The sequence below is a fragment of the Zalophus californianus genome, chromosome 4, assembly GCF_009762305.2.
Source record: "Zalophus californianus isolate mZalCal1 chromosome 4, mZalCal1.pri.v2, whole genome shotgun sequence".
NCBI classification, from domain to species: domain Eukaryota; kingdom Metazoa; phylum Chordata; class Mammalia; order Carnivora; family Otariidae; genus Zalophus; species Zalophus californianus.
This window is the reverse complement of record NC_045598.1, coordinates 145,695,570-145,817,465: the sequence shown is the minus strand read 5'-3', so window position 1 is coordinate 145,817,465 and position 121,896 is coordinate 145,695,570. Positions and strand designations below refer to the sequence as shown.

The window sequence follows — 121,896 nt, the reverse complement described above, 5'->3', positions numbered from 1 at the left end:
TGAGTTATTTTGACAGTGGCGCCGCAGAGACACAGGCATTTCTACTTGCCCCAAATACCATTAAAAGCACGAGAGTTAATGCTTTCAATCACTTTCATTTTCTAAGAGAAATAATGGCCTTGGTTTGCTTAAATTTTTTTTTTTTTAAGATTTTATTTATTTGACAAAGAGAGACACAGCAAGAGCAGGAACACAAGCAGGGGGAGAGGGAGAGGGAGAAGCAGGCTTCCCGCCGAGCAGGGAGCTCAATGTGGAGCTAGATCCCAGCATCCTGGGACCATGACCTGAGCCGAAGGCAGACACTTAACGACTGAGCCACCCAGGCGCCCCTGGCCTTGGTTTGTTTAGACGTCCCTTCCACACAGCCCGCCAGGATGCAAACTGCCCTTGCGATGCGATTACCAGTGTGCCGCTCTTTCAGTACACAAATTAAGTGCTGAGCTCCCTCTAGTGACACAAGAGAGAGGCATTTAAGAACCTCGACAGTGTATATATTTCACAATGTGATCCAATTATCTTTAATTCCATTAAATTCAGTTACTTTCCACTCCACTTTATTTTATACAACAGAGATTTCTCGAGCTAGAAATTTCACTAAGAAAGTTATAAAACTATAATTTGAAAAGATCACTAAAAATGGAAATTATAATAAGGGAAAATGTTTCATGTGATTATAGCATAGTATAAAAAAGACAATACTCCAGCTCACTTTGTATAAGATGCCCCCTCTCCCTGCAACACCCCCCCCACACACACACCACCTCTATTCCAATATACTCACCTTGATGTCCAACCTTCCCTATTTGTCGGATAAGGATCGCCTTCATTTGCATGCTGAGTAAGATGAGGGTAGCTCCACGGATCTGGAGGGGATAACTGTTACCACTACAGGAAAAATAAAACAGAGATCACGAGGCGTCTCTTAGTGACGAATCATTAGGGCTATGTTTATGCCTTCTTCTTTTTTTAAGGAGATAAGAGTTTATTGACTCACTGCAAGGGAGAAGTCGGTAGGACAGCAAAGGAGAGACTGTCAGGAGGCGGTGGGAGGGGGCTGTAGTTGGTGGGGTGGATGGGGAAATAGGGAGGCATGGGTACCTATGGAATTTCCTTTTTTGGTTACCTGTGCCGGGTTATAAGTAACCCATTGGTCAGCTAGAGCCTAATGGCTATTTTGAGGTGGGTCGCCTAATGAACCTGTTTGCATTCAGCCTGATGGTCACTGTGGGCCCTTTTACCTTATTCAGGTTTCTGTTGCTCAAGCCCATTGCCTGAGTGGCCTCTACATCCCCCCGCCCCACAGATCGACAATGACAAATCTTTGGCATTTGGGCACAGGTCTCAGCTTCAGTAGCTGCTTCATGCTGGAAGGTGGGGGCTTCGGGGCCGAGTAGGTCGTGCTAGCCCTGCCGAAACTTGTCGGTCTGTCAAGGGTTCTGTCCGGTTTTAGACCATACCAGTGTGGTATTATATTAACGTGCTGATAATGCGATTTGAATGAAATTCCCTGGTGGCTAGGTCCATGGGATTTAGGAGAAGGGACCCTCTCATGGTATGGGCGGAATCCTTGTTGAATCATCATTCCTGTATGGAGTTGTCCGATTCACACAGAAGCATAGGAAGGTGTTTTGCTCGCAGATCAAGATGGCGGCTAGATTCGCAGGAACGAAGGAAGAGGAGAGACGGGAAAGAAGCAAGATGGCTGAGAGTCAGTCAGCATCAGGAAAGGGTCCCAAGTGAGTCCCTAAGGTGTGCAGATTTGCTTTGGATGAGCTGCAGACGGAGTTGGGGCGGGGCGGGGGGAGAGAAAAGGCATCCTTCCCCCTCCCAGGTACAGGCAGTGCAGCAGACCTTTAGACCACCTGGCGGAGCCGTCCTGGCCAGAGACCTCAGTTGTCTGAGGAGTACTAGGGTTAGACCCCCAAAGGGCCAAAAAGAAAAAGGAGAAGGAGAGAAGGATCCCTCTGAAGGGCAAGAGGGGAAATCCTTCACCCTTTTAGGAAAGGGTGGTCCAGCTGGTTCCCTCCGGGGTTTCAGATCCTCACCAAGGAGTAACCTCAGCCAGAGGTTATCGGTTCCCCAAGGAGTACTGGAGTCTGTCCACTGAGGGAAAGTCCCAAGAAATTCCTGGAGAATCCGGGGAAAACCCCAGGCCAGCAGAAATTCCCCGTGAGGGCCACCAAATGTGGGGCAACCTGCTTGGGTGGAGGCCAGCAGCACAGTGGTGAAAGAATTCACCCAAAGTAGAACAAGGTAGAGATATTCACTGAACACACTGCAAGGGCGCAGCCGGCACGATAGCGAAGGTGAGACTATCTGCCTGTTGATGCGTTTTAATGTGTTTTAAAAAGTCCAAAGAGACCAACATGGTACTGGTTGTTTTGATTTTCTAGACCAAAACAACTTATCAACTATTCTCAAAATTTGTATTCATAATTAAATATAAGAAAATTGCAAGCTAAAATCATGACTAGAACAGAAACAACTATTGGACACTTGCTGTTTACCTCCTATCATTCCCCTACCTTAGCACCAGAATGACATTTTAAAAAGCCCCATCTTCTCTTGTTACTGCCCTACTCACAGGGCCTGGAGGAGGAAGCAGTGCAGTGATAGGAGCTAACAACCTGGGTTCACACTGCCCAGGGTCATGTTCCGGTTCTGACCCCTGCCAGCTGGGAGATCTTGGGCAAGTTGCTTAACTGTGTCTGCAAAATGAGGATAAATAATAACAGTACCTACTTCGTAGGACTAAATAAGCTCCTGACACATAGCAAAACCCAAGCAGTATGATGTACTGTCCGATGAAGAAGGCAGAGGCCAGTTCCCGTGCTGGTTATTATACCTAGGTCTCTCATCACCAGGCTTTCTTAAATAAGGCTTTTCTATTTGAAGAATGAGGTTTGTTAGAGTCTCCTCAATAACAAAACAAAAGCCATGTTTGTTCCTCCCTCATCCTATTGACTCAATGGAGTCAGACTCTTTTGCACATGGCTAAAACTTTTGGACAGTCTTTCTGAGACTCACTTTTACAAACGTAACACCCCACTATTTTGAATATAAATTCTTTACTGTTTCAAATTGGTTTATTCACTGTGCTCAGACATAGCCTTATCTCTCCCGTACCCCTTCCTTCTCCCTCTCTCCCTCTCTCTCCTTCTATCCTCCATTCTTCCTTCCTAGATTGGCATGCACCCCAATCCTCTCTGTCACTATCCTTGAGGATTAGCTAAAATACCACTTCCTTGGCAGACGTTTAACTCAGGAAAATTATTGTGGAGTATAAAGTACACTATACGCATCTCTCAGTAACTAACTTAAAAATATTATAATGTACTTGTGTGATATTGGGGCACCTTAGGCAGGCCGTTCTCCTGGGTGGAGAAAGGGAAGATCCCAGCTCTGTCATCCTCATGGTTACTCCTGTTATGGAAGAGGACACCGGGCTCAGTGTTCACCAGAGGTTTCCTGGTTACTGTCAAAATATTTCCCAAGTCTCTGATTTTGCCAAAATTAATAGGCCCGGATACTTCTAAGATATGACACAAAGAATATCATAAGAATATGACACAAAGAAACTTATCCTCAGATTTAGGAAAATTTGGCATTTAAAATTAAGATTGGTAAAAATCACCAGTTTTGATTACCTGAAGACACAGGATAATTAATCCTCAAAACTTAACCTAAGAATGTACACATTTTAATTTTTCAAAATTATCATTTGTCATCATCATTTGTCAAAATAGTCATTTGTAATCTCATTTCATCTTTCCTACAAATTCACAAAAATTATTTTTCAAATGGGCCTTAAGTGACCAGGAATGAGAATAGGAGAAGCATATTTAACTCCTTTCTGAAGGTCCAAATGGGCCACTGAACAGAATCCTTTCATTAGGACTCCATGGGAATCACTATTTCCTTTGAATGGTCGGAGGCAGGTCTTATTCCAGAAACCCAGGGCTGGATTGGATGTCTCCACACCTTCCTGTGTGACTCTTTTTGCTATTATTCAACACCTCTCATCAAAGATAAGGAATATGGGCAGAGGAGGAAAGACATAGGAATGAAGAGAGACATGTTCAGATTCAGGACAATATAATACACATCAGAGGGGGTGGCAGCAAAGGACATTCTAAAAAGGAAAGAAAGGGGCACAATCAGCCATGTGCCCTCAAATCTGGGTGTGGTTTTCTGGGCATTGGGAAACCTCTGGGAAAGAGATGAGGGTTTTTCCATTACTGCAGGCTCTCTCCTGCTGCTCTTAGTGGAGGACTGATTCCAGGGAGAAAATAATCATGAAGTAATTATTAAGTAAAGGGAAAATACTCTTCAGAACAGTCAAGAATATATGAGTTCATACAGCTATTTGTCAAACCGTTAAACACCTATTATATCCAAGATTCTGGGGATACAATTATAAAGGACACAGCCCTGCTCTCAAGGGGATTACAGGTCAATGAGAGACAGCAAATAATAATAACAATAATAATAATAACCATGTATTAAATGCCTACTCTATGTGAAACTTGTTTACACTTGACATTACTTAATCTTCACACAATCCGATGATATGGTTAGTATTATTTTCACCTTATAGATATGGCAACTCAGGTACAGAAAGCTTACGTAACTTGTCTAGATCTCCACGGCTGGCAAATGACAAAACTGGAAATTTGAGCCCAGGGAGTGAAATACTAAAACCTTTGCCCTTAAGCTCTTATCTTCCCAAACAGTGCTTCATGGATTTCCTTGGGAAGCATTGTATGGAATAATTTCAGTGTGTCGGTGTTGTACAGGATCTGTGGATACCTGGGGTTGGATTCACCACAAAGATGGGGGCCAAATATAGTTATAAGGTAGTGGGGTAAGAGTTAGTAGAAGTCAACATGGGAACTCAGAGAAGGGATTGGTTAGAAAAAGCCTCCCGGAAGAGTCAATACCTGGCCTGAACCTGATAAATGAGTAGAGTAGAGATCAGACAGGCAAAGACAGTGAGTAAAGTGCCTAATGGGTGGAAGAAACTGGATGGTGAACACTTGAAAGAGCATGATTTTCTGAGTGAATGGAAGTAACCAATATAGTATGAAGCAGGGGCTCAGGTAAGGACTAGGAGAAGAGAGAAGAGAAACGAGAAAGCTGAATAAGCCAAGGCCAGATAATGAAGAGTCTCTTTATTTAATATTTTTACTGTTCTATTATTTCTGTAAAAGTGAAATGTGTTTATTTTTTGAAAAAATTCTGAGATTATAGGTATTTTCGCAATATATAGAAGTATAAAGAAAAAAGTAAAAATCAGCTGCACTCTCTCCATTCTGAGATGACAACTATTGGCATTTTATTGAACATCCAGTATCTTTCTATATGTATATAAACATATGGTTATTTGTGTGTAAATATATAAGTGGGATCATACCATGCATGTTGTTTTGTGACTTCCCACCATTATACGGCAATGACCAGAATCTTGGGCCTTTTTCTGAAGAGAATAAGTGAAGGAATTTCAACAAGAGGGTAACATAATCATATTTGTATATTATGAAAGAACACAACAGCATAGTATAGTGTAAATTTGAGGTAATATGGTGGCAGAAAGATCAAGGAACACAAGGAAGAAATGATGATGACAGGAACCAGGCAATGGTGGCGGGACAAACACAAGGGTTGGACTCAGGTGACAAGAGGTGGGCTCAGCGGCCTCTCTGACTGTGCAGACAAGGGCTGTCCAGTGGTGGGAAGTGAGGACTGAGAGAGAAATCTCCACTGATTTCTAGGTTGTTGGCTCTGGATTGGATGTGCAGGTATTAGCACCATTAACTAGCAGTTTGGGGTGCCTGTGGGATATCCAACTGAAAACAAGTAAGTATTCAAATACATAAATCTGGAGCTCAGGATAGAGATCAAAGCTGAAGATAGAATTCTGGACACCATCAGAGGTTAAAGCTAAGAGAATTAAAAACTGAACATGGGGACACCAAAATACACAGGCCAGGCAGAGGACTTTGAGTAGAGACTTTGTTTTGTTTAGTGTTGTAGCCTCAGAAGAGCCCTTAGGACATAGTAAGCTCAAAAATGTTTCTTGAATGAATAAATGAATAATAACATACATTCTATTTGTATTTCAATACAAAAGCCTTCTTACTGTGGCCATCGAGTAACGAGATCACAACTTGCACATCCATTTTCTTATCTTTCCAGTTATTGATGGCGCATAACAAACCATCCCAAACTTAGTGGCACAGAAAACTACTTTGTCATATGTCCACAGATTCTGTGGGTCAGGGATTTGAAAAGGTACCGAAAGTTGATGTGGGATAATAGAAAAAAAAAAATATATATATATATATATGTCTCTGCCTCTAGTTCCTGGCATAGAGCTCCTAAAACCTTTGTAATTCCTTCAATGATAACAACACTAGGAGCATTTCTGATAGTTGTCTTTCACCCTGTCCCAGACAAGGCTTCTAAAATCTTGTAAGTTCCTAAGTGATAAGAACATGGGGAGCATCTTTTGTTCTAATGAGGTAGCTCTGGATGGGCTCCTGAATGGGGGCCAGTCACCAGAAAGATCAAGCCATTATTAAAACCTTGGAATTTTCAGCCCTGTCCCCTATCCTCCAGAGAAGGGAAAGGGACTGGACTTGGGATTTATAATTGATCATGCCTACATGAGGAAACCTCCATAAAATTCCTATAGGAGGGGGTTCAGGGAACTTCCATTTTGGTGAACACATCCACACTGGGAGGGTGATACATCTCTCACTCCATAGAGACAGCAGCTCCTGTGCTCAGGACTTTTTCAGACCTCTCCCTAAGCGTCTCTCCATCTGGCTGTTCATCTGCATCCTTTATCATATCCTTTAATAAACTGGTAAATATAAGTGTTTCCCTGAGTTCTGTGAGCTGCTCTAGCAAATTAATTGGCCCCAATAAGGGGGGGATTGTTGGAACCTCTGATCTATAGATTGTTGCTTGGAAGTACGGGTGTTAACCGGAGCTTGTAACTGGTATCGGAAGTGTGTGTGTGTGTGTGTGTGTGTGTGTGTGTGTGTGTGTGGAGGGGGTGGGGGCAGTTTGTGGGACTGAGCCTTTAACCTGTGGAATCTGGGGTACCTGGGTGGCTCAGATGGTTAGGCGTCTGCCTTCAGCTCAGGTCATGAGCCCAGGGTCCTGGGATCGAGTCCCGCATCGGGCTCCCTGCTCAGCAGGGAGCCTGCTTCTCCTTCTGCTTCTCTCTCTCTCTCTCTCTGTCTCTCATGAATAAAAAAAAAAAAAAAAAAAAAAACAAACCAAAAACCTATGGAAGCTGATGTTATCTCCAAGTAGATAGTGTCAGAATTGAATTAAATTTAAGACACCCAGTTTGTGTCACAGAGAATTGCTTGGTGTGAGGAAAAACCTCCACATATTTGGTGACCAGAAGTGAAGTGTTCTCTGCGTTAAAGGAAAGACACAGGGAAGAAACACATCTTAGGAAAGAACTGGGTTTTACCCTACGCAGAAGGAGGAAACCCGACTTTTTCCTAAACAGATGGCTTATCTCTTCTTCCCAATGTGTGAGACCTCAGCTGGGAAGATAGGAAGGCTGGGATGACTTGATGCCCACAGCTAGAATCATCTGAAAGCTTGTTCCCTCATGTCTGGCAGTTCATGCTGGCTCTCTACTGAGACCTCAACTGGAGCTGTCCATGTAACATCTTGGCTCTTAAGATCAAGTGTCCCAAGAGAACCAGGCAGGAGCTATATTGCCTTTTAAGACCTAGCCTAGAAAGTCCTAGGGTGGCACTTCTGCCATAGTAACAAACCCACTCAGATTCCAGAGGAGGGAACATAAACCCTACCTCTCAATGGGTGGAGTGTCAAAAGTCACAGTCACATTGTAAATAGAGCATGTGAGGTAAGAGATATTGTTGTGGCCATCTTTGCAAAATACAATCTACCACAACTCTTCTGTTCCTATTTGTCCATTACTAGAGCCTTTTTCTTAGGGTTCTCTTGTCAGCCGCGCCACAATGTTGACAACATTAAGTCAGCAATCAGCTAAAACCCCTAGATTGTTTCCAAATGAACAGAGAAGCTAGCTATTCCCCTTTCATCTCATACATACTTTTAAACAGAGGCTCTGTGATAATTAATATTAAATTTAATTATCATTTCATAAATATTTATTGAGAATCTGTCATTCACTAAATATCCTATAGACAATGGGGAGAGGCTGAATGCAATAAAGCAAAAATGGTTTCTTAAGAAGTTTACAATCTGGAGGGAAATATAAATAAATTAGGGATTTTTAAAATAGGTGATACAAACTTCTATTAGCTTGTTGAATTGTCAGTCACTGGTAGGATATAACTTGTTTTCAGGGTATTGTGTCATGAAACAATTTAACGGCCTGCTAGATTCTGGACAGACACACCATGCCACTGGTATTCCCCGATCTACCAGTCTGATGACCTCGTAAGAAAGGAAATGAAGCAATTGAGACAACTTGTGCTTCATGAGTTCATGCTGACTTGGAGTGATCACTGCTTCCCTTTTTCTCCTCATTTTCTTATTTTAAATATTTGAATAATCTTAAACATCTTCCTAAATGTTTAGTAGCTCTCTGTACTTAATTTTTTTATAGACTCAGAACCCTCTAGAATCTCTCTGAAGATATCAAACATGTTTATTTTAGCATTTTATTCTGTGTCCTATATTGTGTTTTCCCAGGGGTTATTTCTGCTTGTTGGGTTCAGCGCTTTTCTTCTCATATTCTTGGTTGTTTGGTCATATTTGTAAGTGAGATCTCAATTTGAATATTATTGATGGCTGGAGAGAGTAAGAATTCTTGTTTTCCTGGCCGGAAGCTCAAGTTTAGAGTAAATCAGCTCTGACTCAGTGGTTGTGGGCTTTCCTTTAAGATGTGAGTATTGTCTGTTTTAAGGATATGTGGCTTGGGGCACCTGAGGCTCAGTCAGTTAAGCGGCTGGCTCTTGATGTCAGCTCAGGTCATGATCTCAGGGTGTGGGACCAAGCCTCGTGTCCAGCTCTGTGCTCAGTGGGGAGTCTGCTTGAGGTTCTCTCTCCCTCTGCCCCTCCCCCACCTCTTTCTCTCTCAAATAAATAAATAAATCTTAAAAGAAGAAAGGATATGCGACTCTCCTTTGCCTGTAACAAGGTCCTAATTCTCTGGACTTGATGTTCATTTTGAGAGAATTTCACATGAAAAGTGACTATATATAGCCTGAGGCATATATCAGAATCAGTTTAGGAGGAATAAGGACCAACTTTTCCTTAACTAGTTAGCCACCCCCAGCCCAGGGCTCACTTCTTCCAGCTAGCTTCTGCTTGTTTTCATTGTAAGGCTTTTGTAGAATTCTGCTGGGAAAACTTGTATTTTTTTAATTAAGTTCTTAATTTTAATTCCAGTATGGTTAACATATGGTATTATTTTAGTTTCAGGTATACAAAATAGTGATTCAAAAATTCTATACATTACTCAGGGCTCATCATGATAACTGTGCTCTTCAATCCCCATCACTTATTTCACCCATCCCCCACCCATCTCCCTTCTGGTAACCATCAATTTGTTCTCTAAAGTTAAGAGTCTGTTCCTTGGTTTGTCTCACTCTCTTTTTTTTTTCCCCTTTGCTCATTTGTTTTGTTTCTTAAATTCCACATATGAATGAAATCATATTGTATTTATCTTTCTCTGACTGACTTATTTTGCTTAGCATTATACTCTAGCTCCATCCATGTTGTTGCTAATGGCAAGATTTCACTCTTTTTTATTGCTAAATAATATTCCATTGTACATATATACCACTTCTTCTTTATCCATTCATCTATTGATGGACACTTGGGCTGCTTCCATACTTTGGCTACTGTAAACAATGCTGCAATAAACATAGGGGAGCATGTCTCCCTTTGAATTAGTGTTTTTGTATTTTGGGAGTTAATATAGGTATCATAGGGTAGTTCTATTTCTTTCTTTCTTTCTTTTTAAGATTTTATTTATTTATTTGACAGAGAGAGCACAAGCTGGGGGAGGAGCAGAGGGAGAGGGGGAAGCAAGCTCTCCAGTGAGCAGGGAACCCAATGAGGGGCTCGATCCCAGGACCCTGGGATCACGACCTGAGCTGAAGGCAGACGCCTAGCCAACTGAGCCACCCAGGCGCCCCAAGGTAGTTCTATTTCTAACTTTCTGAGGAAACTCCATACTATTTTCCAGAGTGGCTACACCAATTTGCATTCCCACCTGAGGGTTCCTTTTTCTCCACATCCTCGCCAACACTTGTTGATTCTTGTAGTTTTGATTTTAGCCATTCTGACAGGTGTGAGGTGATATCTCATTGTAGTTTTGATTTGCATTTCCCTGTTGCTCATTAATGTTGAGCATTTTTTCATGTGTCTGTTGGCCACCTGCACGTGTCTTTGGAGAAATATCTGTTCTTGTCTTCTGCCCATTTTTTAATTGGATTATTATTATTATTATTATTGACGTTGAATTGTGTATACATTTGGGTGTTGAGCTCTTTATAGCTTTTGGATACTAACCCTTTCTTGGATATGTCATTTGCAAATATCTTCTCTCATTCAGGAGGTTGCCTTTAATTTTGTTGATTGTTTCCTTTGCTGTGCAGAAGCTTTTTATCTTGATGTAGCCCCAATAATTTATTTTTGCTTTTATTTCCCTTGTCTCAGGAGACATATCTAGAAAAATGTTGCTATGGTCAATGCCAGAGAAATTACTGCCTGTGTTCTCTTCTAGGATTTTTATGGTTTCAGGTGTCACATTTAGGTTTTTAAGGGAAAACTTGTATTTTTAAAGTTCTCTTTCATGGTCTGGATTTGTGGGTTACTAGCTCTGTTTCATTTCAGCATCTATATATTCCAGAAATTTCTTACTGTTCTGGTTGACTATTAGTAACCGCCTTCTGAACTAAAACTTAGATTTATTTTGATTTAATTTTACTCTTCTGACATTTCTTTGGGACTTGGGAAGAGAGGTAAGTGCATGTGTTTAGTCTGCCAGCTTTGGCAGGAAGCCATCGACCCCCTTCTGTGGTAACAGATCCTTAGAAAGTTCTACTGGGAATCACAGCAACCTCTCTCCGCATGTGGTTTCTAAGAAGAGATAATTTTTTTCTTTGTTCTTAAATTAGGGCATATCTATATCCACTTCTCTTGCATCCCAACCATTCTTTGCAGTTTTTCAAAGGTTACTGACAGCAGTCCTTTGCTGACACTGACAACTCCTTTCAGTGCTTTGCAAACTATTTCACTTGAACATTGAAAATAGCTAAATCATCTTATCATTCCTCACCTGTCAGATGGACTTCACTTCCCTGTTAAATGTGTTTGGTTTATCTTTCCAAGTATTTGGAACTCTTCTTTTTCTTTTTTTTTTTTTTAAGATTTTATTTATTTATTTGCCAGAGAGAGAGAGAGAGGGAGAGCACAAGCAGGGGGAGTGGCAGGCAGAGGGAGAAGCAGGCTCCCTGCTGAGCAAGGAGCCCGATGTGGGACTGAATCCCAGGACCCTGAGATCATGACCCGAGCCGAAGGCAGACGCCCAACCATCTGAGCCACCCAGGCGCCCCTATTTGGAACTTTTCATTGAATATCTTTTTGATAGGAAAGAAGAAAGTCAGATGGAAGTAGTGTATTCTACTTTTTTTTTTTAATCTGTTGGACATTACGTCACCATCAGTAAAGATAAGGAATCACTTTTGCCTTTATTATCTCTCAACTTTCTTTTTCTTTTCTTTTTTCTTTTTTCCCCCTCTTTTCAAGTCTAACCTCATTTAAAGCTTCAGCATTGCTGGCATTATTCAAAGGGGTCTGACCACAACTCTCAATTTGCTTTTGATTTCATACCTCCGCTACTGTTTTTTGTACCTGTCCTTTTAAAGTCTGAGTGTTTGAAAGAACTCCATGCACAGTGTTAGGAGCTCAGAAGCATTGAGGTCGAGGGAGAAACTAAACATGAGAGAATAAGGAGTGAATCATTGGTGATGAAACACTGGCAGCACGAATAGTGAATTCTGAAGAACTTACTGGTGAAGTATCTCCCATGTAACGGCTCCCAGCCACGGAAGTGGAGCCCACCAGTCACCTCTGATCTGTGTTGTAGTAACTCTTTTCCACGAGAAGACATGTCTGAATCATCTAGACGGGCAGACTTTTCACCTAATTAGGTACACAGTGTTTTACAGATTACAAAGCTCTTTCATGTATGCTATTGTACCTCAATTTCCTTGCCGTTCTCATAACAATTCTTTGAACAGAAGGAGGAAGCTAGCAGCTAGGGAAGAACTGGCTATTTTCAGGCACAGAGGAAGGCGCTGGGAACCTGCAGTAAGCACCCTCTTTCCCTGGCCTTTTTCTATGACCCCTCCTTCCTCTCTTTGAAACTCTTTCCTCGGCTTGATTAATCTAATGCTCTCTTGATTTTCCTCTTACCTTTCTGGTCCTTCTCAATCTCTTTTGCTGGTTCTACTTCCTTTCATGCATTAAAACTTGTAATCCTTTTGAAAAGGCAAAAGCTTGCAACATCTAAAATGATATTTTTTATGTAACTTATTTAACTCAGAATGTTATTTTTGCTGTGTGAGAAATATTTCAGTTTTAGGTTATTCGAAACAAAAGATGGAATTGGAAAGAAAAGAAAAGCAGCCAAAAGCCTGGTAGGTTAAAAATGTGCTGAGATAGTCCCTCACAATTTGAAAATAGAAGTGGTTTCTTAACAAATGGCAGAAATACTCTGGTATTTAAAAGCTGCTTAAACCTATTTCTAATTGTATTTAAAAACATTTTTGCTACATTAAATTAGTGAATACAATTCAGAATAATAATAACCATTTGTAAACAAAACTAGGAAGTCTAATTGGAAATGCTAAGAACTACCTGGATATGTGCAAAGAGTAGACCATTATCTCCCTGCCAAGTCTGTATGTCCATGTTATTATTGGCATAAAGGGGTCAGATCTGACAGATCTAATATCTGTATATATATTAACTCTTTTTAAATTTCATCTGAAGTGAATTGTATTATTTACCTTCTATGGGCCACTTAGCTAGTGTGGTTAACTTTTTAGAGTGTTTTGGGGCGATGGGAGATAGGAGCAGAGATGTGGGGGGGCGGTTGGGGGAAAGGGGTGGGCAGGCAGTAGTTGTAGCTATGACCAAGAAGGCTTCTCAAATCTTGATCAGTTCTTTAAAAAAGTATGTTATTTTTTCATCAGGAAGAGGGAAAACAGTATAAATAATTTAGGGAACCCTACATCAATATTTTAAAAAGAATTAGAACACATCCTTCTAACTGTAATTGGGTCTGTTTTTATAATTAAAAATTACAACTTTTTTTTCTCATTATGAAAGCAATCCATATTCATTCAATTTAGAAAATACAGACAAGCATTGGAAGAAATCACACCTGTGATCCCACCACCCAGAGATATACTTTGTATATCCTTCTATTCATTTTGTACCAAATGGTATCATAGTATACATCCCATTTGTAACTTGTTTCTTTCACAGAGCAGTATTGTTACTATCCTTTGATAAGAATATCTAAATCTGAATCTAAATCTATCAATGTCTAAAACATAAAATTGGTAATTGTCAAAACTCTAGTTCCATTACCATGGGACTAATGAAACTTAACTTTCAAGGCCATTCATATACCCTGGCACAGGCTACAAGTGTGTTCACATAGTCATAACATGCTTTCATAAAATTTGCAGAAATAAGATATTAAATTTTTTTTTTCCTTAAAGAGAGCCCTCCCAAATTTTATAAGCATCAGATCTAAGAAAACCTGTATCTCTCCCTGGCAGTGAACCCTTTCCCTTCCCACTTCCATTCATTCAGCAAATATTTCTGAATATTTATTATGGGCTACACGCTGTTCTAGGTACTTGGGACACATCAATGAACAAAACTGAAAAAGACCCTTGCTTTCCTGCAGCTTACTCTGCAGTGAGGAGAGGTAGACAGTAAGCTTAAGTAAGTAAATTATGCTGTATGCTACAAAGTGGTAAGTGCTGTGGAAAAACAGTAAGGAGGATAAAGGAGATTAAGGATTTGGCAAAGAGAGGAGGTCTGGTTCAAAAGGATGGGTTAAGCCTCATAGACAAGAACACAGTTGTGCCAAGGCATGGAGCCCATTTTTTTCAAGAACATTTATACATCCTTCTAATTACATTAGCTTTACAAGAAACTTGTGAGTTCTTCCTAATGAAAAACTACTTTCAAGCTGTATAACTTTATAGGCTATTTGCATATAAATCCTGAAATTCTTTGCCTGCTATAGATAAAAGTTAGTGTTTTACAGCTAGTTAATGTTTTTTTAAATATATATATATTTTTTAAGATTTTATTTATTTATTCATGAGAGACAGAGGGAGAGAGAGAGAGAAGCAGAGGGAGAAGCAGGCTCCCAAGGAGCAGGGAGCCTGATGCGGGACTCGATCCCAGGACCCTGGGATCATGACCTGAGCCGAAGGCAGTTAGTTAATGTGATGAATAAAATAGCATTAAGGTGTCAAGAGATACAAACTTCCAGTCATAAAATAAATAAATCATGGGGATGTAATATACATCATGATGACTGTAGTCAATAATATTGGATTGCTTATTACATACTTTTATATAGTGACAAGGGAGATTAGAAGTATTGTAATTATTGCAGTGTATACAAATTTTGAATCATTATGTTGTACACCTGAAACTAATATAATGTTGTATGTCAATTATACCTCAATAAGAAAAAAAGAATACCCCAAATTTTAAAGCTTTATCTCTAACCAGAATTAAATATATATAAACTTTTATCTTTAACCAGGATTAAATACATTAACTACATATGTGCCTATGAACATATACACATACATGGTTTAAAATTTTGTTTTAAATATAGTTTTGCTTGGTAACAACTTAATGGTCCTACCAACATGAAAATAATAGATTTTAAATGGAAATTAGAGAAACAGCTGTCCTGAGTTCTTGACCCTCTCACAATGATTTACAAGAAATTATATAATCTTGATTTTAAAAATCACAATTTAAGACTTGTCTAGCACATGCAACCCACAGTAGAATCTGATACTTCTTACAACTGTAAAGGTCCACGTCTGAACAATACAGAAGTTCCCAAATTGAAAGGCCATTGCTATACACTGTGAAAACAAACATACACTGTGAAAACAAAACACTCTCATCAACATGATGCAACTTCTACTAAACCTAAAATTTGATGGCAATTTTGAATAATCCTATTTTTAAAAGGTATATATTTATGTGTAGATTATACATTAAAAGCCTGCAATAATATGCAGCAAAATGTTAACAAGAACTCATTTTTGTGCTTATTGGTAGTGAGCTTACTTTGTGATCAATTACACCTTTGAACTTTTCCACAATGTGCATGCATTACTTGAATAAAAATATAATTTTTTATGTTATCCATGCTTCCATATTTCACCTTCTCTTTTTCTAATGCAATCTCAGATATAATCCTCACTCCTGAATGCCATCGAAAAGTCTCAGGTAAATGTCTTTCTCCCAGCTTCCTGGTGACACTTTTGAGCAACTGTTCTCCTATCACTTAACAACCTCTCCCCAGACCACACCACTTTCAGTTCTCAGCCAACTGTGACCTTGAGTAAAAAAGGCAAGCAGAAAGACACAGGATAACCCATTCTATTTCTCCTTCCACTGAGACACGCGGCCTCAATCAACTGTATCTGCTCTTTGTTTCTGCGCCTCCCAGTGGAGCTTTCTGTCTTCCTGATCCAGTAGGACAACCCAAACTGATGTCTTCATAAAAGAGCCCAAAGCAGGCATTTTTTTTTCTTTCTAGAGGATAAATTTGGACTTATGAATTCTTGTAAGATGCAATATTTCCTAATCTCTAATGTTAGACATTTTAGGCAACTTTGAAGAGTGAGTAAAGCCTGTGAATTAAAAGATAGTGCCATAGTCACATCACTGGACAAAGACAGGCCTAGAATTCAGACTCCAATTCTAGTGCTCATTCCTCTAAACCAGAATGCCATGGATGTGAAGCCTAATTGAAGAACAATCTCCATGATGTACTCTTGGTTTACTTAGAGAAGGAAATGTGACAAAGCACCTGTCATTCATTTCTGTTTAAATGTTCAAGTTCCTCATCTTAAAGAATTTGCTGTATAACAGCTGGATGATTCATGAAGATTGTTTAGAATGTTTTTTAAAAAATGCACCGGAGATTGTCATAAAAATTTCTACTTTTCCTCATAGCCTTTTTATTTTCTCATCTTTCTCTTTCTGCTCATATATACATGCAAGTTTTTCTCTTTCTACTGTCTGCACAGAAGGAGGATATGTTGAGAGCAAGTTCAAAGAGATACCTAAGTGGAAAGTTTCACAACTGGTATAAATCAAGAATAGATCAGTGAAGTGGAAACCAGTGGAGCAATGTTATTATTGTTTATCTTCAGGAAGCATTGGCAAAAAATACCTGACTCTGTGAGATGAAACTGTGAGCCACTAAATAAGCAATACTTCTGTGGGAGCTGGACTTCCGTTAACTTGTTTACTTTATTAATGTGAAACTACTTATGAATTTTGTTAATGAACTCCTTAAGATCATTAGTGTATATCCTTGATATAGGTATGCATCTTTGTTTTAGTAAGAACTTGTAAAGCACAGAGCAAGTTGTTACATTTTCACTTTGAATATAAGAAGTAGCCCACACTTCCCTGCTGAATCACTATTGACATCTATAAACAAGACTAATAGATATCAAAATAATAAATGATTAGCCCTGTGAATAGGCATGTGGAAATTATTTCTTGTTTTTCCGCATTCTGGTTGTTAACCAGAGTTTGCTTACCTGTAAAATCACAACTAAAATGTGTATTCTGTTTCATGGGATAAAAATAATGTTTCAGGCACACAGTATCTTGGGTTAACTCTCACAATGCTTCTGTTAGAAAAGCAAGATCATCCCCATTTTTACTAATGAATAAAGTCATTCCCTGGGAGGATAAGCAAGTAGTAGAAAAATAATTCAAACTTATCATCCTGACACCACACTACAGGCTTTTTCTGCAATGCTTTCTTCCTTCCCTCCTTTTCAAAGTGTTGTGTCCTTCCTCACAGCACTTCTCATTCCCAATTTTGAGGCAAAGCATTTATACAAATACATTGATAGACACTTGCTTGCTCATGATGGGTTATTTCCAGTGTCTTCTTTTGAGTACCCCCGAAGTTGAGGGAAAAAGGCTGCTTCTGATCAGCGTTTTCTATGTTATATGGCCTTTCCTCTCCCTCTAATCTAAAGGAACTCCACAAACATATTTATAGCACTGAAGGTCATTCTTTCTTTTCTTCACCTGTTTCTCCTTTCTCCTTCCCATTCTCTCTTCCGGTATTGGAGAAGCTCTGGAGAGCACATTCTTACAGATACACTATTTTTTTTTTTAATATGAACTATTTCTTTAAATTAATTGTAAAAAGCACATGATGTAAAATTTACCTTCTGAACTATTTTTAAGTGTACAGCACTTTTATTATGTTCACACTGTTGTGTAACAGATCTCTAGAAGCTTTATCTTGCAAATCTGAAGCCCTGTATCCATTGAACAACCCCCCATTTCACCCTCCCAACCCAGTCCCTGGTAACTACCCTTCTACTTTCTGTTTTCATGATTTTGACTACTCTAGACATCTCATATATGTGAGATCATACAATACTAGTTCTTTTGTGACTGGCTTATTTCACTTAACATAATAATCTCAAGATTCATCTGTGTTGCAGCATGTGAGAGAATTTCCTTCTTTCTAAAGGCCGTATAATAGTCCATTGTATATATTTACTACATTTTCTTTATCTATTCATCTATCAGTGGGCATTTGACTCCTTCCACCTCTTGGCTATTATGAATAATGCCGCAATGAACATGGGTGTATAAATATCATTTTGGGATCCTGCTTTAAGTTCTTTTAGATGTATAGCCAGAAGTAGGATTGGTGGATCATGTGGCAATTCTAATATTTCATTTTTTGGGGACCCTCCCTACTAGGTCCTACATCTTTGCCAGCACTTGCTATTTTCTATTTTTTTTTTTTTTGATAGTGGCCATTCTAATGGCTCATTGTGATTTGTTTCCCATTTCTCTAGTGATTAGTAAGTATGCACTATTTTTTTTAATTTAAAATGTTTTGTTTTTATAATTGAGTACATACTATGTGCTAGGTATGCTGTTAAGTGCTTTGCATGTAGTAGCTCGTTACTTTTAACAACCATCCTGTGGCTTAGCGGTATCCTTACTTTGTGTATGAGGAAACTAAGAATCAGAGTTTGAGTAATTCCCCTAAGGACAGAGAACTGTTAAATGGTGAAGTCAGAATTCCAAAACCAGGTCTGATACCAAAGCTCACATTGCTAACAGCTGAGTTATCTCCCTGCTTTTTGCTTTAGCCATTATTCCCTAAGCCAGTGCTTGGTGATGAACAGAGTTCTATATAAAGGAAAGGGAAAGTAACATTTGTTAAGTGCCTGATTTGTTCTAGACACTGCTAAACGCTGTCAGATGTGTATGTGTGAGTGTGTTTTAGAGGGAAGTGAAAGAGGGAAGTCCTAGCATTTTACACAACAAGCTTTTATTCCATTTGCATTGGTGTCACAGAATGCAATGGAAAGAACGCTGAGTTTGTATTCCTTACCATAGCCTTTGTAAATTTGAAGATCATTTTTTACTGATAAATGTACTCTCAAGAAATATGCAGAAATTCAAGATAAATTCCAAATCCAATTAAGGAGTTGATTTTATCACCTAGAGAAGGAATATCACCAGGAAGAGTGTACACAAGCAATAAACTACAGGAAAGAAGAGTCTTTTTTTAATTATTTTATTTATTTATTTTTAAGAGCGAGAGAGAGAGAGAGAGAGAGCATACAAGTGGGGGGGAAGGTAGAGGGAGAAGCAGGCTCCCCACTGAGCAGGGAGCCTGATGTGGGACTTGATCCTAAGACCCTGGGATCATGACCTGAGCTGAAAGCAGATGCTTAACCCACTGAGCCACCCAGGGGCCCAGGGAAGAAGAGTCTTAACTATGGATAAAAGGAAACAAAAATATATGTTCTAAAATATATGAGTATATAATATAAACAAAAATATCCTTTCTAACACTTGTTCTTTATTTCACCAGCTCTCTTTTCCTGGTGTAAGGTGCCTACAACTGTTGCTGTATTGTCTCCCCTGTTCTACTCCACCTCATGGTTTCCCCTCATGTTAGAAATAAAAACAGTGGGTCAAGAATTATAGAATTAATTTTGTTAACATAGGGACAAATTCAGAGTTGTTTATGACATTTGAGAGACCCTAAGCCCAAGAAATTTGAGTCACAGGAATACATGACTCTTGACTGCCTATGGTAACCCCCTAGTACTGAAATCTTTAGCCCAACTTTCATTTGGTCATGAAAAGTGTCAAGTTTTTTTTTTTTTTTTTTTTTTTTTTTTTTTTTAAGAAGGAAACATGGGGGTAGGGGCGGAGGGAGAGGAAGAAACAGAATCTTAAGCAGGCTCCATGCCCAGTGCAGAGCCCCATACAGGGCTTAGTCTCACAACCCTGACATCATGACCTGAGCCGAAACTGAGTCAGATGCTTCACTGACTAAGCTCCCCAGGAGCCTCCAGCCTTTAAGTTTTCTACTCTGGAAAACCTTACCCAGAAAAATCCTTTAAAATAATCTCATTTCTCCTGATCATGAACACTCCTCAGCTTACTCACCCTCATGACAGTGATTCATTCATTTATCCAACAGATGATTGCCAAATCTTCTAGATGCTGAGGATAGAGTACTGTCTAAGAGACAAGATTCCTGTTTCCACAGAACTTCTATAAGATTTTTTCTCCTATAACAATTCTATGATTGTTGGAGAAAGCAGATAATACAAAGCAAATGGACAGTTTAGGTTTAATCAATACTATGGGATTATATGTAAAACAGGGAGATGGGGCAGAGACAGTCTTGGGTAGTGGGTTGGGGAATGATGGCTTCTATCTCAGGGTGCTAATGAAAGACTTCTCAAAGCATTTGAAATAAGACCTGAAAGTTGAGGGATAAGCAGGCCAGCATTACTTACTGTTTCTGGAAGCCTTCCTATCTTCAGACTCTACATCTTGTTTATCTTGGCTCAGTTTCTGGCCCAGGGTCTTAGGTGCCTCATAGAGCAGGAAGCTTTAAGGTGCTGTTCTCCCTTTGGCCTCAGCAAGACATAGGCCCTTCACATTCCTTATCTTAAAGCTGGGTGGAGATCTCAACATTCTCAAGTAAATGAATATAGAAAACGAGGGGGACAAGCAAGGAATTCTTGACAATAACAGTTTCTATAAGATGGACATCAGATTTACTTACTTTGAAGAGAAGAGCAGGGACCAGTATGAACTACTCCACATGGATCATGGTTAAACTGCAGGGAAGGTGCCCTTCTGTTGGGTCCACATAAAAGAGCCTGAAAAATGGGTGTGAAGAATGAGAGGTGTTGGCTGTAATCAGTTAGATGCTCTGCAAACACAGCAATTGATATTTCTAATGTAAATATGCGGGGCAAGAAAAAGAGAAATTCAGATGGCACATAGAATGAGATACTTTTTTTTTTTCTGAAAAATCAAAGACCACACAGGAACCAGATAGTATAACTGGACATCCCCTTGTACTTGCTTTTTTTTAGTTGCTTATTAGGAGTGAGAAAAAGGATGGAAAAAGAGCAGATAGGACCAAGTACTGCCCACTAAGATTTAGTGCAACCGTTAAATAAGACAACCAAGAGAAAATGAAAAATGGGAGCCAAATCCTATCTTGCACTGGACAGAAGCAGACCTCAGTCATTACTAGCAAGAGGAGGCAGGGTGAGGTGGAAAAGCCATTAGGACTGGAGTCAGAAATGTGAGTCCTGAGCTCTAATGATTACTGATAGGACCTTGGATCTGTTAGGTCACTTTGAATGAGCTGGTTTACTCAACTTGAAGATAAGGATAATGATACCATTGTTAGCAACAATTTCACAGGTTTGTTATAGCAAATGAGATAAGATTAGCAAAACTAATTTGTTATTATCATTTCAATAAAAATAGGCGAGACTTGAATGATGGTGGGAACTGCTCCATCCTTCCTACTCACCATCCCAAATTAGAAATGTTTTCCCAAAAATCTCCTTCCAGCACACCTACACCCTAATCTCCTCTTCTCTCTTTGAAATTACTTTACTGAGCAGCTGTCTGATGGCCCACCATTATTCTAGCCAGCTGTAGGGCAGCTAAGGTGGCCAACCAAGGGATCTGATTTTAAGTACACTGGGTAAGCGGGTGTGTATTAGCATTGATTTTTTACCGCTTGTTTTGTTGTGTTCATCATTTGGCTCTTCTCCCAGTGGTTTCATTCATTCCGCACTTCTCCACATTTGTACTTTGTTTTGCAATTATCCTAACTGACAACTATTTGCAGTATGTGATGTTACTAAACAGTTTTCATGCAAACCCTGCTTTTCCACATCCTGGAAAAGATTGACTCTTTTTTAGATTCCATTTAAAATGGGCCGCATTTATGCATTAACTAGTGAAAGACAAACATGACAAAACAGAATCTCTATTTTAACATTTGAAATCCCTGAAATAGGTTTATGGTTAAAAACAAGACCAAGAAATAATCAAAAGGCTTGGCTGTTGTTCACTAGTGACACTAAACATAAGAAGTTATTGATTTCCCTTAGCTGAGCTTTGAAAACACAAACAACCCACAGTACAATTTGATTTTCCTACCTGGATGCTTTAATGATTGATGAGTTCAGTTCACTGACACAAGCCCTAAACCAAGTTCAGAGACACAAGCCCTAAGCCACTAACACAAGCCCTAAGCCACTGACACAAGCCCTATGGGAATGAATCTCTGAACTTGGCTTAGGGCCTTATTACCAAATGTCTGGGGGCAGGGAGGGAATAAGAAAAGAAAGTTATTAGTAAAAAGAAAACTCATTATGGGGAGTCTAGTTTATTTTTAGCACTAATCTCAGGATTTAGAGATTTGGAATGAAATGGACTCAATACTGGTTAAGAAACTGATGATGCCTATGGTTCATGTAGAGAAGTATCAATGACCTGTAAGTTAGCCAATTAAAACCTAAAAGAAAAATAGAATCCACATCATACATGTTTACAAACATTTCTCTAGATTCAGTTCCCCTCAATTATCTAATGCTGAATTTATAAAGGCACACTAGGCCAAACTCTCATGTCAGGTCACCAATACGGTGACATAAACATGGCTGGAAAATTCCTGTCTCAACTCTGGTGATTACCTTGGCTATAAGCAGATTTGGCGGGGAAATCCTATGCCTGTTTTTGTGGGTCTACACTAAGTTGCCATAGAGAACCACCCCTCATGGTGCTGCCTGGTATGCATAATGTGGTCTTTAGATGATAACTGTGACTGTAATGAGTGTTTCTTACTGAAGTTAGTGCAACAATAAGAACAGTGAAGAGTGAAACTTGATTGCTCTGCCAAGCTTTGTGGTAAGACTTACATGTATTAGCTCATTTAATTCTCACAATGTTCCCATGTTATTATTTTCCTCATTTTTTTCCAACAAGGGATCTGGCACGGAGAGGTGTAAATTGCTCGTATTTTCCTCTTATGAAAAACTTCTCAATGGAGGCAAAGAGCTGTGGATCCTTTCCAACTTCACTAGTTAAGGGAGAAGGCATAAGCAGGATGACATCATAAGCCACATAGGTCAGCAAGTAATGGTCACAAATAATGGTCAAAGGATGGTCACAATGGGGACAGATACAGAAATAGCCGCTGGTAGATTCCTCAGAAGAAAAATTAAAGGACATTTTACTGTTTGAACATTTGAAAAAGAAACCAAAAATACAAGCATTTGCATCGAAATGGAAGATTTTCTTATGGGCAAAGGTGATGACTCTCCTCAGAGTTTAGAGTAGTTTCGCCAAGACATCTTTTCTCTCTTTCTCTCTAATCTATTAAGAAACTGTCATCCTGAAATAAACAAACTGGTATGATCTTTGTTTTGAAAAAGTCAATTATATTCACTTTCTACAAGCATATAGCTACATAACAGTCATGAAGCTTCCCATCAGAGAAAGTACCTTCCCCTATCCTAGCTAGGTGACAAAAGAAGACACTCTGAGGCATTAGCAGTGTGGCAGGCAGATTTTGTCCCCTTCAGTCTAAACCCAATGTCATGCCTGTGAATATGTTGCATCGATAGCAAAAGGAAATTAAGGTTACAGATGGAATTAAGGGTGCCAACCAGATGACTTGAAGATCAAGAGGTTACCTTGTATCATTTGGAGGAGAGGCAGGAGAGACTGAAATTTTCAGACGGCTTCTCCTCATCCTTGCTGGCTTTGAACATGGAAGAAATGAACCACGAGCCAAGAAGTGTAGGCAGCCCCTAGAAGCTGGGAACAACTCGGGGTGCCTGGGTGGCTCAGTTGGTTAAGCGTCTGACTCTTGATTTTGGCTCAGGTTATGATCTCAGGGTCCTGGGATCAGGCTCCATGCTCAGTATGGAGTCTGCTTTCCTTCTCCTTCTGTTCTTCCCCCTGCTTGTGCTCTGTCTCTTAGATGAATAAATAAAATCTTTAAAGAAGAAGAAGAAGAAGAAGAAGAAGAAGAAGAAGAAGAAGAAGAAGAAGAAGAAGCAGAAGCAGAAGCAGAAGCAGCAGCAGCAGCAGCAGCAGCTGGGAACAAATCTCAGAGGACAGTAGCATGAAATGGGGACCTCAGACCTACAAGTGCAAGGAACAGAATTCTGGCAATAACTTATAAGAGCAAGGAAATGGATTTGCTTCTAGAGTCTCTAAAAAGGAATGCAGCCTTGCCTACACCTAGATTTTAGCCCTGCGAGCTCTGTATCTGGTGTCTTACACACAAACATATAATAAAATGCATACATACATAAAATAATGAAGTCTACTTTCTGCCATAGTGTACTATGCCAAATGCAGTGCTACATATATCAATGTGGTCATATCTTTTAAAAAGTATGTTAAGAGACAACCAGAAGCTGCAAATAGGTATGTATAAGGTAGTGCTATTTATGAAATGACACTACTGTGGATATATTCATATGTTGTAAGATTTTTTAAAAAATGCATGGGGTGATTTGTGTTTACATCGGACAGTTATTTATTCTGGGAAGGAAAAGGTGGTGGTGATGAGAGGAATGGAGCTTTGGTTCTCTTTATATTGTTTTGTTTCTTTAAAAAGAAGTCTGAAACAAATACAGCACTTAGAATGTGTGGGATATGGAATCCTTGTTATATTCTGTACATTTGAGATATTTCATAATTTGAAAAGGAGCAAGTTTTCTGGGAGGAACTAACATATTTAAGGAATGACCAATTGGAAGAGATGGCAGAAGGTCAGAGAAGTGGTCCTTGTCATGTCCACGGAGGCATGTCTTGGGTGAAAAGTACTCAAGTCTAAAGCCTTGATTATGATATCTCTGTTGGGGACATAACCAGACACCCCTTATTCTGTCTTCTTTTGTTTATCATTTATGTTTCAGCACAGATCTCACTAGTGCAAGAAAACATGTTTTTCACAAAATCATAGAAGCCCAACAACAGTTCTATTTCTCATCCTTAGTGAATAAAATGGCATTGCATTCTGATTTTATTTATCAGTACCACTCTGATGGATGGATCCATTCTCAGCTTAATGCCAAGGCCCCTAATGGCCATTAGGTAACATAGGTTGGTTCCGATGATTTTTATGAAACTGAAGGCGGAACGTGAAGTTTGGTAAGGGAACGTCAGAGCACCTGCCAGGTGTCTTGGGAAACAGCCAACTGGTCTTCTCTTGACTATCCTGTCAGTGCAACTTGTGTCTGTTTTTTTCTAATTTTCACATCATGTTTGGCACAGATTTTCCAGCTCTGAGGCCTATTTTTAGTAGACGTGTACAGTTTGGATAGTTGTTTTGGTTTTGGTTTTCTCCTTTTATCCCTGATCTGATCTCCTTAAAGGCAAAAATGCTTTTTTTTTTCCTCTCTGAGAGGAAAATACATGCTTGTTGAAAGATAATTTTGTGAAGGTTTTGACTTCATTTGAGGTATTACTGGAGCTTCCTTGGATCGGCTAATTTTCATGGCTTAAAAGTACATTAGTAATACATAAAACAAATACTATAACCAGAAGGTTTTTAAAAAGTAGATATCTTACAAAAATAGCAAGCTCATAAGAAAAGGTATATTTATCACACGATGGTCTTAATGTTGACTTTAGATCCATAAGTACCAATTCTAAATGCTCTACACTTCATGCAATTTTTGGTACTGATATGTCCTTAGGAATTTCACCTGAGAGCCACTCATTTAGTGGCTCAGAAAATTGAAAATTGGCATATTTCAGTAATTTTCTCAAATGGCTCCACACTGCTAGAGTCGAATTGCAACCTAAGTGTCCTGACTTGATATTCGAGTGCCTTTTCCATGGTCTGTTACTATGGTGGTTTTATATATATATATCTAAGATTTTGAAGACTTGAATTTAAGATGGGATGTGGTTCCTCAAGGACAGGGGAATGTCCTGTCGGTCTTTGTTTAGCTAATGCTTAGCGTTGTGCCAGGGCCAGAGCCAGCATTTGTCAAATGAAAGGTTTCATGAGTGTCTTTCATGGATAACCTTGGGAAATCACTTTATCTTCCCAAGTCTCACTTCCTGATCTGTAAAGTGGGAATAAAACTCACCTTATTTATTCCACAGGATGTTTTTTAAATATATATTTGTTTGCTTATTAAAATTTTTATGGTTTTCCAAAGTGATAACTTTACTATGATATACATAATTACCATTTTGAAAAATATATATTTACATACAATGAAAAATATATATACACTGTTTCATTTGATATATTGATAAGTTAATATTTTAAAGCTTTATATGTATCAATTATTGTGTATTTATATACCTGTATATAGCTAAATACAAACATATAAAAGTGTATTGTCAAATCTTTTACTGCAAACTATTACAGGAATGAACAAAAGGATAAAGGATTATAATTAGAGCTTGGGTCTTTTTTTTCTTTTCCGTAAAATGACTAAGTTATTTTATGCCTGAAATAGTAGAAATTCCTTTTAATCACAAACAACTGTTAGTGCTTTTTGACATTCTCTCAAATCATGTTTTCAAAGATCCCTTGCTTTTAAAAAAATTGTTTCTAAAAAACAATTGTTTCTAATAAACATTGTTGTTTATTGCTGTGTATTTTGATAATGTTGCCTGTAAACATTTCTTATCTTTAAATATTTATGACATATTTTGTCTTCTTAAAAAATATTCTTGATTTTGCCTATCCCAAATTCAGACTCTGCAGTCAAAATTAAAAACAAAACAAAACAAAACAACTGTTAAGATGTCTTTTATGAATAAACAACATTTAGATTTCCTAAAATGGCCGTTAGGTAACATAGGTTGGTTTTGATGATTAAATGAGATATTATGCTGAAAAGCTATTGAAAAATGTAAAAGCTAGATAGATTTACTTTTTTATGGTCAGAACATTTAATAGTGGCTACATTTGAAACTTGGTGACACAACTTGGAACCTACTAAACAGTCTAGCTTAGACTCTGAGAACTATATTGTAGGTTGATATTTATGTAATATAGTAGTTCATATTTGCTTAACTACTTCATGGGTATTTTTATTCGTTTGTTTATTTAGCTTTTGGTCTTACTTTTAAAAACAAAGTAGCCATTCTTAGTTATAACTAAGATGAGTGTCAAGATCTTTACATACATGAAGATATCCTGAACTCTGCTTTCCTAGTTAACACTCCTGCAGTGAATAAATATTATAGTTCCTATAGAAAGAAGGAACACAGTACGTGAAACACAGCATTATGCTGCTTACATCACAGGCACAGCCGCTCACAAGAATCAGTGTTCAGGAAGGACTCTTAATAGGATAAAAGTCCATTGTTTAAAAAACAAAAATCGCACACTTTCCATTTGATAAACAGTTTTATATAGTGTTTTAAGAATTTATCTACTTTCATTTTCCCTACCCTTCTACAACCCATGAGTAAAGTGGCTTGGGGTGCCTGAATGGCTCAGTAGGTTAAGCATCTGACTCTTGATATCACCCCAGGTCTTGATCTCAGGGTTGTGAGTTCAAGTCCCACATTGGGCTCCATGCTGGGTGTGGAGTCTACTAAAAAACATAAATAAATACAAAAAATAAAGTGGCCTGATGAGTTTGGAAAATGATCCTAAAGTAGAATTTGGTCGCAATGCCTCACTGCATCTCACCAGGATCCTCTTCCGCTTATGTGGGGAACACTGGTACCTGTTGCAGCATCTCAAGGAGGACACTCACATAGGACACCGCTCTTACTTTCTTGTCCTCAGATCTTTCCTTATGCTGTTTTCTACACATGGAATGCTCTACTGTACATGCCCTTATATTGTCAAAATCCAGTCTTTCAAAGTCTATCTTGAGAGTCATCTTCTCTAAGAAACTTCTTCTGATCCCCAATGCAAATGTGAGCTCCCTCACTTTTGAAATATTATAGCACTCATTTATACTTTTTCTGATGGAGTATCATTTTTGCTTATGCTGTTCTTTATATGTGTCTTATACTCTCATTAGAATATATGCTAATTGTGGAAGACCTTATTTCTATGTCCCCACAGTTTATAACATGTAGAAGATTCATAGAATAGAATTAAACCTGGGACTTAGATTCTTAGTCCAGGTTCATAAATTATTAGTGGATAACGAACCTGAAGTTACCAGCTATTTTTCATAAGATTTGTAAGTAAAATCAAGATGAAATAAATGAATGTAACTTTTAGGGACACGAAGGCCCTAAGTTTAAACATTCAGTATTATCAGAAATACAAGTGACCACTTCCCACAAATAGACGGGCTCTCAGCTAAATTTGAAATATTAGGTTGACAGGGCTTTAAAGATAGCTATGAGGTCTCCTTGATTAGAGTAAGATTCTAAGAGCCTGAAGGGCAAAGTACTATATTCACATAGGCAGGCAATCAGGGTCCATTTCCTGGCCTCCTATGGGGTATCATAGTTTGTCCAAACAGGTGTGATAACAAATTTCATAAATGTGGGTGCCTTTATGGCCTGTTCTGTTGGCTCAATGAGTAAAGATGACTAAAATCAGCTGAAGATGGTAAATCTATGAAATGCTTCCAAGACGTATGCACAGCTTGTCCTTGACTTCTGGATGTATGTTCCCAGCTCTGCATAATATAAAGTCCCAAACAGTGAAAAAAGTCCAGTAATATCCCAAACGATCAGGAAAAGCCTAGAGGAGACACTATTCTAAGAACCTTCTTGGGCGATACAAGTATGCCTGAGCCTCATAGGCCCCGCCGTGGGACCCATGCTATTTAGTACAGTGATGTTCTGCTTCCTTTGGACGTTTTCTTCTTGGTCCTTGTCTTGCTTGCCTTCTCCTGGTTCTCCATTACCGAGTGTGACATGTTTACCACAGCACAGAGAAAAACGACCAGCCGTTTTGTGCTAGAATAGCATACCTGTGGGTTGATGAGAAGAAAAAAGTGGCCATTCATGAGATGGTACAAGAAAATGGCAAAAACTTTTGGCAACTCTCAAACCAACAATAATGTGAAGAATGTTCCTGAAATTCTGTTACTGAGTGAATACGCCGTATGACGCAGTTTTCAGCGTGATCCACCCATTCATTTATTCATTTCCAAAGCAGTTAAAGAACTCAGGAGAGATAGAGAGGTTCTAGGAATACAAATAACAAAGCAGAAGGAGAGAGAGGTCTAGGAATACAAATAACAAAGCATAGTCCTTGCCCTCAGGGATATCAGCCTGTTAGAACACAATTAAAAAAATCACCTGGGCTGCAATGAGCTCACGGAGAAGCAGCAACTAACTTGTCTCTGGGATTATGAGAGCGTCCTGAGGGTTGGGAATGATGACTCAGAGTTCTTGGGTGCATGAGAGGAGGGGTAAGTGGCATTCCAGGTAATGTTCACAGCATGTGCAAGGCAATGACAAAAGAAAAACTGAGTAGTTTGGTGTAGCTGAAGTTCAGGGCATAGAGGGTGATGTTAGGAGCAGAGCCTGCAAAGCTATGTAGCTGCTAACTTAAAGGGTTTCTTTCCATAAAGAGATTGTCCTGTGGATGTTTGGGGACCTTTGAAGATTAAACAGATGTGGCATGATACATTCTGTTTTAGAAAGATGAAAGACGTCTAGCATTGAATGGGCATTTCTTTACAATAATTTAAAAAATGTGTTAAATCCCATCAATTCAATTTTGAAATCTGGTCATTTCTACCCACTGCAGTCCAGGCATCATCTAGCCCCTCTCTAGTCATCTTTAGTAATCTTCAAATATGTAAACTACAGTACATCATATCATTTCTCTGCTTGAATTTATCCAGTGGCTTCCGTTACACTACCATGACATTCAAACTCTTTCCCCAAAGTCCTACGTGATTCTGGCCTCTTCTCACTACTGCGGCTTCGGCTCGCAGCTCCCTTGTCCTCAGTCACCACCTCCAACGACACTGGCCTCACTCATCCTCCTAATCTTCACCTGTCAGGCACCTCCTCTTCACTGGGGGAAATCTCTCAGACCTTGCTTTTTAAAAAGTATCCTAATCATTTTTTTAAATCTAAGGTAGGCCCTTCTCCTCCAATCCCTCTGAAACCCACTGTTCTTTGTTTTCTTCACAACATAATTGTTATTTGATGGGCTCTTATTCACTTAAATAAATTTGTCCAATTCTTGTTTGTGTTTCGTCTTCCTCTCGCACTAGAATATATATCCCTTGAGGACAGGCTTTTTACCTTTTTCATTACATCTCTACTACCTGACACGTGGTTAGTATTCACTAGTGATTTCTAGGATGAATGAATAGTAAATTTCATTGTTACATTCCTTGTCGGGGAGAGGGTACATCAGCAAGAAGTCAAGAAATCTAACACTGTGGATGATACTGTCTGAGGCAATTGTGGCATTTTTTTTTTTTTCCTTAGCAGAATGTGCCCAGGGTGTCAGCTAGCTACGACTTTTAAATCCTTTCGCCCTCTACTAGCCCACTGGGAATTTCTGCAATGTTTTCCAGTGAAAAACTTTTTTATAATCTCAAAAGTAGGTTGGGGCTTTTGGTAGAGATTGTAGGGCTTTTTATGCCTACTGAGAGGAAATTTTCCCTTAATAAATACTTTGTTCACTACAATTTATCCATCAGTATTGCATTTCTTCCATTCTAACACCCTAAATATTTAATTATTTCTGAGGTTCAAAGAGTATTTAAGGAAACGATTTTGAATACATGTCACCAAATTGAAGAACAATTATGCCAAAATCTGAGTTTGCCTAGAAGGAAACATACAAAAGTTTTTCTCTGAGTCTCTGAAAACAGTTTGTATTTATTAGCCTCTAAAATGCTTTTGTCTAGACCAGACATGCCATATGAATCACTGAAAACTCATCAAGGTCGGGTTAATGGGAAGCAAATCAGAGCAGTAAAAAGGTATCGAAACAGTAAAGAAATAGTACAGAAAACGGCTTTTTATTCTTTTCTTTTAAAAGAAAAATTTTATTTACAATAGCCAAGATATAGAAAAAACTTAAATGTACTACAATGGACGAATGGATGAAAAAGATATCACACACACACACACACACACACACACACACACACACACACACACACACTGGAATACACTCAGCCATGAGAAAGAAGGAAATCTTGCCATTTGCAACAATATGGATGGAATTTGAGGGCGTTATGCTAAATGGGATAAGCCAGACAGAGAAAGATGAATGCTGAATGATATTACTTATGTGTGGAAGCTAGAAAGAAAAAAAAAGTTATACTCACTCACAGAAACAGAGTAGAAAAGTTGTTGCCAGGAGCTGGGGAGTAGGAGAAATAGGAAAAGGTTTGTGAGAGGATACAAACTCTCAGCTATAAGGTGAGTAAGGTCTGAGGATCTAATGGTAAACATGGTGATTATAACTGACATGATGATATTTTTTAATTGAAATATGCTGAGACTAGAACTTAAAATTTCTCACCAAGAAAAGTGAAAAAAATAAAGAGAAAAATTAAGATTTGACAGCCTATGCAAAGTAGTTTCTCCCTGTGGAATAACGGAAAAATCCAGAGCATGATTTTATCTTAATAAGTCATATAAGGGCCACAGGTTGAAACTTAATTTCTGATTGGTAAAATGCCAGAAACTAAATCATATTCCATCCAGTCTCTTTATGTCCTTTCTTTCTTTTTTTTTAAGATTATTTATTTATTTGACAGACACAGCGAGAGAGGGAACACAAGCAGGGGGAGTGGGAGAGGGAGAAGCAGGCTTCCCACGGAGCAGGGAGCGCGATGTGGGGCTGGATCCCAGGACCCTGGGATCTTGACGTGAGCCGAAGGTGGACTCTTAACCTGGGATCATGACTTGAGCCAAAGGCAGACGCTTAACCAATTGAGCCACAAAGGCGCCCCTCTTTATGTCCTTTCTGAAGAAGCAGAGTATCTGGTCATTTAAGCCATACTCTCACTTAACTACATAAATCAATAAAGAACTGATTAATTTTTTCTTTTTTGTATTCTTAACTAGGGGAAGAGACTTCAAACTGGATATGAAAACACTTTTAGCTATTTTATTGGTACTTCCCCATTTGCTCAGGGTCTCAAAATATCCTCATAAAGGAATTAGCCACAGATTATGGATGTTGCAGACTAATTATCTACCATAACAAACTCCCTAGGTCAGTAGTGGAATGAGAAGTGGGACGGTAAACCGTTTATGGGGGCCCCTGGGTGGCTCTGTCAGTTAAGCGTCTGCCTTCAGCTCAGGTCATGATCTCAGGGTACTAGAATGGAGCCCTGTATCCACCTCCCTGCTCAGTGGGGAGTCTGCTTCTCCCTCTCCTTTCCCCCCCACTCCCCACCTCCCGCCCCATTCATGCATGCACGCTCTCTTTCTCTCAAATAAATAAATAAAAATATTTAAAAAAATGAATAAACAGCTTCTGGGTTATTATTTTGAGGATCATAGTTTGAACTTTTTCTAGATGTTTGTTTCTATTTCATAGCAACTTGTAATTTTAAAGATATAGCCAGTCAAATCTCTCTAAGGGTATTATTTATACTTATTTTAAAGTTGTTTTCTGTGTAATCTTTAATTTTCTTAGTTTTTTTTTCTTCAGATGTTTAATTTGGGGATTCTTTATACAGTTGGTATCCTTAAATCATGAGATTTTGATGGACACAGTGCCTTGCATCTAGACTTCATAAGCAGAGCCTGAGCAATACCATATTTTTTCTATGTAAGGATAGGAGACATGTTCCTTTTTAATATTTTAATGTACTCAGCCCCCAAACCCTTAAGAAAAGTGTGCTTACATTGAAACACACATTTTGGATGAAAAAATAAGCCAATGCTTTAAAAACTGACCTGGAAATAGAGATTATTTGGTTAAACTTGTAGATTACATAGTCTTTTATGATATTGTGTAACACTTTAAAAATATTTCAATTATATTCATTAGTGAATAGGTACATGGTTGTACCTTAATAATGATGATTAGTTGAGATTTGTCATGTTGAAGGGAGCAAGCCTGTGGCATTTTGCAGACTTTTCCTTGGCCCAGTACCATTCAACAATTAGTAACTAGGATGAAATTACAAAAGGAAACTTTGTCAAGTTTGTGGATGACAAGCTGGGAGATTCCAGATTTAGGAATCAAAACCATACTGAGTGCACTGCTGGAACTAGAATGAATTTAGAAAAATTAAGATGGATAAAGGTATAGTGTTATATGTGGACTAAAAACCCAACCCAACTTTGAGTATAAAAAAGGAGAGATGAGGCAAAACAGCATAGTTACAAAAGACAGAGGATTTTTAGTTCATTTTAGTTAAATATCAACTAAGCAATGTCATGTGACTTAAAAAATAGGCTTTTAATATATTACTTTCAAGAGAAGAGATATCCAACTGTGCTGACAAGACCTAAATGGATTAGAAGTATCACATGCAGTTACGGGTACCATACTTTGAAAGAAATACAGAACATACCTCTTAAATAGCAACTGAAGGAAGAAGGGATTATTTCAAAGTAAAAAAAAAAAAAGAGTCCTCAGAATAGAAGAGTTACCTGGAAATATTATAAAGGGTTGTCATGTGGGGGAGGGAATAGATGTTCTCTATATAAACTGTCCCAATGTTTGGAACCAGGAGCGATAGACACATACACTAGGGAAATAGATTTTTAAATCAGTGTAGGAAAGAACTGACAGAACTGTCTAGACATGAAGAACATGACCTGAATAGGTAATAGGCTCCTCCAACATCAATAGAAGTTTTTGATCATGAGATACTTGTCTATCTAATGTCTTTATTTGAGGAATTTGAGGCATAACCATGTGTAATTAATCCTTTCAACCTAGAGATTCATTAATTCTATGACATCAAATTTTAAAAGCGGGGCACCTGGGTGGCTCAGTCTGTTGAGTGTCTGCCTTTGGCTCAGGTTATGATCCCAGGGTCCTGGGAGAGAGTCCCACACCAGGCTCCCTGCTCAGTGGGGAGTCTGCTTCTCCCTCTGCCCCTCTCCCCTGCTCATACATGCACATTCTCTCTCTCTCACAAAAATAAAAATAAAATCTTTAAAAAAAAACTTAAAAGATTAGGGACACCTGGGTGGCTCAGTCAGTTAAGCATTCAGCTCTTGATTTTGGATCAGTTATGATCTCAGAGTCCTGGAATCGAGCCTTGCATCAGGTTCTGAGCTGGTCAGGGAGTCTGCTTGAGGAATTTCTTCCTCTGCTCCTCCCCCTGCTTGTGCTTTCTCTCTCTCTCTAAATATTTACTAATTTATTTTAGAGAGAGAGAGCAGGGGGGTGGCAGAGGGAGAGGGAAAGAGAGAATCCTCAAGCAGACTCCTTGCCAGGCTTGGAGCCTGATGCGGGGCTTGATTCCAGGACTCTGAGATCATGACCTGAGCTGAAATCAAGTTGGATGCTTAACTGACTGAGCCACTCGGGCGTCCCTTTAAAAATTTTTAATTAAGAATGAAATTGGTAACAAGAGTAAAGGCAGCATAATTTTCCAGGAAAAGGAGAAGGTACAGACAAGTCAAGCAAAGGAATTTTGTTTTTAAAAGAAATCTGGGTATTTGACTTTGGGGAAAAAAAAAAAAAAAAAAAAAAGAAAGGGTCCAGGGGAGAAGGGGTGGAAAAGCAGGAGATTGGGAACTGGGCTCTGAGAGATGGGAGTTGATTGTAGAGAAGAAACACATTTCTGAAGCCAATGACATGTTTGCGAGGATGGCTTAACATGAAAGATTACTGATTCTTCTGTTCTCCCAATTGATAATTTTTCTTTGTAAATTAGGAAATTAAGTATTTGGGGTGGGGGAGGGTGAGCAGAGACTTAATGACAGAGGAAGAAGATAAAAACCAGCTCCCACTGCTGGATACTGCCACTGCCACACCCCAGTCTTTCATAGTGATGCCCATTTCTTTAGTATAACTTTCAGCAAATTTATTCTTGCTTCTTGTCTTGTCCCACATCAGCTCTGCTCTTCTGCTGTCATAATTTGAGTGTTTGTCCCGTTCTTAAGTACTTCTTTAAAAAGCTGAGTGGTAGATTCAATCTACTGATCTGATTATCATGTTTAAATGATCTTTCCAAAATGTAAAACATGTCTATAATTGTTTTGGGAATTCAAGTGGATGCAAAAGAAAAAAGTTAAATTTACTAATCAAACCTCAGTTCTGAGACTATACATCGTGAAGACAACGTGGCAAACGGACATAAGGAAAACAGCTTTGTGAACCTAAAGGGCAATTATTTTATGCATAATTCTATTGCATCTCTTAAAACAAAGAGTCTTATTGTTTGCGTGTAACACCCAGTGCTCCATGCAGTACGTGCCCTCCTTAATACCCATCACTGGGTCAACCTATCCTCCCAACCCCCTCCCCTCTGAAACTCTGTTTGTTTCCCCAGAGTCCATAGTCTCTCATGGTTCATCTTCCCCTCTAATTTCCCCCCTTCATCATGGAACACTATAGCAAAAACTAATGAAGTGCTGTATGGTGACCAACATAACATAAAAAAAAAAAAAAAGACCAAAGTGACAACTACCAAAAAAAAAAAAAAAAATTCACAGTAAAAAAAGCAAGCAAACAGGGCTCCTGGGTGGCTCAGATGGTTAAGCGTCTGCCTTCGGCTCAGGTCATGATCCCAGGGTCCTGGGATCGAGTTCCGCATCGGGCTCCCTGCTCCTTGGGAGCCTGCTTCTCCCTCTGCTTCTCTCTCTCTCTGCTCCTCTGTCTCTCATGAATAAATAACTAAAATCTTAAAAAAAAAAAAAAAAAAAAAAAAGCAAGCAAACAAACAAAAAAACCAGAGTCTCAAACTTTAGCACACATAATGGCCTGGATGGTTTGTTAAAACAGATTTCTAAACTTTCCTACCTGGGATTGATTCAGGTTTGAGATAGGGGCCATGAGGCTGCATTTCTCACAAGCTCCAGGTGATGCTAATGCAGCTGCTCTGTGGACTACACTTATGGGTAAAACTCTTTTAAAATACACTGCAAAGAATGCCATTTTCAGATTATCTAGTACTATCTAGTTAAAAAAAACCAGATAATTATAGATTATTAGGTCCCTTCCTTGAGTGACAATCTTAATGTCATCCTTCCATTACTTCTATGTTTGCTGTCACACTCATATACTACCTATATTACAATTTAGTATTTCTGCTTGTCTTTTTATTTGAATATTATAAAATGAAACATTATATATTATAAATACAAAATCAGTACCACTTGTCATATGTAGGTCATTTTCAAATAAAATACAATTTAAAAAACTATAAAATTCTTGCTATTGTTTTTTTTTTTAAGATTTTATTTATTTGAGAGAGAGAGAGAGAGAGAGAGAGAGAGAGAGAACGAGCAGGGGGGAAGGGGAGAGGGAGAGGGAGAAGCAGGCTTCCCACTGAGCAAGGAGCCTGATGTGGGACTTGATTCCAGGACCCTGGGATCGTGACCTGAGCCGAAGGCAGATGCTTAACTGACTGAGCCACACAGGCGCCCGCTAAATATTGTTTCTGAAGTTCTGAAGCCTATTCTTTTTCTTAACAAGGGGGATTAAAAGATGACAGCACAATTGTGACATTCTCCTTTACTTAATTAGAAGGTTCAAAGAAGAACTGAAAAGAACTTCCTTACTATTTGACTTAAATGTTTAGTGCTGTGTCTATGTACAACCTAAATCAATCCCATCTTCTCAACTTATTTCTTAATTAAATCTTTATCCTAACACCTTAAAAATAAGAGATATAATAGATCACTCATATACTTAATTGGTTTCCATTTTTACCTAATTTCCGTATTTCTCAGAGACATAGTAATAAGGTACCACAGGTTAATGTCAAGCTCCAAATGGAGATTAAAATACTTATTTTATAATTTTAATAAAATATTTACTTGCCCCAACCTCCTTCTCCTTCTTTTTTCATACAGTGCGTCTGGTGCTTCTTGAAAGTTTGTTTAGAATTTAACCTGCATCATACTTTTTGCTGACATTATTAATAAACATTTTCAGAAGGGGGATTATGCCTTGTAAATTTTCACTTAGTGACATAAGCTATTAAACAAAAAAATTACTCACACTATATTGTTTTGGCTAAACTTGGTGAACAAGTTAAAAAAAAAAAGCAGCCTCGACATTATGCAGTAATTAAAAAGAATGAGTTAGATTTATTCATGATCTGGAAGGCTGCACATGATGTACTATTGAGTGCAAAAATTAGGTTGTAGTATCATGTATTATAATAATATTAATGAAAGACCCTTTCCCACATGAATGTATACATATGAGTAGGAAGAAGGATATAGAAGGATGAACAGTGTGCTGTTAATTTTTGGTTACCTTGGTTGCTAGTTGAGGTTAGAAATGAAGGTAGAAACATATATTGAAAGATTAATTTTTTTCTTCATAGACTTTGTCATTTTACCTTTGAAACTTTTTTTTTAAAGAAGAATTCAACGAATAGGATTTAAAAATGTAGTCTGGATAACAAAGTTTAATGAACAACTTTTGGTGAGGATTTGAACCTGGTACTACAGGTTAGAAATGCTGTACTAGCTCTAATTTATGTATAAAGCCTACATTTCCAAAAGCCAAACTGCATCTTAGACAAGTAATAAATAACCCATAAAGAAAGTGAATATGAAAATGGCTTCCATGAGAAATGCATCACACCTTAAGACATTGTTATATACAAGAATATAATTATTACATTTAAAAAATAATTTCAATTAACCAAAGAGACAAACAATTGAACTCTGTAGCAAAATGCAGACTTTCTAATATATTAATTTTAAAAAATACTATGTCATGGAAGACGACTAATATTTACCTGAAGAAGAAACTTCATTAAAGCTTCCAATACTCATGTGGATTTTATAAAGCCAATAAGATAAAGGCAACAGAAATATAAAATACCCTTTTATAGAATGACTTTTCTTCTTGAAAAAGAGTCCCTTATAAGCTTTTATTTTGACATAAATTTAAAGATTGTAACCGAGAAACCACAAGTATTTCCGGGTAAGGGTGAAGACCCATTTGCTTGTTATCTTTCAACTTCTGTACTATAATTTTGGCAAATTCTTCTCCTTGGATGTCAGTGGTGTCCAGTAACTGTCTGACTTTTGAGGTCCTTGTAGGTTTGGTACTAATGAGTTCATAGTCCTCCTTCATGATCAAGTCCCTGGACAGAAGAGCGTCTAGCGACTGGTTAAGGCAGGCTTCTGTCATCTGGCTCACAATGTCTTCCCTTTTACTCTGGATCCACTGTTGGGCTATGCCAGGCTGTGACTGCGCTGCAGAAGAGCAAAGCATGACAGATGAGTGAGGACAGGTAAACAGCTATGAGTAACACTGGATGAACAAAGAAGTAACAAGGAATAAAACCCCTAATTTTCTACGATTATGCTAATATGGAACACAAGTATTTTGGGGGATGCTGCTAATTTTCAGGAAACACTCAGATATTTGGGTTATCTCTTCTTTTCCCTTCAGTTCCCTTCCCAGAAAAAGACTTTTTATATGCTATAAATCCACGGGGGCAAAACCCAATCTATGTTATAGATATATATATTTTTTAATATAAAGGATATCCACATATTTTTTAAATAAACAAAAATAACTTCACCTTTAGTAACATATTAAGTCACACCTTTTAGCACTCCCTCCCTACATAGATGTTAGATGTTCATGGAATACCATGTGGGCCTATTATTACATGTTAGCACTCTTATCTCCTAGGATTGGAAGTACTTTCCTACTTAAGAAGGTATATATTTATCATGTTGAAGAAATAAAGACAAAACTTACTGCATGGCAAATATACTGAACATAGAGTTGCGAGGTAAACAGCATCATTTACAAAGTGTTAAATATTTACCTGAGTTTCCCTCAGCTGGGAGTGGATTTATTACTGCTAAAGAGCACAGGGTGGTCTTGTGATCACAAAATGTCCCCTTCTGAGCTGCAGAAATGTTACTATTGCAACTGTGATTTACAGGATAGTGACACAGCGTAGAAAAGTCTTGAGTTTTTCCTACAAAACACAGTATCTTCATTAGGGGTAGAATAGTCCTTAGCTATTCCTATTAGCTAAAATATCAACATCTGGGTCACACAGAGGATAGTATTCAATGTGTTTAAATTTTCACTGTTATTAAAGCTGGTTCATAAACCTAATTCCACAAGTAAATATATTTTAGAACAAAAATGTGTTTATAATGAATGTTTTTACCACACTTCTGTCTGTGCTTGCCTGTTTTATGTAAATTATAAATCATGAAACTTTACTTCTTCACATAATTCCGTATTTCTTCTGTGTCTTCTTCCTTCTGTACTTTAAATGTGTCTTCTAAATCTATTTATGATATGTGTCTTTCTACACTCTTCCTCGGTAATCCTATTCAACCTCAGGGTCTCAACTGTCACCTCTCTTCCAAAATCTATACAATTAAATTTCCTTTCTTTACTGAGCCTTAGTCTTACATTTTCAACAGTCCACTAGACATCAACCTCATATGCGCTAAGCACCTCAAATTTGAAAAAAAAAATTAAAAACTTAATTATTCATCTAACTCTAAAACCTATTTCAACTATTTCTGTTAATAGCATCAATGTTCTCCCAGTGACCAGGTTTGACAACTTGTTCGCTTTCTCTCTCTTTCTTCCTACAAGTAGAATTCTATAAACTCCTTCAGTGTGTCCTCCATAACATTTCTCTCATCATTTCTCCCTTCTTGTATTCTGGATCAGGTCTCACAACCTCTCATGTATATTACAGTAACAGACTAACAGTCTACTGATTGGTTTCCCCACCTGCATTCTCCTTTTCCTTCCAATACATATTCCAGTCAGGACGAATCTTCCTAAAGCAAAAAATTTTTGTCATGTCACACCCTTGCTCAAATATCTGCAATAGTTGCTCCCTACCCAAGTGAAAAAGCCCAAATAGCTCCGCCAAGTGTTAGAATTTGTGATGATATGACTCCACCCTATTGATCTTTTATCTCCTTTCATTCATCCTTTTTACCAGCTAAAACCAACTACTCACTGTTCTCTGTGTTTTCTTGCTTCTGTGCCTCTATGTTGTTCCTTTTGCCTGGAATGCCCATCTTTATAACTATAGGTCCAACCTTCAGTCAGAAACAATTTCTTCATGATGACAACATGGTGTAGTGGAGTGACATGAAAATATTTATCAAAAGACCTGGCTTCAAGTCTTGGATTTGCCAGCTACTAACTATGTGATCCAGGAAGTCTTGATTTTAAAAATCTGTAAAATGAGGAATATCTCCCTCACAAGGTTGTTGTGAAATGCTTTATAAAAAATGTTACTTTTCCAGTGTATTATCATAGCTCTCCATCCGTATCTCCTTTACATCATTTTCTATCTCATACTATGGTTACTCAGAAACATTTCTCTTCTCTTAGAAGGTATTTTTTAAAATATCTTTTCACAAAGTCGAACACAATGCCTTCAATATTTTAATGTATTTGTGGAACACCCCACTACTATTTTCACAACTTAAGAACATTTTTAAAAAAAATGAGTGATGGCTGCAGATGAAAGCTGTGTTCCATACAAACCATGACTGCTGACCAATAATATTATCTTAAAAAAAAATTGAAAACATGCAAGTAATACTGACTGAAAAATTTACATACTAGATAAAAAATCATTGTCTGGAGATGCTGACAGGGACTTTGAGGCTCTACTAGAATCACTACTTTCATGGGGTTGAGAGGATCCACACGATTCCTAAAGTAAATAGAAGATAAATTATTTAGATTAATAGAAAATCATTTTTAAAGATACATAGCTTTAATTTCTAAATAGTTCTTGATTTTGGGTTACTATAAAGAAGAATAAAAACTATTACAATTTATACCTTATAAAATTAAAGAAACACCTATATAAAACAAATCTTATATATTCTTAGGAGAAATTATTAATTTGAAATATGAATGAATGCTACTAAAGAAATCTTTCCTGGGCACCTGGGTAGCTCAGTTGGTTAAGCGACTGCCTTTGGCTCAGGTCATGATCCTGGAGTCCCAGGATCAAGTCCCACATCGGGCTCCCTGCTCAGCAGGGAGTCTGCTTCTCCCTCTGACCCTCTTCCCTCTCGTGCTCTTGATCTCTCATTCTCTCTCAAATAAATAAAAAATCTTTAAAAAAAAAAAAAGAAATCTTTCCTTTTAGATAGCCACGGAAATGGCATTTTGCCTTTCATTAATCATTGTAAGAGGTAAGGACAAAGCAGTATTATAGCTAGTTTACATTTGGATAAGAAGGCATAAATATAATGGTAAAAATGTAATCAATGATTTGCCTATGGACACATTGGAACACCATTCATTATATGAAACAATGACAGGGACTAAAGTTAATGGCAAACAAAGAAGCAAGGACTATGTATGATTCAATGAAATGAACAGTGGCATGAAAATTAGGAGTGTTGGAGTCTGAAATGGAGATTGCCACTGGCTACCTAATAAATCTTAAAATCTCCTGGGGCTTTAGCTTCCCACATATAAAGGAATTAAGACTAAATGATTTTTCATTTTCTGCTCATATTTTGAGTTTATCAACATAATTTTTTTACCTCCTGTGGTCCATGAGTTACAGGTATGTTCAGAGATGACTCCATTTTCTTCTTGTCACATAAGTGAATAGTGCTCGAAGCACTCTGTAACGGGAATGAATGCATATATGTCCTTTAGTTGAAGGTGACTAGGAAATTATGTAAAATACAATCTGCTTAACATACTTTATATGTTTATACAGAATCAATGGAAAGTAAAGTTAAATCATTTAAGGATATAAATATATAACCTAAAGGTAATAACTAGAGAAACAAACTTTGAATCCTGCCTCGTATCATTTGGTTACCTTGAGCAAATTTATCTTTAAAGATGGACTAATATTGGGGATGCCTGGGTAGCTCAGTTGGTTAAGCATCTTCCTTCAGTTCAGGTCCTGATTCCAGGGTCTTGGGACGGAGACCCACCTTGAGCTCCCTGCCCAGCTGGGCGTCTATTCCTCCCTCTCCCTCTGCCCCACCCCCCAACTTGTGCTCTCTCTCTCTCACTTGCTCTCTCTCTAATAAATAAATAAAATCTAAAAAAAAAAAAAGATGGACTAATACCTACATGCAGGATTGTTTAAGAGATTAAGTGAGATAATGAACAGAAGGTATAAACTAGGTACTTAATAAATTTCAATTTGTGTAAGTATATGTATCTATGTATCTACCATAATTTTTAAGTATTTACTGTATTTTAGGCACTGTGCTGGTAAGTACAAGTATTATTTTCATTTTACGGATAAGAAACTGAGGGCTAAAGTAAAGGATACAGAGTGTCCTAATGGAATGATGGGGATCATGTAGCCAGTCAGGTCCGATTTAGAATCCCAGGATACTTAACTAATTGGATTTTAGGCATGAGACTTACTCTCAGTTTACCAATCTGTAAACTGGAGATAAGAATACCTATTTTGCAGGATTATTGTAAGGAGGATTATAAACAAAAAAAGTCCTAAGATTACTTAGTAAGCATTCAATACATGCTAGCTATTGAGCAGATGATTTATTTATATGCTAAATCTCTGTATTAAAATCATTTAGTGATTTACTCCCATCTCTATAAACCAGTAGGATTAGCTGCCATCATTAGTGAGTGATTTAAAAAACAAACCTGTTAGTATGCTTCTCTTCTCCAAACCAAAATAATGTCAACTGCTCTACAGAACTTTAGAAATTGGTGGGTACTACACCCAGCCCTCCATTATTCATACCTATGACTGTCTGCTCCATTACACGGGTAAGGAATTTTAGAAAAAAACCACTATTCATCTGTATATATAATCCACCCAGCATAGTATTTTGCACAAAGCAGTCCAATGAACATTTGTTAAATACCTTTTTATGTGAACCTTTAGAATTATTCCTTGGATCTGTCTCTGTTATATAAGTTTTTCTGTGTTTTTAAATTTATTGAAACATTTCTGATAATGCAATATCCTTGAATTAATAACATCATTTCTCATAACTGATGTTATGATAATTCAAATTATTTATTAACTAGTAAATCAACCCTTAGAAAGAAATGAAATGGAATATTAAGGAAAAACTTCTTTTGGTTCAGTTTTTACTTTTTAAGATATAGGAAAGGCTATCTGTGAAAACATGATTTATGGGACCTGGTTCAAAGAACTGAAAAAAATGTAGGAACATCAAACAAAACAAGTCACCCTAACTGGTGGTCTTTGTTTTCAGAAATCCCTCCCTCCCTCCCTCTTTTCCTTTCTTTTTTTAAAAGATTTTATCTATTTATTTAAAAGACAGCATGAGCACGGGGTGGGGGGCAGTAAGAGCAGAGAGAGGGAAAAGCAGGCTCCCCGCTGAGCAGGGAGCCTGATGCCAGCTTGATCTCAGGACTCTGGGATCATGACCTGAGCCGAAGGTGGACGCTTAACTGACTGAGCCACTCAGGAGCCCCAGGTTTTCAGAAATTTCTTTCCTTTTTTTTTTTTTTTTTAAAGATTTTATTTATTTATTTATTTGAGAGAGCGAGCATGAGTGCATGCTTAAGTAGGACGGGCAGAGGGAGAGGGAGAGAACCTGGAGCAGACTCTGCATTGAGTACGAAGCCTGATGTGGGACTTGATTTCATGATCCTGAGATCACAACCTGAGCCAAAATCAAGAGTAAGGAGCTTAACTGACTGAGCCACCCAGGTGTCCCTAGAAGTTTTCTGATGAAGAATCTTATTAAATTTGTATGCTACTCTTGGCCCTGCCATTAGCTAGCTGTGTAGTGTTGTGTAACTTTCCTATACCTCAGTGTCTTACCCATAAATAGAGACGATATTCTTCCCCTACCAGTTTCAGAGAATTGATAAAGAATATTTTTAAATAGAAAAAAATACTAAAATTCTGAGTAAAAACAATATAGCTACTTAAGAACAACAAAGAAAGTAATGCTTTTTTAGTAATTTAGCAATGTTATTATTAAATGGTATTCAGGTATTTGAAAATATGTACTTTATTTTATATAAAAAGCCTAAATTTCTCCTAAAAAATGAACAGTTTTAAATATAGATCGTAGTGTTTTGCAATGATGTGGATGGAGCTAGAAGGTATTATGCTAAGCAAAGTAAGTCAATCAGAGAAAGACAATTATCATATGATCTCACTGATATGTAGAATTTGAGAAACAAGGCAGAGGACCATAGGGGAAGAGAGGAAAAAATAAAACAAGAAGAAACCAGACAGGGAGACAAACCATAAGAGACTCTTAATCATAGGAAACAAACTAAGGGTTGCTGCAGGGGAGAGGGGTGAGGCAATGGGGTAACTGGACGATGGACATCAAGGAAGGCATGTGATGTAATGAGTACTGGGTATTGTATAAGACTGATGAATCACAGACCTGCACCTCTGAAACCAATCATACATTATTTGTTAATTAATTGAATTAAAATTTAAAAAAGTGAAAAAATATAGATCTGAGTGTTTGTTTGGGGACAAAAAAAAAAAAAAAAAGAACTGGAATGGTTCTCTTCCACTTTATAACCAAGAGAACAAATTCTTCTATCCACCTTTGCTTGGGAGAAGAAGAGAAAGTTGTAAGGAGAGAAAAGAGAACTGAAAAGATAAAGCAAAAAAAAAAAAAAAATACAGAAGTTTGTAGCTACTAAGAAGTGGAGAGACTGGAATGTTCTAGAAAAGACTGTACCTACTCAGAAGCAGGAAGGTCAGTGAAAAGTTATCAAAAGAATGAAAACACAGTTCTCTAGTTCCTTAAAACACAGGCACTAATACTGCCACCATCAATTTTTAGTTTGGCTAAAGGTGGCTGTTTCTTCATGCATTTCCCTTTTAAACTAAAGGTTATGTCAAAAGATCCAGCAAACTGCAAGAGGCAATCAATGTCATTTAATGATACATAAACTGTAGACTATGCTTGTTTACAACTCAAGACTTTGGTTAATAACTGATTATTTTTATTATTATATCTCAGATGCAATTTAATGAAACTCAGCAAGTATTCAACTATGCTTACTTTGTCCCTAAAGGACTGTAGTTGCTTTTTATATTTATTTATTTATTTTTATTTTTTTAAAAAGATATTATGTATTTATTTGTCAGAGAGAGAGCACAAGCAGGGGGAGCTGCAGGCAGAGGGAAAAGGAGAAGTGATGCAGCACTCGATCCCAGGACGCTGGGATCATGACCTGAGCCGAAGGCAGACGCTTAACGACTGAGCAGCCCAGGGCCCCTGTAGTTGCTTTTTAAACAAATTTTGATAATATTAAGAAAACCTTGCAGTAATAGGTCCTTTCAATTGTTCTAATCTACAAATGCCAGAATGAGTAAATAAGACAATTGTTCTAAGTAATTCATATCAACTGTTACTTTGATTTATATAATATGGAGTTTTTGAGTGGGAAAACAAAAGAAAATAAAGCATTAAAACTATACCTTTTGGCTTCAATTATTGATACAATTCTATATCTTAACTTGGCAATAAATCTCAAAAAAAGCCCAAGAATATTGAATAAAAAGAAGTGTAAGAACCCAGACTTCTATTACTCTGTATATATTAAAACTTTAGGTTAAGAAATCCTAGTGATTTAGGGCATTCATTGTACATAACGGGCATTCATTACACATTTTAAGCTTACATTTGATATATGGGAGTTCTGGAAATGCCTCTGAAATCTAGAAGTGGCATTTGAATGAAATGGAAAAGCTCTTTGGTGACAGAGAAAACAGTATTCATAGTCTCTGTTAAACTGTAGCCTATATATGTGAAAAATATAGATAATAACTAAATTAAACTAAGCTGAAAATCTCCATGAATAATATATGATTGTTTTAAATTCAATTTCTACTATTTCATTTAGGAATTTACCTTTGTTTTCTTTAGCTGAATAACAGCTTCAAAAAAAGTTATCTCTTCAAATGTCCTCAGAACTGGTTCAAGTTCTATTAAACATTCTACATAAGAAAAAAAAATTGAGTTCAGATTGCTCTAATCATTAAACTACAAAATATAAATGCTAATATTTCACTGATAAGGCCCTAAGTCAATTTTTCCCCAAACTGATGACATTTAACCCTCTTAAGAGTCTTTATTATATGCATAAAGATAGAAATATACATCATGGAATGCACTTGAGAGTCTAAAAATAAACCCTTATAGTTATGGTTAATTGCTTTTTGACAAAGTTGTTGAGGCAATTCAACAGGAAAAGGATCATCTTTTCAACAAATGGTGCTAGGACAGCTGGATATCCACATAAAAAAAGACAAATTTAGACTCTTACCTAAAACCATACATAGAATTAACCTGAAATTGATCATGCACTTAAATGTAAATATAGGAGAAAATATTCATGACCTTGGGTTAGGCAAAGAATTTTTAGATATGACATTAAAAACAGGATCCATAAAGAATTTTGATAAACGCACTTCAAAAAAATTGAAAGCTTTTGCACTTCAAAAAGCTGCTACTAAGAAAAATGAAGACAAGCCCCAGACTGGGAGGACATTTTTTCATATCATGTATCTGCTAAAGGACTTATATCTAGAATATATAAAGAACTCTGACAATAATAAGACAAATAACCACATTTAAGAATGGGAATATAACATGATGCAGCCATTTTGGAAAACATTTAGGAGTTTCTTAAAAATGAAAGATAAATTTACCATACAACCCAGCAATTCAACTCACTGATAGCAATCTAAGAGAAATGAAAACATGTTCACACAAAGACTTGCATATGAACAGCCATAGCAGCATTATTCATAATAGCCAACAAATGGAAATAATCATAATTACTACTACAACTACTACATAATATATGAACTTATTGCTGAAAGGAGAGGTCAGGGCTCCAGATATAAAACTGAGCATCACTAACATATGGATGGTATATAAAGCCATGGTCTGGACCGGATTATCTAGGGGGTGAACAGAGATAGGATACAGATAGTAAAGGGCCCATGTTAGAGCTCTGAGGCACTCCAACAGTTCGAAATTGAGTAGAGGAAGAGAAAGAGATTGAGGAAGAGAGGATACTAAATTGTGTAGCCTCTTGTGTCTTGAAGCCACCAGAAAGAAAGTTTCAAGGAAGGAACATCTAGTTAGTCATGTCTAATCTGCCAAGAAGCCAAGTAAGGTAAGCAGGATTCTCTAACATTGCCATCCTTGGTAACCCCAAAAATGTAGCTTTAGTGGAGATATGAAAACAGAAGACTGATAGAAGTTTGTTAAAAACTGAATTAGAGGGAAAGAAGCAGAGACAACAAGTATGGACAATTCCTACAAGGTGTTTAGATTTGAATGGGAGCCAAAAAATGAGGTGGTACCTGAAGTCAACATATGAAGTCGAGCTTTTTTTTCTATATAAAAATAGGGGATAATAATGGAATATATCTGTGTGATAGCTGAATGATCCAGTAGACAGGTTGAGATTGGCACTGCCAGAGTAGAGCAAGAATATAAAGGAACAGAAGCTGGAGAGGGCTTGGGAATGGTATCCAGAGCACAAGTGATACATTTACATTTGTCTAAGTATATGGATACTTTTTTCCCCTGTCAAAGAGATAAGGCAGGAAAGATGGATACAAGTACAACAAGATTGTAGATGTGGCAGTGGATCTATGAGGCAGTAGGGCTCTCTCACGGTTTCTCTTTTCTTAATGTAGTGTGAGAACAGATGATCAGCTCAAAGGAAAGATGGAGCATGAAGTGCTGGAGGTTTAAGAAGGGAGGCTAAGGTATTAACCACTGTCTTCTTTTCCTAAGCTCAGAATCTATCAAGAAAAGCCACAGAATAATGATAAATGATGATCAAAGTATCAACCTTTATTACTGATAAAGATAACTGGAGAATTTACCTTTAGATCTGTAGCCAATGGGCTTGGAAAGAGTTCACAGCTTTACTCAGCCACAGGCCTCATCTACTTCCACATGTGGGAGCAGAAAATGTATGCATCCTTTAGACAGGCTGATTTCTAAAAGAAGGAAAAAAACTGAGAAGGAACCAGATAAGCATGCTCAGTTTTTCTCCAAAATTAACAAATGAGGTAAGTCTGAGGAAGAGTGCTGAGGAGCACATAGAAGCTGGAAATGTTCTTTCTATACTTTCCTTCTTAGGGACTGAAATGGAATTTCATCTTCACTTTGGAAACATAAAGAATGGGCCTTAGGTATCTCCTACAATAGTATAAAATGATCATTGATATAAGGAAGCAATTCTCAAACTTTTAGGTCTTGGGATTCTTCAAAATTATTGACTATCCAAAATAGCTTTTGTACTTTGTGTCGTATCTATTGATATTTACTATATTACAAATTAAAACTGAGAAAAATTTAAGACATCAGAATATATATGTGAGAACACATTCCATTATTTGTTGGAGCAATGAAACCATCATACCTCATTTAGCCTTTGGAAAAATCCACTATATACTCATGAGAGAATGAGAATTAAAAAAAAAATCTTAGTATTTATTATTTTGGTGAAAAGTTTTGATTTTGTGAATTCTTCTGAAAGTCTCAGGGACCAACCACCCCAGGGGCCCTTGTACACACCTTTAGAACAGTTGATCTATGAAAATGGAATAGTACACGTATTTGAGAAGCATAACAGAATTGCTAAGTAGTGTTTAGTGTCCAATTCTGGCCATTAATTAATTAATTTTAAAGATCTTATTTATTTGAGAGAAAGAGAGAGTGAATGTGAATGAGCAGGGGGAGGGGCAGAGGGAGAAGCAGACTCCCCACTGATCAGGGAGCCCTAAGCACCGATCCTAGCACCCAGGGATCATGACCTGAGCTGAAGGCAGATACTTAACGCTTAACCAACTGAGCCACCTAGGTGCCCTGGCCATTAATTTAAAGAGAAACCAATAACTCCTACTTCTGGCCAAGATGGAGCAACAGGGTTTGATTTGCCACTCTGCCTAAAACAACCAAAAAAGCCAGACAAAATTCATGAAACAGTGGTTTTCAAGATACTAGATACCAGACAACAAAGGACAGTGATCACTGAGATGGGAAACAAATCAGGTTAGCCTTATGATTGCCCATGCTTCCTGTGTTGAGAGTTTCTAGCTGCAGCTTAAGAGGGAAGTGAGGTGGAACCTCACTTCTCAATTGACTGGAAACTTAATTGAAGAGATGGGGCTGAAAGTCTGGGTAGACCAAGGCAGAGAGAGTTCATAGGGCAGTACCAGAGAGGGGAGACATACAGAGAGAGAGCTCTGTGATCTGCAGAAGGCTCCTTTAAGTATTCAGCAAAAGTCTTTAAAGAACAATAGGGAAAAACCACGAAGTCTGTAAAGTATGGCCTAATGGTATGATCTGCAGAGAAGCTGGAATTTTTAGAGAATGGAAAAGAAATGAATATTTGGAAGTGGCACTGGGGACAAAGGAGATATATATCCTCCCACATAGCTCTGGGAAATAAATAAAATGTGAATCCATTACAAGCAACTTTTGATTTTTTTTAAATATAGTACTAACGAGCATTGGACACAAATTTTGAATAAAAAATATATTTCACTGCTTTTTTAGTTAGAAAGATGATTCCCCAGTCTGTGGCTTATCTTTTCACTTTTTCTTAATAGCATCTTTTGAAGTGCAAAAATTTTCAGTTTTTTCAAAGCTCAATTATCATCTTTTTATGGATCTTGTTTTTGATGTCATATATAAGAGCTCTTTGATTAACAGAAGATCATAAAAACTTTCTCCTGTATTTACATTTAGATGATGATCCGCTCTACCTCTGAAATAAATCTTAATTCTATCTAATTTGTCTATCATGGATCACCTTAATAAACTCTTGCTAGAGTCTCCTAGGTGGTCTCTTTGCTTCCATGCCTACCCTTCTCCAGTCAATTTTCCACACAGCAACAAGAGTGATCTCTCCAAAACTTAAATTAGATGTCATTTCCATACAAAACACACTTTAATGGTGTTCCATTGTACCTGGAATAAATTTCTAGCCTTTTAATGACAGCCAAAACCCCTCCTTATCTCTCCAATCTCATCTCATAAAATAAAAACAGCAACTGAATTAAAAAAAAAAACTTTAAGCTTGCCATCTAACTTGTGTGATTTTTCAAGGAACATTTTATTCACAGTATATTTACTATTTTTGTAATTCAAAAGGTCCATACTAAAACTGTACACTCACTTAAGAAAGATGGTCTTTCATCTGGATTTTGCGCCCATCCACTTTCTATTAGAGAGATCATAAGTGCTCGATGAGGTATATCAAGTGGCAAACTTTCTTCATTAGTGTTAGGTCGATGTCCTTGTGATACACTATACATGATCTGCAAAGGATTGGTGACTTCTGTCAAAACAAATATATTTCATTCATTAGAAATATATTATGATTTAATACATTAATTAAATACATTCTAAAGTCAACCAAATGAAAATGAGGGAAACTTAAAATCATAGGAATAATGCATTACCCCCCTTTCTGTTAAAAACACATATATACACATATATATCCCAGCCAGTGACAGATTCGTCTGCCTCCTGTGGTATTTATAGCCTCAGCTCACCACATTAATTTTAAGCTTGGTCATCTGATTTGGCCAATGGAACATGAATAGAGCAGAGCTCGGCAGAATTGAGTGGAACCTAGCACAGCCAAGGATGGCCACTCACACCTAATGTGAATGAGGAACATATACTTATTTTGTAAGCTACTGAGATTCTGAGGTTGCTACACAGAAAGCTGACCCATACAATCCTCAAAATAAAGAAATGGACAATGTTATCAGAAAACTTAAAAGTTATTCTTTAAAGTTTGTTATAGAAGGAGCACTAATTAAATTTTCAAATAAAGAGTTTTAGAGCTGGAATGAATCTTAGAATTCAAAATTTCCATTTTGCAAATTAAAAAGAAATGAAGACTCAAGAGATTTAGTGGCTTGATTACAGAGCTAATTACTGTCAGAACAAGAATCAGAATCTACATTTTTCTGACCCTTAGTCCAGTACAGTTTCCAATATACAGTGGATTCAGAATTGATAAATTGTTATGTTTTTATAGTGTGTTTTCCAAAAAATGAATGGTAGGCAGATTTAAAATAAGATGGGCTTTATTTAGATAGTTCTGAATATGGCCTACCAACATGCTGTCATCTAGAATAAGAAAGTGAAAGTACACTTACCTTCAAAAGGCTGTTTTCTGGATAAGACTTCCCATGTGATCACTGCATAGCTTTTAAAGATAAAAATATACATACAGGACATTATAAACTAACTATGAACAATAAACTAAAATAGTACTGATTTTAAAAGCTGACTGTGGAGATATCGTTTTTGCAAGTAATAAGGTAGGGAAATGCTATATAAAGAATCACCATAATCAAAATGATGAATGTTTATATAGTTTTGTTCTGAAAGGGAACTAATCTAATTTGAAAAATTAACAAATTACTGTAATAAAAAATTTGGAGTTATAGGCAAGGATAACTTGTTGTGGATGATTCTTAATCACCTCTAATTACATGATTCTATTATTCACACAAAATAAAGAGCAATAAAAAAGATGATCTCATGTAGCCCTATTCTACTGACTTTTTTTCTGGTCGAAGTACTGTCTCCTTTGGTAGTGTTAAGTATTAACTACACTGTTTCCCTCCCTCCTCCATCAATGTCACATAAGATAAAAACCTTTTAGTACTATATTATAAATTGACAGAATAATATATACTTTAAATTTTTTTCAAGGATGTAAAAGTGGCTTAAAGCAAGGCATCTTTAATTTGAAAAATATTAACTATTGTGGTCTCTTACTTTATTTTCACCACACTTATGAGAGAAGACTAAAAATCACACTTTAAAATGTAGCTTCGGGGCACCTAGGTGGCTCAGTCAGTTAAGCGTCTGCCTTCAGCTCAGGTCATGATCCCAGGGTCCTGGGATGGAGCCCCAGATCCAGCTCCCTGCTCACTGGGGAGTCTGCTTATCCCTCTCCCTCTGCCTTTCCTCCTGCTCATGCTCTCTCTCTCAAATAAATAAAATCTTAAAAAATTTTAAATTAAAATGTAGCTTCAAAATTCTGATTAATCTTGTTTTTAGACAAGGTTAACTCTGAGCAAAAATAACATATTATACCTATATATATCATGCTTGACACTGGCCCTTGATTTTTGTCCAGGTTCATAGTTCTCAGGTGGCATATAGATAATTGTCCCTCCTTCTGGTGAAGATTTACTAGTTCGTGATTGTGAGAGGGACATCATACGCCATTTTGATAAACCAAAATCTGCAATCTGTAAGGGAAAAGAATAAATAATTGAATTTAAAAATTTTTTCTTAAAAAAAAAAAACAAGAACTGTCTTTGTTTATATTCATTGTATTTAGGTATGAGACCAGAGGAAGTGTTCTATATTAATATTTTATTTCTACATATACTATGAGTTTCTTAATACATTAAATTCTAGAGTGCTGAACCCAGTAACTCTAGAAGCAATATATACTGACTTGAAGTTCATGTCACAAATTTTAAAATGGAAACTGAGTTTTGAAAAATTAAACACAGTATTTTTTGTCTTAAATTCTGAATGAGCATATATGCCAAACACTACTTTTTAAGACCGGTAGTTTTACAGCATGTGGTTTCAAAATTGTCCTACACCTCACAGAACTGCTAAACTACTGGTATCTAATACGACTGCCACTGGGCATTGTTTGTGACTCAGGTTTATATGTTCTTATTTACAATGCCCTAAAAATAGTAACCTTAAATTCTGAAGCAAGTAAAATTCCAATATAGTATAGGTCATTATTACATGATTTATGCGTACCACTAAAAGAATCATATCTGTTGGCAACAGTCTATTTAGCAAATAAAACATATTTATGTCCACGACAAGTACTGCCTAAAGAATTACTGGTGACATTCTGCACTTTTGATATATCCTTTACAGTTTTGCTTCACTTGTAAATTTCATATAGATGTTATATAACATCTTATAACTCTATTTAAAGGTTTCCTTAAAAAATGGAAGACAAAATATAAGAACAAAACAGTATTTAATGGACAAAAGGGTGTAGTGAATCTTTAAAAACATTTAATTTAAATTATTTAGATCTTCACACTGCATAAGTTAGAGCCACCAGAGGGAAATGAATTCTATCAAGCACACCATTTGTGTTTCAATTATTTAACTCATATACTTTTACTAATTTTAATAGAAAAAATTTGTTTAGTGTTTAGATGAATTTGATATTAAAAAACATTACTTTTAAGGAGGGGGCAGACTATATGAATTTTTTCATACATTATTAAAATAAAAGGGTAAGTCTAAGAAAAAAAATAGAAAAGACCAAGAGAAAACATGGTGCCAATACATGAAGAGCTAAGCTGGATTGATTCTGAAAGGCAATATACCACGTGGCTAAGAACATGGGTTCTAGAGCCTAAGGTTATATTACATTTATATTCCAATTCTACCACTTAATTGTGTGTGAACTTGAAGTTTTTAAAGTTTTCTGTGCCTCTGTGTGATTACCCACCTGCAAACTGGGGATAATAACACTATTATCACAGGGTTGTAGTGAGAAAATTAAATAACTTATTCTAAGCAAAGCATTCAAAACATTATCACATAATAAGTGTTCCATATGTGTTAATATTATTGTTTTATATACAGGTTGCTCTTATTCAATACAATCTGTTCTTCCCACCTACCCTCTAAAACCAAAAAAAAACAGCACTCCAGTTGCACATTTGCTAGAATAATAAGCATTACTATGATAAATAGAGTTTATTTTTATGCCACAAGTGAAAAATGTTTATTTATTTATTTGAGAGAGAGAGAGAGAAAGAGAGAGCACAGGAGTGATAGCACAAGTGGGGAGGAGGGAAGGGCAGAGGGAGAGGGAGAAGCAGGCTCCCCACTGAGCAAGGAGCCCAATGTGAGGCTCCATCCCAGGACCGGGATCATGTCCTGGGCCGAAGGCAGACACTCAACTGACTGAGCCACCCAGGTGCCCCCAAAAGTGAAAAATGTTAAAAAAAAAGAAAACCTGAGATGTGGTCTCACCTTATACCTGAACTATAATTTGCAAATTCCTGGGCTAAATGTTGGTTTGAATACAGTGTTGTAGAAAATGTATTCCTGAGTTTGCTTCCTTATGTGCTCCTTCACCTAAGATCTTCATCTTTATTTTCAAACCTGACCTAAAAACCTTAATCAGAATTCTATGAGCTGATTTAGTCTGGTTTTCACATAGAACTATAATTCTCCCCTTTCTCTGTTACAAATAATACCATTATGAAAGGCATGACTCATTAAATCTGGATCTTCAACAGAAGAATAAAAGTGAATAATGTGAGGGAAGGAATATGAATGCCACGATTTCTTGAAGGTCTTGATAAATTTATCATTCAGCCATGAAGATAGAGAATAAGAACTTTCCCATTCTACACAAGGTCTTAATATGCATTTCGAAGCTAAGGGCTTTCTTTTTAACTAAAAAGATGATTTTAAAAATTAGAGGAAATTAAAACACACTACTCATAAAAATCCACAATCCTCTCACCCTAGTAGAATAGCTATTTTCATTTACATATACTATCCATATCTATAAAACTATAAAGTTATCATCAGTAAGAAGTTACAAAGAATAACCCTGAAGTATTCTGGTTTCCACACTGGACTGAGAGAATAGCAGAGAAAGCAAATATGGCACATATAAATATTTTCATTTCAAAGAAGCCTATTACTAGTTCATTTGTATCTAAGGTGCACTAATGGACACGTGGCAGATAACCAAACTAATGTATCCTTTTTAAAGTAGAAAAGTCTCAGTTGACCTTAATCAGTAGTAAACATTTTTCTTTCAGATACTATGTTTCTGGTCAGCATTCCAGTGAGATAACTTCAGAAAATGGTAGCAAGGTGTAAATTTCCATTTAATTTCATTAAGTATTTTTAAAGATATTTTGCACTTCATTTAAAGGCCTTTCCAAGAAGATAGGTAGATTAAATAACTGTTACTTTTTCATGAGTCAGTGATGAACTTTGACTTTTAACGGACATTTATAAAGTACAAAGTAGAGACACATAAGATGCATGTAAAAGAATGTCGCTAATTTATAAGAATAGTATTAGAAAGGTCACAGCTCTGTATGTACTAAATTAATAAAAATTATAAAAACTACACCTAGCCAAACTATTCTAAATTTTATTCATATCAAAGAAAGTCCAAGGACACCCTGTTGATCAGTGAAAACAAGAAAGTAAGAATCATTACCTATTACTTTGCTTCTGTTTACTCTGCTAAGTATAGTTTCCAGACTGAGATGAAGAAAGTATAGTCCAAGGACATTGAAAGGTTTAAAAAGTGCAAATCTCAGGTTATTTTATATATATTTCAGGTTATTGAGAATACTTGCAAATATCTCCATGGTGCTATCAGCGTTCTTTGTGGGACAGAATGGAGAGGTACTACAGGATATGAGAAAAATAAATGCCATTCTGACTTTCAAAAAGGAAAGAAAATGTTGATTTTTGCAAATCTACTTATTGGTGGACACTATCCTTAATCCCTGCTTTAAAAATTTAGAAAATTTAATAAAAGGGATACCAGCAAGAATTCATGAAAAACAAATCATATCAGACCAGTGGTCAGTTTCAGGTCTCACATGCTATATCCCAAGTCCTTGGCACAATGCCACTGCTGCTCCATAAATGTTTACTGACTAAAATTATGACCAATTTCATTTCCTTTTTTGACAATAGTACTGTCAAAGAGTAAATGTTAAAACAGTTTGCATATTATAAAACACTTTATATTTTATAATAACATGCTTGACTATTAAGTTATCAGGCCTATCCATATATTATAGAAGATCTGGAATTCATTCATTTGTTTATTCAACAAATACTTAGTTAATGCTTCAATATGGCAACTGCTGAGCAGGTGGCAGTTTAATAAAATAGACTAAATTTCAGTCTTCGTGGAGTTTATTTTCTAATTGGGGGAGACAGTCAATAAACATATTAATAAAAATATGACAGATGGTGAAAAATAATATGCAGAAGCATAAATCAAGGTGCAAAGGCACAGAGGAACTGGGTGGGTCATCAGGGAAAGCCATTCTAAAGAAGGTGAGGGAATAAGCCAGGAGGACACCTGGGAAAGTAGTCAAGCAAGGACTCCTGATGATATTCTCAAGGAAAAAATGGAGAAATATGTAAAACAGTTCTGCACAAAGTAGTCCACACAAAATTAATGATTAGTCTCCAAAAGTGCTAATTAAGGATTGATACTGACCTGGAAGGAGGTTCTAAGCACCATGTTGTGAGGCTCTGATCTGAGCTCTGTACTGGTTAATATTTAATCATGACTTAAAGATACAAAAACTAGCTAATTAAATCTGAGGATGACATAAAGCTGGGAGACAAAGTTAAAACCCTTGAGCTACAGAAATAATGCTGAAAAAGATCTTAAGAGGTGGAAGTGATCGCTCAAATCTAACAAAATAAACTTTGATGATGTCCAGAAAGTATTCTGCAAAGTACACGATAAGGAGATGTGGCTTAAGCAGTAATACCTAAACAAAAGAACCTCTCAGGGCTTGTTGATGCTAAGCCCAATTTAAACGTTGTGAAATGATCACCCCCCAAAAGCCAATGATTCATTAATTATTAAACAAAGTGCTTAGGGACCAGGGAAATGGCACTTCCATTCAAGTCTATATTCATAAGGTCACAAGGAGTATTTTGTTTCATTGTGAGGATAAAAATTTAACAGAGATTTAAACACAGAAGCATCTGGATAGCACCTGTGATTAAAAGCAATGTAATAAGGAAGTTGGTTGAAAGAACTAAGGATGTTCAGAACACAGAAGAACAAAACACAAGTGTATGTCAGGGGCAGGGGGATTATAGCCATCTGTAAACATTGAGAGGGCTGTCATATGGGAAGTAGAATTGGACTTATTCAGTTTATCACAAAGAATAGAACTAGGACCCATGGATGAAAACAAACGGAAGGCATTTTGATTAATCATATAAGAAAATGTCACAGTCATTTAAGTATGGAGATTAAGACTCCCCTGTCATAGACTAACTGCCTTGGGAGATAAGGGACTATTATAGTGAGGATCCAGACTTGAATGGACTTGCTGACCATTAAGGCACTTCTACCTGTGTGGTTTCATAGCTGATGTAATAGATTAGTTTCTTTTTTTAGTAGTACTGAGATGGCAGCTTGCTTCTTTTCCTTTCCCCTCCCATTTTATTCTAGGGAGAGGAAGTGCCTTTAACAGAGGTTTTGTTTTTTATTTAACTTTTCTCACATTTTTTGTATTAATTTTTCTATTGTTCCAACTTCCCTGTTATTTTTTCTTTGAACATTTTTTGATATTTACAGTAATCTCTAATTACATATATTATTATAAGAAGTATAACAAAATAACATAAAAATAAAGTGAGTTACATTTAGTGTTAGTTACTTAGCAACTACTTTTTATTTGCTGTCATCAGTTAGATAGAGGGTAAACTATGAAATCACTACTACACCTGGTGCCTTTAGGCACCTAAATCTTATGACTTATACAAAAGTTAATTCAAAGTAGGTCCTAGATTTAAATGTAAAATATAAAACTCTAAAACTTTTAGAAGATAACATAGAAGAAAATCTTTAATACCTATGGCTTGATAAAGGCTACTTAGATATGACAGCAAAGAATTATCATAAAGGAAAAAAAAAAACCCTGATAAATTGGACTTCATCAAAATTAAAAACTTCTCTTTGTGAAAGACCTTGTTAAAAGGATGAAAAGAACAAACCACCAAGCGGGAGAAAATATTTGCAAACTACATATCTGATGAAGGACTCATATTTAAAAATCTAAAGAACTCTCAAAACCCAGTAATAAAAATCCCAAAAGATCCAATTAGAAAATGGGCTTAAGACATGAAGAGACATTCACTGAAAAGGATATAGATAGCAAATGAGAAAGTGTTCAACATCATTAGCCACTAGGAAAATGGAATTAAGACTATGATGAGCTATCACTATATACCTATTATAATGCTAAAATATAAAACTGTGACAATACCAAATGCTGGTCAGGATATGGAAAAGCTGGGTCAATCATACATTGCTGGTAGGATGTACAAAGGTACAGCCCCTCAAAAATAGTTTGGTAGTTTCCTAAAAAACTAAACAAACCCTTACCCAGCAATTGCACTCCTAGACATTAGCTCTTGGTTATCTAGAGGAACAAAAACTTATGTTCATTCAAAAAGTTGCACAGGATTGTTCACAGGAGTTTTATTGTAACTGCCAAAGACTGGAAACAATATAAATACCTTTCAGTAGGTGAATGGTTAAACAATTTTGGTATACACATACCATGAAATACCATTTACCAATAAAAAAGAACCACTATTGATATAAGCAACAACTTGGATGGATCTCAAAGGTATTATGCTAAGTAAACAATGTTAATCTCAAAATACCACATACTGTATGATTCCAGTTATACAACACTTTCAAAATGACAAAATCATAGAGATAGAGAACAGATTAGTGGTTGTCAGTGGTTAGGGATAGTGGAAGGGAGGAGATGAGTGTGAATACAAAGGGGTAGCATGAGTGATATATTTGTGATGATAGAACAGTGCTATATCTTGATTGCTGTGATGGTCACACATGTGATAAAGTAACACATAAACTATATACATGCACTGTACCAATGTCAAATTCCTGGACTTGAAATTGTACTGTAATTACATGTAATGTAATCACTGGCAGAAACTGAGTGAAGGGTTCATGGACTCTCTTTGTATTATCTTTGCAACTTCCTGTGAATCTATAATAACTGCAAAATCAGAAGAAAAAAAGGGCTTACTTGATCATTTCAATTAAGGACATAATGACTTTGTATTTTGTACCATAATTCTATTTATCTTTCAAGCCTAGGAATAACTAAGCCACTGAAGCTGGAAGAAGGGACACTGAAGAAAAGAATTATAGGCTATGGAAAACGGAAAGATATTAAATTGGTTGAGAAAAAAACACTAAAAAGTCTTTAAAACGATTAATCTCAAGGATGCAGATAAACTTTTTTTTAAGTAATTACCTTAACATGAAATTCATTATCCAATAAGATATTTTGAGTCTTCAAGTCATGATGAAGTAGAGGAGGATTCATATTGTGCAGGTAGTTTACACCCAGTGCAATTTCATGCAGGATGCGAAATCTCAGTGGCCAAGGAACATCAGGATATTCTGTTTTCTTCAGATATATGAAAATAAACAAAATGAAAATAAGTGACCATATTCATTACATTTCCACTTAGAAAATTAAATATTCTATGTGGAAATACAGTATAAACAAAAGTCAAGACATATGTTCATTTTTATTACATAGTATCATGGTATCAATTTGATATTATTTAACATCCATGTATATCTTATTTTCCTCAGTTTTTAGAAAAAATAATGATGACTTTATAGTTCTGTTATTTCCTTTTAGTTTATGTTGGTAATACAACTACATGGTATTGGCTCTTCTTTCTTCATTTAAACAGTTTTCAGTTTTTTTTTTTTCTGTGTAATACCCAAACACATTACCTATACTCACACCTATCTCTCATTCTATGGTTTGTATCAAAAAACTACATGCACACACACACACACAAAATTTCTTCTTGGTACATACCATTAACTCAAAATTTATATTTTAATTTTCCTATTGATATAAAATCATACCTTATTACAATAATCATTACATCAATTAAAATTATGACCATATTATATTTATTTACTAAGCATGAATTTCTCATACTTATCATACAATTTTTGTATTCTAGATTGAAAAATTAGCCTTTGGAAGTTTTGCTTTTGTGAAAGAGACAAAGATCATCTTCATTTTTAAGTGTATGCAATAGACATATTTAAAATATAATGTTTTATATATCTTGGTACTTACAAGTGATATTCATCTGAACTTTTTGAACATAAAAGTTAGTGTAGCTTCCTAGGAGAATGAACATACTCAGAAAAATTAGATAATTTGGGAAGATCTGGCAATGAATCACCAGGCACCAAGCTACTGGATACATTCTAAATGACATGAAAAAGTATGCTTTTACTGAAAGCTCAAATCTGTTCTTGAGAATTTTTTCTGCAAATGGGTAAGTGTATAGCTCTTTGATTAACCAGCTGTTTACATTCTATTTTGATTTTTTTTAACAATCTTCTTTGAGGTTGGGGGAGAGTACTTCAAGATAAATCCCGCTCTAATAATACAACAAAGAAAACCAAAAGAAACATAAGACATTACTTCCTCTGGTATACACAGACCTCCATCCCAGTGAGTAACTGAATCTTTTAGTCTGTAAAAAGGTAATTTTCTTCTGAAAATTATGTAGTTCAAAGGAGTCACAAGGCCTCTGTGCAGTATAGTATCACATGGAGGCTTTTGATCATGGAGACAGAGGTAGAACACTCACTCTATATGTTATGATTCCTTCTAGGAGTTGGCAGTCCCCTGAAGGAGGCTCTATAATTTCTAATGGGTTCCAATTTTGGGTATCAGAGTATCTAATGGGTACTGGAGTGTGGGAAGAAAATATTAGAATTTATACTTATATTCATTTTTTTAAAAAGGAAATTGTGCTTAAGTAATATTTATATCAATTGCTGTGTTGTTATACAAATATTATACACAGACACCAGTTATCATACTCTGTCCTTGTCTCAGATGGTCCCGTCATAAATAGAAAGTGATTATCTGCTGAAATAAAGACGAAGTCACTCCATGAGTGGCATCCATTCTCTCGTTTGCTTACAGAACGTTGTGATGTATCAGACTTTAGGAGCATCCACTAATTGGAATTTATAGATCATGTTACCAGATTTTAACTAAACCAACACTCACAAAACAGACCGAGTGATTTTATTTTTATTTATTTATTTATTTATTTATTTAATTTATTTTAAAGATTTTTATTTATTTATTTGAGAGAGCGAGCGAGAAACAGCATGAGAGGGGAGAGGGTCAGAGGGAGAAGCAGGCTCCCTGCTGAGCTGGGAGCCCGATGTGGGACTCGATCCTAGGACTCCGGGATCATGACCTGAGCCGAAGGCAGTCGCTTAACCAACTGAGCCACCCAGGCGCCCAGAGACCCAGTGATTTTAAAAAAGATTTCTCAACAGAAACTGCAGGTTGCAGATAGTATTAATAATATAAGATCAAGCAAACAATAGATGAATACATACAGTTTGAGACTAAGGATTCACAAATTTGCTTACTGATAAGAATGAGGACCCACCCCTCCAGTTTGCTTACTGATGGGATTCACAATCAAAGCCAGAGTAACTAGTACATTGATAAAAAGGTAAATGGCTCATGCCTTTGTCTATTATTGGAAAAACCGATGTATTTGGTACTCAGAGACAGACTTATTTGGCCTATTTAGAACTTTATGGACGGGTATTATTAACATTTAATTTGAATCCTAAATTGTTTTTAAGATAAAATAAAATCTGGCTTAACTAACAGGAGGTTATATAGTGTACAGAGTTTATCTGTTCTCTCTCCCTCTCCTACCTCTGTATATACACATGTGGTTACTGGAATTCAGTTACACCTCAGGAACAGTAACCTAAGCAAAATAACCTCAGTCCTGCAGAATGTAGGGCCTGACTCTCTGATATTTTTAACAACACAAAAGAAGCCATAACTTGTCTAACTTTACCACTGTAATTGTTTTCCATTATTCTTATTTTGACTCATCTACAGCTCTCCAAATAATCTGATCATATGTAAAACCAAAACACTAGATAGCTTGAATAACAGAATGATAGCTACTAAAAATGCACAATACTTACCCTATGTAGGAGTTCATTTAATGATCCATTTGGCATGTATTCCGTAACTATTCCCAAAAATTCAGGCTCATTGCAAATTCCCAAAATTGGAAGAATGTAACTAAATCTAGCTTTGTGTAAAATTTCAGCTTCTCTTAAAACATCATTTCTTTCACTAAAGAAAGAAAATGCGTAATTATTTCAAAGTAATGAAAAATACACAATAATCATGCCTATAACATTAAGACTAGATTTTTTCCCCCATTAATTGACCTCATGTAAATTATGCAACTTCTCTGTCCCTTAGTTTCTTCATATTTAAAGTAGGGATAATATCTGCCCTATACAGTCCACAGGTCTGTTTAGAGTCCATAATAACTTCTCTGAGCCACTGACAGAAAAAAGTGCGATATACACAGGTTATTATTATTGTACTTTCCTAGGAAAGGAAAAGGACACAATATTTGAGTAAGTTTATAAAGTCTATTGATATTAGAATTATTGCTGTTTGAATTAAAGTTTATGTTGTATTAGATATTTGATTAGAATATTATATTAAATATCATGGTTGCATACCATGTGCATTTTTCCCAAATATTTAAATAATACATTTAAATGTTGTAGATTTAAATGACTAGACGATAACAGTTGCATATGGGTCAAAAATGCTTAGAAATTATACAATGGAACTCAGGAAAAGAACACTTAGGACAGGTAAATGCTTATAACAGATCCCTGGGGCAACTCTGGATCCCAGGTTCATTTGCTTATTTATTCACAAAACAAATAAATACTGAACATTTATTATGAATGAAAACTATGCTCAACATTTTGGAAAATATAAAGATAAACATAGTCTGTGTCCTCAAGCTGCCAAGAAATTTTCTAAGAAAAATAAATACTCATTGTGATTTTGATTTGCATTTCCCTAATGATTAGTGATGTTGAAGACCATTTCATATATACCTATTGGCCATTTGGAGGTATTCTTTGGATGTGTTAATTATCTTGATCTTGGTAATCACTCCACAACGCATATGTCTATCAAATCATCATGTTGTGCACTTTATATATAATTACATGTGTCAATTATTCCTCAATAAAGTTAAAAAAAGGAAAGCAAGTAAAAAAAAGAAAGAAAATGCATACTTAAAACATAAGGCAGAATGTGATAAGTACCATCATAAACAAATAAATAAGCAAGCAAGTTAAGTAAGTAAGCAAATGAATAAATAGAGAACTATGGGGAACTCAGAAAAAGAGTAAACTTTGGGCTAGGGGAGTTGACAGTCTTTAAAGAGGGATTTCAACTGTACTTTAAGGGAAGACAGAACATCAACCATTGGTAAAAGGGCCAAGATGGATATGGCCTCCAAGATGGGAGGACTTTTGCTTTTCTTTCTCATCTGTGTGTCCCTAAGACCTGAAAACAGGACCCGGCACTTGGTAGATATGTATCAAATGTATTCAAGGAAGTTACAGTGAAGGTTGTGTTTGGAAAATGGCAGATTGTTTAATATGAATCAGGATACCTAAAGAGCATGTGAAAGGAATGAAGGTGAATAGGGTAGGCTAGAGCCTCATCTCCGAGCCCTAAAGCCAGGTGAGGGTATTTACACTCTATTTGGTAGTTAGCAAATTGTGATTGTAGGTTTTTGAGCAGGGTAATGACATGAGCAGAGCAAACTTTCTGGACAATTATCTGGGCAGAAGGATGTACAATCAGCAGAAATGGGCAGAGTTTGAAAGTCATGTGTTAGAATATTACAATACTAATTAAAGATGTGAAGCAATGAGAGTCTGAAACTATAAAGGTCACAGTGAAAATGGAAAGAAAAACACTAGCTGAATAGAATGCCCAGGTGGTGGTGACTACGGTAGACAAATTAAAAAAAAAAAAAAAAAAAGCAAGGGAATTGGAGATGTCACTGGTTTTTACCATAGACTGATGTGTTGGTAGCAGCAATAACAAAATAGAAACATTTCCAGAAGTTTATTGGGTAAGCAATGATGATTAGTTGGTGCTTAAACCACTCAAGCTCTGGATGAATGGCTGTTGAAATAAGAAAACAGACATTCCACATCAGACTATGAGGCTTGCTCTAAAAGCAAACAAAAGGCAAAATAAAGCAAAAAATCTTATTTATGTTCTGAATAGGTAATATATGTTTTAAAATTCAAGAGTTACAAGAGGACATAAAGTAAAAAGCTTTTTTCCTTCTCCCTGTTCTCAGCCACTTAATACTCTGTGAGGCAACCTATTATTCAGTTTATGAGACCTGTTTTAATTAAAACTTATCTTCCCTAAATTGAAAAGGTAAGAGATGGAGGTCAACAAGAACTACATCTTATTGTTTAGCACTCTTGCAGAGAGACAGAGGATGGACTTGAAGATTTCTGGATACACTGAGAAAAAAAACTATAGAGAGAGCACGCTGAAGTCTCAGTGATACTTAATACACTTGTTCTTTCTCTCATTAAGAGTATCAGGCATTCTTCCTTCTACTGTGATCCTATTATGTGTCATACACTTTATATGTACTATCATCCAAAGACCAACCCTCTAAAGTTGGTTACCTTAACACCACTTTATATTGAGGGCACTGAGGCTCAGATAAATAATTTTCTAATAGGCCAACATTAAGTGGTAGGGTTGGAGTCAGATTTGAATTGCAGTTGTGGGACTCCAAAGCCTGTGTTCTCTCCATTCCACCGCTTGATCAAAGAAAGGAAAGGATCAAGGAAAGTTCTTGAAGTCAGATTTCAGGAAAATCGAGTAAGTGGCAAAACAGAAAAAGCCAAAAATAAATAGGTCTAAAATAGGTTTTATATTTTTAAAAACTAAAAGTTACAGTTTTCATAGGCATATCACCAAAATTACCCAACTTAAAATTTCAGTCACAAAACAGTTATGTCATCCACACAGTGTTTGAAAAACCAATCAGACTCATCCACACATAAACAGTCGGGAGATTGCTGGGGAAGGCCCACTCATTGGGGAGAAGTCAGGTTACGGAGAATGACTCACCAATCACTAAAATAAGAACACGTAACTGCACATAAACTTATTTTTCTTCCAGATGGTTTCAAAGAACAATGCAAACCTTTTCCACACCAGAGCCCAAGTCCATGCATTTATTATTCCCACTTTATGTGAGGAAATGGACACCCTGTGAGTCAACTGCATAGCCCTGTCCTATGCTGAGATTACAAGAATACCGCTAAGGTTAACATCTTAGGTAACAAAGTGGGAAAAAGAACCTGAAGCAGTAATGCCAGAGGGTTTAACTGGTCCTTATGACTTCTTGGACAACAGAATTTCCTACCAATTTACTGAAGAGTTTTAGGTTATGAAAACTGTTAATAAGAATAGAAAGGGAACCCCCTCTTCATTCCTTTGCTCCCAAATAGCACAAAACTCGGATAAATTAAAATCTTGAGAAGCAGCATCCAAAACAGGAAGATCAACTTGCTTTAGAATACCTAAAGGGTCCCTTAGGGTTAGATATCCATAAATTTACAGAGCTGATTCTAAAATATTTTCAGTCTTTTTAACCAACCACCACCCTTCAAACTTGACTACATACACATACATACATTTGCCTAGCACTTGCTCCACAGAACTCAAGGTCCAGGTGAAAGAGACACCACATCTTATCTATCACTAGATCTGGATTATGATATACAAAAAGTGGGAACAATCTCCACAAGTGTCTCAAATTTACTGTGAGATCTGGCCCACCCAAGCCTGATAGCAAGACAGCAAAGTAAAGCTACAGGCAGATGAAAGTCCAGTAACATTGGTAGAGCTGAAGCTGAGGGATTTATCTGACATTGGACACCAACAGCCTCTGACCAATCAGGCACCCAGCATGATGAATTCTGACATTAGATAGAGGGGGAGGAGAGGAGAGTGTTGCAATCATGGATGTTAACTCACTAAGGACTGAATGCAGGGCCTACTGGAAGGCAAATACACAAGACTAAATGACTAGACCCACTGACTAATACCTTCGATCCCAGGTCAATGGTACAGGAATGAAATGTTTTTCTGGAAACAGAAACTAATACTAACTTTCCCTTAAAACCTAGACAGTGCAGGGAAATTGTTCAGGATGTGAAAGACGTTCAAAATTTCTGGTCGTTTGTCTTCTGATTCAGCGTATTGTTAGCAAAATAATACACTTATCCTCTGGGGACAGGCTTCCCTGCGAGAGTGAGAAGAGAAACTAAAGCAAGTAGAGTTTGGTATCTCAACTTTCATGACCATACGTAATAAACCACAAACAAAACAAAAACAACCGCAGGCCTACACCGAAACACCCTGACTTTTGGTGTTCTGGAGAAAGGAAGTCCAGGAGTAAGAGGGACAGAGCAGGAGAGGGCGGTGGAGAGACGGGGTGAGCAGAGGAATGCGAGAGCTGCATCTCCAGCGTAGCCAGTTCTCCCCACCACGCAAGCCCCGAGCCTTGAAGGGCTGCCCAGAGGTGACGAGGGGTGGGGCCGACCGCAAGTGTCGCCGCCGTTCGGGCTCTAGAGCCCGCTTGCTCGGGGCTGGTGTTCGGGGCTCCGCGGGGGTGCCCTACCTGTCGAGCATAGGGGTGTGGATATGCAGCTGCTTCACGGCCACCTGAACGCGCCAGTCTGCGTGGCGGGCGGACGACACGGTGCCCGACGCGCCGCGGCTCAGGTACCGCAGGTCGGCGAGCTTGTGGCAGGGAATGGTGGGCAGGGCGCTGCAGATAGCCTCCCGGTTCATGGTCGCGGGCGGCGCGGGCTCTGAGGCCGCTGGCCGGCTCTGGGTGTGCCCGCCGCTTCGGCGGCTTCCGTGGCTCCTCGGCTGCGCTCGGGCGCCCGCACTCGCCTCCCCACCCCCGTGCCGGAGCCGGAGCACCCGGGCACTTCCCGCGGCGGGACACTAGGTCACGAGGCAGCCCATGGCCTCCGCGGCCCACGCCAGTCGTTGCTTTTCTGGAGTCAGAGCGGACTTTTCTGGGTATCGTAGTCAACTCTGCCGGGACTACGCGTCGAGGAGGAGCCTCCTCCCCCGACCTGGCCTTCCCAGGCGCACCAGCCACCAGAGCCGGGCAGTCCAAGCTCCTCCCTCCCCAAACTTCTCAGGTGACGTCAGCGGCAGACCCTGAGGCGGGGAGAGGGCCCCCGGCCCGCGGCCCTCGGGTCTGCCTTATGTGGTGCGGCCCCCACGCTCTGGGCGACACCCGCGGGGCTGGGGCGGGGGCTAGGGGTGGGGAAGGGAGCCAGGGACGCTCGTTTTGTCTTCTTTCCCCCCAACTTTCCAGGTTTGGGAAAGTTTTCTCTGAGGGGAAAAAAAAAAGTTCCTTTCAGCAGCCTGGTGTCCGATTTTGGTCAACGTGCTCTCACACCAGGGAGGAATCTTCTCTGAGCCTCATAGTCGTGGGGGAGTCGCCAGACTCCAGGGGTGGCGGGGTGCGGGCGGGGACGCCGGATTACCGACTCCGCGCCTGCGCGAAACGCGCCGGTGAGGGGTGGGCGTGGTGGTGACTTCGAGAGTTGGGCACTGATGAGCCCCGCGGGTCAGGTAGGGTGTAAATTCACCTGCCTACCTGGACTCCGGTCATCCCTCACTTCCAGGTGCGTCAGGAGTGAGAGGTGGGTGATAAATCCTGTCAGAGGCTGACTCTGTTAACAAGTTCTGGTGTTTAGCTCCTGTTCCGTGCTCCTCTACTAGGGAGCTACTTTTCTCTCTCTTCTCTCTGGCGTCCATAACTATACGGAGATTGACAAATAACTTTGAGAAGAGTCAGTCCCTCTGATTCCAGGTAAGACTGCAAAAATTTCTTTTTCATAGATCTGGGAGGAATGCATTTCATTTTTAACCAAAAACAACCAAACATCTTTCTGTTTTTTACCTTAGAACAAACACCTTTCTACTTGATTATTTTGTAGAGTGTGAGTGCAAATATTGTATACAATACTAAGTACATACTAGGCATTTTAATGAATTCTAAGGCTACAGTAATAAGGAATACCTGACTTGAATGGGGTATTTTTGTCAGCAGAGAACAAATGTTTCCTATATCTTTGTGTTGCCTGAAATGAGAATAGCAATGTTATATTTTACAATACTGGGAAGTTGTGATGAAACACTGTATTTTAAAATTTTGATGATTTAAAATAAAATATTTAGTTTTAAAGATCTGGTCTGATACTCTGTGCTTTATTGCTTAATACGCTGTTTGCTACAAAAAGTGCTCAGAAAACTTTCCCCATTTATTCATTCATTCATCGTTCATTCATTCATTTAATTTTCCAGTCACTTAATAAACTAAGAGTTCCAGAAAAAGAACAAAAAATAGGAAGGGAGGAAATGATCAAAACAATAATTCAAGAAATTTTGGCAGGTTTGAAGGACAGGGGTCTCCATATTGAAAGGGCCACCAAGTACCGTCAGTGAATTAAAAAAGACCTATATGTAAGCACATCCTTAAAAAGGTCAGAACCCTGAGAACAAATAGAAGATTCTACAGGTTTTCAGAAGGAAGAAACAAGAATAAAGGGATGGGGATTAGAATGGCATTAGATTTCTCAACAATAACACTTTTATGCTAAAACACAGTGAAATGAAATTTCTTCAAATTCTAAAAGATAGTAGCTTCCAACCTACAATTGTATAGTCAGCCAAACTATCAAGTATAAGGGCAGAATAAAAACATTTTCACATATACAAGGATGCAAATGTTTCTTTTCTTTCCATCCACCTTTTTCTTTTCTTTTTTTTTTTCTTGAAAGAAAGTGAGTGGAACATGTGCTCCAACAAAACATGGGAATAAATCAAGAAAGAGAAAGACATGGGATCCAGAAAACAGAACCAGGAGGATGTGAAGGTTTAAACCCCAGGATGCAGCAGAATTAGAGAGCAACCTTTTTTCCCTGGAGCAGGGAGATGGCAGATTCCAAGGGAAAGACTCTAGTTAAAGTAATTGATTTTATACATTATCTAATTTTGAGTTTTGGGGAAATTATATTGATGTTTGATAGATCTAATGAAATGTGTGATAAAATTGGAGAGAAAACTTAAAAAATCTAAGTGAAAAGCAATTAAGTCTATGAGAAATAAAAATCATACAAAAACAGAAACAACATTTCTACAAACTGGTGATGGTGAAAAGGGTAAGACTTTTCAGAGCTTTTGTAATATCAGTATATTGTAAATCTCCAAGGAGAGAGCATGAAGCATAGAACGCTATAAAATTTATATTTTAATTACAGTACTTAAAAAATAAGTAATATAAGCACATCTTTCAACATTTAAAAGTATAAAAGAGATAATCCCATGGGAAACTAGGCAGACGACCTAGACATCTCACAAAAGGGGCTATTTAAATAGCAGATAGCAAATGAAAGACTTAACGTGCTCAACACTGTTACCAGGGAACTACAAGTTAAAACCACAGTGTGATACCATTACACAAATACTAACTAAAAATTAAAAGACAGAATATACCAAGTGTGGGTGAGGATTTGTAGCAATTGGAACTCTCATACCCACTGCTGGTGGGAGTGTCAGTTGGTACAACCAATTTTGCAAACTGTAAAGCCGTTTCTATTAAAATTGTGGCTATGCAGATTCTATAACATCAATTCCTCCTTTAGGTATGTGAATATGTATATGCAAATGCTGGAGTATTCGTAGCAGTGCTATCTATAATAGCTTCAAACTGGAAATTATCCAAATACCCATAAACTGTAGAATTGGGTAAATAAATTGTGGCACATTTACACAGTGGAACACTAAACAGCAATGAGACTGGACAGTGTACAACAATATTGATGAATCACAGAAGTATAATGTTGGATAAAAAAATCAGACACAAAAGAGTATATATTTGTATGAGTCCGTTTCTATTAAGTGCAAAAAAAACACTATGCTTTTAGAAATCAGGATACTGACTTATCTTGTAGAGAGAAGGGTAGTGACTAGAAGGGGCATGACGAGACTTCTGGGGTGATAGTAATTTTCTGTTTCTTGATCTAGGACCTAGACTCTAGATGCCAGTTAAATGGGTGTATTCACTTTACGAACAGTCTTTGAGGTTACACTTAACATGCACTTTTCTGTGTATTGTTATACTTCAATAAAAAGCTAATAGGTTTAAATATAAAATATATATGTGGATGTATATTATGTCTCTCACTTTATATAATTAGTTTCACACTGTACCCTGTTCACCTCACTTGTTTTTCACTTACGGTCTATCTTGGATACCTTTCCATGTGAATGCATAAGTTTCCTTATCCTTTCTTTATACCATAATTTGTCCTCCATTAGTGGACACTTAGATTGTTTCCACATATTTGCTATTACAAATAATGCTGTAATAAATAATCTTTACATATGTCATGTGTACTTGTGCAAATATATCTATATATCTAATTCCTAGAAGTGAATTGTTGAACCAGAGTTATGCCCATATGTAATTTTGGTTTATATCGTCAAATTATATTGTCGAATTGCTCTTCATTGAGGTTGTACCAAATTTTTTCCTGCAGACAGTAAGAGTACTGTTCCTCCACACAGTTGCTTTCATTTTCTTTTGAGATAGATGGTGCAATTTTGGCCTGATGATTGCTGGAGTTCATTTAAACTCATTTAAATGCTAAGATTCTTTTTATTGCAAGACTTCTAAATGGTTGCTTCAATTTATTTATCACAACCTCAAACCTTTAGCTTTCATGAATGTGTTCACCATGACAGAGTTTAAAAATGTATTCTTAGTCATATATGTATTGTTTAGTTCCCATAATTAATTGGCTAAAGACAGAAAACTTAAAGAATACTGATGCTGAATTACATCAACTAAATGAGAAAAAATGAGAATAGTTATACAAATTAGGTAAAAAACAATTATCACATTTGTATGTTGAATTCATCTGTTCAAAATCCTGTAAAATCACTCTTTCTCTCTGACAAATAAATAAATAAAATCTTAAAAAAAAAAAAAGGGTTCCTGGGTGGCTCAGTCTGTTGAGTGTCTGCCTTCTGCTCGGGTCATGATTCCAGGGTCCTGGGATCAAGTCCTGCATCGGGCTCCCTGCTCAGCGGGGAGCCTGCTTCTCCCTCTGCCTGCTGCTCTCCCTGCTTGTTCTCTTTCTCTCTGATAAATAGATAAATAAAATCTTAAAAAAAATTCTTTAAAGTCACTAAGATTTTTCCATTTACTGAGAATTAAGGTTATTTATACTGCAGGTGCTCTTTTATGAAATAGTAGCTTGAAATCTCTAATATTTCAATTAGAAAAAAGATGGAAAAATTAAAAAATAAACCACGTAAAGTACAAATCCAAGAATTTCAAACATCTCATTCTAATTTTTTCTCTTTTTCAGTCTGAAAGCACCTAGTAAGTTTTAATAATACAAATGCTGGGAAAATCTCTATAATTACATAATAGTGAACAGTTTGCATGGGAAAACTAACATTTGGGGTACATTTGGTACATTTTCTTCCTAAAAAAATCTCAAAAAATACCTGATAAACTCTGTGATGATGTGGAGTCTATTGTTATGGAGAGTCAGAGAAGTACACAATTTTGCAGTTAATGAGCACCATAATGTTTCTCATTTAGCATTCTAATTGTGCTCACTCCTAAAATTGAACGTGTTATTTTAAAATTGTTGATAAATGATGCTTTTTCTGATAAGCTAAATTAAACCAAATTCTTCATCTCAATTGGAAAAAGTAAACAGTTCTCATGCTAGAATTATTAATAAAGAACATTAAAGTCAACCTATTAATATAGTATTGATAATAGTTTTCTCAAACATTTTTCAATCTAGAGTTGCACTTTTATCATTTAGCATTCAGAAAAAGGTGAAATTATTTTTAAAAATTCCTAAGAAGTTAAATTAATGTATCTTTCTGTGAAAGTGCTGAAAAGTAAAAAAAAAAAAAGTTTGAAGATGCTAGTACAATCTCCCATTGAATGAATACCTAGCAAAGGGTTGCTCAGCTTCCTTTGAACATTTCCTGACAATAGGGAATAAACTACATTTTGAACAAGGTGTTTCCATTGATTGATTAGAAGTTTCTATTATTAAAATTCTCTAACATTCTGAGTTTTACAAAGTTCTTCTGGTCTTCATATTAGCTGCTTATGCTATATTAAATTGACCTAATTCTTCTACCTAGACAATTTGAGCTTTGTCATTCATTCAGCAAACACAAAGGGGATACCACTTTTTTAAAAAAGATTTATTTATATATTTGAGAGAGAGAGCACGAGCACTCGGTGGGGAGGGGCAGAGGGAGAGGGAGAGAGTCTCGAGCAGACTTTGCCCTGAGTGTGGAGCCAAACGCAGGGCTTGATCTGATGACCCTGAGATCACACAACTCTGAGATCATAGGACCTGAGCTGAAACCAAGAGTCTGATGCCTAACTGCACCACCCAGGTGCCCCTAAAGGGGATACCACTTTTTAAGGTGATATGAGGGATTTAAAAACTGAATACTTTGAAAGCAGTTATGTCATCTTTAGTTTTTGGCATCTAATGTATCTTGTTTATTTCAACTTGGTTTTCAGACTCACAGTGGTTTTCCTATGAATCTACTCAACTTCACCAGTATTCCCCTAAATCCAAATAGATTAGAAAATTCCATATGAGGTTTGATAGGTGAGAGGGACGTGGCTATGCCTGTCTCTGATCTGAATCTGTTAGTACAATGGAAGACAATATTAATTTTTTTAAGCAGTCTTGTTAAACTATTAATTTAGGGTTGAACCTGTGGTCAACTAAAACTGGAGCTTTTGTTTGTTGTTTCTTTGTTTGTTTTTAATATAAACTGCCTTGAGATCCGGTTTTCTCTCCTGCATTTGTGCAGTTGATGCTTTTAGACGCAGTGTTATGGGTTGAATTGTGTACCCTAAAAAGATGTTGAAGTCTTAACCCCCAGTACCTGTGAATTTAACCATGTTTGGAAACAGGTCTCTGCCTCAAGTTAAGATGAGGTCATTAGGATGGGGCCTAATCCAATATGACTAGTATCCTTATAAGAAGGAGAAATTTTGATGCTGACAGGCATATAAAGTGAAGATACTGTGAAGACACAGGAAGAAAACTATCTACAAGCCAAGGAATGCCTAAGGCTACCAGAGGCTAGGAGATAGTCATGAAACAAATTCTCTCTCATAGCCCTCAGAAGGAACCAACTCTGTTAACATCTTGATTTTGGACTTCTAGCCTCCAGAAATATGAGAGAATACATTTCTGTGGTTTGAGCCACCGAGTTTGTGGTTCTTCCTTATGGTAGCCCCAGGAAGCTAAGATCCCCAGGTGCAAGTTTTAAAAACTTCTTTATTTGGGATTAAAAATGGAGCCACAGGGAGTTACAAAGGTAATATAGAGAGGTCCCAGTATCCTTCACCCTGTTTTCCCCAATGGTTACATCTTCCATAATTTAAATATAATATCAAAACTAGCAATTTAACATTCATCCAATGTGCATGGTTGCTCTGTATCATTTTATCACGTGCATAGATTCCTGTACCACCATCTCTCTCTGTCAAAATACAGAACTATTACATGACCACAAAGATCTCCCTCCCCTCATTCTCCACCCACTTCCATCCTTAAAGCCTGGTAACCAAAAATCTGCTTTCCATACCTATAATTTTATCATTTCACAAATGTTATGTTAATGATAGGTATGTGATATTTTGAGATTGGATTGGCAACTCAGCATAATGCCCTTGAGATCCATCAAGTTGTTTCTTGTATCAGTAGTTGATTCTTTTTTATTGCTGAACAGTATTCCATGGTATTGGTATACCAAAGTTGTTTAACTATTCGCCTATTGAAGGACATTTTAGTTGTTTCCAGGTTTTAGCTATTACAAATGAAGCTGCTATGAATAATTATATATAGGTCTTTGTGTGGACATACATTTTGATTTCTGAGTGTTTTTTGTTTTGTTTTTATTTATTTTAGAGAGAGAGAGAGAGAGAGAGAGTGCAGTGGGGAGGGGCAGAAGGACAGGGAGAGAGAGAATCCCAAGCAGACTCCCTGCTGAGCACAGAGCCATCGTGGGGCTCCATCCCACAACCCTGAGATCATGACCTGACCCGAAACCAAGAGTCGGATGCTTAACCGACTGAGCCACCCAGGTGCCCCAATTTCTGAGTTTTTCTTAAAAGAGACTGCCACACTATTTTCCAAGTGACTGTGCCATTTTAAATTCACACCAGCAATAGATAAGGGATTCCAGTTTCCTACATCCTTGCCAGCATTTGGTATTTTCACTATATTTAATTTTAGTTGTCTAATAAGTATATCATAATGTCTCATTTGTAGACCCATATTCAATTTTTGAATTTATTCATAATAAGTTTTGCTATATCTTTGTAGATCCATTCTTCCAGCCTTCCATGATTCTCTTAAATATGTACTTTGCTGTATTGGCTATTCCAGGAAATGTGATGTTTGAGTTTATACATCTATGACTTCAGTTCTCTGCTTCTTTATTTATGAACTGTGTAATTGTGGGCAGCCTGTTTAAATTCTTTAAGGCCTATTCTCTCCTTTTGTGAAATTATTCCTCTAACAAATTTTATAAATATGAAGTAAGATAATGCATATAAAATGGTTAGTATGTGGCATACCCTCAATAGATGTTATGTTCATTCCCTTCTGTTTTTCAATTCAACAAAAATGTGGACCAGAACAATTCAAGTTCAGAATCTAGAGGTCACTACTAGAGACCCCTCTTCATTAATTAACCAAATAAACCACTATGTAGGAAATATTTTTCACTCAGATTATAAAGCTTTAGGAATTTTTTTTTTTTTTACATTTTAGATTATAGCCTGGGAAAAGTGCTTGTTTTATTTGCTCATTGAAACAAATCATATTGGTAAGATTTATTTTATTTTATTTTTTGTTATTTATTTATTTATTTATAGACGATTTTATTTATTTATTTGAGAGAGAGAGAGCATGAGGTGGGGGGCGGTGGGGAGGAGCAGAGAGAGAAGCAGACTCCTCACTGAACAGGGAGCCCAAGGCAGGGCTCCATCCCAGGACTCTGGGATCATGACCTGAGCCCAAAGCAGATGCTTAAGGACTGAGCCACCCAGGTGCCCCTTTTTGTTAAGTTGTTAGAAGTGCAAATATAAGGCATAATTTGGCAGAAAACATTCAATTAGTATGTAAAATCTGACTCAAATCTTTCCATATCAGCATGATCTGAGTTATGTGGCTAAAGAAACAGAAGTCCTTTAGAAAGACTAAAGGATTTATTGTGATCATTCGGAGTAAGATGATCAGCAATCAAAATCTTTGGAAGTATTCCATGCAGGGAAACTTGTTTGCGAAAACGTGCAAATTGTTAGTGGGTGGAGTTAGGGATTTTGGTGCTATTTCATAACATTTGGACAAGGAACTGAGAAGTAGATATACCATGCCTCAGTCGCCTGCTATCTTGTTCCATGAGGTGCCCTGATAGAGTGATTCATACAAAGAGTAGTGGCAAAAGAAGGAAAAGTGGTACTATATTGTTAAAATTCTGATTGGCTGACTGGAGTGCTAGGCAAAATGTCCAAGGAATCTTTGCCCTCACTGTCTTCTTCCATCTAGCTTCAAGTTGGAATGTTCTGGATTTAAGATAGAACTGGCTGGTCTATCACTTTTTCATAATAAAAGAAAAATCACAGCTGAATAAATTTATACCTTAGTCCTCAAATTATACATTTGGTTATTATATAGAATAGAGAAAATAATTTGCCATAAAATCATCTACTTTGATCCCATGCTTAAATAAGAAAGGCAGCTGAAAAGTACTGAGTGACTACTATCCCTTTACCAAATATTTATTGGCAAGAAACATTTTCTCCCTTTCTTCTTTTCATGTAAATGTTATTTTTAATTAAAAAGAAATATATGCACCAAATTGGCATGGTAAAATATTCAAAGTTATAAAAAGGTATGTAAAAGAAAATTAAACCTTCCTGATGCTCTAGATCTCCACTCCGTTTCCCCTAAGGCAACAAATAAATTTAACAAATATTTTATGTGCCATAACTTTAGGGCCTAGAAGTATAAGGACAACAAAATACAGATGGTCTCTGTCCTCTAAATGCATTTTTTGTTCCAAGTAGGATAGAAATCTGAACATAGAGTGTGATAAATGTTCTGATAGGAGAAGTCCAGGGTACTCTCAGGTAATAATAGAGGAGAGAAGCATGCATGGTAACTTAATGAAAGAGAGGGTAGATGAATTGCCCAGGGTCACAGAGTTTGTGAATTACTGTGACAGGATTTCCTGAGCAAATCTGAATCAGAGCCCCTAGTCTTTCTGGGAACTGCCTATTCTATCACTAGAATATTCCATTTTCAGTTTCAGTTGAATGTTTCAGGAGAGAAATTTAGTAGCAAGAGGGAATTTCCCAGTTTCAAAAAGATGGTGCTAGACAGAAAAAAAAAAAAATCACTATTAGGGGACATTTCATGGGGAATTCCATTTTCCTTTGTCATTTTACTTGGTAGGTTTCCAAGACTATGGAAAGATATATTACTAGCAGCTCAGTTTGCATTTAAAAATTTCAGCCCCTGAAATTAGTAGGATATTCTACTTTTTAAAATTTCTTCAGAACTCAAAATCATTTTTTCCATCTGCCATTCTGACATTGCAAGCAACATATACTATGGTGTATCAACTTTTTAGGCAACACACACACACTTTTTTTCTCTCTCTCTAGGAAGTGACTGTGTGAAAAAGGTTTGTTGTAAATTCAGTAACATTTTTAGCATCCTGTTTAGGGAAGGCACAGACAAAGTTGTAGAAGAAGGCAGAGCTTTTTTTATTTGGTAGCCAGTATAGTCTAGGTTATGACAGAACAGGCTGAAGAAATTGTCTGGAACTAGAAACTATGACTGAATCAAGGATCAAAACATCAGTGGCTGAGCAGGTTGCCAGAGAGAACTCTAGGGTTTATTGGGAAATAAAGAATACTCAAAAAGCTGCTCTGACTCAGTTTTCATAAATTGTAAAGAAGAATGGGGTAGCCTTATTGCACAACTGCAGAAGTCACTCTTCACATTGGGGCAGTGCCAGTCACATGGAATACATTATGAATTGGGCCCCTACAGTTGTGCAATCTCCCAGGATTGTTCTGAGAGTCTCAAGTTATACAATGACTCTAAAGGGACTTTATAAACTAGAAACCTGTCAATATGTATAAATAATAATAATAGTTGTTCTTTTCCTGGTCGGCCCTGCCCTTCAAGCAAAACATTCTCATCTAGTTCGAGAAAGAGAAAGGCAGCCCTCTATTAGATGGGAGCTGGCCAGACACTCACAGTGAATCTGCAAAGTTCTCATGTTCAGTATAAACACTTTCTTTTAAGACCAACCTCAGACAAGACTGCTTTGTGACTGTAATGGAGCCAGACAAATAATTAGACCATTTCATGATCACGTCTGAACAGACAGAAGTAAGAACATTGTCCAAACCAGAAAAGAGAGTAAATATCCCCCTTTCCTGGCTAATAATGAGTGACTGCCACTTTTTTACTGATTACTTTAGCTCAACTTCATTCCTCTCACAGATAAGAATTATTAAGATACTCAGAGAATTACTTCTGCTTCCAGACAGCATCCAATGTGGGAAAGATGTCTGTTTTCTTGAATGCTCCCCCAAATAATCTAACACAAGGCCAAGTCCTGCAATAAGTTTTTTCTAACATTACTGAGATACCCCACGGTTCCCCATGGTATACATTTCTTCTTGCAATGAGTCAATACACCAAGCTTTATAGAACTATAGATGTGCTCTGGTGGTTTTTGACTAGAGGACCTTGACAGGTTCATAGAGCAGTTAATACCCAGCCAGGAATCCTACTATCTGCATCTCAGTCAGCGAGCTAGCTCCTCTGACTTCCCTAGTCACTTGTCTGTGGTGTTGGTGCTGTTTCAGAGCCCAGAACTCCAGAGGAAGAGACTCTGGCTGGCCATAATCTCCGTAATCTCATCTTTCAAGTTCTTTGTGGATTATGAGGATATGGACATCAGGTACTGAATTTTTAAAACAACAACAATTGCTTTAACAGAACATTTATTTAATGTTTGCTATGTGTCGGACGCTCTTCTAAGCAATTTACATATAATAATTCATTTAATACAACAGTATTATGCATTAGATGCTGTTGTCATTCCCATTTCTCAGATGTAGAAACTGAGGTACAGAGATGTTAATTACTTGTGTAAGATCCCACAGCTATTAAGTGGCAGAGCCAGGATCTGAACCAGGAAAATTATATGGCTGCATCCTGAATCTGTTCAACTGCTCTAATGAAGTGGTATTAGACTGCTGAGAGATGGAGTGTGAATGATACGGTAAAGCTCAACCTACTATAATATGAAGAGTTATTTTATATGCGAGCAAGAATATCTTTTAAAGCAGTTCAGTCTGGTAACTGTAAAGTGTCAATATGTCTCTTTAATAATAGCTTACTGTTAGGAATAACTTAAAAGTTGTGAACTAATTCCATTGAGTATAATTTGCTTTTTCTTTTACATATTAACAATTTAATCCAACATTTATTGAATGTCTCTGATGTGAATGGATCTTTGATATATGATATGGGACACACAAGGATAAATAAACTCTCTACATTGCTACCTACAATGGTGATGACTAAAGTCTTTATATTCACCATTTTTATCCTTTAAAAATCTTTCTCATTATAATAACAACTTTGTCTTAGAATATAATTGACATTAACTGATTCATTTTAGCAGAAAAAAATATGGGTGTTTGGAATCTGATGGCTGTGAGTTAAAAGTCTCCTTCCTCCTTAACCAATGTGCGTGACCTCTTTGGTAACATGTAATTTCAGTGAGCCTTCTTTCCTTCATCTATTAAATGGTGATAATAATACCTTTCTTAAAGGTGTTATGAGAATCAAACAGGATTATGTGTATAAGGTTATATCCAACAAATACTTGTTTCCTTTTTCAAAATGAAGTATTTAGGGCCTTGCCAGTTTTAATTTAAGTGAGTTTAGTCATTGTAAAATGACTGTTAAGGCTAGCTTGTGAAATATTGAAAAGTGATTTGAAAACTATATGGCCATGCTCTTTCTTAAAACCTTTTTTTTTATTTGAGTGTAGTTGACACACAATGTTACCTTAGTTTTAAATGTACAACACAGTGATTCCACTTCTTCATACTTTATGCTATGCTCACCACAAGTATAGTATGCAGCCATGTTCTTGTTTCAAATGTGAGCTCTGTGAAGACAAGGGCCATGTCTGTTTTGCTCACCAGTGCCTAAGACAATGAGTGAGAGTGATAATAACCATCACTTTAAGCTGTGGAAGGACGTTGTTATAGCTTAGTCAAAGGCTGCAGTTCTCTGGTTAAAAGCATGCAGGATTATCTGGTGTGCTCATTTCAGGATTTTGTCTATTCAAAGCTATAAAGTTCACATTTAAAAATCCTTATAGTTCCCAGAGGTAAAGCTATGAAAAAAGTACCAGATTTTATTTTATTTTTTTTAAAGATTTTATTTATTTATTTGAGAGAGAGAATGAGATAGAGAGAGAGAGAGCATGAGTGGGGGGAGGGTCGGAGGGAGAAGCAGACTCCCTGCTGAGCAGGGAGCCTGATGTGGGACTCGATCCCAGGACTCCAGGATCATGACCTGAGCCGAAGGCAGTCGCTTAACCAACTGAGCCACCCAGGCACCCCAAAAGTACCAGATTTTAAAACACCTTTGCAGCCAGTGTTCCAACTGTTATCTAAACTGTAGATTCTATCCAGTGCAGTAGTATTTTCTATCACCTATTTAGAAAATTAAAATTTTATTAAATATTAAAAAATAAACCATATATAACTGAAAACACTGGATGGAAGATATTTTATTTCAAACATAATTAGATATTAATTTAAGTTTATTCCTCTAGCAGATTTAGTCAAAACTCTATCCTCTCATTGAGTGAATAAATGAATCTCCTTAAAAATTTGCTATGAAATAAATAGATGAAAGAAGTGTTAAAATTGTGCGGCACCTGGGTGGCTTAGTCGTTAAGCGTCTGCCTTCGGCTCAGGTCATGGTCCCAGGGTCCTGGGATCAAGCCCCGCATCGGGCTCCCTGCTCAGCGGGAAGCCTGCTTCTCCCTCTCCCACTCCCTCTTATTGTGTTCCCTCTCTTGCTGTGTCTCTCTCTCAAATAAATAAATAAAATCTTAAAAAAAAGAAGTGTTAAAATTTCAATAGTACTTCCTTACACATAAAAATGTTTTACATTCTACAAAATACAATATCATAAGACAATCTTATGTTGTAACTATTATCCCTGTATTGAGATATGATGGGGCTAATAAATGATATTCTTTACTCAAAGATCAGGGCCAACTGAGAAGCAAGCAAAAGAGCAGTGGGGATGGAGACCAAAATACCTATTTTATACTAAATTTAGAGAACATGATTTAGAGATATTGGGCAAGTGGGCTTGCTAATCTTGTACCCACTTAATCATAGGAAGAACAAACTGAGGCCTGCTCCCATCTAGGCAGTATTACAGTAGGAGTTCAGTATTACAGTAGGAGTTAGGCAGAATGTATTCTCTCTGAAGTCGGGAAGATTCCAAAGAGACAAGGAAAAGAAAGGGGATGAGCTACTGTGCTCCTAAACTCACCAGTCAGGCAAGATACTCTTATTCCCCTAGGAAGCAGTACTGGGGATAGATGGTGCAGCAAGAGGTCAGATATGTTATTCCAATAAAAAAACTCTTCTCCTGGAAGGAAATACTAGAATGGGGGAGTGGTGGTAAGTGTTTTGCTCAACAATTCCCAGTTTAAAAAATGGAAAAACTGAGCCTAAAAGTAGAGTTCCTGCCTCAAGTATTAAAAGTAGAAGGTGATAGAACTGGGTTAAGCAGATAGTCTAACTCACGTTCATTGCATCAGAGAGCTCTTGTAACTAAGTCTGTGATGTATATCCTAGAGTTATAGTAAAGCTAGGACCTACAAATATAAAAGAGCCAAATATCATAAATTTGCATCTTTTTTCGTATTTTCTTTGTTATTAGTTGATGAACTCTGTAGAAAAAAATGCATTGTGTATATTTTTACTTAGTGAGTACTCAAATGGCACATCTGAACTAAATGCCTGAGATACCTCAGTTATTAAAGGTTACGTTGGAGACATAGCAGAGTGTACATATGTATAAACATATAAATATTTAACAGAAATACCTAAGGAGATTCAGTAATATTCATTCTAAAACGTGGCAGTTGCTAGACAGGTAATGGATGATGAATTGAATCACTGTTATTTTGTAGAGTTTAAATGATTGGGAAAACATGGAAAGAGGTGATCTGAAGGAAGGGACCATTTTTGGTATTACAGATAGGAGAAAAGTTGTTCCCAGAAACTTTTTGGTATGTTTAGAGAGGACTACAAGGTCCAAGAATGAAAACCATGTCTTTCAGGACCACTCATGGGCCTGAATGATATAAGGGAGCAAAAGCAATAGTGAGTCAAGTCTGTACTCTACTACACTCTGGGGCAATAAAATGTTTTAAGAGTTGAGTTCCATAATATGAGTTTGTAATAGCTTATCTATAATTTGTGGGTAAATGGCCAAGGGCTCTAATTCTGCATAATGTGTGCCTGGCCTTAACCACATATAAAGACATGTTAATAATATTGTGCTTGGTTGCAAGCTCAGTCTCTATTTTAGTACCCACATTGCTTATCTTTACTGAAACTTGCTGTTGTCATTCATAGGGGTTATGAGAGGAATGAATGAGATAACAGATATGGAAGTGCTTCATGAATTGGGACACATTAATTAATTTCAGTTTTGAATCAAGGCTCTGCTTTAAGATTTTCTTTATTCTAGTTTAGTGTCATTTGAGGGCAAGCACTGTGCTAGGCACATATAGAAAAACACGGGGTATTTTCTGTCTTCCAGGAATTCCAAGAGAAGAGACAGCGGTTTTTAGAGGCTTAGCAATTATTCACCCTTGGATGTTTGTCTGCTAACATAATTTCTAAAATTACTCATCTGTGGGGAGCTCAATGAAGATTTCTCCACTGACTAACATAAGGCAGAGGGATCAGGTAATTGATATAACACCTTCATTCATATAATAAAGCATTTAATCTTACACATGGAATTTGGCAAAATGTGCAAAGAGTAACCAAACTGGCTTTGGGGTTCTAGCTGTGCCAGTCAGTTTTGGTTTATTATATCTCCTATGCTTGCTGTAACTTGTTTGTTTATATAATCTCATGTGTAATCTCTAAACTCTTAACAAAAGCTTAATACTATGTTTTTGAATATAGGTAAGTCACAACCTGATTAAGGATAGTTTTGTTTTTTTCGTTTTTGTTTTTGTTTTTTATTAGAAAGAGAGAGAGAAGGGGAGGGGGAGAGTCAGAGGGAGAGAGAGGCTCCATGCCCAACACGGAGCCGGATGCGGGACTCGATCCCACAACCATGAGATTGTGACCTGAGCCGGAATCAAGAGTCAAACACGCAACCAACTGAGCCACCCAGGTGACCCCAAGGAATCTTTTCTAATACAACTCTTTCCCTAAATGTCAAAACATTTACAGCCCAGTCATGGTTTTTCCCTCAGTGTCTCTGCCTCCCATAATTAGAGCTAGTTTACAAGCTCAATAATAATTACTGCCATCTATTGAGCACACAGTATGCACTAGGCCTTGTACTAAATGTTCTGCACACATTAGCCTATGTAATACTCACAAAATTCTTATGGTGGTAAAAAGAAATGTAGTGCCTTGTTTTTCAAACTTCAGGTTATGACTTTCAGTGGATCCTGAAATCAGTTTGATGAGGCGTGATCAGCAGTTCTAAAAAAATAAAATATAATAGAAACTATCAATGCATTGCTTGAAGTAAGAGTAAGAATGGTTTCATAAAATGGTTTCAATTATATATAATACGTATATGTGCATGTACTGGGTTGTGTTATAGAACACATTTCTTACTTTCTATGGGCTATAGTAAAAATATTTCTTATATTAGGTTATATTTAAAATTTTTAAAAACCACCAACGGGGGTGCCTGGGTGGCTCAGTTGGTTGAGCGTCTGACCCTGATTTCGTTTCAGGTCATGATCCGAGGGCTGTGAGATCCAGCCCTGTGTGTGTAACCTGCTTAAGATTCTCTTTCTCTCTCCCTCTCCTTCTGCTCTCCCCCATCTCCCTCTAAAAAAACCCCCAAACAAAAAACAAACCACCAATGAAGTGGTTGAGGTATAGGCTCTAGCAACAGGACTACCTGGGTTTAATCTCAATTCTTTATTTTATCATCTCTGTGATCTTGAGCATGTTACTTATTCTGTTACTTCATTTTACAGGGTCCCATCTTGTAAGATCTTTCTGAGGGTTGAGTGGGTTAATCCAAGCAAAGCTCTTAGAACAATGCCTTAGTAAGTAATAGTTGGTTAATGTTACTTCCCCATGCCAAATGGTTAGTAAGCAGGGAACCGGGCAGATTCCTGTTCTGTCTGACAAAGTCTAGTCTTGAGTTTGAAATCTAAGGCATTTCTTGCTATCTTAGCTGTCTCCTCAAAACAAACAAATAAATAACAAAATAAGTCTCCCTTTACAATGTTACCAGCAAGTTAACCTCAGGAAGTTGGCCTAGTTGATAGTCTTGTCTCTGAGGGAAAACAAGCTTTGTGACTTGTTCTTGGAGTTTCAAGAGAAGAATATATAAAAGGTACTCAGTGGCATATATAACAAATGGATGTCTCACTTAAGCCATTACAGTAGGGGTACCATATATAAAGGGACTCAGATCAAGTAAGAAATCCTACAGGAATCTGGAGGGAGGTCAGCTATCTAAAAGCATATCAAGTGACTGGAATTCTGATCTTGTTTTGCAGTTTTATTTTTGTCTTCTTTTTCTTGCTTTGTTTCCTCCTCTGCTTTAGCAGGCAACTCAGGCATTTTATCAGTCTCTTAAAAATGTTTTGACCCTACCTAGTGTTAAGTGCTTTGAGTGTTGACTGAAATATATTGCCGGGCTGTATTGCTTTTATAGTCTCTGAAATTTTAAGAATTTAAGACACTAATGACTCTCAAGTTATAGGTAAGTCTTAATTAATAAAATTATTCTGGGCCTTTAAACTGTTATTTTAATATTCAGCCAATATCCAACTTAAAATGAATTCCATACCATTTCCATGTTGCTTGACTGTAGAGTTATTTTTTTGCTACTTAAGGTTTTGCTGGAAGATGTGTTTCCAGGCTTTAAGATTGGGGAAGGTATGAATCTAAACTGTATACTAGGATCTGGCAAGAAGACAGCTATGTTTTGAACCAGCAGGGAAAGGAAGGAGGTATATTCAACACCTCTGCCCCATTTCAACACATCCACTCCTTCATCTTAACATTTGTTTTGTTGGTTCAAATGTCATTTGCAAGCATATGGCCCTGCTGCCTTAGAATGCTAAGTAGAAGGGAAAATAGTGCCAATAATTTCCTGACAGGAATGTGCCTCTCTTTCACTTTTTTTTTTCTTGAAGAGTATGATCTCTTTCTTTCTTTTTTTTCTTTCTTTCTCTCTTCTTTCTCTCTCTCTCACATTCTTTTCTTTCTTGATTTAAAATTTTATTTTATTTTTTAAAAGATTTTATTTATTTATTTAATTGACACAGAGAGACACAGCGAGAGAGGGAACACAAGCAGGGGGAGTGGGAGAGGGAGAAGCAGGCTTCCCGCCGAGCGGGGAGCCCGATGCGGGGCTCCATCCCAGGACCCTGGGATCATGACCTGAGCCGAAGGCAGTCGCTTAACCAACTGAGCCACCCAGGCGCCCCTTGATTTAAAATTTTAGAGCAGTTTCAGGCTCATAGCAAAATTAAGGGGAAGGTGCAGAGATTTCCCATATATCCTTACCCCACAACACATGCATAATAATCTCACCCATTATCAATATCCCTCACCAGAGTAGTACATTGATTATAACTGATAAACATACATAACCACTCAGAATCCATAGTTTAAATTAGAGTTCATTCTTAGTGTTATACATTCTGTAGGTTTGGACAAATATATTATGGCATATATCCATCATTTGTAGTATCATACATAATAGTTTCACTGCTCTACAAATTGTGCTACACACTCCCACCCGTGATCCCCCCCATCATGGTAACCACTGATCTTTTACTGTCTCCATCGTTTTGCCTTTTCCAGAATATCATATAGCTGGAATCATATAATATGTAATTTTTTCAGTCTGGCTTCTTTTACTTAATAATATGTATTTCAGTTTCCTCCGTGTCTTTTCATGGCTTTCTAGTTCATTTCTTTTTAGCCAAATAATATTCTTTTGCCTGGACGTACCACAGTTTATTTATCCATTCATTTACCAAAGGACATCTTGATTGCTTCTAAGTTTTGGAAATTGTGAGTAAAACTACCATAAACATCTATGTGCAGATTTTTGTGTGGACATAAGTTTTCAGCTCCTTTGGGTAAATATGAAGGAGCTCAATTGCTGGATCATATGGTAAAACTATGTATAGTTTTGAAAGAAACTTCCAATCCATCTTTGAAAGTGTCTGTGCCCCACCTTCTCTGTCTCTTTTTAAGTCTATGAACAATCTTTGAGATCAGCACTGGCCTAAACCAATAAGCATTTGGTCACTTAGTGGGTATAGTTTTGCAAAGAATTCTGTGGAACTGGTTATTTTATCTATAAGCATGCAGTTCCAGCAGCTGACCCCAGACTTCTGTAACCCAATTTATGTTGTATTTGTAAAAGGCCTAGAGAAGCTGAGCTATGTTTCTCATTGGTCTTCAGTGGGTAGGTACATAGGAATTGCAGCAAGGATTGGGCAAGTTGTTTCACAAAGATACATGTGGAGGTAGGTCTCTGATCCTCTGAAATATGCTGGATGGTCATTGGCTTTGTGAGAACACAGAAAAAGCAAAAGTGTGCTGGCCTTTTAGATGGAATTCAGTTTTCCTTTCTGTCAACCCAGTATCCTTTCACACCTGCCTTCTATTTGGTTATATATCCATGTTGGTTACTCATACATGTTAGAGAGTGGTAGGAGCACACAACGTAGTTAACGTTGCTTTTAAAAAGTAATATAGCTCTCTATGGGCGCCTGGGTGGCTCAGTTGGTTAAGCGACTGCCTTCGGCTCAGGTCATGATCCTGGAGTCCTGGGATCGAGTCCCACATCGGGCTTCCTGCTCAGCAGGGAGTCTGCTTCTCCCTCTGACCCTCTTCCCTCTCGTGCTCTCTATCTCTCATTCTCTCTCTCTCAAATAAATAAATAAAATCTTTAAAAAAAAAAAAAAGTAATATAGCTCTCTAATAAAATAAGTCCATTTCAAATCAAAAGTTTTAATGATAAAAATATTGTGATTTGAATATACCTAACAAATGATATCTTTCTTCTTGAACTTGGAGCCAAGTAAGAGTTGAACTCAGTGGTCAGCAGGTAGGTACCAAATACCAGCTGTCATGTGAAGCAGCAATGGATTGAATACACACACAAGGCCTGGTGCAGCCACAGGGGACTTGACAACTTCAGCTCTGAATTAGGTTAGTGGGTTCAGCCTTCAGCACTGATGGACAACTGCCAGGTTCTCCAGATGGGGCAGGCACCTCACCACACGGTAGAGAGTAGAGGGAATTTATTGACTTATTCAAAAAGTATTTATTTAGTGAGCACTCCATGAGTGCTGACGTTGTTCTAGATGCTGGACACACAGCACTGAATAAAAGAGGCAAAATCCTTGCTCTCCTGTATGTTTTTTTTTCTTCTTCTGTTTCTGGGGGAAAGGAGGTAAAGCAGGGTGCCTTAGACAGCAGAAACAAAAAAGAAATGCATGCTTCTGGTTGAGAGACTGGCTCTGAAAAGATTGAGAGAGTGTCTGTGAACTGTCTCAGTTTCTTGTTTTAATTCAGTTATTATCTGAATTATCTGGGAAGGAGCGATGCAAGGAATATTAGTATAATCTCTTTAAGTAAACATGAGGCAAAGGAGTGGAAGTTACCTTTCATATTTGGGGGTCCCTGGCTGGATCACTCAGAAAAGCATGAGACTCTTGATCTTGAGGTCATGAGTTCAAGCCCCACATTGGGTGTAGAGATTACTTAAATGAATAAAACTTAGAAAAATGTTTAAAAAGTCATATTTGTACATAATATTCAACAAGTGTGGATAATGCAATAAGTGAAAGCCTTTCCTGATTCTCAAAGAATCACTCATTCTACCTCCTACAAGATAACCATTGTTAACATTTTATGTTAATATCAGTAAGTACCCAATCAATGTCATTTTTTCTCTGAGCATACAACATACCTACTATGTGTAATTAACCATTTTTGCCAGGTATAAACATGGAAAAATAAAGTAGAAAAAGATAAATGAATATGCAGACACTTTAGGTATCCTTACTATATACACCTGCTGTTTAGTTGTAAAAAAGTACTATTTTCCTTAACTTTCATCTTTCTAATATGGGAGAAAAAGGAGAAAAACCCCAACATTTTAATTCTTTTGCATCTGCTGTGGTCCTTGAGTCTTTTCCTTATTCATTAAGTACCCACTATTCACCATGTAAGGTACCAGAAATAGCAAGATTAATAAATACTAATTTCCTTTAAAGTTGATATCTGTTTTACCTGTGCTTCTAGGAAAACTGCTTTTGGTGGGGCTGCTGAGAACCTTTTAGTTCTCAGTGCAATGTGCACTGATTGAGAGTCCTCCTTTCTTGACCTGGTGTCTTAGCATCTCACTAATTAGCTGGTTCTTCTCTTGAAGTAGGGATATCTTACAGCTCTCCAAGAGGGCCTCATGTCATGTCTCTAATACCTCATATTCTGTGATCTCTTTTCTTACTCTTGAAGACAGAAGGATGGTGAAAAGAAGCTGCTTCATTTCTTTCCCTCTCTGGATTAAGGAGTTATATATTGGAATTTTGACCCTTGCAGCTCCTCTCTCCATTGCCTATCATAAAGGATCAAATTATTAGTGAATAAGGAAGCTCATATGTTTCCTTGTAAGGAGCATCATTGTTCTGGTTCTTTACAGAATTTCTTAAAGGTTGATACAAACTCTGCATTTTTAACACCCTCTGTGTTTTCCATGGGATCATATTTTTGAATAATTCTTTCAAAATGAGCAAAGCAGTTCCTAGTCATTCAAAAACTATAATCTTTCAGTCAAGTTACTTGACAGTAAAGCCTGGATCACCTGAATTATGGTTTGAATTCTACCTTTTATCTCTAGTAAGTGTGTGACTGGAGAATGATAACAAGTATTCACATTATGCTTCCTAATTACAAAGCAGCATAGCTAAAGGACTTCATTTGATTTTTCATAAATAGAGGACTCAAAATCTAAGCCAAAAATAATACAAAAAACAGTAATGAAAACATGGTATACCAGAAGGGTAAATCCTTATAAAAGATGGCAACATACCAATTTAATGGGCTCAGTTACTCTAATCTTTTCATTTCCTAATATCCCTTATTATTAAAAGCCATTATATGAAGATACATATATGAATCAAGCAAAATAATTCACAAAAGTACCATGAGAATTTTGGACTCCTTTAAGGTCATGGGAGGCCTTCCATAGAAGAATTAGGAGGAAGTCTACATACTGTTTCCTGAACATGATTGTTAACACTAAACTGGTTATACATGTCTAGCTTCTCCAACAAGTCAGACATTCAAATAAAAACTAAGGAAATATGTAATTTGTTTATGCACACTTGTATGGACTATAACCACAAGTACCCTTTATTGAGAACAATATCCAATTATTCATGACCCCCCACTGCAATAGTACCAAACATTTAACCTGTTCTACTCTCCTTTCTGCCTGGGTCATCATCTTAGATTGTAGGTTATATTACATGACAGTAAGTCTTTGAAGCCACCAAGATAGCCTTTAGTTTTCTGCTCTGATGTGCTAAGCTAGTGGCATTTATTTATGAAATTCTGGACACTGACAGTCCTCTAGCAGAAAAGTCAAAATGAGTTTCTGTATGGTTTCTAATATGGTGCTTCTCAAACTTTACTGAGTATATGAATCACCTGGGAATCTTGTGATTCAACCAGAATGGGTGGGGCTTGAGATCCTGCGGATCTAACAAGCTCCCAGGTAGTGCCCAGTGCTGCTAACCCATGTACCATAGTTTTAGTGGCACAAGACAGAATATCTGAAGGGTCTCAGGAGATACTGTGGTCTAAGTAAAATTGCTTTCCCTGATATTCTCAATGAATACCTATTGTATATAGCACTGGATGCATTTTAACCTAGACAGAATTAAAGATCTTGTCCTTGTAAAGATGTATACATATATAATTTCCACTAAATACCAAAAATAAAAAAAATATTTATTTTACTGTTTTAGATAGCTTTAGAGTGATCCTTATGGAAATAGGAAAAAAAAGCTTATTGAAGAGGGGGTGCCAGAATAAAGGAAAAGAATGAAAGACATACAAGAAATGAGTTGGAATAAGAAATTAAGGAGAAAAACATAAGTTGCGAAGATGTGAGGTGGCACAACTGGACAGGAGTAGGAATAGAAAATAAGTGACAAAGTGAAGGCAGAATTGGAAGAAATGTTTGGGGGAAAGGAAAGAGTCTTTGGGAAGGGAAGAGAAAGTATTCATAGTCCACATTCCTATGGGCTCCAAGCAAGCAAACCAGTCATGCTGGGAAGTTTCATTTTGCTTCCATTTTGTCCCTGGGTCTACCTCTGCTTAGTTCTGACAAGCTAAAGAATATACATTTAGTCTTTGATGTATGACTACAGCTGTAACACTGACTAAATTATAATCTATCCTCTAGTCTAGTTTTGTAAAGAACTTCCCATTTACTCCTCTTTAGTCCCCCTTTATGGATATCCCTTTTGGTATGTCAGTCCAATTTCTTACAGTAACTCCTTAATTTTCCACAAGGAAAATTGAATTTTCCTCTTCAAATAAAGCCCATATTTGGTATTGTAAAGAAAAGGACATGATTTTGATGCATCTTATTTTAATCATCTATTATGAAGAAAATCACTATAATCAGCCTTTGCAAAGCAGCTTATGTCAAAAGTTGCAATATTTGGAAACCCAGTTAAAGAATAATTTTTATTTTATTCTATACGAAATAACCTTTCATCTAATTTAAACAATTCAACTGTGGGGGGAAGGGACAACTGAATCTAGTGCCCAGGACTTATATCTTCTGTCCTTTGAGGATCTCACTAATCATTGTTGCCACCACCACCCTTGCTCCCAGGGAAGATGTTGACATTGCCATCTTTAGCACCCAGGCCTCGCTAAGGGCACACACCCCTTCATGAGTTTACCACAGCAGAGCTGAGACCACTCTGTAGACCCTAACAATGTTTACCAAAAGTTCAGGGCTACCAACAGAGAATTACAATATAATGAGATAAAAATAACTGCTTGTATGTGCCTTGCTCTTTAGAGCATACAGAACCCATTGTCACCCACCTAGAAAGTACCAGGAAGAAAAGAACAGTTTGGGAAGGTCTCTTTATTTTGCTCTTCCAGGGCTGCTGTCCCTTCTGTCTTTGGCAGACTTAGGAGGAAGTTCTCTGATTATTGAACAATCACTTCTTCATAGCCCTGAACTTGGAGTCTTATTTGGTATGAGGGGAGGAGCCTAATAAAGATTACATCATAGGAACTATTGAAATAAAATGCCTTGAGAGTTCGTTACTGCTGTTTTCAAAAGAAGAACTTAGTAGGTTAGAGATATTTTAAAAAGCAGGCAACCAAACAAACAACAGTTGTATTTTTAAAAAATCCAGAATAATCTGTAAGTCAGTGCTTTTACACACTAGAATTTCAAAATGAAACAGATTTCTCATATGGTGTTAGTGGTCAAGTTTAGAAATAGTGATGTGTGTGTGCTGCCTTTTTGCTGCTCATTTTCCCAAACTTTTATTTGTCATTTTATGTTGTCTCCATTGGGAACTGAAGGCACATATTTTGGGTGATATAACTCTTTAATTCATGTGAGGATATTTGGTTATACATTTTTGGAGTTAGGTTTATGCCTGCCACCTTCTGGACATTATTAAGAATGCCTCTAAAATGAAGGAAAACAGGAGAATGGCAGGGGGGCGGGGGAGACTTCAACTGCAGCAGTGCTTTCTGAAGCCCAGTTCTTCAACCTCACCATTAGAACTGCCTGTGGTACTTGTTAAATGCAGTTTCCTGGACCCCAGCCCATACTTAACATGATCAGAATCTCTGGAGGTGGAGGGGGAGTTGGTGTGTAGCAAGAACTGATGATTCCTTTGACCACTAAAGTTGGAGAACCACTGACTTAGCAACATGCAGGATTTTCCATCCCTAATTAACTATGTAACTTAGCTGCCTTCTCTTCCTTCCCATACCCCATGCCTCCATTGCTCCCAGTGCCCTCAGCTACAGGGGTTAAAGTAGTCCGTGTGACTTTCAGTGGGCACCAAAGCTTTTACTGTCCTGACGGCACAGGTGCCAATGGTAAACCCAACTCCCTGACTCACTTTTAGTGTCATCATAAAAAATGAAAAAAAATGTATTTTGCATTTTTAAAACTTAATTTCCTTTAAATTTTGCAAAGCACTTTTGTATACCTTATTTCATTGGTCCTCAAAGTTTACTTTCTATAGACTCCCTTCAGAGACCATAGAACCAGTTTTCTTCAATTTTAATATGCACTTTCCATTCCATATACATAGGAGAAATGCATATTAAAGTTGAAGAAAATCCATTTTATCATAGATTTTGAATTATCGTATATATTGAATTCATCATATGTATATATGGAAAATAGGGGCTGACCTCCTCTAAATGATCAAATGCCTTAACAGGTACTCTTTCTAGAGGTTCCTAGATTGTATAATTCCCGTTTGTACATGTTTTAAATTTGCATTAAGTTCCTCAAATATATTTTTTATGATTAAAAACTCCTTAAAGTTTTTTGTTTTGTTTTGTTTTTTAATGCTACCTTGGGATTCCTGAACTTCTTCATCAGTCTAGATGTGGTCTCTGGAATTCAAAGGATAACTGCAGATTGAACATCAAATTTGTCCTGGTAGAATGACTGGCTCTCCCTGTTAAGACAATTTATTTATACTAATAGAGCATCCTTATTTATGCTAACTTACTGTTAATTCATTCCATAAATATTTATTGAGTGGCTATTATCTACAAGGCACTATTCCAGGGGATACAGAAGTGAATTAAACATAAAAATTACCTACCTTCCTGGAGTTCACATTTTAGTGGTAAGAGACAGACAGTACCCATGTAAAGTATAATAAGTATTATGGAGAAAAATAATGCAGAAGTGATGGCTAAGGAGTACTGAATGGTTTGAAATATAAATAGGGGATTCTGGGAAGGCTCACTAAGAAGGTTATGTTTGAGTAAAGATCTGGAAGTGGTGTGAGACATCTGGGTAAATAATGTTTTAGAGAGCAGTGTAAGTACAAAGACTCCGAGAAGCAAATATTTTTTCCAATTTTATTGAGAAATAACTGACATACATCACTATAAATTTAAGAAGTATAGCACAATGATTTGACTTACATATATTGTAAAATGATTGCAATTACAAGTTTAGTTAGCACCCATCATCTCATATAGATACAATAAAAAGAGAAAGCAAAAAAAAAGGAAATAAATTTTTCTTGTAATGAGAACACTTAGGATTTACTTTCTTAACAACTTTCCCATATATCATTTAGCAATGTTGGCTGGAGTTATCATGTTGTACATTATATCCCTAGTATTTGTTTGTCCTGTAACTGGGAGTTTGTACCTTTGACCCCCCTTTCTCCAATTGAGACCATACAGTATTTGTCTTTTTCTGCCTGACTTAATTTCACTTAACATAATGCATTTGACATCCATGTTGTCACAAATGGCAAAATTTCTTTGTTCCTTACAGCTGAATAATATTCCTACACACACATACACACACACCATAGCTTCTTTATCCATTCATCTATCGATGGACACTTAGGTTGTTTCCATGTCTTGGCTATTGTAAATAATGCTACTATGAATATAGAGGTGCAGGTATCTTTTTGAGTTAGTGTTTCTGTTTTCTTCAGATAAATACCTAAAAGTGGAACCTAGATCATATGGTAGTTCTATTTTTAGTTTTCTGAGGATTTTCCATATTGTTCTCTATAATGTCTGTGCCAATTTACATTCCCACCAATAGCATGCATTTATTATCTCTTGTCTTTTTGATGATGACCATCCTAACAGGTGGGAGGTGATATGAGAAAGTAATGTGCATAGTCTATTCCAGGTTAGCAAGGAGAAAGTGGGGAGGCAAGAGTAGAAACTGAAATCAGAGAGGTGACTGGATGCTGGGTTGATCAAGATATTATAGACCATTGTGTGGACTCTGAGTGAAATGGGTAGCTATTGATGGGTTTTTAGTAAAGTAGGGTCCTGGACTGTTTTAAAAAGTTCACTCTGAATCTTATGTTAAGAACAGATTGAAAAAGGCCAGGGAAAGAACAGAAGACCATTAGGATGCTGTGGTAGACTATTATTCAGCAAATATTCAACAAATATTCACATTCTTATGTTCTATATAAGGTAGAATAAATTTTCCCCACCCACTAAAACTAGATTTGCTGATTTAACTTGCTTTAGCCAATGACATGTGAGTGAAAAGTGACTGTATGCCAATTGAGAGACGAGACTTTAAAAGACACAGCTAGTTGTTTCAGCCCTCCTCTGCTTTGTCAAAAGAATATTCCAAGTAGCCAGAATTCCTTTAGCCTGGGACCAAGAATGAGAGATGTGGAGCAAATAGGAACTTAACCAGCAGCCTAGAGTCAAGACAAGATGACCTAGCAAAGCTCAACCAAGCACAGGAAAGTCACAGCAGACTTGTGGATATATGAGCAAGAAGTAAATTATGTTGAAAGCCACTGAGATTTGGAAGGATATTTTTTATGCAGTAAAGCCTGATTCATACAGGTACTATTGTAATAATTTAGGCAAAGAGTGATGGCAAACTAGAGTGAAATAGGGTGGTTGTGGTAGGATTAGAATCTGGATATATTTTTGAAGACATAAGGAAGATTGAAAGAGAGACATGATGCAGGACATGCATAGGATATCAGAGTTAAACTTTGTACATATTAAGTTTGATATACCTATTATATTTATAAATAGAGGTATCCAGCAAGCAGTTTGATATTAAAAAAAGTCTTCAGAAGAACACTACTTCTTCTGGCCATGATAGATTAGCAAGGACTGGTTTATTCTCCCTTTAGTTGTTGTTAAACAACTAGAAAATTGGAAAACAATATTTTCAAAGCATTGGATAACAAGCACTGGGGATCCTGAGAGAGGGAAAAACAAACAAGGCAAACCTTATTGCCCCATTTTGGCTTGTCATCTGCAGGCAGTTTTCAGTCTTCAGTGGGTGGAAGGAAAACTCAAAGCCTGGTGGTCTAGCTGAGTGGAGGAAATAAAGATAGGAGTTCAGAGAGGTTAAGGTAGCCAGAATCTTTCTTGGGAGCAGGAGGAGAAAGAGAAATAGAGAAGGAGAGGGGGAGGGAGAGAGAGAGAAAGATTAATTCAGAAATTTGCAGAGGTCCCTTGAGCCTTTGTCTGAATACTGACATGTGCATGTGAGAGAGGAAACTACCCCAGGCAGAGGAAAGAGCCACTGAAAAACAAACAACAAAAAACCCCCCAAAATTCTTAAAGCTCACATGAGGCTGGGATGAGTTTGTGTTTTCAGCAGTCCGAGAGGAAAGATCTTGTATCGTATGGGACATTGGAGAGAATGCTCAGAAGGATACCTTAGTAGTTAGGTAGTAGCGAGGCTAAATTAGCACTAGGCTAAAAGATGCTCTGAGGTTCCCTAACAAAATTTAAACATAAGCTTCAAAAGGGCTAGACTGATTCAAAGTAACTTAACTGTGTGCAGGAAGAAAGCCCAACACTATTAAAAGGAACACAACCAAATACACCACCACATTATGTAAAGTCTAAATGTCCAGTGTTCAATAAAAAATTACTAGAAATTCAAAGGCAGGAACATGACCTATAATCACAAGAAAAATGTCAATAAATAGAAATAGAACTAGAAATTACAAAGGTGATAGAATAACTAAAATTGATTATTATAAATTTGCTTCATGTTAACAAGAAGGCAGAGGGAAACATGGATGTAATGAAGAGAGAAACAGATAATATAAAAAAGACCCAAATCAAACTTTGAGAGATAAAAAATACAACATCCAAAATGAAGAATAGATGGGATGAAGAGACTAAGTAGAGACTGCAGAAAGACAGAGCAATAGAAACTATAAAAATGAAGTACAGAGAGGAAAAAGACCTAAAGAAAAGTGAATAGAGCATTAATGCCCCGAGGTACCAAATCAGGAGTTGCTACATATTTAGAATTGAAATCCTAGAAGCAAAGTGGGGAGAGGACAGAAAATATTTAAAGGAAAATGGCCAAATTTCTCCAAATCTAATGAAAACTCTGAGTTTCCAGATCCAAGAAACTCAACAAATCCCAAGAAGGGAGAACATAAAGAAAACCATGCCAAGACACATTATAATCACATTTTAGGAAAAGTAATGATAAAGAGAAGATCCTAGTAGTAGCCAGAGGGAGAAAGACATATTCTCATTAGGAATTTTTTGTCAGAAACTTGGCAAGGCAGAAGACAATCCTTAGTATTAAAAGAAAAAAAGTCGATCTAGACTTCTATACCTAGCTTTCTTGATTTTTCAAAACTGAAAGTGAAAGAAATGCTTTTCAGACTAAAGCAGGCAAAATTAGTGTCAGCAGATCTACACTATGAGAAATGCTAAAGGAACTTAACAGGCGGAAGGAAAAATTATAGATAACAGATGGAAATTTGAATCTTTATTAAGGAATGGAAAGTGCCAGAAATGGTTAAATACGTGGAAAATATCATTTACCTTTATGTTCTTAGTTTTTAAGTCTCTTTAAAAAATAATGTATTTTTGGGTTTAAAACATATGAAGTAAAGTGTATAATAAAAATAGCTTAAAGGGCAGGATGGCAAAATAGAAGTATAGTGTTGAAAGTCTCTCATACTGTGCATAAAATGATTTATCATTTGAAGGTAGATGGTTGTATTAGTTACCTATTGCTGAATAACAAATTACCCTAAAACTTAGCAGGTTAAAACAGCAGTGAAGCTTTGTTTTCTCACATAGTTTCTGTACTTTAGGATGGGCTTAACTGGGTGGCTCTGGCTCAGGATCTCTCATGAGGTTGCAGTTAAGATTGAAAGGGGTTGCTGTCATCAGAACACTTTACTGGGGATGGAGAGTTTGCTTCCAAGATGGCCAACTCATGTGACTGGAAAGTTGGTGCTGCATTTTGGCCACAGTCCTCAGTTATTTTACATGTGAACTCTCCATAAGACTACTGAGTGTCTGCAGGGCATGACGGCTGGCTTTCCTCAGAGTAAGTGATGCAAAAAAGATAGGTTGGAAGCCACAATATCTTTTTGACCTAGCTTAAGAAGTCATATGATTGTCAGGTTTTATATGTACTATTGTTTACACAGGTCATCTCTATTCAGTGTGGGAGTAGACTATATTAAGTCTGAAACACTAGAATGCAGAGATTTACTGGAAGACATCTTAGAAGATGATTAACTCAACTCTAGTCAGTCAAGAGTGACATATTGTAAACTCAAGAGCATCAATGAAAAATTCCTTTAGCAAACTTCAGCAAATCTAATCCAACCATATATAAAAGAGAATAATACATCTCCCCCCCAGTTTTATTTGAAAAATAACTGATGTACATTACTGTATCAGTTAAAGGCATACAGCATGAGGGTTTTGATTTACATATATTTGTGAAATGATTATCACAGTTGGTACAGCTAACATCTGTGTTCTCATATGATACAATAAAAAAAAGAAGAAAATAATAAAGGTAAAAGGAATTCCTCCTTTTGATAAGGAGGATTTACTCTCTTAACAACTTTCCCTATATATCATACGTTAGTGTTAGTTATAATTATCATGTTGTACATTGTATCCCTACTACTTATTTATCTTATAACTGAAAGTTAAATCCTTTTTGACTATTTCCTTCAGTTCCTTTTCCCCCCTACCCCCTGTGTCTGTAACCATGTCTTGGCTATTGTAAATAGTTTTGCTTTGAACATGGAGGTGCAGATATCTTTTCAAGGTAGTGTTTTCACTACCTTTGGATATATTCCCAGAAGTGAAATTGCTGGATCATGTGGTAGTTCTATTTTTAATTTTTTAAGTATCCTCCATACTGTTTTCCTTAGGGACTGTACCAATTTATAGTCTTGCCAACGGTGCACAAAGATTTCCTTTTTTCCACATCTATACCAGAATTTGTTATCCCTTGTCTTTTTGATGATGGCCATTCTAACAGGTGTGAGGTGATATCTCATTGTGGCTGTAGTTTGCATAGGATAATAAATCTTGACCAATTAAAGTTTATCTCAGGAGTTTAGTGTTGGTTTAACATTCAAAACTAAATATAATTCACCAATTAACAGAAAATAAAGAAGATAAAACTCATAATCACCTCAATGGATGAAGTAAAAACATTTTTCTCAAAATTCAACTCCCATTCATGATAAAAACTCTACAAACCAAAAATAGAAGAAGGGCATTTACAAAATCCATACAACCAATATCATACTGAATACTTTCCCCTTAAAACTGGAACAAAGGGAACAAGGAAGGATGTCTACTCCCACCACTTCTTTTCTATTTTTATTGTGATTTCTAGCTAGTGCAATATGATAAGAAAAAAACAAAAGACATAGAAATTGGAAAGGAAAGACCTCTTATTTGCATATGACATGATCATTTACATTTATTTTTTATTTTTATTTGTTTGTTTAGAGAGAGAGTGTGAGCTGGGGGGCGGGGCAGAGTGAAAGAGAGAGAGAATCTTAAGCAGTCTTCACACCCAGCATGGAGCCTGATGCAGGGCTTGATCTCAAGACTTTGAGATCATGACCTGAGCCAAAATCAAGAGTTGGAAGCTTAATGAACTGAGCCACCCAGGTGCCCCAATCACCTACATTTAAAACAACAAAAGTTAGGGAATCTACGCAGAAGGTACTGAGCGAAAAAAGAAGCTAATGGAAGTAATACATAAATAGCAAAGTTGCAGGATACAAAGTCAATATTCAATAAACGAATTGTATTTCTTTTTTTTCAACAAATTAATTGTATTTCTATATATTTGCAACCAACAATTGGGGTTTGAAATTAATATAATACTTATTAATATTATAATATTAATTATTATATTATTATATAATATATATGATATATTTTATTTGTTATAATTAATTATAATATAATTATAATCAACATTATGATATTAATGTAATAAATAATACAATATATTAATATAATAATAATCTTTAAAAAAGATTTTATTTATTTAAGAGAGAGAGAGCGAGCACAAGCAGGCAGAGGGACAGAGGGAGAGGGAGAAACAGACTCACTGCTGAGCAGAGAGCCTGATGCGGGGCCTTGTGGGACCCTGGGATCATGAGCTGAGCTGAAGGCAGATGCTTAACTGAGCCACCCAGGTGCCCCTATAATAATACATTTTAATGGCATTAAAAAAGTTTTACAGTTTTAAAATATGAAATATTTATTTTAAATTTTATAAAATATGTGCAAGAATTATTTACTTAAACATGCAAAATTTATTCAAAGAAAGTAAAGAAAATCTCAATAAATGGGGACTTATACTAGGTTCACAGATTGAAAGACTAATTATTGTTAAAATGTCAAGTCTCCTTAAATTATCTATAGATTCAATGCTATTAAAACCCCAGTACCTTTTATTATTTGGTAAAAATTGACAAGTTGATTCAAGAATCTATATGCAAATTAAAAGTGCTAAAGAGCCAAAACAATTTTTGAAAAAGAACAAAATTTCAGAACTTACACTATCTGATTTCTAGTCTTACTCTAAAGCTTTGCAGTAATCAAATAGCATGGTATTGGCATAAGGATAGATATATAGAAAAATAGAAATAGACAATCACAAAGTAGTTACATACACTTATTTATTTGCAACAAAGATTTCAAGGTAATTCAGTGGGGAAAGAATAGTTGTTGCAATAAATGGTGTTGGAACAATTGGATAGCCGTATGAACCTTGACCCTTAGCACACATTCTGTAAAAAAATTGGCTTTAAGTAGATTATACACCTAAATGTGAGCTAACACCATAAAACTTATAGAAGAAAACATAAGCAAATATTTTTATAACCTTGGTTTAGGCAAATACATCTTAGGATACAAAATGAATCAACCATATGTTTTAAAAAAAGATGGTAAAATAAGAATTAATCAAAATGTAAAATGTTTGCTCTTCAAAATACACTATTAAGAAAAGGAAAAGGCAAGCTATAGATGGGAAGAAATTATTGGCAAAACATGTATCTGATGAAGAACTTGTGTCCATAATAGAAGAACCCTTACAACTCAGTAATAAGATAAATATATGAAAATAAAAATGGGTGACAGATTTGTAGACACTTCTCCAAATAAGTTGTATGAATGGTAAATAAGCATAAGTAAGATGTTCAACAATGTTGGTTATTAGGGCAATGCAAAATAAACTCACAATGAAATGTTCACATGTGAATATTTTTGGTAGCTTTATTTGTAATAGATAAAACTAGAAATAACTCAAATGTTCCTTGACTGGGAATGAATAAACAGATTGCTATACATCCATGCCTGCAAATCTATACAGCAATAAAAAGGAAAGAACTACTGATAGATATAATAATGTGGATGAGTACCAAAAGCATTATGCTACATGAAAGAGGCCATTCTCAAAATACCAGATAATGTATAATTCCACTGATACAAAGTTCTAGAAAAGATAAAACTATAATGACAGAAAGCAGACTGATGGTTGCCAGAAGCTGACGCAGGGTGTGTGTGGGGTGGGGGCGGCAGTTTTACTGCAAAGGAGCAGGAGAGAACTTTATGGATGAAGTAAATATTCTATATCTTGCTTTTGGTCGTGGGTATGTGACTGTATTTATTTGTCAAAACTCATAAATTGTATAATTTTATTGAATATAGATTATACTTCAAAACAGCTAATTAAAAAATTTTAAGAGAGGTCTGGGATAGAGATAAATGTGTGACTCATGTGCACATAGATGGTATTTAAGGCTATGAAACTGGATGATATATATGAAGTTCAAAGATTGAGCACTGGGGTACTACAGTGTTTAGAAACCAGGGAGATGAGTAGGAAGTCGCAAAAATGATGTGGAAAGAGTAGTCAGTAAGGAAAACAAACTATGTGAAATATCTTGGGAACCAAATGATAAAGGTATTTCAGGAAGAAGCAAATGATAAATCTGTGTCACATGTTGCTGACATGTCAAAAAATATGAGGAATAAATATTTCTTATTGAATTTAACAAATATGAGGACAATTCATATTTTCCCTTGACAAGAGAATATTGACTGGGACTGCATTGAATTGGTTCAAAAAAGAATGAGTGTCAATAAATCAGAGATAATGAATATAGGTAACTCCAAATTAGTTTTGTTGTAAAGTGAAAAATTATAAAGGAGTGTAGGTTGGAGGGTTAGTAAGTTAATGAGGGAGATGATGACGATGATTATAAAGACGATGATGACGATGATAATTTAAGACGGCGCAATTTAGCATGTTTTTATGCTTAATAGGAAGGATTCAGCAGAGAGAGAAACATTTATGATATAGGAAAAAGAGAGAGTATTTCTAGGAGCAATATCCTTAAGCAAGAGAAGGTTGATGGGATCTAGTGGACGAGTTGAAGCATTGGCCTTGGATCGGGTATGGACCCTTTGTATTAATAGTAGAGTTTTTGTGTTTTTTTAGAGAGGGAGAGGGTGAGGAGGGGGAGAGGGAAAGGGAGAGAGAATCTTAAGCAGGCTCCATGCCTAGCATGGAGGCTGACGTAGGGCTGGATCTCACAACCCTGAGATCGTGGCCTGAGCCGAAATCAAGTCAGACACTTAATCAACTGAGCCACCCAGGCGCCCCTAATAAGAGAGTAATTTAGAATGTATGGGCATATATATGATGAGATAGGTAGATGTGTTGGTGGAGCTTGTGGGGATTCAAAATAAGTTACTTCTGTTTTCTACTTCTATTTTCTCAGAGATACAGGAAGCAAGATTGTCAACTGAAGTGAAGATAAAGAGGAAGTTGGAGGATTGAAATGAGAATAGAAGAAATGAAACAGCCATCTAGGGTGTGTGTGTGAAGGAACCAGGGAAATTTGGTTTGATTGTTGGGCAGCATTAAGAGGCTACTTGTGCAAAATGACTATCCCCTTAAAATGAGAACAATTTTCCTCTGGATTCATCCAGCTACAGGATGGACGCAGGACCAGAGTAGATGGAGAGACAAACTTACCCAATATGAGAGTTTTGTTAAAAGAGAATGAGGAGGTGGGAGAGAAACAAGAGAGTTGAGAATATGTGCAAGGGCATGATGATAAAAATGGACCCTGTATTTAATCTGTGAAAGGAAGTGAGGACCTGAGTAGTGGTGGCCAATAGAAAGGTGGTAGGATTAATGGACTGTAGGATCTAATGGGGGTTAAGAATTATTTAAACCAGGGTACTGGAGAGAGTAAGTTTGAAAGATGAAAGGGGTGTCTGGGGAAGGGATTTCTTAAAATGTGCAAGTTGGGAAGAGGAAACTACAAGGCTAGGGGTTGACTATGAGAGTGACTATCTGAACTGGGTAGAGAACTAGATTACTGAAAAAGAAGAAGTTGCAGTGACAGTTTTCATGCCCTAGGTCACATCCCTTTGGTCGACCTCTGATTTCATCAGGAGCTGTGGCAAACAGTTCCCGTTTGCTTTTGCCCTCCTACCTTGAGCACCCATTTTCCCTTTGCTTTTCTGCCTCAGGGCTTTCTCTTGAGAGCTCCCTCAATGCAGGCAAGGGTAGGCAGGAAATGTGGAAGAGTATGTACTTTTGTCAACAGATCTAAACCATTTGGGAACAGGAGTGGATGGATAAATGCCCCAGCTCCTCTTCTTTGGAAGGGCAGTTCAGTTTCACATGGTTCCCCAGAAGGATTGAGTAGCTATTGTGTATTCTGGCAACGAATACAGTAGCATACACTCCTTCCTGTTCCTCCATTGTTACTTCTGGGAATCATCTCTCTAGTAAATTGCCTGCAGCCAAGTACTTGTTTTAGGATCTGCTTTGGAGAAACCAAATTAAGGAACCCAGAAGCCAGGTTATTCAAAGGATCATTCAAATGGACATTTAAAAGATGATAGTAATATTGGAGCAAATAAAATCATATAGGAATTACGATCTACAAGGAGCAGGGGCAGCATTATTTAGCCTAGTGCCTAGCACTCAATAATGATTTGGTAAATATTTGTTGAGTGAATAATGCATGGAGCATGCTGATCCTTTATAACCCCATTCTTATGAATTTCAGTTTCCTACTATAAGAACTTCTTGAAGAAGAATCATTCTGATGTCCACTGTGTGACATCCATACCACACTGACCTGATTTAAATAAGAATGGTGAGACAGGTCTAAAGGCAGGTTGAAGACAGAAACTACCAATAAGTAGGAAAATCAATTATGCTGCTTTGAATTATCTGTGGAAAGAAATGTCTAGATATTTGCTGAAAGCTATCAAACTGGAACTGTTCTGTGTAGCTTAGGGAATTGCAATGGATTATCTCAAGCTCACTCAAGGTCATCTTCCTTACCTTCCTTTTCAAACTGTGCTCAGAAAACCTCCTTCTGGACACAGTCACTTTCACAGATTAATAGAATGCAGGAGTTTTTCTATTGCTGCACTTCTTTGTGTGAAAGGGTTTTAAATTAATGAAATGTTACTGTAATTCATTAAGAAACACATTTACAGCTTTAATATTTGTGTTCCCCTAATTCATACCTAAATGGTTCCTGAAAGTGAAACAACAATGTAGGAGTTGATTAACTTTAAACATTATCTCTAAATGAAACAGCATATTTATAGGGAAAGAGCTGATTAATGTTGAACAGGAAAATGAGAGGAGCTGATGGAAATATTCACCTAGGAGTTATACCTGAGATGCTGTGTTTCTAAATGTAATGCCTTTTTTTTTTAATCCTTATAATGAAAATTGTCATTAGGAAGATGGCAGAAGTAGGTTGTTACTGCTGGTAATGAAATAAGACATGAAACAATTGAGAGTATATTCATTAAATGTACTCTTGTATTTATTAGTAGAAAGGAAAATGATCTCATTTATGTTTTAGAGAAAGACACTAATGTACATATTAAAGACACAGATTCTGTTATATTATTCTAACACTTTTAAGCATATATACAGCATAAACCATTTGCTTTTAAATAGCTGGATACCATGAAAGAAGCACTTTACATTTAAAATTTGTTTTGTATTTTATAACTAAAACAGCTTAGACCCATAAATACATAATTTGGTATATCTACTTATGTACCTATACATCTATCTATTAAGAAAGATGCTCCTGAATATCCTGGGTATCTCTATTCGTTCATTATAGAATACATGGAAAAACTGATAAATAATAAAAAGTAAATTTAAAACCATCCATAATTCCACTTCAGAGATCATTACTATTACCACAATACCATATTTTGGGAAGGCAATTTAACGATTTGAATTAAAAGTCGATTCATATAAAAAGATACCTAATTATTGGCTCAGAAAGGGATTTCCTTAAGGAAATACTTACTGGATGGATGCCTAGGGCATTTATTGCAGTGTTTAAAATATTTTTAAATATGCAATACCATATATAAAGCTATTTCTAAAAATTCATCATGGTCTAGCTGTACATTCAAACACTAGCTAGCCAATACAAATGACTTTGTAAAGCAATATTCAATGACATTGAAAGATCTTCACTATATAAAGCTAAGTGAAAATAGTATATAAAATAGTAAATGATGTGTGTGTGTGTGTGTGTGTGTGTGTGTGTGTGAGACACCTTCCTTTGTGCATGTGTCTGTGTAGAGAAAGACTATAGGTATACTCCTCACATTTCCTGATGATTATCTGAGTGGTGGGTTTTCAATTTCTTTTTTGTTTTTTGTACTTTTTAAATGATCTAAAATAAACAAGGTCCTTTTAAAAAATGTAAGTAATTATAAGAAAAAGCATACACATAACTTAAGCCTCTAAGTGAAGCTATCAAGTTATGGAATTTTTTTTCAAAGATTTCATAACTTTATTTCATATAAAATATAAATGTAAAAGGTATAATACCTGAATATTCCTATAAAATCTTTACCTAGAAACGAGAGGAGTAGGAGAAATCTTTAGAAAAGGAAGGAAGGAGATACATGAACCAAATTTCATCTAAAATAGTACTTAAGGCTCACCTAGTCTCTTAATCTTTTCACAGAGAATTGATTGAAAGTAACTCCCTTTCAGAAATGGGTCGCCAGGGGTGTAGATGGCTCTGGCTCACTGTCCACTCCAGTACTGTTCTCTGGAGAGTCTGTGATAGAAGCTGAGAAGACAGGAACATGGTCGGTGGTACTGTAAACATACTGATGTTCTTCAGATGTTATTCCAATAAGGTTTCTTTAACAAGCTACCAGTCCTTTTTTAAAAGTAGGAGGATTGAATCTAATACACAGTCAAAACTTACTCTAAAGTAATTATATAATCTGTTTCTCAACTTTTAGTTAAAATGGATGAAAATGAACATTTTATGAGTGAAAAGGAGGGTAGAGAAGCAATGGAGGGGTTGGTGGTCACTGGGAGTAGCAGGGACTTTGAACAGCCAGAGGAGTGTGTGTTGATAGCTAAGATCAAGGAGAGAAGTTGTCAGAAATGGAGAGAGTACCGAACGGGTTGGCAAACTTTTCTGTAAAGAGCCAGATAGTAAATATTTTAGGCTTTGCAGACCATATGGTTTCTGTCCCAGCTGCGTGACTCTGCCACTGTAGCTTGTGAGCAGCCATGGGCAATGCTTGGACAATGAGCATCGCTACATTCCAGTAAAACTTTGCTTAGAAAAATACATGGCAGGCTGGATTTCACCTGCAGGCTGCAATTTGCTGACGTTTGGTCTAACTTAAGTGATGGAGAAAAACGTTAGTAATGCAGATTAAACTGAAAAGTGTGTTGTGTCTATCATCTTTGCATTCAGATAAGCATACAAGATCTTTAGTGTTTGAGAACTGTTATCTTATTTAGCAAAACAGTTGCTCACATCATCCACAAATGAGTTAAGTTCTACCGTTCATCTCTATTCATCTTTCTCATTAATAGAAATGACAAGATTAACCAATATCTGCATCCAAATTCAGAGAGCCTATTGTTACATTTTCCAGCACACCACTCCCTTCCCTCTGGCTCTCATGCCTTCTGCTCTGACCTACGCTGAAGTCTCAGATTGTTGTGTAGAGATGGGGAGGCTTGATTTCTAAAGTGGGTGCTTCAGATCTGCTCCAGGATGAATTTCTTTTTCTTACTATGCTGAACTTGTTTCAGCTTCTTCTATTGAAGAGGTCAACTTTACTTTTTGGTGGATCAGTCCTCTATATCTAGGTGTGTTTTAAACACATCATATGCAAGTAATAGGGAGAATATTCTGGTGACATAATTATGTCCCATGGGCATGAAAAAATGGGGCTTAGGGAAGGGTCTGGAAGGAGAGAATAGATGAAAGCATCGCTGAATTGCTTGAATTAAAAAAATGAGAGGATATTGTGACTACTATGGACCAAGTCCTAATTTAGACTTTGGGGACAGAATGGGGAGCAGGACTTTAAGAAAGGGCTCCTGCTTTTAAGTTGCTTATTTTTCAGTCTAGCTGGAATGAGAATGAGCAAGAGCTGCAGGTGCAGAGAAGTAGAGAGAATTCAGCAGAGGCAGGCTATGATAACAAGAGGTAAATAAGATAAATTTAAACCCTACAAGGATCATTTGGAAGTATGAGTAGGGGGAAGGGATATGAGGGGTAGCTTGTTTCCTCACCTATGTGGTATGGGGGCTTGAGCCAACTTATAAGTAAAAAAAGGGTGATCTCCGAAGGCCAGAGAACACAGAGGCAGATGACATTGGTTACATACATTAACCCAAGACATTGTGGTTTTTTTGTAGTCTGTCCCTTTATTCATCCCCTCCCCCTCACAAATGGCACAGTATCAGATATTCTGTAAGAACTTGATTTAATTAATGATGGAAAGATACCATCAGTGATGATTATGTTACATGTGCATATAACCAAAATGAGACACTCTTTACTGGGACCACACTTATCTGATTTACTGTCACTTGTATACTGCTGCTTCAGAAATGGGCTAGGACAGTGATATAAGTCTTCTATAACATCATACACATACCCATATATTGCAGTTTAGCCAACGTATAAGCTTGGTTCTTGCAGGTTTCAACTTTAGCTCTTCACCGTGTAAAACAAAACAAAAACACAAAACACAAAACAAAACAAACAAAACATTGTGTAGTGGAATCTTTTCCTGCATATGTACACTTCCCAACTAAAAAATCTCCACAATGCAAGAAAACCATGGAGTATATTCTTCCGTTGTGCCAACAACTGTATTCTGGGATTATATATAGTTATTCCCAGGCAAACTGTGTTAATTCTTTAACTAAAACACTGCACTAAATGTTTATATTTTTTTCATCTTAAAGAGAAACACTATGCTTATAGTAAAAACTGTAGGTTGAAGAAAGAAACAAACAAAAGGAAATGATTTGTCATTTTCCTCTGCCTTAATAAATAAACAGTAGTATAAAAGGGAGTTACTAGGAATTCCAAATTTTTTTACTTAAATGATGACTTCAGTAACTGCCAACCAGATCTGGCTTTATTTCCAGGCTCAGTTTATGGCTTAATTTCTCTAGCTTCATATAAGTGTTCATCATGAACACAGAGTGTAATTGCTTGAGGAGCACAATTCTTCATTCTACCCTTTCATACCTTTCATACCGTATGAAGGTGCATACTAGAGATGACTTTTGAAAATGCTAAGTGCCAAAATGTTCATTACTTTTGTAAAGGGTGTTGTATAATTTTTCCCTGAAGATGTACTTCAGTGAACTAGCCACTGGATGTCATTGTTGTGACATACAGATGGAACCAAATCCATTTGACTCTTATTAGGAGCTGGAGCCGAGGGAAGGTTGAACATGATAGCTTCAGGTCTGTAGCAACACATCTGTTCGAAAAGTAAATTCAAATAAAAGAGACTTCTTAATGAAATCCAATTACAGTTGTTTTTCTATAGCTCAAAGATGTTGGAATCATGCAGATGTGTTTTGGGGATTCTTATTTGGGTTATTTTTAGTGTATCCTTATTCATCCATCTTCTTAAGAACTTAGGTTACAAAACCTAAATACTGTTTTTTGTTTCTATTACATGTATTTTTAAGACCTCAGTATATTTTTTCTATACTCTCCTACCTCTGTGCCTCAATGGCTTTGCTAAACCTGCTTAAGATCACCTAGGAATTGATTTTTCCCCCCTCTTGGTATATTTTGTGAATTTTGTGTTTTTCAAAAATTACCTTCACAATAATCTGACCTAACCAAAACCATGGTAGTGTCCCCTGGGAAAAAGTTAAGTCATTTTCTTTTTCAGCCATCCTCAGGCTAGAGGCTGGGCAATCACAAACCATTCGTGGGAGATTTCTTTGCAGGTTTATGTGGCCAAGTGAGGAAATGTGGCGCTTGTACCATCTCCTAGTTGCCACCTCCCTGTTCTCCCTCAGTAGTTCCTTAAATGGCGCTGATTCTCCCTTGTGATGGGGATATGGTGCACCCTCTTGGGCATGATGGTAGCCTATGACTCCTCCTTCCTCTAAATTGTGCATTCAAAGGGATGTGTCAGGCCATAACCTGTAGTCTTTAAGAGCTTCATCTCTGGAGTAAAATAGTCTTGGGTTCTAATTGTAGATAAACCATTTGGTATGACCTTGATGGTTTACTTAATCTTTCTGACCTTTGGTTTTTCCATTTATGAAGTGGGTATAATCATTCCCACCTGGAAGATTTGTTGTGAAGATTAAATGAGTAAAGTGCTTAGGATGATGTCTGGTATCTTTTAATTATTAATATAAAGAGAACATTGTTAATATTCCCTGAAACATACAAAGACTGCGGTCAATTTCAGCAGTGTTGAGGCAGAGTTATAGGGTGAGTGTGCCACAGCATCTTTCCCCCACTGTGCTCAGAAAATATGCACAGCAGGTATATCAGAGATAATTGCTAACAGGTTTTTTTTTGGCAACTAAAATAATTTCTATAATTTTTATCAGAGTCTTTTTATTTTACATCTATGCTGGCTTTGATAGTCAAAGGGTATCTATGTATAGTTCACGACTTGTAGGTCTTCATGACTTACTGTGGATAAAGCATTGTGACAAGTATAAAGAAAATACATTCAGTTGACAATTCTAGAAGCAAATTTACCTAAGGTATTTTATCATCTGGTAGCACCTGGAATATGCTGGGCACTCAGTAACTATTAGTAGATGTGATTAAAGCAATAAATTTAGAAGTAAAGAAATAGCATATATAAATAATTGACCAGATACTCATCATACCAATCATATCTCTTCAGGGTAAACTGCTTGTATTATTTCAAGGAAATCTGTTTGGTCTTGTATGGGGTGTTGTGCAGGAGTACTGAATTGGGTAGTATAGGTAACCTCTGCTTTCTCATATTGGACGACCATGCTATTTTGAGTATACGATTTTGGAAGGCAGGTATTTGCATAGCTTATGATCAGATTTCATTTTGAAAATAAAATAAGAATATTATCCCACTCTTGTTCAAGTAATAGGTATTTGCAACTATAAATTCCCAAATGCAATTCTTGTCAATGTACCTAAAAGAAGAAATATGTAACTTTTAATCAATCACAGGGGTAAAATATGAAATGGTTTTTTTTTCTCAAGCCACTGCTTTCAACTGTGTTCTTTCCAATCTCCCTTTCCTATCATTTAGTAACATCTCAGGCAGATCCCATAACTTTCAGATCACTTAAGTTATTAAAGCTCATTCCAGTACAGTTTAAAATTTCTGTGTTTAGCCAAGCTCTACAATAGTGATTCTCAAACTTTAGCATGCATCAGAATCACCTGCGGTGCTTGTTAAAAACACAAATCGATGAGCCCTAACCTCAGAGTTTCTGATTCAGTAGGTCTGTGGAAGGATTTGAGAATAATTATTTCCAATAAGATCCCAGGTGATGCTCTTGCTGGGAACCACTGCTGTATACCTTTTCTCCTGCCTATTCTAGGCTCTAGTGCCCTAGCACTCAGTGTGTTCGAGTGGAAAGGAAGGAGAAGGAAAGAGAAATGTTCTCCTTACCTAACTGGCTGTGGCTGCAGTCTTCTCCTGGATGGTCACTGCTCTCTATTTCCACTACTGGTTGTTACATTTTCTGACTGTGTGGCAAGTATCCAAATGCTGGATCTTTTGGGCCATCCCACATGTGGGTGAGTTCTTTGAGAGGTCCCAAGGAGTGTGTGTGTTCCCACTGAACAATTTCCTGATGCATTCGATTCTGCTTTGTTTGATTCCTTCTACCTTCACCTTTGTCCCCACCATTGGTGGCTCTCCCCATTCTCTTGTTGCTGTGTGCATGAATACCAGGAGGCAGGGATTATGAGGGCCATATTATGATATGTCCATCACAGACCCGTCTTTGTCATTCTCACCTCCATTATTAATGTGGAATGACCAGTGTATTATAAAATTGAATGGACAGCATTCTAAAGTTTATAGACTATTTGGATTACAAGCATCCAGATCTATCATGATACTACAAATTCCCTTTTAAAATGAAATATTGTTCTCTTTAGGATTAGGCCAATGCTTTTTAATTTTAATTTTTTTCCACCAGATTTACTTAAATATTATTAACATATAACATGTATACTTAAGATATACAACATGATGTTGAATAGGTATATATTGCAAAATGACTACCACAGTAAGGTAACACCACCATACCCTCACATAATTACCTTTTATTTTTTTTGGTGGAGATAACATTTAAAACCTACTCTCAACAATTTTTAAGTATGTAACACAATATTGTTAATTATAGTCATCATGCCACACATTAAATCCCCAGAATTTATTCATACTATAGCTGGAAGTTTGTACCCGTTGACCAACATGTCCTCATTTGCTCCACCCACAAATCCCTGCCAACCACCATTTTACTCTCTATTTCTGAGTCCAGTCTTTTAGATTCTACATATAAATGTTATTATACAGTATTAGTCTTTCTCTGTCTTACTTTTTTCAGGTATTATACCTTTTATATTTATATTTTATATGAAATAAAGTTATGAAATCTTTGAAAAAAATTCTATAACTTGACAGCTTCACTTAGAGGTTTAAGTTATGTGTATGCTTTTTCTTATAAATATTTACATTTTTTAAAAGGACCTTGTTTATTTTAAATCATTTAAAAAGTATAAAATACAAAAAAGAAATTGAAAACCCACCACTCTGAGATAATCATCAGGAAATGTGAGGAGTATACCTATAGTCTTTCTCTACACAGACACACACGCACACATCATTATTTACTATTGTATATACTACTTTTTTCACTTAGTATAATGTCCTCAATGTTTACCTAGGTAGTTGAGAAAGGCAGAATTTCTTTCTTTTTTATGGTTGAATAATGTTCCATTGTATAGATATTTTATACCTTCTTTATCCATTTATCCTTTGATGGACAATTAGGTTATGTCCGTGTCTTGGCTATTGTGAATAATGCTGCAATGAACAAGAGAATGTGAATATCTCTTTAGGATAGCGTTTTCATTTCTTTTCGGTATATACCCAAAAGTAGGATTGCTGGATAAGGCAATTCTATTTTTTATTTTTTTATTGAATATATTTGACACATAACATTGTGTAAATTTAAATGGCACTGTGTTATTTTAACACATTTATATATTGTAACATGATTGCCATTGTAGTAATATTTATTACATTATATAAATATAGTACAATATTTTTGTCTCTATTTTTAATTTTTTGAGGAACTTCCACATTGTTTGCCATAGTGGCTGCAACAATTTCTATTCCAGACAAAAGGGTACAAGGGTTCCCTTTTCTCCACATCCTCACCAATACTTGTTATTTCTTGTCTTTCTGATAGTAGTCATTTTAATAGGTGTGAGGTGGTATCTTGTGATTTTGATTTACATCTCTTTGACGATTAATGATGTTGAGCATTTTTCATATACTTGCTGGCCATTTGTACATCTTAGTAGGAAAAAATATCTATTTAAGTCCTCTGCCCAATTTTTTTTTTTTTTTTTTTTAAGTAGCCTGTACGCCCAGCATGGAGCCCAATGCAGGGCTTTAACTCACGACCCTGAGATCAATACCTGAACTGAGATAAAGAGTCAGATGCTTAACTGACTGAGCCACTCAGGTGCTCCTCCTGGCCATTTTTTAAATTGTTTTCTTTCCTTGCTATTGAGTTGTGTGAGTTCTTTATGTATTTTGAATATTAACTCCTTATCAGATAGTTTGCAGGGATTTTCTCCCATTCCATAGGTTGTCTTTTTATTTTGCAGATTGTTTCTTTAACTGTGCAGAAGCTTTTCAGTTTGATGTAGGCCCACTTGTTTATTTTTGATTTTGTGTGCTTTTGGTGTCATAGCCAAAAAATTGTTGCCAGGACCAATCATCATCAAGGAGCTTTTCCCGTACTTTTCTTCTAGTAGTTTTACGAATTTGGATCTCAGGTGTGAGTCTTTAATCTGTTTTCAGTGTAATATTTGTGTGTGCAATTTAGGGCTCCAGTTTCATTCTTTTACATGTGAATGTACAGTTTTCCCAATACCGTTTACTGAAGAGACTATCCTTTCCTCATGGAGTATTTTTGGCTCCTTTGTCAAATATTAGTTGACCATATATGCATGGGTTTATTTCTGGGCTCTCAATTTTGTGCCATCGGTTTTTGTGTTATTATGCCAGTATCATTCTGTTTTGGTTACTACAGCTTTGAAATAAAATTTGAAATCAGGAATTGTGGTGTCTCTAGCTTGGTTCTTCCTTGGGATTGCTTTGGCAATTGAAGTGTTTTGTGGTTTCATACAAACGTTAGGACTGTTTTTTCTATTTCTGTGAAAAATGCCATTGGACTTTTGTTAGGTATTGCATTGAATTTATAGATGGCTTTGGATAGTATGGAAATTATAACCATATAAATTCTTCTGATCTATGAACATGGGATATCTTTCCACTTATTTGTGTTTTCTTCCATTTCTTTTATCAATGTCTTATAATTTTCAGTGTACAGATTTTTCACCTTTGTTAAATTTATTTCTAGGTATTTTATTATTTGATGCTACTGTAAATGGGGTTGTTTTCTTTAATTCCTTTTTAGATAGTTCATTGTTACTGTATAGAAACACCTTATATTTCTGTATTGGTTTTGTATTTGCAATTTTACTGAATTTGTTTATTAGTTCTAACAGTTTTTTGGAGGCGTGTTTAGGACTTTCTACATATAAGATCACATCCTCTGCAAACAGAGAATTTTACTTCTTTCTCATTTAGATGACTTTTATTTCCTTTTCTTGCCTAGTTTTATGGCTAGGACTTCCCCTACTATATTGAATAAAAGTGGTGAGTGAGCACTCCAGACCTTAGTGAGAAAGCTTTTAGTTTTCAACATTGAGTATAATGTTAGCTGTGAGTTTGTCATATTTTGTCTTTATTATATTGAGGTACATTCCTTCTGTACCCAGTTTGTTCAAAGTTTTTATCATGAAAGGATGTTGAATTTTGTCAAATGCTTTTTCTACTTCTATTATCATATGATTTTTGTGTTTCATTTTATTAATGTGCTATATAATATTTATTGATTTGTGTATGTTGAACCATCCTTGCATATCAGGGATAAATCCCACTTGATCATGGTATATGATCCTTTTTAATGTGATGCTGAATTTGATTTGCAAGTCTTTTATTTTTTATTTTATTTTTTTAACTTTTTCTTATGTTCTCAGTTAGTATATAGTACATCATAAGTTTTTGTTGTAGTGTTCAATGATTCATTAGTTATGTATAACACCCAGTGCTCATCCCAACACATGCCCTCCTTAATACCCACCACCCAGTTACCCCATTCCCCGCACCTTCTGTAACCCTCAGTTTGTTTCTCGGCGTCCAGAGTCTCTCATGGTTTGTCTCCCTCTCTGATTTCTTCCCATTCAGTTTTCCCTCCCTTCCCCTGTAGAGTCTTTTATTGAGAATTTTATAACTATATTCATCAGGAATATTGGCCTGTAGTTTTCTTTGCTTGTAGTGTCTTTTCTGGCTTTATTATAAGGGTAATGCTAGCCTCATAAAATGAGTTTGAGTGTTCCCTCTTCTTCAGTTTTTTTTTTTTTGGAAGAGTTTGAGAATGATTGGTATTAATTCTTCTTTAAATGTTTGCTGGAATTCACCCTTGAAACCATCTGGTCCTGTGCTTTTCCTTTGTTGGAGGTTTTTGGTTACTGATTAAATATCGTTACTCATAATTTGTCTGTTCAATTTTTTTTCTTCATGATTCAGTCTTGGTAGGTTGTATATTTCTAGGAACTCATCTACTTCTTCTAGGTTGTCCAATTTTTGTTTATAATTGTTTATAGTAGTCTCTTATGATTCTTTGTATTTCTGTGATGCTAGTTGTAATCTCTCTCTCATTTCTGATTTTACTTATTTGATTACTTATCTGTTTTACTTAGTCTAGCTAAAAGTTCATTAATTTTGTTATCTTCAAAAAATCAGCACTTAGTTTCATTGATATTTCTCTACTGGTTTTCTGGTCTGTTTTTGGCTTATATCTGCTCTGATTTTTGATATTTCCTTCCCTATGCTAATTTTGGGCTTAGTGTCTTCTTTTTCTAGTTTCTTGAGGTGTAAAGTTAGGTTGTTGTGTTCTGTTTTATTTTTTAGCATAGGTATTTATCACTGCTAACTTTCCTCTCAGAACTGCTTTTATTGCAGCCTATAAGTTTTGGTATGATCTGCTGCCATTTCATTTGTCTCAAGATATTCTTTGACTTCTCTTGTTTTCTTCTTAGATGGATTATTTATTCAGGAGCATATTGTTTAATTTCCACTCATTTGTGAATTTGTCAGCTTTGATTTCTATTTTAAACCATTTTGGCTGGAAAAAGATACTTTGTATGATTTCTATCTTTTTACATTTGCCAAGGTTTGTTTTGTGTCCCAACATATGATCTATCCTGGGGAATGTTCCATGTGCACTTGTGAAGAATGTATATTCTGTTGTAGTTGGATGGAGTGTTATATATGTCTGTTAGGTTCATTTCATATAAAGTATATTTGAAGTCCATTGTGTCCTTATTGATTTTCTGTCTGAATGATAAATCCATTGTTTAAAAGGGAGTATTGAAGTCCCCTATTATTATTATATTACCTGTTATTTTTATCTAATCTCTCTTTAAATCTGTTAGCATTTGCTTAATATATTTAGGTGCTCTGTTATTGAGTATATATCTCTCTACAATTATATGTTCTGATTAATTGACCCCTTTATCATTGTATAATGACCTTCTTTTTCTGTTATTACAGTTTTTGGGTTAAAATCTAATTTGTCTAATATAGGTATAGAGCTATCTTTGTTCTCTTTTTGTTTCTATTTGCATGGAATAATATTTTCCATCACTTTATTCTGAGCCTATGTGTGTCCTTAAAACTGAAGTGAGTCTCTTGTAGGCAGCATATAATTGAATGTTGTTTTGTAATTCATTCATGCACTCTATGTATGTCTTTTGATTAGAGTATTTAATCCATTTGCATTTAAAGTAATTATTGATAGGTAAGGACTCTTACTAATGCCATTTACTAATGTGTTTGGGTTTTCTTTTGTAGTTCCCTTGTACCTTTCATCTCCTTTTGCTGTCTTTCTTTGTGAATTGATGATTTTTCCATAGTGGTATTCTTTGATTCCCTTCTTTTTATCTTTTGTGTCTGTTCTAGGTTTACACTTTGTGCTAACCATGATGCTTACACAAAACATTTTATGTATGTGTGTGTGTGTGTGTGTGTATATATATATAAAATCTTATATATATTTTTATACATTTATATACATACATGTAATAATATACAAACATATATATGTTTTATACATATGTTTACAATATGTATGTTTGTGTGTATATATATATATATATATATATATATATATATATATATATATACACTTAACCAACTGAGCCACCCAGGCGCATATATATATATATATATATATATATATATATATATATACACACATATACAGTCTATTTTAGGGGTTCCTGGGTGGCTCAGTTGGTTAAATGTCTGCCTTTGGCTCAGGTCATGATCCCAGAGTCCCAGGATCAAGCTCCACATCCGGCTCCCTGCTCAGTGGGGAGTCTACTTCTCTCTCTGCTCCTCACCCCACTCATGCTCTCTCTCTCTCCCTCTCTCTCAAATAGATAAATAAAATCTTTAAAAAAAGTCTGTTTTAAGCTGATATCAGGTTAACTTTAATTGTATGCAAAAACTCTAACCTTTTACTCCTCTCCCCATAATTTTGTTTTTGATATTATAATTCACCTGTTTTTATATATTTATTTATTTACAAGTTTATTTTTTAACAAGTTATTATAACCATAGTTATTTTCATTTTTTGTCTTTTAACCTTTATACTAAAGTTAAAATATTAACACACCACCTTATTATAATATTAGAGTATTCTGACTTTGACTATATAATTACCTGTACTAGTTTGTTTTATATTTTCATATATTTTTGTGTTACTAACTAGAGTGTTTTATTTTAGCTTTACAAACTCCTTTCAGCATTTCTTGTAAGGTAGGTCTAGTAATGGTGACCTCCCTTAGCTTTTTTTGTTTGAGAAAGTCTTTTTCTCTTCTTCATTTCTGAAAGACAGCTTTGCTGGGTAAGTACTCTTGGTTAGTAGTATTTTTCTTTCAGCATTTTAAATATATTCTGCCATTTTTTTGGTCTGCAAGGTTTCTCCTGAGACATCTGATAGCCTAATGGGGGCTTCCTTCTATGTGAGGATTTTCTTCTCTTTCTTTTAAAATTCTCTTTGTCTTTGATTTTAGATAGTTTTATCATAATGTGTATTGGAAAAGATTATTTTTAAATTTTGGGGTGGCCTACTAGCTTCAGAAGCTCAGATATCCAGATATCTCCCCAGATTTGAGGAGTTCTCTTTCATTATTTCTTTAAAGGTTGTTTCTGCCCCTTTTTCTCTTCTTCTTGGACTCCAATAATACATAGGTTATTTCTCTTAATGGTATTCCATAATTCTTGAAGGAGTCTTCACACTTTTCATTCTTTTTCCTTTATGCTCCTCTGACTGGATGACTTCAAATGACCTGTCTTACAGTTCAATCTTACTTTGCTTGGTCGAGTCTGATATTGAAGCTCTTTATTGAATTGTTCACTTCAGTCATTGCTTTCTTCAATTCTAGTTTTTTTTTTAATGGTTTTTATTTTTCTGTTAAACTTCTCATTTTGTTCATGCATTGTTTCCCTAATTTTAATAAGTTGTTTACTTGTTCTCTTTAGTCCTCTTTGAATTTCTTTAAAAGAATTATCCTGAATTCTTTATTTTAGACAATTCACAGTTCTTACTTCTTTAGGGTCAGTCATTGGAATTTTATTAGTTTCCTTTAGTGGTGTCATGTTTCCTTGGTTATTCATGATCTTGCAGCATTAAGTTAGTGTGTACACATTTAAGGAAATAGGTATCTCTTCTAGTCATTAAAGACTGGCTTTCATAGGCAAAACCCCTCACTAGTTGGCCCATCCAGAGATCCTTGGTGGGCCCTCTGGTGGTGTCTGTGGGTGGGCCTATTACTGGAGTTTTTGGTTGGTCAGGTCTGGTGCCTGGGTCAGCAGGTGAACAGGCCCGGTGCTTGGTACATGGGGATCAGCCTGTGCCTGGGTCCATGGGGGTGTACCTAAAGCCTTGGTTCATTGGAGAGGGCCTGGCTCTTGAAACTGTGGTAAGGCACCTGGGACCTGTGTCTGCATGGGTAGACCTGGATCCTGGTCCACAGGGGTCAACCAAGTGATGGGGACTGCTGGTATGGGCTTGGCATCGGGGCTTATGGGGGCCAGTCTAGTACTGGGACAGGCTGAAAGCCTGGTTTTAGAGGAGCTGGACTAGAGGCCATGGGAACTGGCTTAGTACTAGGGTAGGCCTGTAGCCTGCAGTTATGTGTATGGGCTTGTAGCCTGGAGCCTCACATGAAGATTTAATCTGTAGGGGCCAGTTTGGTATTTGTGTGGGCCTGGAGTTTAAGTCAGTGAGAGCTGGTCTTGAGGCTGGGCTGTGTGGACTGGCTTGGTGCTAGGACAGGCTGGAAGCTTGTATCCACAGGAGATGGTTTGGACTTTAGGTCTATAGGGGCTGGCCTGGTACTGGGGTGGATAGAAAGCGTGAGTCTGTGGTAGTTGGCCTGGAGCTGGGCCCAGTTGGGAGCTTGGGATCTCAGGTAATGCCTGGACCCTGGGATTGTGAGGGCTGATTAGGAGCCTGGAGCCACAAGTGCCATTTGGGTCCATGGGATCTGGCCAGCTCTGGGATGTGCCTGGAGCTTGGATTTGTGGAAGCCTTTGGGAGCCTAAGGTCATAGGATTTCCTGGTGTGGGCTGGGTGTCTGGTTCATGGGAGCCTACCAGGGGCCATCTAGGACCATAGGAGTTTGTCTGATGTTGGGTAGGTCCTTCTCCCATGGGGACAGTGCCTCTCTCTTGCTGGGCTGCCTGGGGTTGGGGGAAAAGTGATGGGGTAATATGAATCTATCTTTTCTAACCTCCTCAATGCATCTTTTCTTATTTCTGTGCTTCACCCTGGTGCTGTAATCTGTCACCTGGAAACTAGCTCTTGTGAAGGTATTTTCCTTCATGGATAGTTGTTCAAACTGATGGTTCTGGGGGGTGCCTGGATGGTCAGTTGGTTAAGGGTCCGACTCTTGATTTCAACTCAGGTCATGATCTCAGAGTTGTGAGATCAAACCCTGCATTGGCTCCATGCTGAGCACAGAGTCTGCTGGAGATTCTCTTCTCTCTCTGCCTCTCAACCCTGCTCACTCACACCCTGTGCTCCATGCAGTATGTGAATCATGACTTTATGGGTCTTTACTCTTTTACCAGGTAGATTTATTTATGTATCCTGTTTTTGAATTTTATAAATGTGATCCTCTTTTCTCACTCAATTGTATAATTTTTTAATAAGCTTAGATATTGATGTATGGCTATAGTTATTTTCGCTGATTTTATCGATCATCTATCAATCATCTTTCTATCTATATATATAGTATTCTTTATTTGAATATATTCCAATTTATGTATCCATTCTATTCTTCATTAATTTTTGAGTTTTTCCATTTTTTTGTTATCCTGAACAATGATTCTGCGAACTTTCCTGTTAATGTCACCTAGTTGTACATGCATGAGTTTTTCTGTGTCTTTTAGGAGTAGAATTACTGGATTATAGAACATATGCACATTCTAATTTCCCAAACAATGCTTAATTGTTATACAAATGGTTGTATCAACTTACACTCATACCTGTAGTGGAAGAGTCTTTTTTTTTTTTTTTTTTGTAGCAGAATTTTCCAGAGTCAGCTTTAAAAGACTTTACCTCATCAGAGGGATGATGACTGGAATCAGTCACTTCAAAATGAAATGCTTTAAAGTAGAAAACTGACAGCTTGAATAAATCTTTCTGGCAAGTGAGTAAATTTAAAATAAATGTATTTTAAGATTATGAACCTTGAGAGAGTTTAATTAAAGTTTAGAGGAGATTACAGCACAAATGTTTATGAACTAAAATTCCCCTTTCATGTCCAATACCAATTAATTCTTCTCTTCCATTCCTAATTTATCAGCCTTGTTCTGTTGCATTGATAGTGCTGCTACAATTTTCTACTTAGTGGTTATTTTAAACCCAAGGGAATAAATTTACCAAGCAGTCCACTTATAAACGTGAAGCCCAGTTCACTCTTTGTATTAATTAATGGGATTTCTAAATCCATGATGAATACTGAATTGAGAGATAAGGGAGAGTTTAAATCTCTGGGAAAAGAATAATCTAGAATTAAAAAATATATAGTACATTTATTAAGAAGGTCATGGTCTATTTTCTTATCTTCTTCACAAAAACACTTTGTGCTTTAAAATTAAATGTCAAAATTTGGGGCAGATGTCACACATATTTAGAACAATTTTGGGAAAATTTTTCTCAAAGTTGTGTTCTCCACACTTTTGAGACTAATGGGAATATTGAAATGAATTGCACTGGAAGTCACCCAGAATTTAAATTTAAATTTTCTTTATTAGATGTCAATGAAAATATTTTTATTTCCTCTTAATCTCTATTTAGCTCTTTACCCCAATCATTCACATGCATTGGTTAAATTTTAAGTTTCCTCATGTCACTTCTTATCTGACTGTATTAAGATATTTTTCTTGAGTTGGTAGAGAAAGAGAGGAGAGGGGTAGACAGGAGATAGAGGGAGGGAGGGAGACAAAGAGGGGGTGTAAAGAAAGAGAGAGAGGGAGATAGAACCAAAGTAGGAGGTGAGGCAGACAGGAAGAGAGAGAGAGAAAGTGGGAGAGACAAGCAGATGGTGGAGAGGGGCAGAGTGGTTAGTGCTAATAGTGAACAGCCATCCCTACCAGAGAGATTTCTAATCATAAGCTTAAAAGTAATAAGACCTCAGATTACGTATATGACTCTGCTCTTCTCTGGAGACTCATGAGGCAAGAGTCATGATTATTAATTGATATTAATATGCTACGTCTTAGTCCAAGTTCCCTTGAAAGAAGCATATGAGGCAAAATTTTCACATTCATGCTTTACTTAGGCCTGCCATCCCAGGGTAGCAAGAGTGAAGGAAAGTGGGGCAGGGGAGGAAGGAGAGCAAATACAAGGTATTGTGTTACTGAGCTGGTTACAACTCATGTTATTGTTGTTGTTTGTTATTAACAAAGCAATTTATTGGCTTTAAACATACATCAGTAAATTTTTAAATGTTAGTTTATTTTTCTAAGTTTTATGTTTTATGATAAAAGAATATTGAACCAAAACATCAGAGAAAATGGAAGCTCAACAGCATGGTTTCCAATATATTTTCTGAAATAAACAGGTATTTTTTAAAAAGTATATGACTTTTAATCTAAGAAAAAAGCTTTCTAAATTCAATATTTAGAGTTGAATTGTTTTTGACTAAACCCAGGAAACAGGAGCTCATAAAATAAAAGCATAGTGTGGGCAGGAAGAGAAAAGGGAAAGAAATGGGGAAAAATAGATTTTAATATTGAGTATAATATCAATTAGCTGGTTTTGTTTGTTTTTGTTTCAGACTATTTAAAGCAGGATTATCTCTCTGCAACCCTGCAGATAAATCCTAGTGTTTTAGCTGTAAGAAAGTCTTAAAAAAAAAAAAAAAGAAAGTCTTAAGAGCTCAGGTAATGGATAAGCCAATTTTTAAAAACGCTTTCCCTACAGTATTCTAAAGGATTTCGAAGCATTACACATAACATGGGCAGTGGTTTAGTTACAGGACATTTCTAGATAGGTTATCTGGGAATCAATCTGTCCTAGAAAAGTTCATTGGAATTGAAAGAGAGGAAGGGAAATGAATTTATCTTAAATCTCTTTGTCATCTCCTGTTTCTCATTGGTTATGTATTTCCTCTAGGGCATTAACTACTCTGTCCTTACAGATTGTATTAGCCAACCCCAGTGAGTAGCCATTGGAAAAGTCAGATTACATGTCCCATGATGAGTGCTTCATCTGAACCCTGAAGTGGTGGGGAAAGTGAATCTCTATTGGTTGGGTTAGGTTAGGTGTGGACACAGGTTGAACTGGCCTCTCACATCAGGAGGTATTGGGAGCAACCAATAGTTTTAAGAGAGAAGTTAATTGTGCAGCCTAAGTCCAGCTGTATGAATAAATTGCCTCAGTGGTCTGAGCTAGTCCAGCTGCTACATGTGTGGACCACTTATGTGAGAGAGGCTACAGTGGCTCCTTGAATGGCTAGAGTGGCTCCTTGAGATTGTCCCAGTTAATTCACTCTCCAGTTGCCTCAAGAAAATTTGGATCAGGGTTCAAACGCTTCTTTTCTTCTGCACAACCATCACCTAGGGATGTTTATGCAAATTTTTATAAACAAGCTCCCTTTTCTTCAGGGGAGAGAGTTGAAATAATGAATCCAGAAATAAGAGTTGAAATAATGAGCCCAGAAGAAAGACAAGTAGCAGGGGGAGCATGGGCCATGGAGAGCATAAATTTAATTTTTAATTAAAGTATACATCTCTCACATTGGGGATAATTTTGGATAAGAGGAAGCTTTCAGTGGTCAAGATGGGGAGAGAACTAAGATTGGATTTATCTCAGAAATTGACTTGGTTATAAGAGTACAAGGTAACTAGGTAGAGGCCAACATCTGTCAAACTGCCAATGTAGCCAGGGAGCTCATTGAGTGGGAGACTCTGTAGAGCAGGATTTGGCAGAGTGAGGTTCTGGTGTGAAGTCTGGCAGGATTATTCAAGATTTATTCATGGCAGACATCATGGACACAGGAGCAGTATCCAGCCATCGGGATGCTAGGCAAATGAGAGAGAACTCCAGGTAAGATCCTAATTTCTAGTTGAGAACTAGGGTGTGCCAGCAGAGAAAGAATAGAATGAGGGTTCCTATGAAACGAATCAAATATTAGGCTAATGACTGAAGTTAAGAGAGAGTGCAAGATGGTCCTCCAGGGGCCCCATGGACACAGTGGCTCACTCAGGCATACTATACATTAGATGTGCTTGGAAAATGAGATTCTAACCAAGTGGGGTTAATATATATAGTATGTAAATATATATAGTGGTAAACAGGATAAATATACATAGTGATTGAAAATATGTGTATTATCTTCTATTGCTTGAAACATTATCTCAAATATGTTATAAGAAGTTGATATTTATTTTGGATAAGGTGGTCTCTGAAGACCTTAAAAAATACCCAGTATTTCATATTTCAAAAACACATGGAATGCTTGTTTGGACTCTTTTGTATAGATTTGTTTTCTGAAAGTATCCATCCTCTTCTTTTAAAATTTTGCTTATAATGTTAACAGATTATTATTCTCATTTGCTCTGAAAATATTAGTATGAATAACTTCATTGTCATCTCAACCAACTATTTTCATTTTATTCTGTATTGTTACCTTCTAAGAATAAGAGTTTTGCCTCCATAAAGACCCAATGAAAGCAGAGGGGGCCAAATAC

At 36.7% G+C, this 121,896-nt stretch overlaps 1 protein-coding gene and 1 long non-coding RNA gene across 3 annotated transcripts; both read right to left on the bottom strand.

Annotated features, from left to right (window-relative positions):
* Window positions 1-275: 275 nt before the first annotated feature.
* LOC113925072 lies at window positions 276-23,592 on the bottom strand. The gene is made up of 4 exons (XR_003520908.2): window positions 23,334-23,592; window positions 20,393-20,489; window positions 782-885; window positions 276-447 (listed from the first exon to the last, which is right to left on the bottom strand). It is a non-coding gene; the product is annotated as an uncharacterized LOC113925072 (long non-coding RNA).
* Window positions 23,593-37,107: 13,515 nt separating this feature from the next.
* On the bottom strand, window positions 37,108-66,573 carry RIPK2 (receptor interacting serine/threonine kinase 2). Of its 2 annotated transcripts, XM_027571155.2 has the most exons (11): window positions 66,100-66,573; window positions 61,535-61,688; window positions 58,779-58,934; window positions 51,790-51,947; window positions 50,841-50,890; window positions 49,847-50,008; window positions 45,550-45,635; window positions 41,236-41,319; window positions 40,295-40,388; window positions 38,511-38,666; window positions 37,108-37,926 (listed from the first exon to the last, which is right to left on the bottom strand). In XM_027571155.2, exons 1-11 carry the CDS (start codon window positions 66,270-66,272, stop codon window positions 37,589-37,591), a joined length of 1,611 nt encoding a protein of 536 aa, XP_027426956.2. In that variant the 5' UTR covers window positions 66,273-66,573; the 3' UTR covers window positions 37,108-37,588. The 2 variants fall into 2 exon arrangements, with proteins under 2 accessions (XP_027426956.2, XP_035583222.1); XM_035727329.1 differs by lacking the exon at window positions 61,535-61,688 and having other exon boundaries at window positions 66,100-66,230.
* Between the last annotated feature and the right edge of the window lie 55,323 nt (window positions 66,574-121,896).

What these genes read in the sequence shown, in the direction of transcription:
- RIPK2 (XM_027571155.2), bottom strand. Translation starts at nt 66,272, where the DNA reads ATGAACCGGGAGGCTATCTGCAGCGCCCTGCCCACCATTCCCTGCCAC. An exon ending in TAACTCATGGACCACAGGAG is followed by an intron (nt 40,389 to 41,235) that starts GTAAAAAAATTA and finishes TATTTACTTTAG; the next exon opens with GAATCGTGTGGATCCTCTCA. An exon ending in CCCAGCTGAGGGAAACTCAG is followed by an intron (nt 37,927 to 38,510) that starts GTAAATATTTAA and finishes GCTCTTCTGCAG; the next exon opens with CGCAGTCACAGCCTGGCATA.